The sequence below is a fragment of the Bradysia coprophila genome, unplaced genomic scaffold (genome assembly GCF_014529535.1).
Source record: "Bradysia coprophila strain Holo2 unplaced genomic scaffold, BU_Bcop_v1 contig_324, whole genome shotgun sequence".
Taxonomy (NCBI): Eukaryota; Metazoa; Arthropoda; class Insecta; order Diptera; family Sciaridae; genus Bradysia; species Bradysia coprophila.
This window is the reverse complement of record NW_023503584.1, coordinates 2,831,737-2,975,915: the sequence shown is the minus strand read 5'-3', so window position 1 is coordinate 2,975,915 and position 144,179 is coordinate 2,831,737. Positions and strand designations below refer to the sequence as shown.

General features: G+C 35.2%; 11 protein-coding genes and 3 long non-coding RNA genes across 25 annotated transcripts; 9 read left to right on the top strand and 5 right to left on the bottom strand.

Moving 5' to 3' along the window:
* The first annotated feature begins 13,808 nt into the window (after nt 1-13,808).
* LOC119079517 (glycine-rich protein DOT1-like) lies at nt 13,809-20,678 on the top strand. Of its 4 annotated transcripts, XM_037187481.1 has the most exons (9): nt 13,815-14,060; nt 16,104-16,182; nt 16,306-16,331; nt 16,789-16,855; nt 17,562-17,704; nt 18,136-18,244; nt 18,701-18,847; nt 19,418-19,633; nt 20,285-20,678. In XM_037187481.1, the coding sequence occupies exons 1-9, from the start codon at nt 14,055-14,057 to the stop codon at nt 20,491-20,493; spliced, it is 1,002 nt and encodes a 333-aa protein (XP_037043376.1). In that variant the 5' UTR covers nt 13,815-14,054; the 3' UTR covers nt 20,494-20,678. The 4 variants fall into 4 exon arrangements, with proteins under 4 accessions (XP_037043377.1, XP_037043375.1, XP_037043376.1 ...); XM_037187482.1 differs by having other exon boundaries at nt 13,809-14,060; nt 16,104-16,331; nt 18,701-18,757; nt 19,481-19,633; XM_037187480.1 differs by having other exon boundaries at nt 13,812-14,060; nt 16,104-16,331.
* Nucleotides 20,679-25,972: 5,294 nt separating this feature from the next.
* On the bottom strand, nt 25,973-27,693 carry LOC119079530 (peroxiredoxin-2-like). 3 transcript variants are annotated; one of them, XM_037187515.1, is made up of 8 exons: nt 27,531-27,693; nt 27,066-27,240; nt 26,892-27,009; nt 26,555-26,753; nt 26,459-26,499; nt 26,281-26,396; nt 26,163-26,212; nt 25,973-26,081 (listed from the first exon to the last, which is right to left on the bottom strand). In XM_037187515.1, the coding sequence occupies exons 2-8, from the start codon at nt 27,232-27,234 to the stop codon at nt 26,028-26,030; spliced, it is 747 nt and encodes a 248-aa protein (XP_037043410.1). In that variant the 5' UTR covers nt 27,235-27,240; nt 27,531-27,693; the 3' UTR covers nt 25,973-26,027. The 3 variants fall into 3 exon arrangements, with proteins under 3 accessions (XP_037043410.1, XP_037043409.1, XP_037043411.1); XM_037187514.1 differs by having other exon boundaries at nt 27,408-27,655; XM_037187516.1 differs by lacking the exon at nt 27,531-27,693 and adding an exon at nt 27,324-27,344.
* A 3,800-nt stretch (nt 27,694-31,493) lies between these two features.
* LOC119079466 (cytosolic carboxypeptidase-like protein 5) lies at nt 31,494-38,792 on the top strand. Its single transcript, XM_037187396.1, has 10 exons — nt 31,494-31,665; nt 31,848-31,993; nt 34,449-34,708; nt 34,778-35,281; nt 35,342-35,454; nt 35,531-35,689; nt 35,856-36,635; nt 36,703-36,904; nt 36,967-37,125; nt 37,880-38,792. Exons 2-10 carry the CDS (start codon nt 31,903-31,905, stop codon nt 38,600-38,602), a joined length of 2,991 nt encoding a protein of 996 aa, XP_037043291.1. The 5' UTR covers nt 31,494-31,665; nt 31,848-31,902; the 3' UTR covers nt 38,603-38,792.
* Nucleotides 37,132-37,632, top strand: LOC119079558. Its single transcript, XR_005088184.1, has 2 exons — nt 37,132-37,393; nt 37,520-37,632. It is a non-coding gene; the product is annotated as an uncharacterized LOC119079558 (long non-coding RNA).
* Nucleotides 38,793-42,556: 3,764 nt separating the features above from the next.
* Nucleotides 42,557-43,680, top strand: LOC119079695 (putative protein TPRXL). Its single transcript, XM_037187753.1, has 2 exons — nt 42,557-42,660; nt 43,239-43,680. The coding sequence occupies exons 1-2, from the start codon at nt 42,557-42,559 to the stop codon at nt 43,678-43,680; spliced, it is 546 nt and encodes a 181-aa protein (XP_037043648.1).
* Nucleotides 43,681-44,402: 722 nt separating this feature from the next.
* LOC119079536 lies at nt 44,403-45,375 on the top strand. The gene is made up of 2 exons (XM_037187523.1): nt 44,403-45,016; nt 45,082-45,375. Exons 1-2 carry the CDS (start codon nt 44,585-44,587, stop codon nt 45,337-45,339), a joined length of 690 nt encoding a protein of 229 aa, XP_037043418.1. The 5' UTR covers nt 44,403-44,584; the 3' UTR covers nt 45,340-45,375.
* Nucleotides 45,376-45,562: 187 nt separating this feature from the next.
* LOC119079694 (classical arabinogalactan protein 9-like) lies at nt 45,563-46,310 on the bottom strand. The gene has a single exon (XM_037187751.1). The coding sequence runs from the start codon at nt 46,166-46,168 to the stop codon at nt 45,563-45,565; it is 606 nt and encodes a 201-aa protein (XP_037043646.1). The 5' UTR covers nt 46,169-46,310.
* Nucleotides 46,311-46,403: 93 nt separating this feature from the next.
* Nucleotides 46,404-48,975, top strand: LOC119079693 (vegetative cell wall protein gp1-like). The gene is made up of 2 exons (XM_037187750.1): nt 46,404-46,423; nt 48,462-48,975. Exons 1-2 carry the CDS (start codon nt 46,404-46,406, stop codon nt 48,973-48,975), a joined length of 534 nt encoding a protein of 177 aa, XP_037043645.1.
* Nucleotides 48,976-49,875: 900 nt separating this feature from the next.
* Nucleotides 49,876-50,833, top strand: LOC119079541. Its single transcript, XM_037187528.1, has 4 exons — nt 49,876-50,105; nt 50,164-50,346; nt 50,406-50,485; nt 50,543-50,833. The coding sequence occupies exons 1-4, from the start codon at nt 50,048-50,050 to the stop codon at nt 50,765-50,767; spliced, it is 546 nt and encodes a 181-aa protein (XP_037043423.1). The 5' UTR covers nt 49,876-50,047; the 3' UTR covers nt 50,768-50,833.
* A 785-nt stretch (nt 50,834-51,618) lies between these two features.
* On the bottom strand, nt 51,619-52,940 carry LOC119079535. Its single transcript, XM_037187522.1, has 4 exons — nt 52,835-52,940; nt 52,690-52,768; nt 52,412-52,629; nt 51,619-52,084 (listed from the first exon to the last, which is right to left on the bottom strand). The coding sequence occupies exons 1-4, from the start codon at nt 52,864-52,866 to the stop codon at nt 51,724-51,726; spliced, it is 690 nt and encodes a 229-aa protein (XP_037043417.1). The 5' UTR covers nt 52,867-52,940; the 3' UTR covers nt 51,619-51,723.
* A 6,739-nt stretch (nt 52,941-59,679) lies between these two features.
* On the bottom strand, nt 59,680-100,567 carry LOC119079503 (uncharacterized peptidase C1-like protein F26E4.3). 7 transcript variants are annotated; one of them, XM_037187452.1, is made up of 8 exons: nt 100,432-100,567; nt 97,207-97,290; nt 62,247-62,407; nt 61,997-62,174; nt 61,293-61,766; nt 61,027-61,226; nt 60,452-60,603; nt 59,680-60,380 (listed from the first exon to the last, which is right to left on the bottom strand). In XM_037187452.1, exons 3-8 carry the CDS (start codon nt 62,395-62,397, stop codon nt 60,243-60,245), a joined length of 1,293 nt encoding a protein of 430 aa, XP_037043347.1. In that variant the 5' UTR covers nt 62,398-62,407; nt 97,207-97,290; nt 100,432-100,567; the 3' UTR covers nt 59,680-60,242. The 7 variants fall into 7 exon arrangements, with proteins under 7 accessions (XP_037043347.1, XP_037043350.1, XP_037043349.1 ...); XM_037187455.1 differs by having other exon boundaries at nt 97,207-97,334; nt 100,432-100,542; XM_037187454.1 differs by having other exon boundaries at nt 97,207-97,334; nt 100,399-100,530.
* On the top strand, nt 81,132-92,768 carry LOC119079559. The gene is made up of 3 exons (XR_005088185.1): nt 81,132-81,316; nt 92,285-92,288; nt 92,758-92,768. It is a non-coding gene; the product is annotated as an uncharacterized LOC119079559 (long non-coding RNA).
* Nucleotides 100,568-104,336: 3,769 nt separating the features above from the next.
* On the top strand, nt 104,337-140,791 carry LOC119079460. The gene is made up of 8 exons (XM_037187387.1): nt 104,337-104,869; nt 129,142-130,354; nt 130,424-130,618; nt 132,642-132,807; nt 132,895-133,048; nt 134,417-134,559; nt 134,632-134,851; nt 138,259-140,791. The coding sequence occupies exons 1-8, from the start codon at nt 104,824-104,826 to the stop codon at nt 140,328-140,330; spliced, it is 4,209 nt and encodes a 1,402-aa protein (XP_037043282.1). The 5' UTR covers nt 104,337-104,823; the 3' UTR covers nt 140,331-140,791.
* Nucleotides 111,573-111,808, bottom strand: LOC119079564. Its single transcript, XR_005088190.1, has 2 exons — nt 111,757-111,808; nt 111,573-111,683 (listed from the first exon to the last, which is right to left on the bottom strand). It is a non-coding gene; the product is annotated as an uncharacterized LOC119079564 (long non-coding RNA).
* Nucleotides 140,792-144,179: the final 3,388 nt, after the last annotated feature.

Below are 144,179 nucleotides of genomic sequence, written 5' to 3'. Positions count from 1 at the left end.
ATTTGTTATGTGTGTGGGGTTTCAGGGATTCCATATACGGACATCTATATATACCTATATACAGCTATATTGAGCTATATACAGGCATATAGAGCTATATAATAGCATATATTTATCTGTGAAATGTTTATTTATAGTGAAATATAGGTAAATATAGCGGTATATAGCTGTTTAAATAGGAATTTATGAAATTTGTCTTCGTACGGGGCTGTCTATATTGCCTCCGGCAATTTAGTTGTATATGATAACAAGGCAAAGAGTGGATAATGTAAGTGATTTTAAAGGGAGAATAGTTTTTCAGCAGAGAAGAAAATGAAGTAAGAGAAATGAAGAGTTTCACATTAAAGGCTTTTGATACGAATAGGTGTTTCGTACGGGTCGGCGTTAGCTATGTTTTTTGTAGATGTTACCGTAGAGAATAATTTAATTCTTCATCATACAGTTATCAATGTCAATATGGAGCGAATGAATGGTTTCTAAAATAGATCGAAACTTAACTCATGTTAACACTGTACTTGCAAAATATTTGACATTTAACTCATTAAAGCACTTTAAGCATGAACATAAGCATTAATAGAAAATCCTTTGTCAGCCAAAAGAAAATACCAAGGTAAATGTAGTATCCACTCACATATTTACCTTGGAAAATCCCTAAAAGCCCCACAAATTTTTCCGAGAGATAAAAAGGGCTCCAAATCACATAAAAAGAAGCAAATACCTGAAAATTTAAAAAGAAATCAATAGGAAATCCTTTGTCAACGAAACTTCCCTCGACTTGACAGTGTAGTACATGATTCGTACTTTTTCAAACATCCATCTCTTTCCTCCCTCCGAGAAGTGAACATGAACGTCAAAGTTCTGAATGACCAGGTCACATGCCATCTGAGTTTTGGTCAGGAAGACAGAAGAGTTAGAGGAGAACGTGTACTAAAAATTGTAAATATCGAAAAAATCCACTACACGTCCATACATAAATATCAGCGGCTTTACAACCAATCGTTCATCTTAAAATTGCACCCTAGCCAAAGTCGAAGACCAAGGGCTGCACCGAGGGGTGGATAAACATAAAAAACAAGGTTCGAAGGGATAGAAAACAAACATAAATTTGTTGCAAAACAAATAAAAAACAGAAAAACAAGAAAAAACAGAAAAACAAGAAAAAACAGAAAAAAAAACGGAAAAAACCGAAGAAAACAAGAAAAAACCGAAAAAAAACAAGAAGAAAACCGAAAAAGAACTGTAAGAAACTGATAAACCAAATTAAAAACAGGAAGAATTAAAAAGAAAACAGAAAAACAAAATTAAAAATACAAAACCCGAAAGAAGTACCATGTTTTTTTGTTTTTTTCTTTGTTTGTAAACAAGAAAAAACAAAAAAACAAGAAAACATTTGTAAAAAAAAACAAGGTTCGAACGGGCTGCACTCTAAAAGTAAAAGTTCTAAACAATTGCGTAAGTTATTTTACTCGGTAATAATAACAGACCCTGCTCTACAATACTACTAATTTCGATGTATTCTTTCATACCAAATCGTTTCTACAGTGCTCAGTGGTTCACCACTACGCTATTGAGTTGTTATTTTTACTCGCTAAGACAGAAATTAATTATAACGCTCATTTCAATGAAGTAATGGTTCATTTCCAGTGGGTGCAGAATGCAGTTGTTCTGCATTACAAACGCTGACCTTAAATATTCACAATAATGACAAACCTTTTATTTATCATTTTATTTACGAATTTAAATAAATATGGAACATTGTGCTGCCGCAATTACTTTCTTTTATATTATTTCAGAGTGGATTTCGTCTAATGCCATTTTAATCACTTCTTCGGTTCTGTCCGATAGAAATTAAATTTTAATTTAAGTCTGACATTTCGGATTTTTTTTTTCAAACATAATTCGACTTTAACTGTGGTAATTGCATTATTGTTGATGCGGTGAATCAATTGTATTGTGTTGTTGATTCGAAAAAAATATAATTCTTTCATGCCAAGAAAAACTCATCAATAATACTGCTGTTTCATTGAAAAACGTACTGGTTATTCTGGAGTACTTTATATAATATGCCACCCACGCGACTGATTTTTAATCTTCTGTGTTTTGTTATTGTTTATCAAAGAGGCGAAGTTTTTTTTTATTTCAATACCGTCAGATGTAGAAAAAACAAACACTTACAATTTGATTGAAACGTCTTCACACTTCCCTTTATATTTTCAGATGTTACCTGAGATTTTTAGAAATTAAATTCAATAAAGTGAAGCACCAGGAGGGAAAATGCAGTGAGAGTTATTGAGCATTATACAATCAAAATTAAATGTAAGTCTGCATTAGATGAGATTAATGTAGAAATTAACTTTATTAGTTGTCTGTTCTGTGATGAGCGGTAATTCATTGATTGAGAACATTTACATTTTGACACAGTCCTTCAAATATATTTAACATGCTACACACGAAAACTCTACTTTTCAGCTTTTTATCCCTAGTCATGTAATTGTATTTTACATGACTAGGGATAAAAAAATGAAAACTAGAGTTTTCGTGTGAATTTTGTTGATCCGAGGCGAAGCCGAGGTCAATAAACACACGAAAACGAGACTTTTCATTTTTATCCCGAGTTATGTAAAGGATTTTACATGCTGAGGGCGTCGAAAGAAGTGCTTAAAACATGAAAAGTACGGTTTTCGACGCATGTAGCATGTAAAATACTATAAAGTCAGCCTCGTTAAATGACTGCTGGAAAAAAATTATTGCAAAAGCTATTTACCCACTTCATCTCAGAAAATTAGTCATTTATTCATTAACGTAGGCGTTAAAGCTCATTTCTCGGGGGCTTAATGAGTAACAGCTATTATTACATAGTACATGCGTCGAAAACCATACTTTTCATAATTCACGTACTTCTTTCAACGCCCTCAGCGTCAGGGCCTATTTTTAATTAATTAAAATTCATTAAAAAATTTGAAAAATAGGCCCTGATCAACATGTAAGTCCATTGAATCGGCTTCGCCTCGGATCAACAAAATTCACACTAAAACTCGACTTTTACGCAAAACAATTCCATTTACTACCACATTATGAAAATAGCTATATTATAAAATAGCACGATGTGTATTATGACACACGGCTTCGGCTTCACACTCGATGTCATAATAAGATAATCCCATACTTGTAAGCGAAAACGAGACAACAAAGTAGGGAAATGACATGTTTGACACATCACAGAAAAATAATTTTCGTTTTCGCAACATGTAACGAAAAGTAGGACTTTCCGTTACCTTTATTGCGAAAAACGTTGTATACAACTCGATAATAAATGCTTTTTCGTGTGCCTAGATGTGTATTGTCACACTCGGCCTACGGCCTCAATCCTCACACTATGCAAATGCAAAATAGAAAGTTAGAAATTAGAATGTAATCTACTATTGTTGAATCATCCAAGATAGTTATCATTGAAAATCATATACCTCAGACAAGAAAACACTAGTAAGATTTCATGAGCACGACTATTTTTTTTTGAAGCTCACAAACACGACAGCGCGTTGCTTATTAATTTTTAGCCCCGTACGAAGTACAAAGGGGCTTATAGGATTACGATGCCGTGTGTAATTGATGGAATTCGAAGCAGACGGTAAGGGCAAAGTGTTTGCCTATGTTCATAGATGACGAATCTGCAATAAAAATTTTGTCTGTCCGTCTGTCCGTCTGTCCGTCTGTCACGTCGATATCTTGAGTAAATCAAATCCGATTTCAAAATTTTTTTTTCCCTGAAAGATAGTCGCAATAGTGAGGCTAAGTTCGAAGATGGGCATATTCGGGTCGGCCATTCGTGAGTTAGGGCCACCTAAGTGATTTAAGGTCTTTTGCTGATATTTATGGCAAAATAAACGATGGAAATGTAAATGACACGGCAAATGATAGGTATTGTCAATACCAATCCAGGAAAAAAAAAGTTTTTTAAAATCGGGTGAGTGGACCGTGAGTTAGGGCCTTAGAAGTGAAATGCTACTAGGGCCCTATGTATATTTTACATAGAACTCGAGTAAATTTCATTCGTTTTTCGTAATTTTTGTTTGATTTGGAAGGTAATCGAATGCCGAATAGAATGTTGTTGAAAAAAAATTAAATTTGGGTCCTTGGCCTAAGGCCGCTACTAGGGCCCTATGTGTATTTCACATATAACTCGAGTAAATTTCATCCGTTTTTGGTAATTTTTGTTTCATTTGGAAGGTAATCAAAGGCCGAATAGAATGTTGTTGAAAAAAAATTAAATTTGGGTCCTTGGACTAAGGCCGATACTAGGGCCCTATGTGTATTTTACATATAACTCGAGCAAATTTCATCCGTTTTTCGTAATTTTTGTTTCATTTGGAAGGTAATCAAAGGCCGAATAGAATGTAGTTGAAAAAAATTTTAAATTTGGGTCCTCGGACTGAGGCCGATACTAGGGCCCTATGTGTATTTTACATATAACTCGAGCAAATTTCATCCGTTTTTCGTAATTTTTGTATCATTTGGAAGGTAATCAAAGGCCGAATAGAATGTAGTTGAAAAAATTTTAAATTTGGGTCCTCGGACTGAGGCCGATACTAGGCCCTTCAAAAAATAAAATTTTAGGGCAATTTGAAATTTTTGTTTCATTTGAAAGGAACGTCGTACGGGGCTTCGTAATTGCGCTATGCGCAATTTGTAAGATGTACATATTACATAATAATTTTACTTTAACTACATTAACCGGCGCAATAGGCTTACGGTCAAAGTAGGGTGACAGACGCACTAGGGTCACGTACGCAATAGTTATACGGGTTTGTACGGGGCTCAGTCGCAGCAAACGCTCCGACTGTTCTGATGGCTCGTTTTAATGGAAACATATGGGAACAATGCACATTCAACGTATTATTAATAGCTATAAATTTGTAATAAATTATCGAATCATAATTATACACCGGTAGAGTGTTAATTCCAACAATAATACAAATTAACCGAGACAAACCATCACTTTTGTATGGAGTATATTTATGGTCTCAGTCATTTCTAATTTATTTTTGCCAACTTGATATCGCACGAAAACGGAATAAATGTTAAAAATCAAAATCTGTAAACTGACCAACGCAACATATTCAATTTAAACTCACGCAGGCAACAGCACACAGTTTGAAACTTTATATAACGAACTTAATTCAGATGCGTTGAATTGTAAATATATTCCGTTAAAATCCAAATTGTTTATTATCCAATTACATCTTCATTTCTAATTGTATAAGTACATGTTAATAAGTGTTGTGTATGTTGGGAGTTAGTATGACTACGATTTCAGTTTTCTATTTACTAATCTTATGTCATTCGAAATGTTAGTTTCTATACATTACAATTAGCTTTTAAGAGGCTTTTGTAATTCGCCTATACATAATTTCTTTTACTTCTCTCGCTTTTTTTTTGTTTTTTCGTTTCTTTTATCAAATCTTGATTTTCAAAATAGATAAGAAATCAACGCTTTTTCCATCATGTTGTGGCCCGAAGTAAATAAAAAAAAACACGACAAATGATGATAATTAATGTATTCGAACAATTTTAACACATCCGAAGCGTATAATGAACTCACCGTCATGTAGCGGTTGAATCTTTTGTTCAAAACAATTCAAATAAATACTTTGGTATGGTATACCCACCATGTGAAATTATGGTGTACGTTTCCAGTAGCCAATTGTGGTTCTTATGTAAACAGTTGGCTTATTTGACTACGTTTTTCTAACATTTTATAATATTTATCTAACAGAGAGAAGTTAAGTGTACTTAACTAACCACTTCTTTAACGGATGCGAATAATTTTCGGTAACATAGAAAATAACGTATGCAACTGCTTTCAAATGTACATTCTTAGTTTATCAAATTTTAAGGTCCGATAGGATTTCATCCAAATGGGTAGGATTTGAAGAAATATAATTCTTTAAGGGATTAAAATTGAGACTTAACAATGATATTAGGGTTAACCCGGTTAGCTTAAATTATCCATATATTGTCAAAATTGACAGAATTCTTTTGTTCTAATGTCAATTTTGACACAACGTTGCCCACACGTCGCTCTCAAATGGCCAAGTTACAAGGTTGTTGTCTTTGCTATCTAAATCAACAGTTATTCAAAAATTACTTTGAAAAACTCAGCCGGTAAGTATATAAGAAAAATCTACGGAAAAAAATCATAAAAAAGTACTGAGGTTCCAACTAGCATTTATCAATTTGTATTTCTACATTAATGCATTTTATTCTCATTTTTAATCCAACGAGGAATTAATATTTAGTAAATACGTTTCAAGATAAGCGAAGTTGGGATTAAAACAAATTATAGCAGGGGCAAGATCCGATGTATCGAAAGATAAAAATGTAATCCCTCTAGGACCTGATAACTTGGGCTTAAATGCAAGTAACTCCACAGAGAATTCAATTTTTATTCCAAAAAAGATCCGATCGCATACTGTGAATCCCTAAGAGATTAAGATCTAACAGTTTCCTCGATAAAATTAAAGGGAATCGAAAAAAGTTTAAGAAAATTTAACAAATAAAGTGAAGAATTTTTTTTTGCAGGTCACTGAAAGTCGGAAAAGGGGAGAAGAGCGCAGATATCTGAAAAATGTTATCTCTGTGGAAATTACAATTCTGTCGCTAATCGCGCACTGTCTTCTAATATCTGTGATTATATGCCGACGAATTACGCAAACCAAGCGATTTTTACTCTAACAAAGTGTGTAGAATAATAAGAGCACACATAATGTTTCAATTTCGAATGTTTCACACTAAACTAACTGGTGGAACACGAAAAACGTCGTTCCTGTTTTGTCAATATAAGCATAGACGATTTTCTCAACGTAATAATACTCCATGTGATAATTCGAGACTTACGTGTACAATTCACCTTGCAAGGACAGAAATCGCAATATTTAATTTATTGCGTATAGATGTGCCGTGCCTCTCTCCAAAAATTCGCTAAACAAAAATCGTTTTGATTTTAATTGAGTGGACATTAAGATGCAAAATTTTTATGATTTTAATTTTTGGAATTTTAAGTTTTTCTGCTCAAGTGAAAGCATTTGATTAAACAAATATTTTTTTTTTCGGTAAAATAATTTATGCGATACCTTGTATAAGTTGAATATCATTATCAAAATCGATAATAACAAAATTGTAGAAAAAAAGATGCAGGACGTGCCTTTCACTTCAAACGTTTCGATAAAAATGCAGGCCACATTTAATGAAAATATGAATTTGATTTATATCGCCTTAAATCTAACGATAATGTCTGAACTCGATGCATGACTTAATATGTATCATTACGCATCTCAAAAGCTCCTATTAATATTCAGGTGTAATTTTTCAGACTTTCGTCCATTTATCTCAAATAACTTAATTCAAATTCAATTTTTTTAGTTCACGGCCTGGATTGTTACGTCGATTCGTTTCAACAATGATATTCAATCAATAATAATTTTAGCAATCGATGTAATCTGTTTTCTAGAAGAGCATCTGATAAATTATTGATTTTCGGCTGAGTATTTATAGGAAATGAAAGGAAAAGTATGAAGGTAGATTTTTGTCGATGTTCATTATCATATTGTTTAAAAAACGTATTTTGATAGTAAAATTAGCCCCATTTTCACTATCCTTTTTGTCTTCTTGAATAATTCCTCAAGACCCTTTGAAAATTAGGTTTTAAGTGGATTATGGTCCAAAATCAATATGAGAAAACTTTCAGATTTTTCACAGTGTGTCCTCGGGTGTCCATGGTGAGCGCTACTGACCTTCGCTCCCATGTAGATACGGCCCTGCACCCAGCTGAGCTGTTCACTATAAAGAAATTTTTCTTTAATGCCAATTAGCTTTTGGACAATTCTATGTAAATTGTGAATTGGTGACCTGGTAATTTTGAGGGAATTTTTGAAGTCCTAAGATTTTGACATTCCAATCTTCTACAAAGTTTTCGGTGATCCCCGAATCATAAACAAAAACTTTTGTTCTCTTCAAATTACGCTGCAATTGCCCATTAATGGAATTACCCCTCAGACGACACCGATAAACGGTTTACGAAATACATGACTAAAGGGCGTATCTCCGATATCTCAGGAACTACTGAACCGACGACTTATATTACTTGATCAATGAGAAGAGTAGAAGACATTTAATGGAAATAATATCTTGAAGAATACTCATTTTCATTAATAGAACCATGATAATAACCCAAGGATATCACAAATGTATTAATTTTTTTAAGAACACATTGTGTGATAGATAACAAGAAAAGTGAAAGGTGAAAGGGACAACTAAATTTTTAATAAATCGGAAATTCAATCCAGAGCCAATTTCAAAAAGTTGAATTACAGGCTACACCAAGCTATTCCGATTCAGGCTATAATTCCATAGTAAAAAAATTCTGAAAGTGATCGCAGGCTAAGAAAGTCGAATTTATCAAACCCTATTCGTTATTCGGATATTTTGGTAAACTTCTTTTAAAACAAATTGTCAAAGTTTACCAAAATTCTTCAAAGCATCAAAAATATGCCCTGGTGCCCAACAGTAACTTTAATTAATCCATGCTAAGCTTTTGCACAGATTAGTTTGCAGTTTTGTTTTTATTTAAGTGTATTATCAGATTCCAATTGAAAACTTCATTGCTATCAACATGAATATATTCGTTGGAGTATCCTTTCGATAAACCACTCATTTAGTTGAGCAATTTGAATATTTTGTGTAATAAAATTGTTTGTTAATGCAGTTACTGATTTCATACCTCTTGTCTTGTTTTCGTGCAAAAAAAAGCTTACACAAAGCTTTTGTTAAATTCTGTTAAATTTTAGATTTTCATTTTTCAAATTTTAATTTTTTTAGTTTCTTTTATGCGTTCACAAATTTAGCGTCCATTAAATATGTCAAAATCATCATTTTAAATTAATAAAACATTTCGTAAAGATGCATGCATAGAGACAGGTACATTAATAAATTTGTATTTTCATTTTATTAATGAATCTTGCGATCAGATCAAACAACGCGACTTCACTATGTGAACATAGACGAAGTAATTAATGTAATTTTTATTGATTTTTTAAAAAAATATGACCGAATGGTTTTCACGGAATAGCTCAATAATTCAACTGATTTTCCTGTGCATATTAACAGTTCAGACAAGCAGCTTTACAGGAAAAAAAGTTCCATTAGTAGAGGTACTTCTTCATACAAAACACAATTGCATAGTGCATTTTTTGACAAAGGTCTGAAAATTGGACCCTCGGTAAATATGGTCATCCAGAGTCTAATGCGATATGGTGCCCAAAATTTTAGCCCATCCCCTTCCCCTGGTATCGCTTTAAAATTTTCGGTGCAGAGGTAGGTTTGACGAATTATTGTGAAGTTGCAATGACTCCTACCATAGCTATATATAGCTCAAATGAAAAAGGAAAGTCTAAAGTTTTTTTTGGGACACTTTGCTTTTACAAATTTTCTATTCTCATGTGACTTTTCCAAGCTTTTCCGAAATGTCAGAAAAAAAGTTGAGTTTCAAAGTGAGATAACTCGTGAAATATGATTTTTACAAGGAAATGATGTTCCGAGGATTTGTTCGGTTGATTTAGGAAGATACTGAGCCATTGGGAATGATGGAATTTCAGGAACCAACCAACTACTATCGTAATCATCCTTTTAGGCCAGAAGAGAGTACAAAAAAGACTGAGTTTCCCCTTAAAATCCCAGAGTTCTAGAATTGGGAAAATGCTGGACAATGTGCAGTTATGAAATTTTAGGAACTAGTACACTACCATTTCAATAATCCTAAAAGTATAGAGGGAAATCCAAAAAATGCTAGGAAGTCCTTTAAAACTTCCAGTTCTAGAATTTGGAGCGGAAATAAGAGGCCAGGACTATACTGGTCTGTAATTCTTTTTTATTTAACTTGACAAATGTAGTTCTTTCGAAAAATCCTTGAAAAATCAAAAACCTGAGTCTCTTCCAACCCTGTTCCCGACTATATCCCATCAGGATGATAAGCTAGAATGTCAGAGGTTATTGAGGAATCATGAAATTTTACGTACTTTATGCTGGAGAACTTTTAAAAGTCCCAAATCCAGAATACATTCAAAATTTACATTGAAAAGTCGTAAAATTCCAGAGTTCTGACTAGTGGAACCTCTGGATGAGGAAATATGGACATTTACAACAGAAACAACTTCCTACATCATAACAGCAAGTTTCCTAACAAAATTTAAAAAAAAATTTGGTGAAAATCTTGAAAATTATTATTTTTTCATTCCTAACATTATATGGTGGGAATGCGGAAAATAGGTTCCAGATCCGCCACCGTTAAAGATAGGAAAGACTGCCATAACTTATTTCGGTAGAGAATTTCATGGCGAACAAATCCTCGGAACATCATTTCCTTGTAAAAATCATATTTCACGAGTTATCTCACTTTGAAACTTAACTTTTTTTCTGACATTTCGGAAAAGCTCGGAAAAGTCACATGAAAATGGAAAATTTGTAAAAGCAAAGTGTCAAAAAAAAAACTTTAGACTTTCCTTTTTCATTTGAGCTATATATAGCTATGATAGGAGTCGTGGCGACTGCATAATAATTCATCAAACCTACCTCTGCACCGAAAACTTTAAAGCGATGGCAGGGGAAGGGGAGGGGCTAAAATTTTGGGCACCATATCGCATTAGACTCTAGATGACCATATTTACCGAGGGTCCAATTTTCAGACCTTTGTCAAAAAATGCACTATGCAATCGCTAAGAACCTCCACTACATGAGGAGTTCTAGTGTATGAGGAATGAAAGCAGGAAATTTCCTTAATCCTCTTCTAAAATCATGTGAGGATTTTGTATGCACCTAAGGGTTATTATACCCAGAGAGGAAATTTCGAACAAAATTACGTAAAATATGTGGTCCCAACATGAAATACGAAATGTTTATTGGGATGTGTGTAAGTGTATGGCCTAAGTGGGCAAATTGAACTATCAAAAGCGAGAAAGCGTGTAAAATTATACGAAATGTGTATATTATACAAACTAATGTTGGGACGTCGTACAAATTTCCTTTCTAGGTATAATTACTCTAAAAGGTATGCACCACGTAAACAGTGAAGCAATTTTAAACAACAATTCATGCGAAATAATTATTTCAGTTAATATGTCAACCGAATTTGAGTCTACGTTTGCTTCAACCGTTTTACCTATTCGTTCCAATCTATTCTATCGTATCCATATCCATACGCACACATCCAAACAATGATTCTGGGCGGATTCCGCCAATACCATTCTGTTGCGTTACAATTTTTAAGACTGAAAACTATAGTTTCAAGAAAAAGTGGTATAGTTTCAGGCATTAGACTGATCCTTTGTCTATTGCTTCAGAGTGTTAAAAATTTGATCTGAGGTAACTGGTCATACAAAACTATTGCAATCGGCGGAGGTCGGCATTTTCAAACCCATATTCTACGGCGATCTCCACTATCAAAATTTTTTCTCCGACAATAACGGATTTGTTACATAGTTTTTCACGCTCTATCGTCTCCAGCCAATTTTATTCGTTCATCATTGGAACTCAGGCATCCGCTGAGATTGTGAAAATTTACCATGAGCGAACCGCCGAGTTATGTTGGAGGACAACCAAAACTTTCAGGATGAATAGAGCCGGAATGTTGATAGCGGAGGTCGTTCGGAGGCTTTTAAGTTCCAATTTTTTAAAGCATACCCTTAAGTGTAAGTTGGATTAGTGTTACATTCACCGCTGGAGGTGGTCTTTTTTGCTGAAGTAAGATCGAAGTGGCTAGTTTGACTTAATTGGTCTAGTTTCAAAGGTAAAATGTTAAGTTCTGAACTGTTTTGATCTTTTTGCTCTTCACTGAGGGGCCGATATTTGTAAATTTCGTTGACAAAGAATTTTCAAAAATCCTCTGGGGATTTTCAAGGATTTTCCTTTCATTTTCCAAAGATTTTTTACTAATTCCGGAAGAATTTTCAAAGGTTTTTTTTTATTTTCAAGGATTTTCGTCTTTTTTTTGCTTTTTTAACCCCTCCAAAGGGGTTATATGCAAAATAATTTGAGGATATTCTTTCGAAATTTTTTTAAGGATTTTCTTTTGACTTTTGACTGACAAAGGATTTTCTATGAATATTTCCCCTCGCTCTTCATTAATCATTGTCAACACATTTTCGTCACATTTTTTTCAAATGGTTAGACAGAGATTCGAATAGCGTGGTCTGGACAGATTTACATTTCTTGTTAAGCATAAACTGAATTTTGAAAGCTCCTCAATTGCCGGTAATGTCTACAAGCTGAGATTTTGTTATTCAAAAACCGCTGTTATATTGTCTCCCTCTTCATAGACACAAAGAATTCTCCCGATGTTGAAAAGAAGAAGACAATGCATTGTCTATAATCGAAATGCAAAGTGTTATGTGTCTTAAAAATTATTTCCACAAAGATAAATTGTTTAGATCGGTTTACTCGTTCATCCACCTCTGACCCAACTTTTACTTCATATCAAAAATGTATTGACAAAACAAACGTTATTCAATTGATTAAAGGTCAGATTTTTGATTGAAGGTGGAAGATTGTGCGTGCATTAAATGTATAATGTATGAACCAGTTGCTGCTTTAAAAGCCCAGCCTAAGCACAGGAACGGAAATTTAGAATGGTTTCGTAATGTAATGGCCTTTGACTTCAACAAAGTAATCAACTGATCCCAATATACTGCTGCTATATTTTCGACTTCGTGCGTTATAAATGAGATACCATCTCAAACAGATTTGTACGTCGATTATTTCCGAAGTACCTGGGCCATTAAAACTAAACACAAACTTTAATAGATTTATATCGGCAGTGTGTGTTGAACAATAAAGTTATTTAACTGCAATTTATCTTTCAAAGTTTTTTGAACTCAGCTATAATTCATCTTCTATTGAGAATTTCCCATGCTGAAGTTGTAGCCACCGAATTGTTTTTTATTTTAAATTTTATGAAGAAAAAAAAAATTTAAAATGAAAGTGACATTAAATTCCTCCAAAAATTTCTTCCAACAACAATTATTTTCAAAACGTCTGACCGGAACAAAACACTATGATAAATAGTAAACTAACGATGAAGAGGAGAAGAAGAAGAAGAAAAAAAAATCAATTTGAAGATTCATAATATAACGAATATTCAAACATATATCCCCACACCCATAATAATCATCAATTATTATTGATAAGTATTATACAACCAAAAACTCATCGCGCACCTAAAAGCAATTTTTTTTCCCTATTATCATCGTCTTCCACAAGAGCGTTATTATTATTTTTTGCTATGAGAGCCACGATTTACTTAGCATAAAGAGTTTTTTTTTCGTCTTCTTCTTGGCCCGGGTTTAATATTTTTAAAAGAAACAAAAAACAACAAATTTACCGCCAGCGGCTGACTTCGTCTATTATGCTATCCACATAAATGGTTAAAAAATTAAATAACTTACTCTCATGATCATGACATAACTAAACATACTCCCATATATATATCGAATGGTTAATAGAATACACACGAAACCGTTAAACACCCAAAGAGTGTGCGATGCGAACGCAAACAAAAAATCGTTAATGATTTACTATAGTTCAGAAGACGCATCGCATCTATTGAAGAGTCACAAACGGTGTACCATGGATGATAATACGAATCATATATGCTAGCTAATACTATAGATGTTTAAGCATAAGAAAAAAAAATATTTTTTTGAAGATAAAATTATACATTTGCAGCAGCTTAAGAAGGCAGGAGGAAAAAAAAAAACTAATGCAAAGAAATGAATATTTATATTGCAAAATGGGTGCTTTCACTTTTTTTTCTCATTTTAATTTTCGATAATGTTCCCATGTGCTGGGGGAGACGAGACAACGTGTGTGTATGTATACCGAAAATATGGTGAACCGAGGAAATTTTGGTCGGATTGCTAAGGAACCGGCAGATCGAATGGCGATCGTATAAATATGGAACTTTTCGGGTTATCGGACATCAGTCGTTGATTAACAACATAACAAGAAAGATGAAGGTAAAATAAAAAAGTTTTTCTTTGGATAAAGATTTTATTTTTTGGAAATATTTTCATTGAAATTTCGATGGTTCAGTGGTGATTTTTTTCAAATTGTGTGCATTTATGGAGAGACGAAAGTTTAAATTTTATGTCTAACAATTTTACCGAAACAAATTAAAAAGGATATCGATTCGAGTTGTGTAGTGTTAAATAAAAATCAGTAGATCAATGCCGATGTGTCGGTCATGGATTTATTACAAAGTTCAAGGATTATGTGTCACCAATTTTTTACTTTTAATCAAAAGTGGAATGGTTCGTTAGCGACCATTTGAACTTTGATTTCATTAATTACATTCCTCTGGCATTTCTGGAGCTTTCGAACGAAATATTCAAAAGTTGGTGATTCTTTTCCTAAAGTCAATTTTTTGTGACACTAAAATAATTTCATGAACATGAAATATGTGAGTGTTTCGCATTACACGTCGCTCAGGTATCTTCGCCATGTATTGCTCGTTCTGTCGAACAAACAATTAAGGACTATTTAATCTTACACCTCGAATGGAAATTCAAAATTTTTATTATTTCATTGATGAGAATCGTTTAAAGGAGCAGCACTACAAGTTACTTTTAACTCAAATTTGAATTCTTTCTAATAAATATTGACTTCTAAACAATTCTAAAAATTATAAGAAATTTTCAAAGTTTTCGACTTTTTCCATAATTTTAGAATTATATTCGTTTTTCTTATTGCTATCCTTTGCCATTTGACGTGCATGGTAAATAGAGCAACTAGAGATACGAAGAAGAAGATTCAAAATAGGTAAATTCGTGTAATTTCTGAGCAAAAAATTTTTTGGAAAATAATCTATAGTAATGACCATCAGACTAACAATTTCATGTTCATTTTATGATCCACTGTTGGTCAATAGAGACATATTTTTTATGAGATCAAATTAACTGTAACGTCCCTGACAGTTAATTATCATTGTCACTTCTTACGAAAGCTTGACATAACATATTTTTCCTGATACGCTAATAGTACATTACATATGAATGGAACGGATGATTGAAATGGTGCTTTTTGGGCGAAATTCATGTGGTGGTCAATTATCACTCATGATGCCAACTCCATCATTTGTACCATTCAAACGTGAGGTATTTTAATCAAAAATGTGATGCTACTTTCTGGATTAAAGACATGCATTATTAATACTTTAAACTAATCTTTCATGTGGTGGTATATGTATTATATGTATGCATGCATGAAAGATTAGTTCAAAAGACAAGTAAACTAATTGCGTTTTCATATGAACCTGGCGAAAATTGTACGCAATTAAAATCCGAAGATGTTAACGAATTTTTCGTAAAAGATAATCTAAATTTCACACCAGTGATGCTAACGCATATGAATTTCAATTCATTTATCAGATTAAATTAGGCAATTACCGAAGTTGAAAACAAAAAAAAACTTCTGATTTTCATCAAAGTCGAAAAAAACAATCACTTAAGCACATCAAGCTTTAGTAGACACGCAACAAAAACCTAGTCAAACACAAAAGCCCATTTACAATTTTTTGTTAATTTTTTTTTTCTATCTTTTAAATTAAAATTATGTGTTGAGATATATGTCTCGATGAAAGTGATTTATAAAAACTATTAAATTAATCAAATCGTTTATGATGGCTAAAATATTTGGAATATTTTGATTTTATCATAAGTATTTCGAGAAATTATCATCTAAAAATGTAAACGAAAGTTAATAATTTTCCCAAATAAATGTTGACTAAATATAAGAAAAAAAAATCGGTTGCGATCGACTTTTATGGTCATAAGTGATTTTTTGTAATAATAAATCAAAGTTTATTTATGTAAATTTATGAACATTCGAATGATAATTAGCATTTCTTTTCTTATGCGCGTTAAATTGTTTTGAATTTAATTAAAATGATGACATAATGTGTACGCATATTAAAAGCATATACATAAGTTTCATCTTTGTAGTCATTTCCACTTTTTACTAATTTTTTTAATTAATTTAATTTTCACCTTCATTTAAAATAGGTGTTCGTGTGCCTTCTAGCTGTGGTATCCTATGCATCGGCAGGCCTTTTGTTCGGAGGAGGTGGCGGAGGAGGAGGCGGTGGAGGAGGAGGAGGTTGGTCTAGCGGAGGAGGTGGAGGCGGAAGTGGAGGAGGAGGATGGTCTAGTGGAGGAGGTGGATGTGGAGGCGGCGGATGTGGCGGCGGCGGCGGAGGAGGAGGAGGAGGAAAGCTGCTGAAAGTTATTAAGGTAATTTGACGTTTGATTAATTCATAGACAACATGTCGATTCGAAAGAAAGGTACCACTGCATTCTCTTTGTATTATACTTAATCTGATTTTACTTCATCGAAACTTCAAATCTTTTGAATCGACGTAGATTTCCGACTTGTTAAAAAAAAATCAGTTAACGCTAATCAGCGTTATGGGACAATCAATTTGCTCACACAAATTTTCGGACCTTTAACTAGAATTCTATGGGAAGTTGCAGCATAACGCTGTTCTTTATTCATTAAGTTGCTTTCACCCTGGTAAAAATGAATGTCTCGAAAGTTCAAAAAACGTATACTCACGGTCTCACCATAGTGCCTCAAAAGTTATTGGTTGATTTATATATGTCTGCACAGTTTCTAAGATAAACGACTTAAAATATTTGTTTTTTCTACCTAATGAGAATTGAAATTAATTAAAAAATGTGTTTCTTACAGATTATCGATAATGGAGGTGGTGGAGGTGGTGGCCACGGAGGCGGCGGCGGCGGTGGTGGTCATGGAGGTTAGTATTAACCTAGATTTAATATACTGAAGCTCAGTAGTGTTTCATTAGTGTATCTAAACGAAGCCAAAACTGCATTTTATATTCGCTCCTGTACTCTATTTAATGCAATGATATTAAAAATGGTTTTCCTACACATTTATCACGAAGGCTCGATAGTTAAATTTTTGGAAATTTGTAATTTAATCTCAGCGCCTCTGAGGAACGATAGAATGTAAAAGGTTGCGATAGCGAAAGCCTGACCATGAGTTGCTTATGGAAATTTACATGTTTTTTTTTTACCTTAAATGAGGATAGTTATGAACTAACCGTAACAAAGAGACAATTCTCCTCAATGCAAAACCCCATTTAAAATTAATTAATCACGACACCAAAGGATCAATCTTCACTATAAAAGTGATATTCACTTCTTTCTGTGAACAGGTTTCAAGCAATAGCGCTTAGAAATTGAAAATATTTCGATTACCCCAACTCTCGGTCAAATACCTTAATAATTGAATGTTGTGAAATTTCCTTTATAAAATGTTTATGAAAAATGCTGTTATTAGGGAAAGACAAGAAAGTTTTTTTTAGGACAAAAATTAATCAAAACGAAATTTGCTATACTTGAAGAACTATGAAAGAAATAGGTTAGGAGATGCATGTAATGCATATCCTAAAGTAGAACGTGAGATTTCAATTTTTAACAAAGATTTGTCTATTTTAGGCGGTGGTTGGTCCTCAGGCGGAGGAGGAGGAGGAGGCCATGGTGGAGGTGGAGGAGGATGGTCTTCTGGCGGCGGTGGTGGAGGTGGTCATGGAGGTGGAGGCGGCGGTGGAGGCGGAGGACAACTAATTAAAGTTATTAAGGTAAGATAGCGGTTTTTAAATTACTGAAAAAATTACTCAAAAGATTTTCGGACAATAATCTGGAGAAAAGTTAAGAAAAGTACCAAGTTAAAAAAAAGTGTCACGATACCTTATTGCTATCGACTCTACTGTGCCGAGAACCTATTTTCATTGGTAATTTCATTTGCAAGGTTTCTGAAAGCTTGGAAAATAATTTAACAGCACGATGATGATCTATTTCGATCAATTAGTTGAATTTTCGAGAAAGGTTGAATTTTCTAAATTATTAATTCATTAGCAAGATCCAAGATGCTTCACTTGATTCGATGAAAATCTAGATTCAAACAGATCAAAAATACACCACTTTTTATTTTATTGCTATTACCAATGACACGATCCGTGGCTAAATTTTGTCGAAAACCGCAAGAACTTTATAAATCGCTCTATTACAGATTATCGATAATGGCGGTGGTGGCCATGGAGGTGGTCATGGTGGCGGTGGACACGGACATGGTGGAGGTGGCGGAGGACACGGAGGTGGCGGAGGCGGCGGATATGGAGGTAAGGTTAATTTTTGCCTGAGTTAATTTAATAACAAAATATTTAAATATTTTTCCGCATCAAAAATTGTCTTTCAAAACTAGTCAAAATTAAAGTCTTTCCAAAAATATATTCTCGCGTCAAAAGAAGATTTTTCTTTCAAAAATATTTTCAAGCGAAAAAAATTTATTTCCACAATATTTTCATGTGTCAAAAGAAAATTTGTCTCCAAAAAAATATTTTCAAGCGTCACAAATTTTAACGCTTTACAAAAATGTCGAGATTTACATCGAGATTTAAATTATTACCGATAATCGGATGATTAAACACTAGGCACATGTCAGCGTTCTAAAATGAAATTAATGAAAACTTGCTGTATTTAAAAAAAAAATGATTTTCTTCGGTTTTGAATAAATTATAATTTGAACATCACAATTCCAATAGAAATCAAGTTATAATTAAACATTGATGTTATAGGTGGCGGTGAAGTCAAAGTTATTAAAATCATTCATGCCGGCGGAGATGGAGGACATGGAGGTGGAGGCGGAGGTGGACACGGACACGGTGGAGGTGGAGGAGGACACGGAGGCGGCGGATATGGAGGTGGAGGTGGCCACGGAGGAGGTAAGAAATTTATTGATCTTTTAAAAATATTAAGACGTTACGATTGCCTTAGTTGAATGAATTTGCCCAAAAATTCAAAACGATGAATGTTTGATTTTAGAGGATACCTCAAAGTTCAAAATTTAGTTTACTAAGTCTTTAAATCCATTAAATCCACATTTCAAAATATTGCTAGAGCTTAAAATTTTATAAAGAAAATGTTACGGACCAATCTTGCTTTTCCCAGAAAGGGTAGATAGATGTTCTATTTATAATTCAACTTTTTTTAAACTTTTATTAATCGTCGCCACTTGTAACCAATAGTACTCCTTATCTTCCATTAGGAAGCTTTATATTTTCATTTAATTTTTTTATGTTTTTTATCATATTCTCTCAAGGAATCCGAATCCAAATTGAGAACTTAAAACAATGTTTTTTTCCCATAGTAGTAGAACAATTGTGTTCACACAATACTTAACATCATTAATCTAATCAAAGTAGTGGCAAAGGTCAGCTTAATTGAACTGTACAACAAATATTCTGACTGGCTTTTCGAAGTGCTTAACTCAGTGTATTTTTTGTATCTTTTAGGCGGCGGTGGTGGCGGTAGTGTCAAAATCATAAAAATTATTGATGGAGGAAACGCTGGAGGAGGCGGTGGTCACGGAGGCGGAGGTTATGGCGGCGGTGGTGGCCATGGAGGTGGAGGATATGGCGGCGGCGGTGGCCATGGAGGTGGAGGATATGATGGAGGACATGGAGGTGGCGATTCTTACCAAATTGTTCCAGTACCAATTGACGTAGGAGGTAAGTGTCTTCAAATGTTCTAAATCTTTATAATTAAGTAGTACTTGGACCATTACACGCAAAATGAAATCAGGAGTGACATTGTCTGATTCCTTATTTAAGGCTGAAAAAAGAAGAAACTTGACAAAGAAAATCTAAAACGACCACAAAGCTTGACATTCGCGAAAATTCATCAAAAATCTTATAAATTTCTTTACAAATTTTTCCATGCTTACAAAGTCTGACCAAAAAAAAGTTTCAGAATCTTACAATTATCTGATAGTTATTTCAGAAAGAATCTTTTCGTGTCTCGAATGAATTTTTCAAATTTTGGAAATATTTTAAAGTTTTTTTTCATATTTTTTCAACACAATAATTCACAAAGTTCAACTATGCGCTCAGTTAATTCAACCTGAAAAACAAGAATTGCCAAACATTTTCGATCAAGAAAAAATTACACGGTGAAATTTTGTCATCAAGACAATTTTAATCGAATACGTTGCTAGTACAAATTTCGGAATATGAAATGGTTTGCAAAGTAAAGAAGAAGAAACATTTAAACGTTACCAAATTCGTGGAATGACCAATGAGCCACATATAAAAACACTAAAAAATAACTCTGCGCAAATTAAATGGAAAAAAAGAACATTTTCATGATCTTTAATATCTTAGGTGGCGGCGGAGGATATAGTGGAGGCGGAGGATATGGAGGCGGCGGAGGTGGAGGATGGGATGCAGGAAGTTCAGGCGGCGGCGGAGGTGGAGGATGGGATGCTGGAAGTTCAGGTGGAGGAGGCGGCGGTGGATGGGATGCTGGAAGTTCTGGAGGCGCTGGAGGTGGATGGGACTCAGGCAGCAGTGGCGGCGGATACCACTACTAGTTTTTGTTATACGGAAAATGGTTAATTGGACTTGCGGAAAATGTTTTCTCTCGACTATCGAGAAAATGCAATTCAACCCATCAGTCATTTGATGTACTTGTTGTATATATTTATTTTCCATTGTTATTGTTAAATTTGTTCGACTGAATTCTAATTGAAATAAGAAAATACCGTTAATTCGAAAAGTGATTTTTGTTTTAATACTTAATTAACTTGGAGACAACACCATGCTTCGATGATTATAAAGAATGTTGATTCACTTCTATGAAGATCGAGCTAAAGATGCTAGGCAGCCAGTGAATATATATTAGGAGGGTATGGCCATATCATACAAATGGAACAGCATCAAATTGCTCTAGATACAAATTTTATGCAAATTTCTTAATGGAAAACCACCAAAATCGAAACGATAAAATATTCAATGACAGCTCGTACATATGTCGTCACTTGGATACATTTTGCTGCCACTAAAAAATTAGCAGCTGTCGCGACTAAATGCACTGTATAAAACAATTGATTTTTGAGTCATGCCGTAATACCAGATATTACTTAGCAATTACTGTTCCTAAAGTTCGTATGGCAATTTCGTTCAAAAGTCTACGAAATCGCCATACTCACAAACGTTACGAACCATAATCCAATTTTTTAGTGTGAACGGACTTGCATCACGGCCCTTCACTAACGTAGGGCCATGATGGTTTATCCCCAATGTTTAACATTTGGCTATTATTAATTAACTTCAATAAATCACACCAGGTACATATACGGATTTAGTTCGAGAGATAAATTCATTTTTAACGACCAATGATGGCATCAACAGAAGCGATGCCAATTATTTGCCTGACTGAACTAGGAATGAGGTTTTAATGACGCGATAAAACTGGACACAACGCAGGCTAGAAAATAGTCATTTTCTCCCCTCAGATAAAGTTGAAAAATGTATTTTCTCTGGTTGTCTTTGTTCTTTTCCTTATGTAAATTTCTTGGTTAGAATTGTATAGTTATGAAGTAAGTCATCAGGAAATGAATCATTTCCTTCGAGTATTGCGATTAAATAAATTTCAAATACCAACTACGCCTTGTACCATTTGGATTTCATTGGTGTTCAAAAATCAAACAATGGCGCTAAAATTTGTGATTTTATTTTGGATTTCAATCGTTTCCATTCACAGATGTGACGAATATCTGGCCAGATCCGTAATTTTTTATTTTTTTTATTTTTCAAACCCTTCGAATCGCACTTGAATCTCACCAAATAATTTAGGGAGTTGTTTTACAAATGGAACGCGTTATGTGCTCATGCAATCCGAAGCACTGTACCATCACCATATGCAAGATGAATTTTCTGTCGAGCCATAGAAATACTTTCAGTATTGCATACGTAACCCATCACATCATCAAAACTCTCAATTATCGATCGAAAATGTTCTATCAGCACAGTAACAATGAATTTCGGCCGTTTCTAATAGATATGCGGATCGAAATGTGTTCCGTTAACAACAGAACTTCCAAGTCATTGCTGCAGTCCGTTTTTGCTGCAATTGTGAGGAATCACACTAATATGGATGCACATTGCCCACTACCTCCCGCCGAATATTACTTTAAAAACGTTAGCGTTGGTGCAGTAAACTTGCCAAGTCTATTACCAGAAGGACGATACAAGTTGCGTTTGACTAATTTGGGGGTGATGGATGAAATTTTATCCAGGTTCACCTTTTTGTTTCAAATAAAGAATTATGGAATCTTGGACCTACGAATGGGATAGGTGTTATCACTCACGTGTACGTGTAAAAACTATTAGATTTTCTACAATTTGCTGGTTGTTTCGCTTATATTTAACCTGTTGCAGACGGCTGTCATCTGTTATCGACAACGACAGCAAGAATAAAGGACAAGCTCTGACTGATGAGGTCTTATATAGCAAAAATCATGTTCAAAACAAATGAAGTAAAAGATTTCTGAAATCAATTTTCGAAAATTTTCGATAAAATGAAGTAATAGTTTGAATAGTACAACTGTTAATATGCTTGCCGTCTGTGACAGGTTAATTATTCTTTGTAATTACTAGGTATTTGCATTCAAACGTTTTTTTTTTAATGATTGGCAAGCAGTTGTGTACTATATTTTACGAAAGAAATCCAACAAATTTTATGTTTTCACTAGAAAGTGATTGTGTCACAGCTAGATCTGCTACGATTAAGTACACCTACAGTTCTATTAATCCTGTAAGTTACCATCTGTTCATTATAATGTACTTTTTATGGAATGAAGTCTGTAAAAACGATTAAATGCTTTCAGCAGAACGATGATGCAGATGATTTTTTTGTTGCTCTATCGCAGAAATGAGCAGTGGCCCAGCCTGGGCCGCCCAGACAACAACCGCAATTTTTCTTTTGTGTTTTTCTATTTTTGATCATTGCATCTTCATTCTGAGCAAAAGTTTTTCGACAGTGTGCCTCGAAAATGTACCGTTTTTTATGTTTCTCCTTCGAAACAAAAATCCTCGAAATTATAGGTCAGGTGCTATAATAAGAGTTTTTCCTGTATATTGAGATCGGAAACAGTTTCCAATGATGATTGTGCTATTGTGTCACATAGTGGACATTATTGCCTTTACAATGATACCATACAAGGCCCGACTTTAAATTTTTTTAGTTAGGGAAAATTCAAATCGATCAAAAAACCCTTAAAGGGTAAATGTGACGCAAGCCCTTTATCTTACTTACAAAATAACTGATATCGCTGAGGCTGACGCATTCTGCGCCTGTACGCAAAAGTTTTATCAAGAAAATATTGACTCAAAATATTTTAGAAAGAAAATTTTACAAAAAAAAATCGCGCTACAGTTTCAAATTTGGGGATCGTTGGAGTTAAGTGGGAGAATTCAAAAAGTTGCTGTAATTATACTCCGCCGTCCTCAAATTTTAAAAAGTAAAAATAACATTTTTGGTAGTGGACTTGCGTCACGCCCGCTTACTAACGTGCGGGCATGATTTACTAAAAAAATGAAGTCGGACTTGTACGGTAAACTCTTTCCGATCTCAATATACAGCAACAAAAACTCTTATATAGCACGTGTCTTATATTTCGAAAAGGTCACCGTCTATAACCAACTTTTTTCCCCTAAGAGCGCTCTTCCCTTGGCAATTTTCTAGCCTACATTTGTGCGCAAAAATATTCGTTTTTTGATGATTTCTCTGAACCAAAATCTTTTTTTGAAAAAGTAAAACCATTAAAAATTTGTTACTTTTAAGGGAAAAATTGGTTTGTGGTCGACAACTTAACCCACTTGGAGAAACCTTTGCAAAACACATAAATTTACACAATCTGCAAAAGGTTTCTCCAAGTGGGACACGTTATCAAACCACAAACCAATCTTTTCTTTAAAACTAACACATTTTTGCATGTTTTATGGATTTACTTTTGGTTCAGAGAAATCATCAAAAAACTAATATTTTTGCGCACAAATGTAGGCTAGAAAATTGCCAATGGGTGAGCGCTCTTAAAGATTCTATTTAACATGAGGAACAATTACAAGAAAATTGGTTTAGGTTTCAACAGCATGTAAAATCCATTGCATAACTCGACATAAAAATGAAAAGTAGACTTTTCGTGTGCATTTTGTTTTTCCGAGGCGAAGCTGAGATCAATAAACATACGACTTTTTATCCCTTGTTATGTAAATAACTATTTTATCAGGATAACATCTCTTATATAGTTACTGACTGTAAATGTAAGAGAAACCAATTCTCGGTCAATTAATGCTGTACATATTTGTTACAATTTATCACGAAATGAACATGAACATTGTCAAAAAACATAGCTAACGCCGACCCGTACGAAACACCTATTTGTATCAAAAGCCTTTACTGTGAAACTCTTCATTTCTTTTACTTCATTCTCTACTGAAAAGCTATTCGCCCTTTAAAATCACTTACATTATCTTTCTTTGCCTTGTTATCATATACAAATAAATTGCCGGAAGCAATATAGACAGCCCCGTACGAAGTCAACTTTCATAAATTCCTATTTAAACAGCTATATACCGCTATATTTAACTATATTTCACTGTAAATAAACATTTCACAGAGGAATATGCTATTATATAGCTCTATATACCTGTATATAGCTCAATATAGCTGTATATAGGTATATATAGATGTCTATATATGGAATGCCTGAAACATGCCACACACATAACAAATTATTTCCATGTTCACAGAAACACTCTAAGTACCATTTTCCCAATATATATCACTTTTATTAAAATCCAATATGGCCACCGGCAGCCATTTTGTTAGGAGACTGGAAATAGTACCGACGCTTTACATTCGTTAATACCTTTCAAACAAAAAAAAAATTCATGAAATTCGGTTAAAGTTTACTCGAGATATTGACAAAATACTCCATGTTCACTGTACGGCCGAGTAGCCAGATAAGAGCTCACTCTAAGAGACCTAGCTCACGCTCCGGAGAACATAATTTCATAAACTTTTTTCCCTGATTGGTACGGTCAATACCTAACCTATCTAATAAAGCTAAAACAGACGAAATATGTTCAAATGTGGCCGACCTACAAGCAAAAACTGCTTGCCGCCCTGTGCCTGTTTCACACCAAGGGGTCTAACTCACGAGTCGGTCATCCGATTTCCATAAACTTTTTTTTTGTCGATCGGTATTGTAAAAACCTTTCATTTGACGTATCACTTACAAGTGTAACGTTTAGTTGTCCGGAGATATCTTCGAAAAACCGTAAAGCACTTATTGGGCCACAGCTCGGGAGGGGTCTATCCAAAATCACTCATCTTCGAACTTAGCCTGTCTTTTGACATTACCAAACGGGAAAAAAAAGAATTTTCAAAATCGGATGCGTTTTACTCAAGTTATCGTGCAGACAGACAGACGGAGATTTTTTTTCACTGATTTGGCATCTCTAAGACAACCACAATAGGTTTCCCCTTACTCAGGGAGTCCCATTCGACGTGTTACAAACGTATGCGTAAACCTATAGGGACCCCAGTACTTCGTACGGGTCTAAAAACGTTCTAAAAAAATTATCGGTTCTCGACACAAAGTAATATGACTTATTTTACCCCATACGTTGCATGCGTTGAAACCAGACTAGCTACCAGCAGGATCCAACATCAGCGGACAGTTGTATGTATTGTAACGCCATGCGAAACATGAATCATAGCAATGCACTTCATGCGAAAGTACTTCGAATGACAGCTATCAAATTGAGTACTACTTTGTATGAGAAAATCATTTTTTTTACGGTGTGAATGTTTCACTGACTTTTTGCTCGCAATTCTTTCCCTGTAAAATTTGAAAACAGAATTCAGGATCAGTAAAGCTTCGCGAAGGATTTCGAAAAGAGTTGATGATGCTTCTGTACAGTCATAATGTACGTGTAGCGATTCTGTGGTTAGTCCCGCACAATATTTGGCCCATTCTCGCTTAGTCCAAGTCGAAACGACACTTTCAGTACAAAAAGAAATCTTTTTATTTTAGGTATGTAACGAACACACTGTGATTCACTGATTAGTCTTCTCGAAATATTTCTTCTTTTCGTTGGGATTCGGAACGATCTGCAAATTATTACAAAGAAAATCATTTTACATCCACACATCCAAGCCTATAATCTAGCAAACAAAAAACTAAATATTTACCGTTGCGCCACCTGGCTTCCAACCTGCCGGACATACTTCTCCATGTTGATCTGAAAATAATTTTGGGAATGGTGTACACTACCGGCTTCACTTCGGTACAAAACTATTTCGTTGTTACCAGTATATTGGAATGCTTGCACCAGTCTCAGTGTCTCATCGACGGATCGGCCAACCGGTAAATCGTTCATCGTGATTTGTCGCAAGATACCACGATGATCAATGATGAAAAGACCTCTAAAGAATTGGTTGTGAAACGACGATATCTAATTGCCGGGATAAAACACATGCAAACTTACCGGAGGGTGTGACCCAAATCCTCCAAATAAACGCCATAATCCTAAAGTGGATTTACAAATGAAACAATTTCGGGATAATGAACTCAGATTCTTTACCTTCGATATCCGATGGGACATGTCACTGAGCAGTGGTATTGCTACCTTACCTAGTCCTCCCTCTTTCCGTGGTGTATTTATCCATGCCAGATGCGTAAAATGGGAATCAATGCTGCAGGCGATTACTTCGGTGTTAATGTTCTTGAATTCCTCAATGCGGTCAGAAAAGGCAAGAATTTCGGTCGGACATACAAATGTGCTGTAAGACGCGAACAACAGAAGTTTATGTAACATTTCGTCACTGCAGTCTTATTGAAAACTTAAGGCCTCTACGAAATGATTGCTCTAAGGTCTCTAGAGACGGTAATTTCTGGTAAATGCACTTGGGTATACTCACAAATCCAGTGGATAGAAGAAGAAGACGACATATTTCCCGAGATAGTCCGATAATGAGATCTGAGTAAATTCGTTGTTGATAACTGCTGTACCTTCAAAGCTCGGTGCCGGTCTGGAAACTATAGGAATACTCCGTTAGAGCAAAAGGAAAAGAAAACTTTTTGAATTTACTTACTGACTGCCTTGGTGTACTGTAACTTATGATCTAATGTCGATGTTGTTTGCGGATAAACATGAGCATCTGGACCGAAAGAGTGGCAGGTTTCCTCTTCAAATTTAAATTTAGCTGTTGCAATGCTACAAAACAGCAACAGCGAACCGATCACTTGCACTGTTTTTGTCATTGTGTGCTGAAAAGTGTAGATTTTTCGATGAGACAACGATAGAAAATGATTTTCCGATTAGATTCGCATAGAAACTAGAATAACTTCTCCGGCAGAGAATAATAATTAATCAAAAAAAAGTGTTTTGCGAACTATTGGACCACGTATTGAAAAAAAAGCGAAGCCACGCATACACGTTTCTCTGCGGCAGAAATATGATAATTTTTACACAACTCTACAAAATCATCTATCACATTTATCATCTAACACACATCAACGATTCAAAATAAGTACAATATTGCTTATCAGGAACGTACTTGTTTTGACTACGTGCTTGTCTCAAATGAAGTTTTGCTTCACAAGAGATGCCGACAATTATTTTTGTTGACTGCGATATATCTCTCACCGTTCACAACACCTTACAACAACTTTGTTGACACACTACATCATAGTATGACATTTCACTGTTGTTGATGGACCTTTTCAACAGTTGGTAATGCAATACAGGGCTGCATTTGGAGTGAGTAAATATCATAAAGGGAAGGAGACGTATCCAGGGACAGACGTTTCCCTTATTTTTCAATTCGAACGATAAAATAAATTTGTTTTTAATAGCGGAGTTATATATAACAAATGAAGTAAAAGATTTAGCATCAAACCACAGCCATGCTTCTAGCATGAACATACAAAATATTCGGAGGCTGATGAAATCACAGTACGAAATGCGTTTCTGTTGTACAGATAGATCACTTGCTTTCGTTGTATGAGTTAAAACATACAATACAAACAATCCTTAGCGGTAGCTCGCATCACTAAAGTTCCCAAATTTGACGCTTGTCAATTCAGTGTTCATGCTAGTAGCAGTGCTGTGATCAAAACAACCACATATATTTTGAACACAAGAGGTATTTAGTCTGATCCACATGCTTGGTGTGAATTCCCAACGACACATATACATATAGTTTAGCAATCCCTTAGGATTGTGTCTAATGTTAATCATATCTCCGCCTAAAGTTAGAAGCAGATATTTGTACACAGAAATCGTTGTGAATGGGGTCGCGTCTCTCATGCCATTCTTCTGTGTACGGTTCTCGTTGAGGGGACACCAAGCCCAAAACCTGAACTACCAAGATTATAGAGTTTGGGTACGTTTGCTTAGGAATGTTACTTTTTTGTGCTGCCGTCGACTATGGCAGTTTTGCTTGAAGTGCGTTCGATGGGAAAATTACTGTTTCGCAAAACTATATTTAATCGTGAAATATGGTGATTAATCATGGTTAATCACTGATTAACCTGTGTATTCACATTAATCATGTTGCTGATTAAGTGATTAACCGTGTTAATTCCCTTGACTGTAAGTCAGGTTCTTATGCCGGAAAATACCCTAGAATGTTTGTATACCAAAGGTTGTATGAAATGTTATGAAAAACGGAATTGTTTGTCCCAATATTTTGCTTGTATACACGATAACTTGAGTAATTATCAACCAATTACCAATTTTATTTTTTTAATAGACGCAGAATTGAATTCCTGAGGTTAAGTTCGAAGATGGGATATGTGGGATTAAGGATCTGGAAGTTATTCCAGAAAAACAGTATTTTCCACTGTTGGAAAATTCAATCAATCGAAAAGTCAGCTATCACGGTGATAGTCAGCTATCACGGTGATAGTCAGCTATCACGGTGATAGTCAGCTATCACGGTGATAGTCAGCTATCACGGTGATAGTCAGCTATCACGGTGATAGGCAGCTATCACGGTGATAGGCAGCTATCACGGTGATAGGCAGCTATCACGGTGATAGGCAGCTATCACGGTGATAGGCAGCTATCACGGTGATAGGCAGCTATCACGGTGATAGGCAGCTATCACGGTGATAGGCAGCTATCACGGTGATAGGCAGCTATCACGGTGATAGGCAGCTATCACGGTGATAGGCAGCTATCACGGTGATAGGCAGCTATCACGGTGATAGGCAGCTATCACGGTGATAGGCAGCTATCACGGTGATAGGCAGCTATCACGGTGATAGGCAGCTATCACGGTGATAGGCAGCTATCACGGTGATAGGCAGCTATCACGGTGATAGGCAGCTATCACGGTGATAGGCAGCTATCACGGTGATAGGCAGCTATCACGGTGATAGGCAGCTATCACGGTGATAGGCAGCTATCACGGTGATAGGCAGCTATCACGGTGATAGGCAGCTATCACGGTGATAGGCAGCTATCACGGTGATAGGCAGCTATCACGGTGATAGGCAGCTATCACGGTGATAGGCAGCTATCACGGTGATAGGCAGCTATCACGGTGATAGGCAGCTATCACGGTGATAGGCAGCTATCACGGTGATAGGCAGCTATCACGGTGATAGGCAGCTATCACGGTGATAGGCAGCTATCACGGTGATAGCAGCTATCACGGTGATAGGCAGCTATCACGGTGATAGGCAGCTATCACGGTGATAGGCAGCTATCACGGTGATAGGCAGCTATCACGGTGATAGGCAGCTATCACGGTGATAGGCAGCTATCACGGTGATAGGCAGCTATCACGGTGATAGGCAGCTATCACGGTGATAGGCAGCTATCACGGTGATAGGCAGCTATCACGGTGATAGGCAGCTATCACGGTGATAGGCAGCTATCACGGTGATAGGCAGCTATCACGGTGATAGGCAGCTATCACGGTGATAGGCAGCTATCACGGTGATAGGCAGCTATCACGGTGATAGGCAGCTATCACGGTGATAGGCAGCTATCACGGTGATAGGCAGCTATCACGGTGATAGGCAGCTATCACGGTGATAGGCAGCTATCACGGTGATAGGCAGCTATCACGGTGATAGGCAGCTATCACGGTGATAGGCAGCTATCACGGTGATAGGCAGCTATCACGGTGATAGGCAGCTATCACGGTGATAGGCAGCTATCACGGTGATAGGCAGCTATCACGGTGATAGGCAGCTATCACGGTGATAGGCAGCTATCACGGTGATAGGCAGCTATCACGGTGAGGGTGGGAGGAGCTATCACGGTGATAGGCAGCTATCACGGTGATAGGCAGCTATCACGGTGATAGGCAGCTATCACGGTGATAGGCAGCTATCACGGGATGGATAGGGGCAGCTATCACGGTGATAGGCAGCTATCACGGTGATAGGCAGCTATCACGGTGATAGGCAGCTATCACGGTGATAGGAGCTACGGTGATAGGCAGCTATCACGGTGATAGGCAGCTATCACGGTGATAGGCAGCTATCACGGTGATAGGCAGCTATCACGGTGATAGGCAGCTATCACGGTGATAGGCAGCTATCACGGTGATAGGCAGCTATCACGGTGATAGTCAGCTATCACTCATGATAGTTTTCTACAACGGTGATAGTCAGCTATTACAGGCAAAATTAGCATATTTCACGCCATGACATAAAATATTTATAAAATTTTATGAAAAACCAATTTCTGAATCGTTATTCAAATGTATGGAATGACACTAAAAAAACAATCAAACAGAAAACTTTAAAACTCCCACGAAGTGTGCGGCCAGAGCGAAGCGAGGGCCGTAATTCGCACGAGTCGTGCTATTTTATTCATGTTTAAAGGTTTTGTGAACGTAGAAAGTACCGGGGGGTACATAAGTGTAAGGGAAGAACGACTGCTAGGAATTTCGCGCCGCGCCTTATATTTTGTATAAGGAAAATGTCACTTTGTGGGTTATTGTGAATGACACGGGCGAAATTCCTCAACACCGGAAGAACGTCTACCGTCCTATTTTATATTGTACCAAAGTGAAAGAGTCCTCTAATCGTTCCAAATTCGCATCTTTTACTTTTGTTTAACAATAAGACTAAAACTGAATAATAGACGACTTATACGAGTGGGAAGTTTGCGGGCAGAGCGGAGCGAGGGCCGTAATTCACACGAGTCTCTGTCTATTTATGTATTGTTGATTAAAAATCTGGCCGCAAATTTACAAGAAAATATAGAACAGAAAAAGTGATTTTCCAAAAAACTTGTACTCAAGCGAAGGTTTTATATCAGTTATTTGTGATGTTTCGGAAGATTAACAACGGAAAATAAAATGAAATTGATTAAAAATATATTGAAAAAATTGTCAGTCAAGGGACCTGACCCGCCCAAAAGGTGGGGCCTAGTTCTTAATGTGATTATGCATGAAAATTTGAAAATTCAAAGAAGGCGCCTGAAATTCAAAAATCCGTGAACGATGACATCTGTTGGCGATAAAAATTGCTTCACGAAAATATTGAACCCTTGACGTTTTGCCATTCATTTTGTATTGTGAAATTTATATTATGTCGACGACCTAATTCAGTGATAAATGGAATTTTTCAGACGATAAATTTAATTTCAATCTGCAGAAATTATCAATCTCGATACCATAAGATTGGTGTATTCTGTTATCATTAAATTAACGTTAACACAAACTGAAGGTAAAGTGGAAATTAGTGAAACAGCTGATGTGTGTCACCTTTTTTTCCTGTTCAAGTTTCTGTGAAAATTCTCGTTTCGTTTTTTTTATTATTTTTAATTGTGAAAATGTTGTGATCATATCAAAGCATAGTTGCACCTAAAAGTGACTTAACGAAATTTTTAATTTAATTCCATGAAACAGATCAGTGTGAAGACGAAAAAGAAAGCAAAGTTTTGACCGAAAAAAGACAAGAAAAATGGAAAATTTCCTTTGTGGTGGATATGTTTTCAATTCAAATTTCGATTCAGGAAATCTAGCGAAAGTGGAACTCGTCAATTTGTATGAAGGTAAATACCATTGCACATGATTTTATTTGATCAATAAAAACCAATCCAGATAAGTAGGGCAAACAAATTCGGTTCGTTTATTGTTTTGATTTTAATGTTTGATAACAACCACCGCCGTATGTGTATCTTTTTCGTACATAAATGTAAATATGCATCTTTTATGTCCTCGGAGTGCGATGACCTTTTCGATCGAAAAAACATTTTTTTTTGATGGGACGTCTATTATTAGATGGTTATTGAAACCACAACATAGTCAAGGATTTGATATGGGATTTTCGTAAAGGAAATTGTTGTTGACACTTTTTGCCATTGAACTTTCACACAACTTTTTCTAATTAGACAATCCAACTAGAAAATCTACTAGAGAAACAGGATTGTTGATATGTGTAAGCATAGTCATACGAAATAGTTATGTCTTTGTTTGGAGATTTTTATTTTGCCGAGAGGGAGGTTTGTAGCCCTAGCCGAAGGACAGTGATATAATCCCTCGTGGCAAAATAACAATCTCCAAACAATTACGTAAGGCATTTTACTTGCGAAACCCTGTTAAAATGAAAATTATCGCAGGTGTCAACTGTGTGCCCCTTACGAAAATTTCATTTCATTGCAAGTAAAATTATTAATGAAAAATATATTTGGGACAGGTGAAACGAATGGAATCAGTATCCAATTTGTTATGTCATAAATTTCTCTTATCGCTGGGTGTGACCCTGTAGCGCTCATCATTATTCACCAATTTTAGCTGGTCACTTCTTAAGTTTGCTCAATTGTTATGACAATTTTACTGCTGTTCTCTGAGTTACTACGGTAATTTGGTAGTTCTGTTGTTCTAAGTTATACTTGGTGCAGGTTCTACGCCTGAAAGTAACATCAAATCTACGCCATATTTTGCCCCATTAGGCTACGCAAGATTGATCGTTGCTTTTCGCTTTTGTTGGAATGTTGCGTTAAAACTCATAAGAGATCAGCCGATTCTGATTCTGTTCAGGTCAGTCTCGGATTCCTACGATTTTTTTTTACCTGACTTTTTACACAACTTTCCGGGCAGACCTGAGGCTTGATCTGGTTTAACCAGAATTACCTACTAAATTACTGGCAGGTTTTTAGCCCCGTACGAAGTACGAAGGGGCTTATAGGATTACGATGCCGTGTGTAATTGATGGAATTCGAAGCAGGCGGTAAGGGCAAGGTGTTTGCCTATGTTCATAGATAACGAATCCACAATAAAAATTTTGTCTGTCCGTCTGTCCGTCTGTCACGTCGATATCTTGAGTAAATCAAATCCGATTTCAAAATTTTTTTTTCCCTGAAAGATAGTCAAAATAGTGAGGCTAAGTTCGAAGATGGGAGATTTTGGGTCGAACCTTCCGGAGCTGGGGCCCAATAAGTGCCTAACTGTTTTTCGACGATATCTCCAGACATTAAAGCACTACACTTGTAAGTGATACGTCAAATGAAAGGTATTTACAATACCGATCGACAAAAAAAAAGTTTATGGAAATCGGATGACCGACTCGTGAGTTAGACCCCTTGGTGTGAACTAGGTACAGGGCGGCAAGCCGTTTTTGCTTGTAGGTTGGCCAAATTTGAACGTATTTAGATAGATTTTGCTTTATTAGATAGGTATTGACCGTACCAATCAGGGAAAAAATGAAATTCGATTCACCGGAGCGTGAGCTAGGTCTCTTGGAGTGAGCTTGTATGTGGCTACTCGGCCGTACAGTGAAGGTGGTGTTTTTTGTTAATATCTCGAGTAAACTTTGACCGAATTTCATGAATTTTTTTTTGTTTGAAAGGTACTAACGAATGTAAAGCAGCCGTACTACTTTCCACCTCCTAACAAAATGGCCGTCGGCCGCCATTTTGGATTTTTGTAAAATCAATATAAATCGGTGAAAATGATACTTACAAAGTCACTGATTAGTGATAAGTGAGTGGTTACGTGTGTGGGGTGTTTCAAGGATCCCAAATATGGATATCTATATATAAATATATATAGTATATTGAGCTATATAGATAGTTATTTTGAGCTATATACTAGCATATTTATCAGTAAATTGTTTATTTATAGGTAAATATAGGTTAAAATAGGACTGAGGAAATTTTAGGTCAATTTGAAATTTGTGTTACGTTTGAAAGGAACATCGTACGGGGCTTCGTAATTGCGCTATGCGCAATTTTTAAGACGTACACATTCCATAAGAATTTTACTTTACCGACGTTTACGGGCGCAGTAGACTTATGGTAAGAGTAGGGCGACGGACGAACTAGGGTCACGTGCGCAATAGATGTACGGGTTTGTACGGGGCTCAGTCGCAGCAAACGCTCTGACTGTTCTGACGGCTCGTTTGTAGATATGGTATATGCGATGCCTAGTCTTCTAGTTTCTGTTTTGCCTACCATCTACATTCTCACAAAGCTATTCATCGAAACGTTTCCAAATTTTCGTTCACAGACATTATCCCCACCGAAAACTTCACCTGCGCCGAAATTAATATCTGGACAAAGCCAGATTGTGCTGGCACAGAATATGAAAATCCCAATCGATCATGGTTCATGTTCAGCATTCATGGCGGCAAATCGTTTCAAGTGTGCAAACTGAACGTTGTCAATCTCAACAAACAGGCAAAATTGTTCGGCCAAGGAATGCATCCGGTCATGAAGATCGGAACCAACGGCAAATGGGAACGAATGAAAGATAATCCAACCTATGTGGTCGGTGCAATTTTAATGTTGAAAATGAAGGAACTCTGAGTTGAGATTAATTTCTATTGTTTCGCACAGAGTGACGAGGATAACTTCACGCTGTCGTTTTACCATAAGCCAATGGGTAATACGTCTGTGCCAATTTACTACGCGTTTACGTTTCCATTTACTTACACCGAATGCCAAAATCAATTGGATCATTTTCAATCGATGTACGGCAAAACTGACAAAGAAATCGATTCGTTGTTGGATCGGCTTTTCGAAGCCGAAAACAAGAAAGATGAGCCAACCACTACGAGTCAAATCGTACAAGAAATGGATAATTTGATACAGTCGCTGCATCCGGACCGAATGGACGAATCGAATCAAAAAGAGAACAAATTGGCCAAAATGGCACCGGCGGAAATTTACAATCAAATCTATTTCCATCGTGAATTGCTGATCAGGTCCGTGGAAGGACGAAATGTCGATCTGGTTACGATCACATCATTTCATGGAATACAATCAAAGACAGAGGATCGACTGAGCAATTTATTTCCCGATTTGAATACGCGACGTAGCCACATTTTCAAAGACAAAAAAGTGAGACATCGTCATCGCCAGCACTGAACTAACACGAATTCACCCAAAATTTACTTTCAGATCATATTCATATCGTCACGCGTTCATCCTGGGGAAACGCCATCCAGTTTCGTTTTGAATGGATTTTTGAAATTGATTCTGGATAGACGGAGTGTGGTCGCTGCAACATTGAGGTATGTTCTCGTACAATTGTAGCACCAGAAGTGGTCACCACCGCTATAAAATCAACTCCGAATTTTCCTTCCACAGAAAGTTGTACGTGTTCAAGATTGTCCCGTTTCTCAATCCGGATGGAGTTCACAACGGCTGCTATCGTTCGGATACGTTCGGTCAAAATTTGAACAGGGTTTACCTGTTACCAAAACTTGAAACACAGCCGTCAATATTTGCCGTACGGAAGTTGATTAGGTAATTTCACTGTCAAGCTCGTTTTATGAACTGTTCAACACTTTATTGGATGTGATGCTATGCATAGCCCGCCCGTATAATTTCGTCCGATCCTCAATTGAGGAATTGTTCAATGCCGTCGAAAGTGGAATCCCATTCTCACTCAAACATTTCTGTGCCTCTGCAGGTACTACCACTTCGATAAGGACCTTCACGACGATCAAGAGAACGAGCCGACGGTCCACACTTCCGATTCATCGTCCGACGAAAACGTACCGATAAACAATCTGAGACAACAGTCGCAGTCAACGGAAGAATCACCGTGCTGCAGTACCGATTCGTCGCGGAGTCAATCGCGAGAACTGGATCTGTTCGATGCGAAGCCGTTAATTGAATTACCAAAGTGTGATAGGGATGATGCAAAAGTCAAACCACCGATGCAAGAGCGAAAAGTTGGAAAAGTGTTCCTGGACGAATTGATAACGGAAATTAAGCCGATCATCATCACCAATCCATCTGTGTTCAAAAAGCCGTTCAAGTTGAAAAAGCGCACCGAATCGCTGAAAGCTGATCCGGTGCCAGGTGATCAATCGGCTGTTAAAAGCTCCGCATTGAAACAGTCGGTCAACAAGAATGTGACGATACGGAACGTGCGTTCGCCGCGTTTGCTGTGTGCACCGTTTCAAATGGCCAAAAAGAAACCGATGCTGGAGGAGAAGAATTTAGATTTTAGCGCTGAGTTTACCCAGAAACTGGGCGAAAAATCAATGACTGAGAAAAGCAACATGTTTCTGTACATCGACTTGCATGGACATGCATCCAAGAAGGGCATTTTTATGTACGGAAATCATCTGACCAGCGCCGCCGAAGCAGTTGAATGTATGCTACTACCAAGACTGATGAGTATGAATTGCAGTCATTTTCATTTTGATGCCTGCGTCTTCTCCGAACGGAATATGTATCTCAAGTAAGGCGCTCGATATTTCGACCGCTCAGACCGCATTAAATTTATGTTTTATTGATTCATCGTTTAGGGGGAAACGGGATGGACTGTCGAAGGAAGGATCTGGCCGTGTGGCGGTATTCAAAACAATCGGTCTGATAAAGAGCTATACTCTGGAGAGTAACTACAATACTGGTCGGTATGTGAACGTTTTGCCGCCCATAGGAAAAAATTCTTCGGCTCGCAATAAGAGTTTGATCGTGCCAAAGTACACGCCAGCGATTTTCGAAGACGTGAGTAAATGGAAAGTGAATCAATCCGTCAGTGCATTCATTTTTGTTCCATTCTATTGCAGGTCGGAAGAGCACTCGGTCCATCGATCTTGGATTTAACAAATTCCAATCCGTTGTCACGACTGCCAAATTCAGAATTCAAGAATCTTCAAGGTCTCCGTAATTCGTTGCGGGGCGATATTGACAAGTCGATGACACGGGCCTGTCTTACTACCAGTAAAGTAAGTTGTGTCACAGTACAGAATGAACGTTTCGATATGAAATTTCAAGGAAATAAAATTTCACGCATTTATTGTTGATCATTTTTGGAGGGGGAGTTCCGTTTTTCGTTCGCCAAACAAACATCAATCATCCGGCTGCCTGGGCTCAAATGTATTTTCCGTAGAGCTTCCATGAGTACTTTTCGGGTAACAGATTCGCGGGAGTTGATGTGTGAACAATATGAAGTTTCAGCTCGTCGAGCTGGGGCGACAGATAATACATCGCGAGGTCCATGGAGATCGCGAGGTCCACGGAGATCGCGAGGTCCACGGAGATCGCGAGGTCCACGGAGATCGCGAGGTCCACGGAGATCGCGAGGTCCACGGAGATCGCGAGGTCCTCGGAAATCGCGAGGTCCACTGAGTTCCAAGTCATCATTTTACACCACATTCATGAAATTTCATAAGAAATGATTTGTGTCGTAGTACTTTTGTAATGGAAAATGTTCTAATTACCGGCATTTTTCAGCTAAAAATTGGTAAACGTCGGTACCTAATCACGCGAATAGTAAAGCGAAAGAAAGTTTCATTGTAAATTCAATGCACGAAATTGTTGTCCTCCTGTTCCACGTTTTTCGTTATAAATTTTTCGTTTTAACACAAATTAATTGCCTTCCCCCTGGTGAAATTCCAATCTCTATGTCCGTCCCAGCATTTTTAGCATTAGTTGTGTCATCTGTTGTTATTTTCTCAACCATTTATCATCACTTAACAGGCTTTAACGACAAAAACAAAACGCATGAAAAATCCCTCTATGTGCTCGTCAATGCCATTGGAAATCTCCAAAGAGAACAAAGTCAAAGTCTCTGTGAACAAGCAGCAAGTGACCACAACGTACGGCAAAAAGGAAGGCACCAATCGCAAAAAGGGTAAAGTACTTTGCGATGTATTAACATCAGCATCGGTGCCAACAAAGCGACCGAAAGTCTTATCATCAGTTGCACCCATTGAATCGTCATCATCCACCATCGACGTACCGAAAAAGTGTAAGGAAATTGACGAGAGTATCGAATCCGCTATTGATGCCGTTGATTTGCCACTGTTTTATGCTGTCGAGTCATCGATGCTGGGCGATATCACGAAGCAAACGACCAAAGATCTCGATCCAGATCTGAACAGTCCGTGTTGCTCGTCGCACATACTGACATCGCGTATTCCTACGACTAGCGCTAGTGCTATATTGGTGCCGGTTGGCATCCAGAAACCGAAGAAAACTGGCAATTTTGCTGGCATGTCATCTACGTCGTCGAGCAGTTCGTTGAATGTCAAGAAAACGTCGTCGGGTGTTGTAAGACGATCGAAATTTTCCAACGACAATCTGCTCAAATCGTTGAGACGCGGAAAGAAAACTCTGAGCAAAGACAATTTGCGGCTGAAGAAGAAGAAAATGCTCAAATCCGACACCAATTTGAAGCGGAAGAAATCGAGAGTATTTTAAAATCGGGGAAATTGCAACCGAATTGAACGGAACACGAGAAATAAATGTGATTTAAAAGAGAAAATTCTTATCAAAGATGGATTTATAAATTAGAAAATTAATTTTTTTGTTCGCTTTTGTGTTATTTTGAAATTTTTAGTTTATCTTCTGTTGATTCTCAAATAAAAATTGTTGTGATTGAAATTATAAATTTCTTTTCAATGGACACAATTTGGTGGACTGGTACTCCCAATCACGACGCAGCTCAATAGACTCTCTCACTATATCTGACCAGACTTAATGTACTCTTCGCATAGTTGAATTTACAGAAGAGTATGCAGACAGTCAAAATAATGGTAAGATGCCTCCTGTTTTAAGAATTTTATTTCACGGATAAGAAGTGTGTATGAGTTGATCTTTGCCATTACAGATGAGCCTGTTTAAGATTTTCCGATAACCCAATAACTGATGAAACCGAAACTCGACTAGAATTTTATCAAACTACTGCGTACTTCATTACAACGGAAACAATACTCGCAAACTCACTCATGTGTTTTTGAGCAACTTTCCTTTGGCTCGGATATAACACTTGTCGAAAAGACAGTTACCGGTTGTTGCTCAAAAACAAACTTGTGAGTTAGCTTTTATCACAAAATTGATACCTCATGTAATGAATTACTTTCGCAGCATCCAACTATTAATAGTCGACAATGGTCGTCGGTGATGACACAGACTTGGTAAATATGCGACGCTGGGAATTGTGAAAACACTACCCGAACCAAACCCGAATTAAATGTTAAACATTTTGGGTTATCTGGTTTTAAAATTTAGATCCGATCCATCTCTATTTATCATACAATCGCTAAACCGAACTGGTGTGCATACGTTATTTTGCACCAGCTGGTCACATACAATTCCAAATGGGACCCACATTATCACCCACAAACAAATCTTTCCTTTAAAATTAACACATTTTTGCGTGTTTTAATAGTTTTACTTTTTCAGATAAAGATTTATTTGCGTTAATTGAAAGACTTTCGAAGTATACATATATTGGTAGCAATAACTTCATTTTTCCATGTCGATTTTCGAATAAATTAAATTTGTGCTTCTGGAGCGTGGTATTTTAGGCTTCTGGAGCAGGGGATGCTGAGTCTGGAGCAGGGGATGCTGAGTCTGGAGCAGGGGATGCTGAGTCTGTAGCTGGCGATGCTGAGTCTGGAGCTGGCGATGCTGAGTCTGGAGCTGGCGATGCTGAGTCTGGAGCTGGCGATGCTGAGTCTGGAGCTGGCGATGCTGAGTCTGGAGCTGGTGATGCTGAGTCTGGAGCTGAAGATGCTGTGTCTGGAGCTGGCGATGCTGAGTCTGGAGCTGGCGATGCTGAGTCTGGAGCTGGAGATGCTGTGTCTGGAGTAGCTGATGAATCTTCATCATTGCCTAACAGTGGACTCAAAAGCTCCAAGAGTTTTTTCCACAACACTTTACAGCCATTATGTCCTTTGCCTTCATCCTCCGAAGAGTTCGGAGCAGTTTCCGAATCGGCTGTTTCAGATGCTGGAGCTGGTGAGCTTGGAATTTTGTGAGCACTCGCGCCTATCACTTGGTTTAAAGCACAAATGCACAAAATTAAAGCAACGAAACTTTTCATTTTAGTTGAATGTTTTTGAAATGTGTTTTCGATTGTAAATCACAAAGTGGATTATGATCAATTCGAAAATCTTCGTCGCTTTTATAGCGGAACAGCCAGACACGAAAAGCAGACAGATCAATGAAAATTAGCAATTGAAATATTTTCGACCTTGCTTGGTTTTCTAAATAAATATTTTCGTACTTTGAGGAGATGGAAATTTTCAAATTTTAAAAGATCTAACAACAAAGTACTTCCACTATGTCTGGCATTTCGACTATGTATCTATAATTGCTGGATAACAAAAAAAAATCAAAAACAATTTACAGTTAAACTGATGTTAAGCTATGACAAATATCTGCCTTTGTAAAATCAACTCATGTCAAATCCGCTGTGATTATATTTTCCATCTTTAAGGGCAAAAAGCTTATTTTGTCAACCCTTTTTGTGGTATATCGTGTGTGTATGAGTCCACTGGTGGATCCTTCTTTTCATGATGGAATTCATTGTTTTAGCATTACCGCAGTCGTTTATGTGCATCAAGAAGATTGGTACTTTGTTTAGCTAGTGGAAGAAATAATTCTCTAGCCAATTCTTTACATGCAAAGTTACTTTCAATCAATGAAAAATGCATTTTGTGCAAACTGCTCATACAGAAAAGTGACTTCTCTACTTATTAATGCATTAGTGCATACAGAAGATATGCAGATATAATTGAACTGTTTGTAAAGATCGTAAATTATTTTCTAGCTGAAAAACATCATTAACGTATTTTACTGTTAACTGGAGTTCAATAGTAATAATAATAATAATCGACATTTATTTAGCAAAAGCTATTAAAAATCACAATTTTTACATAAATACACTAACATTGAGACATTACATCAATAATCAAAAATTGTCTTTCACAAATTGTCTCAACTTATCCTTAAACGTCCGTTCACACTTTGTGTTTTTTACATCACCCGGTAACGCATTGTATTGTATCAATCCCCTATTGAATACTGAATTCCAACGTTTTACACTCCTCTTGCATTCCACCCTGAAGTCGTTCCTTGACCTTGTAGGATAATTGTGAATATCGCGGTTGTACGTCACCATTTCGCTGAGATATCGCGGTAGCTGACCATTTTTAAGTTTGCGTATGAATTTCATCGTTGTTTCGTGAACCCTTTGCCTGACGCTTAACAAGTCCAGTGCCTCCAATATACTCGCAATCGGTGTTAGTTTCTTGCAGCGGAGTATCGCCCGCATTGCTCTGTTCTGTAGTTTCTGCATACGATCGAATGATGACTCGTTGCTCAGATAAAGAATCGATGCACAATAGTCGAAGTGAGGTGCAATTACAGATTTGTAAATGCATATTCTTGCACCTATGGTCAAATTCCTAGCCAATCTTGCCATCACTCCAACTTTCTTTGCCACTTTCTTATTTACATAACAAGGGATAAAAAGTATAAAAGTCGAGTCGAGTAAAACTCGGCTTTGCCTCGGATCAACAAACTTCACATGAAAACGTGACTTTTAGGATCAGAATCACCAACTGGTCAAAATAGACAGTCGAATACATGCTGACCATGGTTGTGGTCTAAATTTAAACTTAATAGGAGAGGTGACAGCCATTGAAGCTGGCACTATTAAATTTTTTAAAAGGTAGAGGTTTAACAGTTTAAAGGTGAAATTAGATTCCAAGAAGAGGTTACCGTCGTAGTTTTTTTTAAGCTTCTTGAATTTTCTTTTTTCATTGTCTAAGAGTTTAGTCATTTTACAGACCAACCACAAACAATTGCTGTTACAAGTATTTGATTCCGGATTAATTTGAATGACTAATATGTCTAATGAAGCAGCAACTGAATCAATATTTTGAAATCTAACTCGAGAAATAAGATTCGATCAAATATTTTGAATCCATCTTTTTCGGCAGCCGTCTGTTTTACATTTTTTTAGAAACTAAATTGAGGAAACAGAAATAATATGTTTGGCTAGAAATAGCGATTACGTCATAGTTTTGAGAAGTTATGAAGTCAACACAGACTTTTCATGTGCGTAGTGAATTTTTACGAATTCATGCATTATTATACTATTACGAAAGCAGAAAATGAATGGAACATTTTAGTCATTTATTCTACGAAATCTGGGGTAGCGCAAATACACTTAAATTCTTTTTTTATTTGACCGAGTAAATCATGGGGCTTAATGGATTGAACTCCAGTTAATGACGTTTTTGAACTCTTTAATATTTTACAATTTAATTACATGAATATCAAAACGAATTCTTTTGCATGCAGCAACGCAGTATTAAGTAGAGAAGTCACTTTTTTGTTATATTATAAAGCAGTTTGCACAAAATGCATTTGTCATTGATTGAAAGCACTTTTGTCTGTAAAGAGTTGGCTAAAGAATTATTTCCTCGACAAAGTACCAATCTTCTTGATGCACATACAAGACTGCGGTAATCCTACGACAATTAACTCCACCATGAAAAGAAGGATCCACCAGTGGACTCATACACACACCTGGTATACCACAAAAAGGGTTGACGAAATAAGCTTGTTGCCCTTAAAGATGGAAAATACAATCACAGCGGATTTGATATGAGTTTATTTTACAAAGGTAGATAAATGTCACAGCTTAACATCAGGACTGTGAATTGTTTTTTGAAAATTTTTGTTATCCAGCAACTATAGGTATATGTTCGATATGCCAGACATAGTGGAAGTACGTTGTTATTAGATTTTTTAAATTTGAAAATTTCCATCTCCTCAAAGTACGAAAATATTTATTTAGAAAACCAAACAAGGTCGAAAATATTTCAATTGCTAATTTTCATTGATCTGTCTGCTTTTCGTGTCTGGCTGTTCCGCTATAAAAGCGACGAAGATTTTCGAATTGATCATAATCCACTTTGTGATTTACAATCGAAAACACATTTCAAAAACATTCAACTAAAATGAAAAGTTTCGTTGCTTTAATTTTGTGCATTTGTGCTTTAAACCAAGTGATAGGCGCGAGTGCTCACAAAATTCCAAGCTCACCAGCTCCAGCATCTGAAACAACCGATTCGGAAACTGCTCCGAACTCTTCGGAGGATGAAAGCAAGGGACATAATGAGTGCAAAGGCTTGTGGAAAAAACTCTTGAAGCTTTTGAGTCCATTGTTAGAGAAGGATGAAGATTCATCAGCTGCTTCAGACTCATCCTCACCTGCTCCAGACTCATCCTCACCTGCTCCAGACTCATCCTCACCTGCTCCAGACTCAGCATCACCTGCTCCAGACTCAGCATCACCTGCTCCAGACTCAGCATCACCTGCTCCAGACTCAGCATCGCCTGCTCCAGACTCAGCATCTCCTGCTTCAGACTCAGCATCTCCTGCTCCAGACTCAGCATCTCCTGCTCCAGACTCAGCATCTCCTGCTCCAGACTCAGCATCACCAGCTCCAGACTCAGCATCGCCAGCTCCAGAAGCATAAATGTAATCTTTTCGAAAAATAAAGTCATTGCGACCAATATACTTCGACAATCTTTTGTAAATGTAAGCGCATGTCACCCAAGGACTTTTTCTTAAGCGGACCATTAATTCATCATAAAACAAAATCAAACTTAAAACATTTAATCACTGCATTTATTTCGAAACAAATTATCTCAAATCACTTCTTCGAAGCATTTTTCAGATTCCTTCTGAACTGACCTGATCATGATGGCATCCAATACTATTTTTATTGATGTATTAAAATCACTGCCTCCCAACAACTTGATATATCCAACCTACAAATATATAGAGGAAAATTTAACGAAAATGAAGTACTAGACCCTTGAACGCTTTCTCGTACCCAATGAGAGCTCCTTATCAATATGTACGCAAGCAACCAATCCAATTCCACCAACGACTAGCACGGTAAAGTTTTCATTAATAGATGCAATGACCGTTTAACGCCACCACTGTCTTTCGATGTAATTTCTTCGACTCCTTGAGCAAAATATTTTTTTGTCGCCTCATTTTCCGCTTTCAACTTTTCGACGCATAGTTGTAAATCGTTCCTAGCCTCTGATTCTACATCCCATTTGGAATTGTATGGTGCAAAATAACGTATGCACACCAGTTCGGTTTAGCGAAGAGAACCGAAAGTAAACATGATCCAGGAATTCATTTCAGAGTTGGAGCGTACAGAATGTTCTGTGACCTTTAGAATATGCCGCTATTTTCTAAGCCCATGCATGCATAGCTCTTCATGCAATTGGCGACAAAATCTTTTCAAGTAGACACAGCATTTTCTGACTTTTTAATTTGAAAACGCGCAACTGTTACAGTGATATCATAAGTCGTTTTCATTCGTACCTATAATTTCCTATATATTTCCTTACCAATTTATTTATATGATATTAAAGTCGTTACATCCACACTATTCAACAATGTCGAAACCAAAGTCGAGACACATCGATTGCAAAATGCCGACGAGCTACATACCAAGACGGTTAACTCCAGCTCCTGCACCAAAGAAAGTCATGTTTTCAGCAGATGGAATCATTCACCAAGTACAGAAAGTGTCGGCCGACGTTTCCGAATTGCAAAGGAATATGGCTGTAGAATCAGAGGCTAGGAACGATTTACAACTATGCGTCGAAAAGTTGAAAGCGGAAAATGAGGCGACAAAAAAATATTTTGCTCAAGGAGTCGCAGATGTTACATCGAAAGACAGTGGTGGCGTTAAACGGTCATTGCATCTATTAATGAAAACTTTACCGTGCAAGTCGTTGGTGGAATTGGATTGGTTGCTTGCGTACATATTGATAAGGAGCTCTCATTGGGTACGATAGAGCGTTCAAGGGTCTAGTACTTCATTTTTGTTAAATTTTCCTCTATATATTTGTAGGTTGAATATATCAAGTTGTTGGGAGGCAGTGATTTTAATTCATCAATAAAAATAGTATTGGATGCCATCATGATCAGGTCAGTTCAGAAGGAATTGTCATGGACTGGTAAACAAAGTAAAAAGCCGAGTCTAAAGTTTAAATACAAAGAAATTGTAGACGGTGTTCACATGGCTATGAACGAAATGTTCACTGATTATACGATCGCTAAAGGAGAAGCTAAGATTTACAGCCTTCTGAAAAATGCTTCGAAGAAGTGATTTGAGATAATTTGTTTCGAAATAAATGCAGTGATTAAATGTTTTAAGTTTGATTTTGTTTTATGATGAATTAATGGTCCGCTTAAGAAAAAGTCCTTGGGTGACATGCGCTTACATTTACCAATCACTCAAAGCTAATCTCTAGGGGAAGTTAATTTGCGTTTATTAAAAGATTGTCGAAATATATTGGTCGCAATGACTTTATTTTTCGAAAAGATTACGTTTATGCTTCTGGAGCTGGCGATGCTGAGTCTGGAGCGGGTGATGATGAGTCTGGAGCGGGTGATGATGAGTCTGGAGCGGGTGATGATGAGTCTGGAGCTGGCGATGCTGAGTCTGGAGCAGGAGAGGCTGAGTCTGAAGCAGGAGATGCTGAGTCTGGAGCTGGTGATGCTGAGTCTGGAGCTGGTGATGCTGAGTCTGGAGCAGGCGATGCTGAGTCTGGAGCTGGTGATGCTGAGTCTGGAGCTGGTGATGCTGAGTCTGGAGCAGGCGATGCTGAGTCTGGAGCAGGGGATGCTGAGTCTGGAGCAGGTGATGCTGAGTCTGGAGAAGGCGATGCTGAGTCTGGAGCAGGTGAGGATGAGTCTGAAGCAGCTGATGAATCTTCATCCTTCTCTAACAATGGACTCAAAAGCTTCAAGAGTTTTTTCCACAAGCCTTTGCACTCATTATGTCCCTTGCTTTCATCCTCCGAAGAGTTCGGAGCAGTTTCCGAATCGGTTGTTTCAGATGCTGGAGCTGGTGAGCTTGGAATTTTGTGAGCACTCGCGCCTATCACTTGGTTTAAAGCACAAATGCACAAAATTAAAGCAACGAAACTTTTCATTTTAGTTGAATGTTTTTGAAATGTGTTTTCGATTGTAAATCACAAAGTGGATTATGATCAATTCGAAAATCTTCGTCGCTTTTATAGCGGAACAGCCAGACACGAAAAGCAGACAGATCAATGAAAATTAGCAATTGAAATATTTTCGACCTTGCTTGGTTTTCTAAATAAATATTTTCGTACTTTGATGGAAATTTTCAAATTTTAAAAGATCTAATAACAACGTACTTCCACTATGTCTGGCATATCGAACAGGTACCTATAATTGCTGGATAATAAAAAAAAATCAAAAACAATTTACAGTTAAACTGATGTTAAGCTGTGACAATTATATACCTTTGTAAAATCAACTCATATCAAATCCGCTGTGATTGTATTTTCCATCTTTAAGGGCAAAAAGCTTATTTCGTCAACCCTTTTTGTGTATGAGTCCACTGGTGGATCCTTCTTTTCATGATGGAATTAATTGTCTTAGAAAAAAAGTGACTTGTCTACTTAATACTGCGTTGCTGCATGCAAAAGATATCCGTTTTGATATTTATGTAATTAAATTGTAAAATATGAAAGAGTTCAAAACGCTTCCCCAGAGTTCGTAGAATAAATGACTGAAATGTTCCATTCATTTTCTGCTTTCGTAATAGTATAATAATGCATGAATTCGTAAAAATTCACTACGCACATGAAAATTCTTGTTAAGACGTCTGTGTTGACTTCATAACTTCTCAAAATTATGACGCAATCGCTATTTCTAACCAAACATATTTCTGTTTCCTCAATTTAGTTTCTAAAAAAATGTAAAACAGACGGCTGCCGAAAAAATTGGATTCAAAATATTTGCTCGAATCTTATTTCTCGAGTTAGATTTCAAAATATTGATTCAGTTGCTGCTTCATTAGACATATTAGTCATTCAAATTAATCCGGAATCAAATACTTGTAACAGCAATTGTTTGTCGTTGGTCTGTAAAATGACTGAACTCTTAGACAATGAAAAAAGAAAATTCAAGAAGCTTAAAAAAAACTACGACGGTAACCTCTTCCTGGATTCTAATTTCACCTGTAAACTGTTAAACCCTCTACCTTTTAAAAAATTAAATAGCGCCAGCTTCAATGGCTGTCACCTCTCCTATTAATTTTAAATTTAGTTCATAGAGAAAGAAAACACACTTCGCTATAATGATATTCTTCTTTCACAAGGAGTGTGAATTTCCATCTGACTCCGGTGTACGTACCTTATGTTGAAATCTACTACTGCGAGTAGTGCCTAATACGTGAGCCTTTTATTGATCGTATGGTTTTAGTTGACATTTCAGATAATTACATAAAAACCTTTAAATGCTTGGGATACGTAGCCACAACCATGGTCAGCATGTTTTCGACTGTCTATTTTGACAAGTTAGTGATTCTGATCCTAAAAGTCACGTTTTCGTGTGAAGTTTGTTGATCCGAGGCAAAGCCGAGTTTTACTCGACTAGACTTTTATACTTTTTATCCCTTGTTATGTAAATAACTATTGAACTCCAGTTAACAGTAAAATACGTTGATGATGTTTTTCAGCTGGAAAATAATTTACGATCTTTAAAAACAGTTCAATTTTATCTGCATATCTTCTGTATGCAGTAATGCATTAATAAGTAGAGAAGTCACTTTTCTGTATGAGCAGTTTGCACAAAATGCATTTTTCATTGATTGAAAGTAACTTTGCATCTAAATAGTTGGCTAGAGAATTATTTCTTCCACTAGCTAAACAAAGTACCAATCTTCTTGATGCACATAAACGACTGCGGTAATGCTAAAACAATGAATTCCATCATGAAAAAAGGATCCACCAGTGGACTCATACACACACGATATACCACAAAAAGGGTTGACAAAATAAGCTTTTTGCCCTTAAAGATGGAAAATACAATCACAGCGGATTTGATATGAGTTGATTTTACAAAGGCAGATAGTTGTCATAGCTTAACATCAGTTTAACTGTAAATTGTTTTTGATTTTTTTTTTATTATCCAGCAATTATAGGTACATAGTCGAAATGCCAGACACAGTGGAAGTACTTTGTTGTTAGATCTTTTAAAATTTTAAAATTTCCATCACCTCAAAGTACGAAAATATTTATTTAGAAAACCAAGCAAGGTCGAAAATATTTCAATTGCTAATTTTCATTGATCTGTCTGCTTTTCGTGTCTGGCTGTTCCGCTATAAAAGCGACGAAGATTTTCGAATTGATCATAATCCACTTTGTGATTTACAATCGAAAACACATTTCAAAAACATTCAACTAAAATGAAAAGTTTCGTTGCTTTAATTTTGTGCATTTGCGCTTTAAACCAAGTGATAAGTGCGAGTGCTCACAAAATTCCAAGCTCACCAGCTCCAGCATCTGAAACAGCCGATTCGGAAACTGCTCCGAACTCTTCGGAGGATGAAGGCAAAGGACATAATGGCTGTAAAGTGTTGTGGAAAAAACTCTTGGAGCTTTTGAGTCCACTGTTAGGCAATGATGAAGATTCATCAGCTGCTCCAGACACAGCATCGCCAGCTCCAGACTCAGCATCGCCTGCTCCAGACTCAGCATCGCCTGCTCCAGACTCAGCATCGCCTGCTTCAGACTCAGCATCGCCTGCTTCAGACTCAGCATCGCCTGCTCCAGACTCAGCATCGCCTGCTCCAGACTCAGCATCGCCTGCTCCAGACTCAGCATCGCCTGCTCCAGACTCAGCATCCCCTGCTCCAGACTCAGCATCCCCTGCTCCAGACTCAGCATCCCCTGCTCCAGACTCAGCATCGCCTGCCCCAGAAGCCTAAAATACCACGCTCCAGATGCACAAATTTAATTTATTCGAAAATCGACATGGAAAAATAAAGTTATTGCTACCAATATATGTATACTTCGAAAGTCTTTCAATAAACGCGAATAAACCGCACTCTAGAGTAAGAAAGTTGCTATGAGTGATTAGAGAATGTAAGCGGATGTCAACAAACAAATAATTTCGTAGACCGTCCATAAATTCATCATAAAACTAGGTAACCAGAAAGCAACACTTAAGAGCAACGGACCCTTGGCATATTTGTAGCCAGTATTTGGGCGGAAAAATATTCATTTTTTGAACCAAAATCTTTATTTGAAAAAGTAAAACTATTAAAACACGCAAAACTGTGTTAATTTTTAAGGAAAGATTGGTTTGTGGGTGATAACGTGTCCCACTTGGAGAAACCTTTTGCAGATTGTGGAAATTTATGTAATGTGTACAGGTTCCTCCAAGTGGGTTAAGTTATGACTCACTAACCAATTTTTCCTTTAAAATTAACAAATTTTTACGTGCTTTATTGGTTTTACTTTTTCAAATAAAAATGTTGGTTCAGAGAAATATTTTTTCGCCTAAATGTAGGCTACGCTAAGGATTTATTGCTCTTAAGAAATTAAAACCGTTTTTGTGCTTAGTTTGGAGTGGGGTCGACCATTCTAAGAAATCACAGGGGATTGAATTCAAATTTCCCAGCAAAACAAAATCAAAGCCCTGGCATACCGGTTTTAGAAGTCGTTTACCCCGTTTAACCCTCGACCACGGCAGACAGAGTAAAGGAAAGAGTTTATTTACTATTCCGTGCCTCGGTGGTTGATACGTAACATACTTGTCGTTTTTAAGCTGGACTGTATTACTTACTTGAAACTTGAACATCTCTAAACGTTGGCGCCAAAGATTTTAATAATAACTGAAATTAAGGTGTAAGATGGTGTGGGTGTAGAACAGCCCTACACGTTAGCGCCAAAAGCTTCAATAGATGCGCTGTCATAAAAGTCAACTGGAATTCTGTTTCAAAAATTTCGTTTTCATTTGGCCTCATCTGCAACAGAACTTTTGATACATTTACGGAGATGTTCAAGGAAATTCTAATCGTCAACAAATTTCTGTGCTTTAGCCTTGAAACAGGAGGTTTGTCATAACTGCTGTTTGCGATACTTTCAATCAAAAATTGTGTCTACTGTTAAAGTTTTGGCCATAAGTTGGTTCCTATTGTGTGTATTCATCATCGTTGAGCTTATTATCAACTATAGTCTGGTACAAACACTAATCAGGTGTGAGAATTGGAAGAACACCGCTACGCACAATGACACGGACCTCATCAAAGACCTAACTGATACGTCTGATACGAATTGTTTTGAGACCAGTTCGAGTAAGTTGCAACTGGTTACTAGTTAATTGAATGTTAACTGAATCACCGTTCTTCTACAGCTGTCCTTGTTGCTCTATTAGCACTACTTCTATTAGCTTTGGTAGTTTTCTGCTTGCTTTGCATCAAGGGAACAAAAGAGGTAAGAACGATTCGCAGCTATGGATGACGTTAATAACTTCTCGGATCAAATTTTCAGCGAAATCATCGACTCATCAAACCATTAATGATCTGGGAAGGAATCCTAACTGTAACTTCGGTCATTTCGATTGTGAGCAATCCCCTGAATGGAATTGTTATGTCTATACTGAACGCCTACATGTTCGTTACACTCTATTCGCTCTATTTAAAATTAAAGGCTGAGCATGAAGGTGATGGTGAAGTGGTTGAAATGCCGGAGTTAGATTTAAAGGAAAAAGTTTAGTGAACCGAGTTTACAATGAAATGGAATTGTTTTTACGCTTTTATCGAATAAAAAATGTGTACAAATCAGGACCTATTTTTGGAAAATTTTTCCAAAATTTCCAAAAAAAATTGCCAAAAATTTCCAAAAACTGCAAATGTCCAAAAACCGAATTTTTCCATCATTTCGAACGGTTTTGGCGACTCCGGAGCTCAGCCTTGTGTTTTAGCCGGCTCTCAATTTTGTTTGATTATTGACGCTCTCATCTTTCAAATTAATCATGCTCGACTTTGACAGCTGATAGAGTGTCAAGAAATAATCGAGAGTCAGCTAAAACGCAAGGCTGAGTTCAGGAGTTGCCAAAACCGTTCGAAATGGTGGAAAAATTCGGTTTTTGGGCGTTAGCAGCTTTTGGAAATTTTTGTCAATTTTTTGAAAATTTCCAAAAAAATTTCCAAAAATAGGCCCTGGTACAAATTGTGAACAAATGTACTACGGTCCAAAATTAAAGCCAACTTTGAAGGTCACGAACACGAAAATATTTCGAAACCCCTAGAATAGACTCGGAACAGGTCAGGTATGCCTAGTACTGATTCTGAAATTAAGGTCGACCTGCAAATATCGAGTCTGAACCAACTGACCTGAATCATCTGAAATCTGAAAATCAATCAAAGTTCAGGTAAATCAGGTCAGTTTTCCATTAAATTTGAAAATATGCCAGATATACCTGAAACCTGACCTTACTTACCTGGTAAAAATTATCATTTCAACCTCACTTCCAATCAGATTCATAAGGTGTCAGATCAACAAAACAAGTTACCGCATATTGAAGTTGAAGGAGCCATCTTCCTAGGAAGTTAAAGACAATTTGGTCATTTCAATCATGTATTGATATAAACAAAAACGTGTCGCACACACGTTTCGTCGGTTGAGCCTATTTTGTACACCAAGAATTCGTTCGCAACGATTAACCGAGCTTATTGCTGTTCGATTTCAGCCCTTGATGCCAATGTAGCCAGCCACATCGCTCGTCTCATTTTTATAATTACATCTGCCGGCGTGTACATTATCCTAAGTTTGAGATCATCCCTCAGCCGAACCGCCGCCGTCAATTGCTCGTATGTGTCTTTTCTTTCGAGAATCCTACCGGCTGACATTCGGTAACCATTTTCACTGTATTCCGGCAGCCGACGCATCATTCCTATCGTACGCGTACAATCGGTGCAGATGCACAACTGTTTGGCCTCAATTTTGGGAAAATTTCGAATCGCATTCAATATGGCAGTGTCTTTGCCATGCAACAGTGTTTGTATGCCCTTCACCGGTCCTTGCAAGTTTCTGTGGATGAGAAAAATTGTTGGATTGATGTGGCAATGTTCAGTAAATAAAATTGTGATCCGTACGGAGGTTAGGTCATTGGTATGCGTACCATACCTTAGACCTTTTGCTTTGTTCAATAGGGGGCCATTCATAAATTGTGGCAGCCGTTTTCGATGGATCGTCGACTGCTTTTCCATCATATTTTCACCGGTCGGGCTGGTGGAATTTATGTATAGATGTCCTCTACCGAAGACAAAGTTATCTTAGGGTCGAATCGATTCTTCCCTATAAACTAAACGTTTCGTACGGATCGAACATTCAACGAGATAGAGACACTATACTTACAACGGATGGTCTTCTCCATAAAACACTCCGTAAAAAACGTTTTGTGGCTCTTTCTTTCGTTGTAACGTATTAATGTAGCACAGTATGTAGCCCTCATTGCACTCCGAGAAGTCGTAATCACCATGCTTCACCTTCCGACTAGTCAGATGTGTTTGAACCAAGGTCTCTAAGTCACGGTCTCTCGAGGTAATTGTTTCCATAGCGGTTAGAGGAGGAAGCTGTTATTGGATAAATCAGACATTGAACACGAAAATACTGTTCCCCATTCACGCTCTCACCTTTTCTTTGGCGAACGGATTCTTTTTGTTTTTCATACCGGTCATGCTTCGCTGTGACATGAGTTGCAAGGGTTCCAGGCTAAATCAATACAATAAACAAAATGAAGTAACTCTCGTCTGTATAATAGTCTGACCGATTATTTACCTTCTCAAAATCGAGATTGTTGATCGAAACATTTTTGCTTAAGTAATTAGAAACTCGAATCAATTTCAAAACACTGATGATGCAATTCTGTCAAGCTTCAGAGAAGCATGTGTCTGATGTGTCTACAGCTGATATGTATTTTTTAAAGTAGAGCCATCTACACGTTCAGATCATTTTCATAGAACCAAAAAATATTTGAATTTGTTGTCACATTAAAAACTAGGTCTCGCCTGTTGGGTGGGTCAGATCCCTTGACTGTTTGTCTGAGTATTTTTATTGGCTTTGATTTATTGTGTGTTAAGGAATCTCGCGCCGCGTCATTCACAATAATTCACAAAGTGACAGATGTCCTTATACAAAAACAAAATGTGTCAAAATGTTAATCATTGTGAATGACTCGGCGCGAGATTCCTAGCAACCAAAGGTCTAATATATCTCTCTTTGATGATTTAATTCTGTTTAATTTCGCTGAAAATCTTCGAAACTTCGTATATAAAATGCTCCGTTAAAAAATGACGTATGTTTTCAATAAAATTTAAAACCGTGTGAATCCCTCGCTTCGCTCTGGCCGCAAACTTCACACTCTTTAATTTTGGTTCTGTTTATTCGGTTTTGTTTACAAGGCAAAATCAAATAACAAGACTCCAGATCGTTTTAACAAAGAGTACCTAGAAAAGGCTTCTTTTGAGAACTACTCCCAGATGGTTGAACCGATGCCATCCATTTTCGCAATGTTCTGACAGGTTAAGACACTTCTGAGTTGATCACTAAGGCGGTGACATGCAGATGCTTTTTATTGAACAGATTGTTTGAAATGTCAACAAGATAAAAACTTTTTCATCACACGAACTACGAAAATTGTAATTTTCGGTTCCCAAACGGGAAGCGAAAGTAAAAAAATGCAAGTTATGTATCGAAATCGGTTAATACATAATGCGAAAGTCTATGTGTATAATGCGAAAGTCGATGTACATAATGCGAAAGTCAAATCTTGTCAAGATGTTTACTTTGATCAATATTGAACAAACCGTGCGCCAGTGCTCTGATTAATGTTAGCATACAAAGTAGATGACGAATAATTCTAAGGATATTGTTGTTGTTTTTACGTCTGATTGTTGTGATGGTTGATAATATTAATATTTTCTTATACCAGGGGGCGGCAGCCCCGCAAATGTCACCATATTTTGGTTTAATTCATCATACGATAACGCATTTCTTCGAGTTTATGTGCCTCAATTACAATTTTCGTAGTTCTCGTGATAAAAAGTTATGTGGATCACACGGGACGACGTAAAGAAATTCAACCTGTGCGATTGCGGCCCTTGCCTTCGGCGCGGGCAGCAACTCTCGCACACGGTTGAATTTCTTTACTTTCGTCCCTTGTGATCCAAATAACTATTTCATGTGTCGGGGCCGAAAATGAGGGAGTTTCGAAATTTTTTTCGGGTTTTCGACCCCTTACATGAAAAATTTTTTGAGTATCTGTTTTGGACGATTGATTTTAGGCACTTTCGCATGTGAAATTGCCTAAAATCAATCGTCCAAAACAGATACTCAAATAACTTTTTTTTTTCTTCAAGTTGACATTTCAAACAAACTGTAATGAATGTGTTCAACAAAATGTATCTATTTGTCAAAATGAAACATGTTTTCAATGAAACTTAAACTCGTGTGATTTGCAAACTTCACACTCGTTAATTTTTGTTCTATTTATTCGGTTTTGTTTACAAGTCAAAGTCACATAACAAGAAAAATACTATTGAAATAGATACAAACATTATGTTAGCAACATCAGCTTGTTCCTTAGACCAACATAATCTATCTTAGAACCTAACCTCAGGAATTAATTCCATTCTCCACCAAACATTTTTTTAAAAATCGGTTGTGAATTACTCCAGTTGTTAACAAAAAGCAGAAAAGGCTTCTTTCGAGAACTACTTCCAGATGGTTGAACCGATGCCACCCATTTTCGAACTTGACCTGAGGATTTCAAAACTTCGTCGAATAAAAAAAGTTTTTGAAAATCGGTTGAACTTTGCTCCAGTTATCGTGTTAACAAAGAGCAGAAAAGGCTTCTTTGAGAACTACCACCAGATGGTTGAACCGATACCGTCCATTTTCGAACTTGACCTGAGGATTTCAATACTTCGTCGATTAAAAAAAAGTTTTTGAAAATCGGTTGAGATTTACTCGATTGTTATGAACGGTGTATTTTCTTTTGTAAAACCCATGACTTACAGTCAAGGGAATAATGCAATGTCTAGCTGATAATGCGCATTATGGTAGGCCAAAAACACACGAGCAGTTTTGCGTTGATGGTTGACAATTATGCTGCATTTTCCATTGTAATTCGATATTCACCACAGCATAATTATCGATCCCATCAACATAAAATTGCTTGTGTGTTTTCGGCCTTAGGATTGCGTACCCGCTAATTACACCTAAATTTGTACAGGACTAACGTACAGTGTAACCAATACGTTCACACAACGCGTTGGTTCCATAGTGGAATTGCAACCTTAAAAAAACTAAAATATTTTTTTAAAACCGCTACACCCTACAAATTATGAATAAAATTCTCCCATAAAAGTTTATTTTAGTTGAACTCAATAGGAACACTAGAAACGAAATGCCTTCACTTCCCCCAATACATCAATAATTATTTCGATCAATATTTTTGCCATTACTTGAAAAACTTTTGAATGAAGGCGCAACCATTATAGAAACTAATATGCAAAATTATTCTACTCTTTTTTCGGTGGATATTATTCTATTACTCTATTCTCTATTTTCTGTTGACATGGTTGACATTTGTGTCTCTGATTTTGTTTTGATGATTCGAACTCGAATAGTCAAGTTTAAGTCCGTCAAACAGAATATTTTAAATTGTAGATTTACTAAAAAAAAGTCTAAAGTCAAAAGATAATTCACGTCGTCAGAAAAATATTTCCCATTTGTGTTCAACCACGGGCAGTGCTATCGAATAAAGTCTAACCGAAATGCCGAAAATAAGCGTTGATGCATTCAAGGAACTGATGAAACTTGACGGTTTCGACTATGTTCTCAAGACCAAGGACTTCGAACCAATTCGCAAAGACTTGCCGAATATCCCAGAGCATCACAAAGATTATTTCGACGAACGTTGTGACCGGTTGCCGCGGACAAATATCTTTGGATTCGAATATAAAGGATTAAAATATAAGCTACTTAGGAACATGGGTGATGGCGATTGTAACGATGGAAACTTCGGTGCAGTGTTTGCTGAAGGTGAGGAGAAAATCGTTGATTTGATATCGTCCGGAGATATGGAAACGACAATTGAATCGTTGAAAAGCGACGACACAAGGCTAAGTGAGGAATTTTGCGGAAAGTTAGCACCGTATCTGGTATGCTTTGAAACAGTGTTATCGAAATACACAGCATTTGAATTCTTAATTTTTAAAATATTGTTGGAAAATGATTGCCTGTATGAACTGTCAGTGATTGACGATAGATGTGAAGAATATAATGATGATGATGATGATGATGACGATGAAGAAGAAGAAGAAGAAGAAGATGATGATGGTGGAGACAATTGAAGTAAATTTGAATTTTCAGTCTCAGAAGTTTTTTTACACTCAGCATTGCGATCTATGAAACTCTATGATAATTTACTTTGGGGTTTCATTGGAAACATTTAAGTATTGTAAATTCATAAATAAGTTCTGTGAACATTTTTTTAAATAAAATACATAAAAACAATGAACGAGCACAAACTGTTTTACAACATTCAAATATAACTTTATCAGAGAAGTGAAAATCGATGGCTCGGCGCCGGTGAGACCTTTCTCGAATATATTACGTTCCCAACGTTCCCTTAGCCAGCATGAAAAAATATTCTGTTCTCACCTGAGCGAAAATTCTTTTATTATGATGGCAGCTAAAACGCCGATTCTCTTCCATACAGCCCAGCTGTCTACCCGTGAGCTGCTGTTATCGTTTTTCTATTTTGGTTGGTCATTTCTTTGGGAGTATAAGGCTGAATTTATATAGAAATGCGAAAAAATTTCACGGAATTTCCTTTGTTCTTAGTCTTCAATAGAAATTCTTTGAGAAATTGTGCATTCTAGTCGAACCTCTTGTGTCAGAGAATGTCGGTTCGCTCCGGCAGCAAACATCGCCCTTATTGAAATTTCCTATTTTAGTCCCTCTGTAAGCAAATAACTATTTCTGAACAATGGGAAAAATTAAAAGTCAAAAATCCAGCGAAATTGATTTATTTTCATTGAAAGTCTAAGTTATAATAAGTTATAATAATAAGTTGAAATAAGTTATAATAAGTTTGCGGAACAATTTTTTTTTTCACGTGAAACATAATGGCGTTGATATGCAGATTTTCCCAAAAAGTGACACTGAAGATTGCTAAAATTTTCGTTACCTTCAATGACCTAGAAGTTGAAACCAACAAGGAATTATCAGTAATTAGGAACTGACCTCTTATAACCTCACGAATGAAGAAGGGCCTAAAAACACGATAAAAATACGTGAAGGCTGCACCCATTTTAAATTTTCACTTTCACTTTCACTGCTAACACTAACACTCTACATCAAGCTCGCATCCATTTCCAATTTTTCAAAATCACAACCGAAAAATGTATAGGAGTGAAGTTCCTACCACTCGCTTTATTGGTGCGAGACTCCCAGCAGCACAAGAAGAGAATAGATAAGGAGAGGCAGCTCATTTAAAAATATTTACGTGTTACGGCAATGTAGATGGCGCTTCGCTCATATTTTCATTTTGACGGGGCGAAAGAACAGAATTTAAATTTAATTTCTACGACGATTACAAATTCTCATATAAATTCAGCTTTTTATGTTGGCTTAGCCACAGTGTGGCGGTAAAAAAACAAAATAAGAGGTCGAATGATAGTTCCTAAAACCTGTTCCTCTGCCTGTTCTTGGAGTGCGTGGATTATACTGTCCCCACTAGTCAAAATAAGAGTTTGGAATCATGAACATAATACAATTCTACGCACTGTGTTTAGGGTATTGGACGAGGTACTAGTTTGTCCTGAAAACTACAAAAAGAGACATCCTTGTTTTCATAGCTGAATACGGTCGTTTCTTGAAGTTTTATCCTGAAAACTACAACAACACAACGCAATATAAGGTTACAGACAATTTGCTGACAATTGGTGAAAACGTCAACAAGATCCATCTTTTAAAAAATTGCTTTGGAATTCCTAAATTAACTTATTTATTACGAACGACAGCTTATTTCAAACACGAACACCTCCTTAGAAGTTTGGATGAAGATATGAAACGTGCAATGGAATGCATTTGTAATTCGAAGTTTAACGATCAAAAATGGTCAGTCGTTTCGTTACCGATCAGTGGAGGCCTTGGAATTAGAAAAGTATCAGAAATTTGTTTACCATCATTCATAAGCTCGGTTCATTCGGTTATCAATCTCATCACTTCGATGTACCCACAATTATCAGATGAGACAATGATATCCGACTACAGTCGTGCTTTGGAGAAGTGGTTTACTCATTCTGATGAAATTCCTATCCATATGTCGAACCAAAGATCATGGGATAACTTGCTAATTTCTCAAAAAATTGATTCTTTAAGTTTCGATTCTCAGTTAGATAAAGCAAGCATCAACAGTAAAGGAATCGAATTCTTGGTTGACAGCCCTCCCATCGAAATCAATTGGTACGTTACTTGAAAATAACACGTTTCGATTTTCGATCGCATTGAGAGTTGGTACAGGTATTTGTAGTCGTCACAAGTGTGTGTGTGGTGAGTTTGTGAGTGAAGATGGAACCAATGGGTTAAGTTGTCTTTATAGTGCAGGCAGAATTCCTCGTCATTCTGAATTTAACAATATAATACATCGTTCACTTAAAACAGCCAATTTTCCATCGATGAGAGAACCACCTAGTATGTTCAGAGATGATAAGAAAAGAGTGGACGGAGTCAGATTGATACCATGGTGTAATGGTCAACTGTTGGTCTGGGATGCGACATGTTCTGACACCTTAGCGCCGTCATACCTGCGTCTTAGTTCAAAAAAGGCTGGTTCAGTGGCAAGAAAAGCAGCAGACGTCAAGCTAAACCGTTACAAAGAGCTTTCGGATCAAGGTTATTTCATTTTACCGTTCGCAGTAGAGACGCTCGGTCCTTGGTGTGAGGAAGCTATTCGTTTCGTGGATATCCTAGGCAATTTGATCTGTGAAAGAACTGGTGAAGGAAGGTCTAAAACTTACTTGAAGCAAAGAATAGGTATTGCTTTACAGCGCTCGAATGCAGCTTGTGTTATGGGAACGTTTAGGGAAAATGAATTCGATTGGACGAGATTTTTTATATACTGTGATTGATTTGTTGATTAATTTGTTTGCCAGTTTCTCTTAGTTAAGTTTCTAGTTAAGCCTTTCTCCTGTTTCTCTTGAATCAGGCCAGTTTCCATGGTTCTGGATAAATAGAATAGGGAAATTTTTGTTAAGCATAGAAGCCACTCCATGGGTGGAATTTGTTTCATAATTTGATACAAATTTAGGATGTTGAACAAAACATGCCCTATTTTCTGCATTTTACGTATGGTATACACATACACACAAAACTCCAAATTTTCTTTTAAAAACTAAGTTTTATTTAGTTCGAGTATAATTTTCAATATTTTAACGATTTTTACCTGGTATTTGTGTAAAATGAACAACAACAATTGATTGTAATCGATACTAGAAATTAGAAGTTGGTCATTCAATTCAAAATTCAGAAATAAATTCGGCATTTTATCATAAATGGGACGTAGAACAATGAACAGTTCCCATTCGTAAAATATTATTACTTATTTATTATTATGCATGAAGCGTGTAGTGTAGTGTAAGGGCAATTTATAGAGCTTCCTTTAAATAAAAATTTGAATTCCTCCTTCCATTCTATTTACCATTTTTTTTTTGTTTGTTACATTTTAGTATCCGTGAGAGTTTTAATTTTAATTTTAATTTTTTTTACATTTTTTTCTTATGGCAGTTGGAAGTTAGTATAACTTAAACATTTTAGACATTTAAAACAATAACACAGACTAAACATTTCCGTTCGTTTAACATTAATACTTAATTACTTTTAACTTAGCAAAAATACTACAAAAAAAAATCCATTTTGTGTTCGTTTGTCGCGGTTCCACAATCTTAATTCTCTTTTCACGTGGAATTCTACAAAAAAAAAATTGATGATACAACTAAAGAGACACAGAACTGTGACAGTGCTGTCGAGTAAATCGGCAAACTTATACTGCTAAACTCTTAACTTTGTTTTTTTATTATACAAAACTAAGGTATAGTTACTTACTACACAAAAAAAAAAATTATTTCAATGAAAATGGTACACACTCATCAACCCTATATATCCACTTGGACAAAAACTATTCCGTTTTCAATTTCAGATGAATGTGAGGCCATGTTGCCAGAACATAGTTTTCGATTTCACATTCATTCGTACCTCGGCGTATTCGGAAGAAGCCGTCTTCGCCCCACCATGTACCCCAGCTATTGGTGGCGATCTAGAAAGATAAAAAAAAAATTTTGGTCAAAATTTCATCGCCTTGCTTGCTTTGGTCATCGCTGTATTTACCCAATATTTAGTTGTTTCGTATCCATTCCGTTCCACACCCCAACCAACCAATCGTACTGAATGAAAACCACCTTGATCTGATCGGCTAGCTGCTGAGTGAGTGTAAATACCCTCTTTGTATGCGAAAAAGTCACGATAAACTCGCATTGTTGCTGAACAAAAGAGAAAATACGGTTAGCTCGTGCTGCCTTTTCAGAGACTCTAATTCGTTGGATTTGTAGAAATTTCGACAGATAATTAAGCTATCACCAGTCGTATAATAGTTTGACTAGTTCGGTCAATTATAGCAGCATTGATAAACTATCGGTTCAAGCATAGCACTGCTCCTAGCAATAACATTCGTAAGTCAAACGTCAAAAACCCTCCGATTTTCGATACATGCATGCGTGTACAATTGCTTGTTTTAATCCACACCAAGAATGCCCGACTACTGTCGTAACTAGAGAAATGCAGAGCATGTTCCGATTTTATCAACCTTCGAATATGTTATAGGTTAATGGTAAATGCTAGGAGCAGTGCTATGGTCTAAATTAGAAAAAAATTCGAACTGCCAGGGGTCCGAAAGAAGTGCTTACCTTGTACTGGTCCCGATTCCATAATTTCAATCATAATATCGGTCTCGTTGTTTAACGAATAAGCTGGTCCAACCCTATACAAATGATTACGTCTGACCTTTGTCGGAAGTCTGCATCCAGCAGATGCTAACGTATCCGTACGACGAACTTTGCATTTATTCGATGCGGCGATGTATGGGAAGCAATCATCATCAACAACTCTACAGAATCCAATTCACATAACAAATCATTTTAAATTCGAATCGAAAGAGCATGTTTTAGCCTACCCAATTTTACGGAAGTAGTTCCATGCCCAATCTAAATGGCCACCCTTACAACCCTGTTGTCGTCGTACACAGGATAACAGATGTTGCGGCGATAGCGTAACTGTTTCTTTACCTTTGGAATGAATGGCGAACCGATCAGATGCCACCGATGCGGTTGACACCGCCCACGATGAACCGCACCACCCTTGGTCCTTGATGTCAGACATCATACCGCTCCAGTTGTCAAAGGAATTAAATTCTTCTGGTAATCTTTCAGCTTTGTTTGTCAGCTTTGACATTCCTTTCACTCGAACTGTTGGCTCGTATGTCCCAAGACGAAGGTCAAGTCCCTCTTGATATTTACGACCCCAAAATTCGGTGTAATTACTCGCTGACCATCCCAGTTGGTGTATGCTATTTACGTTAGTAATCAAGTCCTTGTCGATGAGACACACATTTGTCTCGCAAACAGTACGACCATCTGGATGGCATTTGCTATCCAAGAAAATAACAGATTTTATTTTTAGAATCCCCCTTGGAACACAATTTAATAACTCTATGAAAATCAGCATCATAATAATCTAAAACTTTGCATAACAGAGTGTTTAGGCACTCATTGCTTACATAATTACACATCTAGTGCCTAATAAATCACCAGGAAATCTTGCGTAACACATCGAAATTCACGCTACAGAAAATAAAGCAACAACAGTTGAAACACTCACCACAAATTGCAATTGTCTCGTATTGGAGCATCAAATTGGCCAAACCAAACCCCATTGTGTAGGCACTTTGCCGTAATATTTTCTGCCGGTGGTGCTCCCAAACAATACGATTCATAATCAGGACAACAATCTCCATTAATAGCTCTATCACAGAATGCATCACAATAACACAATGTGGCTGTATAAAGAGTACAAGCGAGTCACAATTAACTAACTAATAAAATCACGATTGAAAAAGCCGACAAATTACTTGATATTGGCATTGAACAAATATCTTTCCGATTGTCACAGCATCCACCGGGTCGAATTGCACAATATGGTCCAGGATAATCTGCCATGTATCCAAGAGAAAGACTTATCACTGATAGGAAGCATAATGTACCAAGCTTCGTGGTCGTCATTTTAGCACGTCTGGAATTAGTAATTAAACAACTGTTTGACTAATGATAACAACATGAATGTGGAACAAACTTTTTATTTAATTTTTCGAGAAGTCGAACGGTTATTTGCGATATGTATTCGATCGATCGGTGCGGAAATAATTACTGAATTAAATCGTCTAAAGTCATTAGAGTTTATATAACACACACAAAAGTTTGAGATTATACTACGACCGTGTACGGGTATACAGTATACACTCAGTAATGGATTATTGTAACAGCAAAAGCTTTTCCGAATAAAATGGCAAACCACTTGTTTAAATATAGTAACATGACTAAGTTCATTCTGTGTGTACTCGAATGTGGTGAGCTATTTGTTTGCTCATTGATTACTGGCTGCAAATTCAATTGAATTCCTTTCAATTTTTATTTTATTAAATTAAAATATTCTCCAAACGCCGCTTATCGGTTGCGAATTAAATATAAATTTCTGCGTCATGGATATTACGCGATTCTAAATATGCATTTTTCTCGGCAATTATCTAAGTTTGTGTAAATAAATAAATAAATAAATAAATAAATAAATAAAAAAAGTCTTTTTTTTCGCTTTGAATAAATAAATAGATAAAAAAATATGTAAAAAAAAAAAAAAAATGAATCAACTTTATCAGTTCATGTGAACTTTTAAGCATTTCAGTTTAAGTTTTGAATTCCGTTGATGAGTGAGAATTCAAACCTTCGAGAAACGACTAATTATCTGTTATCGAGGGCAACGACAAAAATAAGACATGATCTACGAATCATGAGCAAAATGAATGCCTAAACAATTAAAGTAACAGATATAACAATTATATCGCGATATGCTGACCGTTTCTAAAAGGCCAATTAGTCTGTTATCAAAAACTCTTTCTATAATTAACACATTCAAAATAATTGCGGCTTGTCAACTTTCGCCACCCTGGACTTTACTTAAATAGTCGTGGAATATCTCCAAATAAATTTCTAAAAATCTAGAATTCAGTTTTGGATTTTTAGAAATTTATTTGGAGGCATTCCTCGACTATTTAAGTAAAGTCCAGGGTAGAGGTGTGCACCGGGTGGTTTTTCTTCTATCGGCGTAACCGTCGGCGTTGGGTCTAAATGACACCCTAGACCATTGCACTCTTCAGTAGACTTTTAAGTAATAAACTAAAGAATCATTTTTTTTAGTTTGTAGAAATCGGCGCGAGGTAAAGTTAAAAGTTATAACGGATACGCCGACAATTTTCGAGAGTTTCTTCAAAAAGTCAAAAAATTATCGGCGTAAACTCTATAACTTTGTAATTTGCCTCGCGCCGATTTCTCAAAACTAAAATAATTGATTCTTTAGTTTATTACTTAAAAGTCTTCTGAAGAGTGCAATGGTCTAGGGTGTCATTTAGACCCAACGCCGACGGTTACGCCGATAGAAGAAAAACCACCCGGCGCACACCTCTAGTCCAGGGTGCCGAAAGTTGGAAAACTGCAATTAATTTCAATGTGTTAAACTTTAAGTTATGCCTGATGAGACCTTAAATACAACACAACATGTTTACATCGGATGAAGTAATAGATCTGATATCCTTATATTATCGTATGTGGATGGTTTTAGACATGTACTACTTCAGATTAATGTGACTGTTTATCTGAACGAAAGAAGTTTATGATGAAGAAGTAAATATGAGATAAATTAACTTAAGCGTTTATTGCAACATTATTAACTGAGACCGACGCGACGCTGAGACCATCAAGGCATATTGTATCAGTATCGAGAAAAGAAAGTTACTGGTAACACAAATATCTCTCATCCCAGACTTTAAGGGATGACTGCGATAGTGATTAAACTATAGATAATCCTCTGACAATGAAAACTAGAAATTCGAAAGAAATATCTGAAAATCCTTTGAAAACTAAAAAAAATCCTTTCAAATCCAAGAGAATCTGAAAAATTTAATACAAAAACCCTCGAAAATTAAGCAAGAACGATAAACAAAACCGTCATAAAATCGTATATCCTACTCAGAAAATCATCGAAAATTCTTAGAGGCTCTTCCTTTTAAAGGTCCTTGAAAGATTTTCTTTCGGAAAATACTTTGTCAATAATATTCACGAAAATCTGTAACTTTGATGTCTGCTTCTAACTCTAAAGGATAACTACATCTGTGACTACGTTTCCTCTATTTCAACAGATTCCACAATACCATATCCACATACACTAATGTTTCTTATATTTGATACTATTAGATTTGGCATTTAGAACCAACGAGATTTCTAACGATGTACAAACCGGCCAAAACGTAAAAACGTCGGCTTAAAGAGAATGCTCAAACCGAGAATGGAGAGTATCAATTATGTGCATTTTTCGGATGATGGATATACACAACATTCCTGGTTGTTAACACACAGCTTACCTACTTAAATTACCAAATTGCTTTCTTCTTATCTTTTAATTTTAAGCCTTTCACTAATCTCAATTTTTGCGAATCGGCGGACATCAAAAATGCATACTTTTGCTATAAATATATCTAAGAAAAATTAAGCTAAAAAAGCCAAAATTAAGTCCTTGTGGTAGTCTAATTGCGATGATGTCATTTCATTCATAAAAATATTGAAATTTTTTGCTGTTTTTCTTCGTTTTTTCTTGTGCAAATAATAATATTGGTTACTCATACCGATAACATTTCGATTCGATTCATACACATATTGTTCTCTCATACTCAAAGTAAAATAAAAATATTTTTCTTTCCGAGCTCTTTGCTATTCACCAAACAAACCAACCGAATATTATATTAACAGTTTCGTTATTTTCTTTTAGCTCAATGAGAGGAGGTAGATATATATTCGCAGTGTTCCTATTTACGACAAGTTTATATACTGGAAACGTTGCTGAGAAATGCTTTTGATAATATTATTATAAAAAACAAATTAATTTACATTGAGCGTTTATTTAACACCCGAGGTATACAACGAATTGGCGCCTGATTCTCCAACACTCAGAGTAAACACAATTCTAAAACATTTTTGAATTATACAATATTATAATATTGTCGAGTCGAGATGCTGGTTTAACTAATTTTTGGCCACTAGACCAACGTTTTTTTTCGGGTCTGAAAATAATTAAATCAAAAATCGATGTGTGTTAATGTATATCCCTTTCAGCAATCATTTAACCATATCCAAATGCGACGTGTGTGACTTGATTTTGCAATTTTTTTGCTGTGCAAATTGATTTTTTTTATTTTTAAAATTATAAGCACAACTTTATAACGGACCGTGTGTGCTAGGAGAGAAACTCGAAATGTTTTTGTACTTTTAAGCATTTTTTTTTGCTTTGTTTGTAAACAGACAACATTCGTGTATAGATAAAGATGACGTGTTTTGACTAGGTAAAAATATTTTTAAACTTTGGGTTAGGTCATTGACTGATTTTATGTTAAAATTGAATTCATTTTTATGAAACACATCATCGAATAATAAGAACAATTTTTAACATTTTTTATTTTATTTTAAATATTGGCGCCGCTGTCATATGCTTGAACAAACCACCTACTTGTTCATTTATTTAAGTACCCATCAGTTTTGAGATGGAAAAAAGGTTCTTGTTCATTTATGCAGAAACCAAAAAACAAAATTCTCTTCATTTTGCCAACCAGGTGTTTTATTGAACAATTTGTTCTACCACCTCCAAATTTATTAATGAAAATATTGAAATGAGAAATGTTATTTTACTTATGAAAAAAAAAAACAACAAAAACTGACGTCACAGTTGGATAAACACTCAAAATATTTTGTTTTTTATTATTTTATTTTCAATTTGTTGAGCTATTTTAAATTATAACATAAATAATCGAAAATGAAATGGTTATTAAGTTTAACATGTTAAGTATATTTCAGTTAGATATTTTCGGCAAGGTTTTCTTCGTCTATGATACCTCTTTAATTATAATGGTGATGAAGAAAATAAATGGCTTGTAAATTGATGTGCCTAAATATGACCATAAAATGTTATTTATATCGAATTATGAATTAATTATCACTTTTCCGCATACTTAAAACTTAATTCAAAGTGGCATAATAATGAACCTACAAAGTGAACGCTTGACTTTGATGAATCTAATAAAGAGTAGAAATTGAAATGAATCGCTTGAAGTAGAACCTGAACAGCAGATGCTGAAAATACTCGGACATTGTCAAGATAATATAACTAATAGAGAACTTACCCTTCGCATCATAATACGGAGACAAAATTTACCCGTCCGTTTAGATATTGGCGAGGGATGTTTATTGGCGTGATTTTTAAGCAGAGTGCATAACGCGATGAAGAACTTAAACGTCAGTGTCAGCTAGTCAGCTTCTTACAGAGTGAGTCGATTTTTTAATTTGAATTTTGATTCAAAAATCACACATTGTTCCATAGTCGCCTGAGTCCCCTGATCATTTTTCCGAAAATCAATTTAGTTTTTACGTTTTACGCGGCAACCCTCACCAATTTTTGAGAAATGTATCTTTTACGCGTAAGGGATTTTACTACTTGCCCCATGCAAAAGTTGGCTATTACATTGCAATTAGCCCCCTGCGAAAATTATCCACTGCACGTGGACTATGTGGAAATCAACTTGGATTCTGCTGCGTACTTTATTACTTCGGAAATAACTTTGTGATACACGGAAACTCCCTCGTGTATTTTTAGGCAACTTAGTTCGCTAACTGTTTCTCGACAAGTATAGTTGTATACCTCGCCTTGATGCTCAAAAGCTCATGTAATGAATTACTTTCACAGCATCCAATGTAAAGAAAATTTGAAAAGCAAATATCATCAACTGTCAAAATACATGAACGAATTCAGTTGTTATTGACTATAATCTTACCTGTTACAGACAGAAATCATATTACTAGTATTATTATCGGGTCTATAGATTAAAATTTTAATAGCTGTGCGATCGAATTCCAATATTTTGTGTGCGAACTGAACACACCCAACTTCGCAAAGAGGGGTAGTTTTTGTAATTAATTTTTGAGAACATGAAAATTCTAACGGAAAAGCGAATTAAACAGTTTTAGTAACCGCGAGTTTGCAGTCACGGAAAATAAAAGCATTGATTTATTAGAGAAAAAATTCTAAAATTTGTTGCTGCATGCGTTTGTCAGGAATCTATAAATAATGTTCCGCTTTTGTGAGGTTGACTATGACAAGGTTCTGAAAGAACAGGTTAAGACACTTACGAAGGCGGGTGAAACACAAATCTTGACAATTTAGACATGCATTTAGACTATCATCAGTTTCAGAAATAGAAGAGATCTATTACTTCCATCGATCAAAGTATTTTTAATCGGTTGATTTCAAATCTTGTACTTCAATTTTTTTAACATGCATTTAGCTTGTCATTGGTTTTGTCGTCGTTATTGATAACAGATGAATTATTTTGTGTGTTGTTATTTGTAGTGAAGATAGTTAAGAGTACATTATGCACCCGCTTCCAAATTTCTATTTTGGACAGTCGAAAGAAAGTTTATAACCCGAGCCGACAACAAGGGCTATAATCCCACGTGCCAAAATAACTATTTTGTAGCAGTTACATACTATATTTTATATTTCGCTCTAGTAGGAAAAACCACTTTATCTCCCTGGAAAACAGACACATCAAGTCTGCTTTATGTATCTGATTTTCGCGCTAGTAGATGAAAATTAATTTCTGCCATGTAAACATCAAAAGAATTGAATAAGATCTCTAAAACCGAAATCCTCCATTCATTTTAGGCACAGCAAAGTGACCTCTGTCGAACACCAAAACCGCAAATAGGGATGATTTTACATGATGACTTACTATACGATCAGGAAGTTGTTTTATCGCCGCAAAACACATTTCACTCATTCGATAATCTTCTCAATTATAACGAGAAAAACCGTCTTACAAGTTTTCGTTCGTGAAGCTCATAAAACGTACAAACATGTAAAGAATTTGTTTATAAAATTACGATTGTAAACAAATCAAAATGAAAATCTCTTATCTATTCTGGTTATCTACTATTATTGTGTTAAAGGTGAGAACATTCCATTCAAAAGTATGTACACAGCGTAACAATAAAACCATCGAAATTGCAACAATTTAGGATGCTTCATATTATAAGAGATTGTGATTTATCCCCGTTAATTGTATTCAAGTTGATGTTAAAATTTCATAGGATACGTGGGTCGTAGGGAATCAGTTGTGCATTTAGGTTCAGTTTCAGTAAACCAAATATTCATATATTGTCTTCGGAATTCACCTCTTCTAAGTTTTCTTCGTTAAAAATGTAAATAACTAAACCGATTCTGAAGTCAGTTCAATAGATACAGTTAGAGGCAGTGAAATTTCAGCAAGAATTTGCTGTCGCGGTTTTTAAGCTTATCTACAGAAACAATCAAAACTGTTTATACGTCTTTATAAGGTTTTACCACTGTCACACAAGTTCGTGTAGCAATTTCAACCGTATAAAGTTTTGATTGTATATATGGATCAGGTGAAAAACAGTTGATGCTGAAATTTCACTTGCCTCTGACTGTAATCCTTCAACCAAATGTTCTGTTCTTCATTCTGTTGAGATTCTTGTTGCCTGGGAGTCATCAAAACATCAAGCATTTACCTATAAAGATACCAGGCGCTGGATAGACTAGCCACATTTCTACGTGATGCACAATATTGGTTTATGACCATATTTTTGTTGTGGTTAACATAATATTTTAGATCGAAACTCTCTATACTTCGAAAGCAGAAATTTTAACTGAAATTTTATACATAAATTCTGAAACAGATCCACTTTGAAACGGTAATTAGATACTTTTGTAATGTAAAGAGGTATACGATTTTCTACAGTAATTTATCAAATGCTAACCCGTTTCTTGATTTCGTTCGTCTTGTCTTCATAATAAAATTATATTTTTCATACCAATTCAATACCGATGATTGTCCAGGAGGCATTTGTTTATCTTCCATCTGATCCAAAGTATTATAGACAAAGTTTTCTATGGCTCATTATAGCCGTTACATTAGCAGTTGTGATTTTATCATCCACTAAGTCGTGTACATTTAAAATCAGTAAAACTGAATGGTGCATTGTGTGTATTTGGAGCATCTCTACCTACTTCAATTGCGAAACAATTACATTGAGATAATGAGGCTAAACATGTTCTTTGTGATAAAAATGAGACCGAACAGGAATTCTACAACAACAACAACAACAAATGTTCCACTCGTGAGATTTTCTTTTTAGCATATGGAACCAGAGAATGACTTTTTGAATTTTTACTTAAAGATTTTAAAGTTCACAAACAATAGAATTTCTTAGACATATGTCCTGTCCTGACTGTGTTGGTTCACTTCTCCACCTCGATGAATGAAACTATTCAACCTTATAGAGACGATAAAGCCACGATAAATGTAATGATAAAACGAATGAAGTAATAGATGTTAATTGCAAAGCGGTAAGTTGATCTTAATGAACAAGACAATGAGATGGTATAAGCACCATCAATGAAATACTAATACATGCAAACAACTATACCTTCCACTTTGCATTAAAGGTGAATAAAGTAGACTAAATAAACGTTTCTCTCATATACTAGAAGATATATTTTGATCTACCCTTGTATGAAACACAATAGGAGATAGTTTTACTCAAATGAAGTAATAGATTTTTAATGCTTCGGGGACGAAAAAGAGGTTAATTTTGGATTTTTTTCTCTAGCTTTCGTCCTTTTTCATTAAAAATTACATACGTACCTGTCTTGTGCGATTGATTTCATGCATTTTCGCTGGTAGCTCCCACTTCGTTCTGGCTTCAACTCGCGAAATTGCATAAAATCAATCGTCCAAGTCTTTTTGTGAAGTATTTTTATATGAAAAAATTAAAAGCTCAAGTTACAACACAGAAAAATAAAATGTTTCCCATTCGAAACTGTAACAGTTTCGCTATTCAATTATAATCGTCTTGCCATCGACAAACATTAATTTTCTGACTATTTCAATTCCATTGTTTGGTACACAAACTTTATAATTTGATATCGTCATTACAATAACATTCGACAAAATCGAAAATATCAGCAAATCTACACAGCATACACTATAATATTACACGACACACTGTGGTATGGGGTCCAACATAATATTATGTATTTTATCGTGCTGTCTAAATATTTATATTCATCGACAAATTAATTTTAATTTAAAAGGTTTTTAACGAAACGGTTAATTAGAACTTAAATATAAACAAATTAGTCGTTTCGGGATATAAATTTGAGAATTTTACTGAAAACAGAAGGAAGAGGATTAGAGTAAGAATAACATTGACAAATGCTTTGCTTGTTTCTTTTTGTTTTCACAATAATATTATGATTGGCTAAACCTATATGATTTGTTATCCAAAAATCATACATATAACTATACAACCGTACAAACCGGTACAACATACATATCATTTATGATGTGTGTAGAGATGAAGATATATATATTTAACACAATTAAATATTTAAATTATTTAGTTGTGACAATGAACTAGAGAAACTGTCATTTCATTAAGATTTATCTCGTTATTTAATTTAAATTAATTTTGTGTTAGCCTTGCAAATGAGATGAAGAAAAAAAAAATCCATCAACAAATTTAAAGTTGCTGTGGACGGATGAGATAATACATTTGTGTAAATAGTACACAGTGATTTTGGCCAAATATGCTGAGATGCTTGAGACAGTGTGATTTCATCTGAAAATTTCCGTATGCTCAGTTGAATGGTAAAAATATCGAAATTAAATTAATTCGTTGAAAATATGGAGTTAAAATTGAAATGCAATCATTCATTTCAGAAGTTTTGTTTAACCTTTAGTAATGGCAAGCGTATTCATGTTTAATTATTGAATTTGTAGCTTCTCCAAAAAATCGCATAGAAAAATACCGAATTTTAGACCCCAAGCAAAATGAACGCTTTCTTCTGACCTTTCCTTTAACGAGCGTGCGTACTTTGTGAATTAACCCTTACCAATTACCAGATAACTCTCCAGGAAGGTCTTTGTTTAAACTTGTCCGAGGGATCATTCATAAATTACGTAACGCTTTTTCAGTGTTGTCATCAAAATTGAATCTTAAACAACTAGAGAAATACGACGCCTGCAGAGTTAAAGCTATATGCGACCCTCCAATTTATCCATGTAAATGGGAGGATAGAGCATTGCTTTAACTTGACAGAGAAGATATTCCTCGAGTTATTTAGGATTTAATTTTCACGACAGCGCTGAAAAAGCGTTACATAATTTATGAATGATCCCTCAGACAAGCTTAAACAAAGACTTCCCTGGAGGTATTTTCAGACATGGAGGTTGATTTATGAATGATCCGTGAGTGAAAACTAATAATCTTTAATGCTATGATTTTTGAACGACATAACCAAAGCACCTAACCTAGTAATAAATATGTTAAATGAAGTACTAGATTATGATAGTGTATATTACCTTTCATTCTTACACTGTTTCAAGATGTTAGTGCAACCAATTTGTTCGCAATGGACTATAATATACAACAAACTAATCGATAGTGTATCAATGTATCTGTCTCAACAGTTAGATGATCGCACAAGTATTCATACATTATAAGTAGTAATTTGTAGTAATAATGTTGGTAGGACTACCATTTGTTTGTTAAGTTGATTCAACTAATTAAACTTTCACTTTTATCGAAATAAAATAGAAAATTCAAAACATTCGTCTACATCGTAGAAATATTTCAACCGAACATCTGTGTCGTTGCATAAACCGTCTATCCTACCACATCTGCAGAAGCGAGCCAAAAAATCTCGTTACCCTTTTAACTTCAGGTATGTGTAACGACAACAACATAATGTACAACAACCAAACAAAGTTATAAATACAAATTTATCTTTTATGTGCTCTCATCAGATAAAAAAGTACGTTTGTCTAAACATTGATGATCTCATGTATTCCCAAAAAAAAGCGAACATCGTCATTTTACAAAAGACTCTCGAAGAAAAAAAAGAACATCTCTAAGATATTTAGCTGTCATGTCCAATTGGCTTAACACAGACGTTTGCTTTGCTAATTTAAACAAATTTGGTGTTAAGTTGATTCTTGCCAAAAAAAAAAATGAAAAATGAGAAAAAAATAATGTCAGTCAGCTAAGTATAATATCGTTATAACATAAGTAAATACATGGTACACATGATGCACATTAGGTCATAAGCGCAGAAAATTATTTTTAAAATTGAATTTTAGTGAATGTCAATGCTATGAATGTATAACCGCACTAACTTAACAGTGGTATAACACTCACTTAGCGCTAATTAGATTCATAGACATGTGAATAATATCGACGAGTAACAAGTTGTTTTGCTTTCGTACACTCGTATATACAAGTGAAATTTTAATGTTTGTTTTGGTTTTAGTATCCTCCGTTCTCTCCTTTAAAGTAATATTTTTTCCGTTGATGATTTTTAAAATTCATGTTAATTGACTACGTACATTTAAATGGCAAATAAACACATGTTCGTGTACCGAAAATAAGAAACAAAAATCCATTCAATGTGAGATTTAACTTCGGAATTTTATTTTAATCGCATTGTAATTTATATCGAGTGAGAGCAAAAAAAAAACGTTTTTTTATTAGAACAATAAATTCCAAAAATATGTACAAGCTAAGTCGCAGTCATAATACATGTGTCTTTTTTGCGCTGATAAAACATCAGCTTAGTATATAGATTCCATTTGTTTGTTTAAAAATATTTACATGGGTACGCCACAAGTCGTCATAGATTTTCTTCTTCTGGGGAAAGAATTTTTCAGGAATGCTGGAATTATCGCTTCTGTGTGATTACGTTCTTGTTTTTTTTTATGGCTGTGACATTGACTATCGATTTTATTTTCAGGATCGTAAATTTTTATTAAATTAAAATTAAACAAGGCATCAGAACAGTCGGAGCGTTTGCTGCGACTTAGCCCCGTACAACCCGTAATCCTATTTCGTCCGCAACCATTATACGTCCGTAGCCCTAATAAGCCCGGAACCCTAATACGTCTACAACCCTCTAATGCGTCTGTTACCAAAATGTAAGTCAAGTTGGGCATTGTCAAATTTACTGAAACTGTTCATTTTTAAAATTGCGCATAGCGCAATTACGAAAGCCCGTACGAAGTACCTTTCAAATAAAACCAACAATTTACGACATTATTTTAGAAACCCAAAATTTGTTCCAACTTTCCATTGGGTATTCAATTACCTCTCAAATGAAACAAAAAATAGTAAAATCGGTTGAGATTTACTCGATTTATGTGCAAAGAGCACTCAGGGCCGAGTAGCGGCCTTAGTGCAAGGGCCCAAATTTGACACTTTTTTTGCCATCATTCTATTCGGCATTCAATTATCTCTCAAATGAAACAAAAACTAGCAAAATCGGATGAGATTTACTCGATTTATGTGCAAAAAACACTTAGGGCCGAGTAGCGGCCTTAGTCCAAGGGCCCAAATTTGAAACTTTTTTCGCCATCATTCTATTCGGCATTCAATTATCTCTCAAATGAAACAAAAACTAGCAAAATCGGATGAGATTTACTCGATTTATGTGCAAAAAACACTTAGGGCCGAGTAGCGGCCTTAGTCCAAGGGCCCTAATTGAAAACTTTTTTCTCCACGTTCTTTTCAGTGTTCAATTACCTTCCATAAAAAACTAAATCTAGCAAAATCGGATGAGATTTACTCGATTTATGTGCAAAAAACACTTAGGGCCGAGTAGCGGCCTTAGTCCAAGGGCCCAAATTTGAAACGTTTTTCGCCACGTTCTTTTCAGTATTCAATTACCTTCCATAAAAAACTAAATCTAGCAAAATCGGATGAGATTTACTCGATTTATGTGCAAAAAATACTTAGGGCCGAGTAACGACCTTTGAGCCCTCCCAACAAGCCCACGTTGCATCATTCTATTCGGCATTCAATTATCTCTCAAATGAAACAAAAACTAGCAAAATCGGATGAGATTTACTCGATTTATGTGCAAAAAACACTTAGGGCCGAGTAGCGGCCTTAGTCCAAGGGCCCTAATTGAAAACTTTTTTCTCCACGTTCTTTTCAGTGTTCAATTACCTTCCATAAAAAACTAAATCTACCAAAATCGGATGAGATTTACTCGATTTATGTGCAAAAAACACTTAGGGCCGAGTAGCGGCCTTAGTCCAAGGGCCCTAATTTGAAACTTTTTTCGTCACGTTCTTTTCGGTATTCAATTACCTTCCATAAAAAACTAAAACTAGCAAAATCGGATGAGATTTACTCGATTTATGTGCAAAAAACACTTAGGGCCGAGTAACGACCTTTGAGCCCTCCCAACAAGCCCACGTTGCATCTTACCCAAAAACAATGTTCAGCAACTTTGTTCTACTCGTCAATACCTTTCATTTGATATATCACAAGCAGCTATTGCGTGCGCATTTCGATAGATATCGTCGAAAGACTGAAAAACACCTATAGGGCCCTAGCTCTGGAGGGGCCGACCCTACCATGCCCATTTTCGAACTTGACCTTACTTTTGTCGATACCAATCGGGGAAAAAAAGAATTTTGAAAAAAGGTTGTGATTTACTCAAGCTAGAGGGGTCACGGACGGACGGACGGACGGACGGACGGACGGATGGACGGACGGACGGACGGACGGACGGACATTTTTTTTATTGCGGATTCGTCATCTATGAACATAACCAAATGCTTTGCCCTTACTGTCTGCTTCCAATTCGACGTGTTACAAACGGCATATTAATCTTATAAGCCCCCAGTACTTCGTACGGGGCTAAAAATGAAATAATTGTGTAAGAAAGCAGTTGGATACCATATGGATTTTTGTTAGATCAATTAATTTCAGTATTTACCTACAGATTTACATTGAGTTAAAGGTCAGACCGGGGTTTGTTTTCGTCGATCTTTCCTATTGGTTCTCATCTCTATTGCTTATCTTAGTTGGTATCTCGAATGAAAAATTAGCGCAAAGTGTAACTAACAAACAAAAACAGTTACAAGATCGCTGTGTATGTTCTATTAATTTTCACAACAATGCCAACAGTGCGTGCGGTGTTATTGTTGCAGAATCAACACGTGAAAATAGAATGGAGTTGCGGGAAAATGTTTTTTTTTCTCTTCGACATTATTATTAAAGAGCACAGTTCCTTTTCCTGAAACGCTCCCAGCTCACATAACGTACTAGGAAAATTGACTTTTTTTAAATGTGCGCTGGATTGTAAGTTTACGTAAAATGCAATCAATTTCTAGTGGAAAGTTCGAATGAATTGTTGTTGGTGTCACAGAGGGGATCAAGCATAAATTTAACTTCCCAAAATGCATACTTTTCGAATTATATCTGGTCCGTCAACACTGAATTATGATCGTCATTTGAGGAGAGATATGCATGAACCGAAAAAAATTTATTTGTGAAAAGTCTTTTTGTGACTGTTAGTGCTATCCTCATTTATGGATGAACAAAGTGAATCACTGGAAAGATTTTGCAAAATTTGGTTAAAATTCGTACACAAAATGATATTTCTAACAAAGAGCCAGCGTTTGAAATATGACTTATTCCTTCAAGATAACTTTCTGAAACCACAACCATTTTCCCGCGTCTTCCGCACCAAATTTTCTTTTGTCGGCATAAGTTCCGACACAAATGAAAATATTTTTCTCACTAGTCACGTGAAATGAATGAAAATGCGTAATAAAAACACACTTTGCGGCACTAGGCAACATCTGTGCTAAACATATGACTACAAATTGTAATAAACTCATTTTTATATTTTTCGGGCAAGGGCGTCATTTACATAAATCGTTTTATTCGAACAGTTTTATAATAAAATTCCTACCTAGTTATCACAATAATGCGAATTAAGCAGCAAACTGATATTTTTAGTTAAATTTCGAATGCGAATTTTTTAAATAAATAACTTCAATGAGTATTTTTGTAATTTAAACGTCTGTGTCGGATGGGAATTCGAAGAATTCGTTTAGTCATGCAAATTTCATGGCTAGAATTTCACGCAATGGGACTATACCACATTCGTTTATAAATATCAGTGCAATTGGTAATGACATTTTGGATGGTGATTTATTTACTTGGCTTTAAGAAAATTGGGTCGTCGTAACAATGCTCTCTCGGAGCATCGGTCGTAATTCGAAATTGTGGGTTTGATGTTGGAGAGTTTTTTAACATCTCACGGCAGTGCCTATTTTTCGAAAATATATTTCTAAAATTTCTAAAAAAAAATTCTCAAATTTCTAAAATATTTCCAAAATTTCTAAAATATTTCTTTGCGAAATTTTAGAAATATTTTTAGAAATTTTAGTAATACACTCACGGAATTTTGAAAACCGTTTTCTGTTTCGAGATTTACTTGTTTTTTGTGAATTTTACATGTATTTTTATTTGGAGAAATCAGAAACTCAAGTACAACACAGAAACAGGATATGTGTCGGTATTTTAGAAATTTTAGAAATATATTTTCGAAAAATAGGCCCTGTCTCACGGATGGCAAGTATTTCATTAGTATAACTATCAAATCAGTTACTTCTTTTGATCGAAGTTTTTGCGACATAAACTGTTTTGCATCGCAAATTTTTAGAAACGGGCGAGACTATTGTTGATAATTAACCTGTTACAAACGGCTGTCATCTGTTATCGACAACGACAGCAATAATAAACGACAAGTTCTGACTAATGAGGTCTTATATAGCAAAAAGCGGGATCAAAACAAATGAAGTAAAAGATTTCTGAAATCAATCTCTGAAAATCTTCGATCAAATGAAGTAATAGATCAGATAGTAAAACTGTGTTAATATGCTTGTCGTCTGTGACAGTTTAATGGTGTACAGTCGGCAGTTTTATGCCGAATGAAAAAACTGAAGCCTAAGCAAGGTGATGAGTGCAAATGAGTGATATGAATGTATTAGATTTTAGTATCAGTCGCTAAGTTTAGGAGTTGAAGGCGGAATAAATTCAATTAGATTCGTAACACCTTGCGACAACAACGATAAAAATAAGCAATGAGCTCTGAACAATGTTCTGAAAAACTGCAAAACGTACAGTTAAACTTAAGAAGTACAAGATTTAGTGACTAAAAACAATAAGCGGTCATATCGCAAGATGCTTGCCTGCCGTTTGTAACACTCTTAACACAGCTCATAACTCTGTTCCTCTTTCTTTAGTTATTCCTTGTTTGTTCTTCGTCATGAAATCACCACACCGACAGTAGCAGTAGCAAAAAAAAACGGCTTAATATGTATGTACATTTGTTCAGACACATTACATTCATTAACCAATTAATTACAATGCTTATCCACTTAAAGTCACTGTGATTATGCCTTTTCGTTGTTGGTCATCTATTCACTACGCATAATGAATGAAGTAAAATTAAGTTAGCAAATTCACACCTTCTGTTTGTCCATTCATATCGAAGTGTAATTTGTATTAGAATAATTACAATGCGATAAGTATCTACGGGTCGTGACTTCAATTATACACATCGATCAATTATACATTCATATACAATACAACCGATTATTTACTTTGGAATGCAATAAATTTTACCAGAAGTATGACAAATCGATTTGTTTAATTTATGTGGATTATGTTACACGGGTCGAGCGTACACCGTAATAAAAAGATTTATTACCAAAATCATCGCCGTTTGACATTATTATAATGGTCGGATAAGTAGATTAGCGTTATTCAAATTCAAAGTTATGTGGAGGCAATTAATTTGGTTATTTATTTCGCATATTGATTGTAAAACTGTCTGAAGAAGATTTCGATGATTTCAGGGTCAGGGGTTTTTCTAACTTTATTCTCCACAGCAGGAATTTTGGAGGGAGGTAAATATTATCCAGGATGCCACAGGATGAACATTTGCACAGCGGCTTATTGTTGAGGAATTAGAGAAGCCAAAATGGAAAGACCTTCATTTTAATATCAATCTGGTTTCTCTACAACAGGCGCGCCGAGTTCTGTACGGCGTATGGGGCAGATGCCCTATACGACTTCCTGTCGCCCCATACGTTGCCCCATACGGTTTTACGTGTTTCTTTTGTTTACCAAAATTTTGCCCCATACGAGCTGATAAAAAGTCGGCTCGTCTGCTCTACAATGTATGCTGTCTGAGATAAGACTAGGTCCACTAACTGTCTACATACTTTCGTTACCTTCACAGCGTCCAAATGCGAAAGTGCTAGTAAATGTGACATAGGTATGAAGTATATGTTCCAAATCCAGGGTTGCCATGGTTTAAAATACCTCATATTATAGGAATTTAGGAGGATTTTAGGAGATTCTAGCTTGGTTGAGAGAGAGAAAATGGAAAAAAATTTAGGAAGACTTCTGCACCTCACACAAAATTTTTATGAGTTGTGTTACCGGCAATTATCTTTAAGCCAAGAGCTTCATTTTAGAAGCTCTAGGTATTAGGATTATTTTTTAAATTTTAGGAATAAAAGGACTCTTATGTACCTCGGCCCAAGGTTTATAAAATGAACTAGATCTGTTATATATCAGCTAATCAATGATATGCAATTTATGTAGAGTTTCTGGGAGACATAACGTGACGAGGAAATGAAACATGAAAATATTTTGCAAGGAGGTCTGGAATTTCATCGAATATTACCAGTATATCAACACAACCTTCAAATAAATTTGGCAAAAAATTTTTCGCAATTCCGGTCCATAATCATCACCTTTCCATGCATCCATTTAATGTCGTTTTGAAGGTATTTATTTCACAGTGCGTTTTTGATTATTTTTTTCGCACTTGGGCTTTTTCACATTTTTTTCGCACGCTACATAGCTTAGTACCTTTAAGAAAGACTAAATTTTATAAATAAAAACTTTGCATAGACCAGGATTTGAACATCCAACACCAAAATTCTTCCAAACACCAAGCAACGACCATAGCCATTCGGCTATAGAGTCACACAATTACGTATTGTTGAAGCGTACATACTAAGCATTGACTACTTGATTTTATTTAGCGCGTCTCTATACATCACATTGCAATGTGTATATAGTGCAGGTTGCTTGATCGTTCAAATGAATTCATGTTTGCATGTGAATGTTTGGGAGAAATTTTGGTAATATTTTGCATTCGAAAGGTGATTATGGCCCGAAATTGCGAAAAACGTTGTATCTACCACGGTAGGTATTCCGGTATTTTTTCGCACACGACGTCTTGTCGACCTCGGCTTCGCCTCGGTTCGACAATCGACATCTAGTGCGAAAAATACCTTCATACCTACCTTGGTAGATAAATAACTATATCGGTTCCCGCGAAAGAAAACAAAAATTGACGAAATACATTATTTATGAAGGCACAGATGAAAAGTGTTCAGAAGACAATTACGAGAACAATATTCGTTTTTTTTGCATTTCAAGTCATTTTATGACTTGTATAGTTCTTCAATGTTATTTTTACATTCACGTATACGCCTGAGCATTTTCGTATGAAATTCGTCAACCAGGTAATTAGGTCAACACTTTGCAATTTCGCTAAAACAACTACGCATTATTACGATGAGCGACACTACAGCAAAGTTCCAGATAATACTCAAAAAATAATAATATTAATTTCAATAACACTATTGAATAATGAACTTGGAACACAATCTGAATAAATTTATTGTAATAATGTTAACAAACAGACATCATAAGCGAATATAATATATTCAAGATCAATACTATTATCTAACCCAGCCAATTTAATGATAAAATACATTTTGTAATACTTAAACGATAAGCCAATTAAATAGTGCAGCTGAGTATGTATAGAGATAGACGACGATTGTATGAAGTGAAAATTGTTCAATTGTTAATTCTATTTGGATGTTATTTAATCTATATATGGAAATTATGTCATCTGATGAACATTTTCCATATCGACATTATTATGCATTATGTATACCAGTAATGCCCTTGTTAAACTGTATAAAGAATGCAAATTTTTCCGGAAAAAATTAGTTTGTAGTTTGCTAAAATTGTAACATCTGTATACAGAGAACACACGGTGTTTTTCCATCACTCATCGATTCGCGGGTCATTGGAGGTGGATGAAATAAAGTATGTGTTTTTATCATAGCCAGTCCCAGGCCAGTGGTGATAAATTTCTTTAATCGTCCGTTGAGAAAGTTGAGTTCACAGTACAATGAACTAGCTGATGGAGTACATTTTCGAAAAAATCAAAAAAATTGAAAATTTACTCTAATGGTTACAACCAGAGGCAGTGAAATTTCAGCATAAATTTGCTTCAGCTGTTTTCAGCTGATCAACACAAACAATCAAAACTGTTTATACGTCTTATACGATACCACTACATGCGCGTGCGTGTAGCAGCTTCAGACCGTATAAATAAGTATAAAACAGTTTTGATTTTCTATGTGTGGCTCTGACTGTGAACAAGTAACTGTTGAACAGCACTGTAACAAATATGATAAACTTGGTCTAGCTAGAAGAAGAATCATCGCACTTGAGCGTTATTTGGTAGGGTGAAAACTAAAAGCATGCAAATTTCTTTGAGTCTAGCACATTGTATAACTGCAACATGCAACATATCAATTCTTAGTACACAAAAAATTGTCTTCATGGAGGCGCCAACAGAAACTTTAAGCGCCACTGCCTTCGTGATTATAGATTGAAATGACTCTCGTACTGAAAACTTAAACCTTTAATCGATGTTTATACAATTCAGTGATGATATTTGTAACTTACGCCCCCTGTGTGCAATGTCGTATGAACGTATTTTATCGCACTAGTGTGATAAAGGATTTGCAAGTGGTTTTATCGCACTAGTGGGATAAAAGCCACGTGGTACTGAAGTCACACTAAGATTATCTTCGGTATTTATTCGATTTTCTTCATTGCATAAAACGTTGTATGCCAATCCGAGGCGAAGCCGATTCTTATTACATAAATAACTGTTATGCTACTAGAACTGTAAAATGGAGACGAAGAACCTAACTTACGACATCAACAACGAGAATACCATTTTACAGTTAGTGTAGCATAAATAGTTTTATATATCGAGCGTCTGAAAGTTGGCTTGCTCTACCGTAAAGTGCGCTTTACAGTAGAGAAATATATAAACTTTTAAATTGTCAGGTATACATAAAGGGTCTCGCACTCCAGTGTAAATGGTACTCTATTGATAGTACTAAACGGGACAGTGTTTTTTGCCACTGTAAAAAAATAGTACTGTATTTGACAGCTGTCACTTGAAGCACTTTTGCTTGAAGAGCGTTGATTGATTGATTTATAAAATCAACGCACTTCAAGCATGAGTGGTACTCTAAATACTCTGAGTCTTAACAGTGTGTCACATAACTGTAAAACACTATAAAAATATTTTCATGTAAAATAGAGTACTTTCTGCAGCTGACCACTATGATCACTTTTGCTTGAAGGGCGTTGATGAAATGCAAATAAAATTTCTTCGAACTTAAATTGTTCGATTTTAAATGGAAATTCTGACAAAAATAATTTTTTCGTGTTTTTATTTACAAAGTGAAACGTTACCTCGATAAGACGATTTGTTTTATGTAATCACACAAGTAGTTAATTCTCTTCACAGCGGTAATGTGTAAACAAAACCACAAGCTTGTGTCGTAAAAAAATTAAATGTTTCGAAACAATGGAAACATTTTCGTCCTTTGCAAATTTAAACACACTTGAAGCAAAGCACGCCGTTTGTCTTCGCATTGACATTTTTTTTTTTCGAAATTAATTTTATTTAACAATTGAAATTATATCACCGCACTTCCATTATCCAATTTATCATAAAATAATTGAATTTTTAATTCAGAAATATATCTCGCAACAAACGAAATGTATAACACAACCATACGTGATGAATGGAGTAAAGCACACCAAACAAAGTTGTTAGCCTACAAAAACATGTACACAAAAATTTATTAATCAAAAGAATCATTACCTTGATGGTAAGTATGAAATTAAAATATAAATCACCTCCAATGTAAATAAATTTTTCAATTTTCAATTTTATAAGACGAAATTTGCATATATGCGAGCATACACCATCGATAAACGTAATTCTAATTGATATCCAGCTCATCAATGAATTATCAGAAATTGCTAATAAAATCTTAGTTAATTGACACTTGAATTAAAATGCTATCTGGTTAAAGATGTCACATAACCATATTCAGTACATTGTAGGAATATCTATTTTTTTGTCATATCGTCATGTGCCAAATTTAATTGAAAGAAAAAAAAAATCGTTAAAATCGATCGTAAAACAATGACTTCATAAACTATAAAATTTTGATTAGAAATTCTTTAAATTTTAAATTATTCGGCTAACCTTGTAAACTAACTTCTATTAGCCCATTCAAAAAAAAAAAAACGCAGAGCTTCTGATAAGATTTGGTGAAGTGATTTTCGATTTCGTCCACTTGAATTTCTTAACCTTATCAATCAATTGACTGATATTTAAATAGTTTTTAGATGTCTCGTCGCGATACCGCGATAATAAAAGTGATCGAAAGTGATGCATCTCACATAAATAACAAAGCGAATCATTAATTTCAAATAGTTTTGCAATAAAATTTACGATCGGAAAAAAATTCGGTAATTTTTTGCTTAATTGAATTTGGTTTTTGTCGATGAATGATCTAAGTGTTAAAAATTGAACGGAGAATTTGAATTGAATGATGGCGCCTAAAATTTTGTTACATAAAAAGTTGAGGTTCTTGTCGGTGTTGTTTGTTTTAAATTTTTTTAATTAAATAAAATTCGAAATCGCAAAAACTTAGATGTTATAAGTAGCGTTAATTAATTGAAATGAATTAAAATTAATTGAATAGAAATTGAATTAAATATGGGACCGACGAAGGTTAATGCCAAAAAACTTTGTGAAATCTAACGACTCTTTTGTCTCCGTCGATCTTTATTTAAACAAACGATTAATTTCTGGAAATAAATTATTAATTCAACATTCATACCCGCCAGATTTGGTCTTATAAATTACAGTCAGAGCATCTGACTCAGAGGGAGTGAAATTTCACCATGAAGTTGCTTCCAAAGTTCAGAACCTTGGTTGCTTCAGCTTCAGCCATGCGCGTCTAACAGTTTCAACCATTAAACACGTTTGGATTGTATGCGTGGATCAGGTGAAAACAGCTGAAGGAAACTCATGCTGAAAATTCTGACTGTACACAAACAAACGTTTTATTTGAACCTACAAATTGTTATCATCGCAAATGTTGAATAAAAGTGAAGGATTGTATAATTTAGTGTAGGAAACAGTAACAGAATGCGAAGAACGTGGTACTTTTACACACAGTGGCACCAGACTCAATTCTATACAAAGACCAAATGACTTTTAACAAAAAAGTGATGCAAATTAATGCAAATGTGCGACAAAGATTAAAGAAAAAGTTTCATTAAAGTGGAAAGAACCACCGTTTCTCTGTTGGTGTTTCTCCATATTTTCTGATCAAATATTTAAAATTTGATTTCAGTCAAAATTGCCAAACGCCTGCGCATTAGAAGCACATATCGATAGGTATCATAGAAGTCTATGTATCAAGTTGCACAAGATTGCTTTATTCAGCACTGGTGTGATGAAAGAACGTTAATTATACAGGGAGACACAGTATACACCACACAGTCGCTGCAATTAGCAATCACCCTAGACAAAAAGAAAATGATTCCACAACTTTCCCGCAGTGTACAAATCAGTTAAGCACACTCCTTCCACAATCCTTAAATTCTTTTTCAGAACAACTATCACTCCTTACTATTAAAGATCCGCTCTTCTTTCATTCTCCTTTTATTTTAAAACAGTGCTTCTACTCCTTCCCCTAATACATTTAAATGCGATCGTGTAATTTTATTACAGATATATTCACATCAGAGTGGAGAGTCAAGCCATATTTTTAATCGGCTTGGGGTGTAGATGACGTTGTAGACATTAATCGGTTAAGCCACGGCTTGGGGTGTAGATGACGTTGTAGACATTACCACGGTGGGGCTGAACGAATTTTAAATAAACATGTCCACTTCCATTACGAGTGTCTGCAAGCTTACTCTCTACTGTACGGCAAAACATGCAAGAGGTATATTTGTAATTTCAAACATTTGAATAAATTAATTGAAAAACACAAAAAAAATGGTTCACTACAAAAGGAAGGAGTAAAAAGGGTGTGCATTTTTTAAATGAATTTTGTGACAACATTTTTTTTCCGTTTTTTTCTTCTAATTAATCAATAAATTTGAATGCTTTCAATTAGCTACAGTCTCGCCTCGTACCTGATAATTTTCCAACTACAATCCTTCATTATGTTAGTCACATTGAAATTACCAATTTCAGTAAGGTAATTTTTTAAACTTTGCAAATCGATGTTTCTTGTTTAACAATTTTTTTTTAAACAAATTTAATTTTCCTTTTTGAATGTGTAATTAAACCTTGTGATTTAATTTAGAAAACAATTAGCTCACACACCCATTACATTGTTTATCGATGATATACGGTTGATAGATAAAAAATGGACATAACAAACATTTCACATTAATAATTTACATGCGCTTGCCGTTAAGAATGGTAATTGATTTTAGACAATGCGAATTCTACAAAATTTATTCATCTCAGAGTAACAAGCTCAAACACATTTGAGATTGAGTGAATCCATTATTTCCCTTCTCTTGATTTTGAATTCCCCATGTTCCGCCACTTACAATGAAACAAACAACAATTGCCATCCAATACATTCGGAGACTACAAGTCCTTAGTCTGGAAATTTTTTATTTTGCAAAGTGTGAGAGTTCCGAAGGCAATGAAACAAGACAGGACGTCAGTTGTAAAATAACTTATATCACTATAGCACGGGAAATGGAGTTTTCACTATCATCTGATCGAAGCGATAACAAGCGATGATCTGTGTTGCATGTGTCCGTATATAGTACAATTCATATTTAGACTTATGATGAAGTAAAAGATTTGATCTGTCGACAATACTTCGATCAATAGAAGTACTAGATTCGATAAGTATTCCAATTTCAGATGGTGTGTCAGTTAAGAGATGTACACCAATTGTACGATTTTTCAACAACAAAAAATGGTTCGTACGAAATCCTTCTCGCCCCCTGTCCAAAATGTTGTGCGTAATTTATGTATACACAACACAGCCCCTTATCTGACAAATGTTAATCACCAATTTTCCGCTTATAATGACTTTTGACTCAGACGCTGCGATAAGACAACAAATTAGTGAAATAACATTTTGCAGAGTTAGATGATGCATGATTAGCGCTCTCATTCTCAAATTATTTTAGCTGACTAATCGAACAGCAAGATGCCAATCTGTACTAAAAAAAATGTAGTTTTTGATCATTGTAAACGCTACAGTCCATACGATCAGAGCTTTGTTTACTGAAGTAAACGCTAATCGAATTACTAGACGTTTATTTGGGGGGGAGGTTGTAATATGATCAACAGATGGTATTACTTAGAAGGAATAAACAATTTTGATAACAAAAGAGATAAATGACAAGCTTAGGATAACGCAGTTATGGAAAAGACCGATGTTTGTTTCTAACAGATTGTATATAGTATGCAGTCAGTACTTCGTTACAATTTTAGATTGTAAAATCGGTTGAATTTGATTACGAATTTCAGCATTTCCACGGATAAATCTGTTATATCAAGTTGGCGTATACGAACTGCTAATTCCCCTGTCCATCTACTTCAACAATTCCATCCTCACAAATGCCACACATTCAATACGCAGACATCAATCATTACACTCTTGACATACTACCAGCAATTATTATTAATTTCTCAAATGTTTTTCGTCTTCTTTTACAATGGCTTGTCATATCATATCATATCAACATATATAATTACACAATAAAAATGGGTATATTCATGAAACCTATCAATTACCTATACAACAGTTACCTCATACATTTGTATATATCTCATCCACAAAATCTTTATGCCTAATGGCAATTCTGTCTTGAAAAAATCTCAACTCGAAATCTTCCTCCGTTTCCTCTACTTTTATCTTTTGAAATGAGTATATCATTTTGATACGCTCGCATTTTGTAGCATATCATCCATGAAATATGTTTTTATGTTGTATATTAATAACGATAGAAATTGTGTCTTATCGATAGCGCAGTTTAGTCGTCGCAAATGAATTGAAAAAAAAAATGGAATTGTCGTAGTTTGTACAGTTACTAATCCATGACTGAGAAAAATAAAACGCGCAGATAGGAAATTGATAAAAAACAATGTATCTATTGAACAGACACTCATCATATTTAAAAGCGATTACAATGTTGAATGGATCCAGTAAAATAGCATTGAACCAAAATTTATCGCTCAACATAATTACGATAGCACATACCACTAATTGGAATCAAAATATTTTCACGCAGTTTTAATGTAAACATTTGAATTAACTCATAACAGTGGCCTTCATATTTGATTTGTGGATATGAGACAGTTTATAACCTGGCAGCCGAATAATAAAAAAAAGTTTCAACCTAATACTAACCTAACGGTCTGATGAACACATTAATTATTATAATGTTTCCCCATTGCTCTTGCACATCTTTCAAATTTGCCTAAAAAACATGACTTTTTTATGATACTTACAAATATGCAGGAATTTAAATTGATTTAAATTGATCTCTGTTTGCTCTTAAATTTATCTCCATAACTTTTTGGAACATTAAATTTACATTCTTGATTATATCAGCAAATAAAAAAAAGTGTTGAGACTTAAAATTCTGCCATATTACATTCTGATTAAGTTTCATCAAGTAATATGAGATATAAATTTGTTGGATGGTGTGTTTGTTTTGAGTAGCTGATCTCCAGTTTCTATTGTGTTGTGCGATATGGTTTTTTTTTAGTTTCCATCTTATCATATAAAACACTGCGTTGTGATTTGATGATACATTTTAAATGGTTCAATTCTGGATTTGAGACATTTCTTATATCACGAAAGTCTAAATAGGAAGAATTCCATTTTAGCGCATCTCCGGATCCGCAGAAATTCTTACAGAAATCATAATTAAGTTAATTAAAGGCGTCTAATTCAAGAAAATTCTTATCCTTTCACAGACAGCAAGCCTATTATCAAAATATTGAATCTTTTACTTCTTTTGATCTAAATACTTGAACAAAATTGAAACGAAATCTAGTACTTCAATAATGTTATCATGTATTTTGTCGGCGGCGTGGCTAACACATGAACTAAAAAGTAATTTATCACATACGCGCGGTGTTCGGATGTCAAAATTACTTACCTAGAAGTTTAATTCAAAAATTACACTTCAGGTCTATGTTGTTGTCTCGTTTTCGCTTATGTGATAAAATAGAGTACACACTTGTCACTATCAGTCTCGGCAAGCCTCGACTTCTTCGTGACAAGTGTGTAATATATATTAATGTTGTCAGTATGCAAGTTACCACACCAGACGACATTTAAAAGGGTATATTTCAGTCAAAACGATGCCTTATTGAAAAATCAAATATCTAGTTCATCTGTTCGTCGTTTAGGACAAAAAAAGGCGATGAGCTATGTGAATGTTCTCTTATTGTAGGACTTCAACTAAAGAATTAGAAGATAATGTACGAGACACTAATGAAAAACGTTTTCTCCGAGGGAAGTAGTAGATTCGATTATATTGGCAATTTACTAATGCAACTGCACCGCCCCAAACTTGTTAATCACAGAATTGTCTAAGAGATTTGTATTTTGTCTTGTGTGATCGCCTTTGACTCGAATTGCAAAAGACACACTCATTGAAATAAAAAATCTCCAAAGCAATACGTAGTCTACCAATGTTATTAAGAGGAACGGATGAAATTATTTAGTTTAATCGATTCGGTATTTTATGCAGACTATTTTTGGGTAAATTTGCTTACATTTTACTAGATTTTCCCAAGTCAGAGCTTGAATGAGAATCAATTTTTCATTTTTCTGTCAGGTCAAGCCTTGCAATTTAACAATTAATTGCAATAAATTTCCGTATTTACATCGTGCTTACTTCTATGCCCCAATAAAATCATTAGCTCTGATTACGGTAGATAACATTTCGGTTTCAGAATACCTTTCCATTTATAGCGCTGATAACACGATACTAATTAATGCAAAGAATGAATCCTACTAAATTGTGAGCACGTCGTTTGTATAATTGGACGAAATAAAAGGTGCGAACAGATTGTTGATCAAACAAATCGATAGTGAACCCAATGATCGTAAAATGAAAACGATTTGTTCGTCGATTATTGTCAAAATTAATGAAAAGATACGACGGCACCACAGAGAGAGATGAGACACTGTGTCTTGAAAGATTATGAACATAAATACGACCAAAGACATTTTGCTATCCATTAGTGAATACAGAACGAGAACAGGTTTTTGTTTACGATAGTTTTTTTTTGGACAGTGCAAGTTGAATATTTATTTGCATTTCAGCGCTAAGACGTTTCAATGTCTATTAGAACCGATTTAATTTGATGTGTGGTGGTTGCTCAAAATTCCGATGGAATGTATTTACTATGCGCCGACCGACTGAAAAATAAATTGATTGACTGACGTAATTTAGTGTGAACTTTTTATAAATACATTTTCCAATTTCTAAATGGCCCCAAAATTGCGATTATTCTATAACCTACTTCAGATAATCATTTTAAAACAGCTTTTTGCTTTCATCAAAAATTCTTTTCAATTTATTTTTACTCAAAATAAACACAACCCGTCGTCGCTCTATTGATCTTCAAACAGTGTACATATGATTAACATCATACATTATACAATAAATAGCAGTGACCTTCATCAATAGAATGGAAAAAATTCTATTATTAATAGAATATTGATAATTGAATTGTTCGGCACATATATATATACTATTATAACCTCAATTATCACATTTTCGATATATAAATTTCTGCCACCTGATTTTTCTCTCTCTTCAAATCTTGTGTCTGGGTCTAATTCGATAATGTTGGATAAAAGCATGTCTGCAATGGTGTGACTTAAACTTATCAATTATTAGCGTGTTCTCGCTTATTTATATCCTTGTTTTTCTGTCTGCTATATTTACGTCAGACCTGTAAAATTGTAGGGGGCGGCTGAAAATGTTAGAGCCGAGATAGATAAACTTAGTTTTCGATGAAAATTGCAAAAAAGAAATCATAACATTATTGAAAAACTTTGGCGAAGGCGGCTGGAGCGAAATGTGTTCTTTTTAAAATAAATTTTAAAAAGAAGTCATTGGACAGAGACAATGCCATATACTGCCTAAAGGAATTATGACCCGAAATTCATTGAAAAATTATATTGCACAGTGTACAATGCACACACCACTAACACGAAAACGTCAACTTTGCTTATTTTGACAGTTTTGACATTAAGAGTCCCAGTCTGTACACGAAGCTGTCACACACACACTCTATGATTTTTCATTTTAATTTGTCAGTTTGTTCTATTGAGAGGGCCCTTGGACAATGCTTTTGATTTCCTTAGGGTCGAAAATTGCTTATTACATTATTGGGAAAACAAGTGATTTGGTTTCGGAAATCAGAGCATGTAAAATCCATTAAAGAACTCGGTTTACAAATGAAAAGTCTCGCTTTCTTGTGCATATTGACCTCGGCTTCGCCTCGTATCAACAAACTTCACACGAAAATTGAACTTTTCAACTTTTCATGCCTTAAATAACCAGAGTTATACTCGAGAGGTGACATACCTTCTAATGCTAATCAGCACCCAAAAATGACAGCAGCACACATTTTTTAAGAGTGTAAATCTATATTATTAACATACTAGGGCTTTGAAGATAATAGTTAGAGGGAGAAATGCATTTTTAGACGATAGAAGTGTAAATTGTTACTCGTGAGTCTAAAAATTCATTTGTCATCGAGTTGCATAAAATTTTGTTATACATTTCCGTCGCATAACGTCCACTTTCTCATGCATTTATTTCGTGGTATATTGATGTACTTCTTAGCAATATCGACAAAAAGGATTTACATTGAAATGCTCCACGAAAAAGTGAGTGTTCGACGAAATTGTCACACTCTCTTCGCTCGTTTGACATCTAAATTGTTATTTCTCAATAAAGGCAAGAGCGGCTCACATGTCTGTTCCACATTACGTTGTTTGCGCAAAGTTCCGCAAACTTCCTAATTCTGTATTAATCCAAACTATTTTAAGCGATTATAGGTTCGAAAAGCATCTAAAACCACTTAAATAATTAGATGGAGTGTTCTAACAATGGGTGTTGTGTTATTTTTTTTCCACATATAATCTGAATAGACAACCGCATATCTTGTTGACTTTCAAAATGTTAAATAAATATTCAATTTTGTCGATATATTATCCGTATTATGTATGCACTAAAAAAATTGCCTATTTATAACGAAATGAGTCATTGAATGCAACTTAATATATTTCGTTTTTAATTTTAAATTTTTTTCTTGCGAATGTTAAATACTATGATGAAGATTAATAATGGTAATCGGAATTTAATTTGCTGATTTAATTGACGGTCTGTACGTGTTAACGTGTTGTTGTTTTTTCTGTGCTTCTGTCTGTTCAGAAACTGAAGAGGTTGTTATTAAATATACAACATTGGTTATCGTAACACTGTCAACTTAATCAATCGATTGTCCAAACAAATTAAGCAGAAATAATAAACATTTATGCACTTGCGCCACACTCTAGAACATTTGTTTTGTTTAAAAACGTTTAGAATAAAACAAGTCAATTGATTAACAAAGTTTTTTTTACGCGAAGGAATTCTACGCTTTTGTTCGTTATAGTCTAGTCACTGTCATGATTGTTCATTTCTATTAATAGTTCACTGTAAAAAGTGAGGTGGTAAAGAGTTACTCTAACCATTCATTCATCAAATTAGATCTGAATGACATCACTATGCTCCCGAATTACCGTACCCCTAACCTTTGCATTTTTTTGTAATGTAGAACACAGGGCCATGAAAGCTAAAACTTTTTTGTGACACCATCTATGCTGAGCTGTTTCTTTAAAATTCAACGACTCAGGGATTCTAAAGAGGTTATGTTGAATTACGTCCCTGTTTGGAAGCCAAGTGTGAGGACTGCAGCACCGAAGACGAGGGCTACAATCACCAAGGCAAAATACAAAGTTGCAAACAACGACGTAAGTTATTTTACTTACTAAGTCCCGGGAAGTGAGTTTTAACGCTCATGTCAATGAAGGAATTACTCATTCCCCAGGGTGAGTAAAATTTTTTGAGGACTTTTTCAGCAGTAGCTGATTACTTATGGATGCCGTTTTATAAGACCTAAAGTAACGAACTATTTTGAATTTTAAAGAATTTTTGTGAAATTTTTGAATTTTAATTCCTTAAAAAAGGCCTTGTCAGGGTAGAGTGTCTTTCATACAACTTTTGATCTAGATTGGCAATGATCGATTATATGCTAAGATATCAAAGTCTCATCTGTTGATTATGATCATTCATCTATTCTTTGAATCTATAAGGACATAAGGACTGATTAAACTGGCATTGTTAGACGAACATGTTCTAATGTTAGAATATTGGTTTGGCAAAACGCACGACCAAATTTCTATCTCAATTATTAACACACCAGATTGTTAATGCGACAAACTATTTAAAACAATAAAAAAAATTATCTCAAAAATCAGACAACAGTCAACAATTAAATATACAATAAAAGAGCAATTATAATGAATTCATTGTTACATTTTAATGAAGCAACCACCTCTGCGGTTTTTGAATACATATAAATTTCATTCATTATAAATAAACTGTACAAAACGGGTCCTTCATAAAATGATGATGAAATGAATGACACGAAGTGGAGTGCTGTGCAAAATTTCAATTAAAAAATGACGAAGCTATTAGGACCAAATTTTGTTCTTTTGATTATCATTTTACATAATTATCCAAAACTGTCTATGAATGCAGCATGTAATTTAGACTCGAATTGAGACAATAATCTTTTATGAACTCTAAAAAAAGCCATAACTTTAATTAGCAAAGACATTAAATTGATCCATAAAATCTTCGAAATTTTCGCACGCATTCTTTTTCATTCTATTTTATTCCTCGACTGTATATAAGTTACATAGGTATGTGAATGTAGCTTTGCATCGGTTCAGCAAAATTTTTAATCTCTTTTTCAACGGTACTACGTATAGGTCATATTGCACTATACTGAAGAAAAAGCTCATAAAATTTTTGGAGTTTTTTTTTAACTAAGTTTAAAATTCTTTCAAAATAAATGTTCGTAGTTTAACTTAACGGTTGTTTGGAGATTTTTTTAATAAATATCAGGGCATATTATCATTGCCGTTTTAAATCCAAAATATTACTCAAAATTCTTACAAATTCCTCAATTTGAGGAATCCTTGTTCTTTCGGGTACCAGTCTTCCTTCTAAGAGGGGGTTCGATTCCTGTGTCACCCATTTTTAGACCCGTACGAAGTACTGGGGTCTTATAGGTTTACGCATACGTTTGTAACACGTCGAATTGGACTCCCTGAGTAAGGGGAAACCTATTGTGGTTGTCTAGAGATGCCAAATCCGCGAAAAAACGAGCCATCAGAACAGTCGGAGCGTTTGCTGCGACTGAGCCCCGTACAAACCCGTATATCTATTGCGTACGTGACCCTAGTGCGTCTGTCACCCTACTTTGACCGTAAGCCTATGCGCCGGTTAAAGTAGTTAAAGTAAAATTATTATGTAATGTGTACATCTTAGAAATTGCGCATAGCGCAATTACGAAGCCCCGTACGACGTTCCTTTCAAATAAATAAAAAATTTCAAGTAGCCCTAAAATTTTAATTTATTGAGTATAAATACACATAGGGCCTAGTATCGGCCTCAGTCCTAGGATCCAAATCTATTTTTTTTTCAACTACATTCTATTCGGCCTTTGATTACCTTCCAAATGAAACAAAAAATACGAAAAACGGATGAAATTTGCTCGAGTTATATGTAAAATACACATAGGGCCCTAGTAGCGGCCTTAGTCCGAGGACCCAAATTTAATTTTTTTTCAACAACATTCTATTCGGCCTTTGATTACCTTCCAAATGAAACAAAAAATACGAAAAACGGATGAAATTTGCTCGAGTTATATGTAAAATACACATAGGGCCCTAGTAGCGGCCTTAGTCCGAGGACCCAAATTTAATTTTTTTTCAACAACATTCTATTCGGCCTTTGATTACCTTCCAAATGAAACAAAAATTACGAAAAACGGATGAAATTTGCTCGAGTTATATGTAAAATACACATAGGGCCCCAGTAACGGCCTTAGTCCAAGGACCCAAATTTAATTTTTTTTTCACCAACATTCTATTCGGTGTTCGATTATCTTTCAAATGAAACAAAAATTACGAAAAACGGATGAAATTTACTCGAGTTGTATGTAAAATACGCATAGGGCCCTAGTAGCGGCCTTAGTCCGAGGACCCAAATTTTTTTTTTATATACAACATTCTATTCGGCCTTCGATTACCTTCCAAATGACACAAAAATTACGAAAAACGAATGAAATTTGCTCGAGTTATATGTAAAATACACATAGGGCCCTAGTAACGGCCTTAGTCCAAGGACCCAAATTTAATTTTTTTTTCACCAACATTCTATTCGGTGTTCGATTATCTTTCAAATGAAACAAAAATTACGAAAAACGGATGAAATTTACTCGAGTTGTATGTAAAATACGCATAGGGCCCTAGTAGCGGCCTTAGTCCGAGGACCCAAATTTAATTTTTTTTATACAACATTCTATTCGGCCTTTGATTACCTTTAAAATGACACAAAAATTACGAAAAACGGATGAAATTTGCTCGAGTTCTATGTAAAATACACATAGGGCCCTAGTAGCTTTTCACTTCTAAGGCCCTAATTCACGGTCCACTCACCCGATTTTAAAAAACTTTTTTTTCCTGGATTGGTATTGACAATACCTATCATTTGCCGTGTCATTTACATTTCCATTGTTTATTTTGCCATAAATATCACCAAAAGACCTTAAATCACTTAGGTGGCCCTAACTCACGAAGGGCCGACCCGAATATGCCCATCTTCGAACTTAGCCTCACTATTTTGACTATCTTTCAGGGAAAAAAAAAAATTTTGAAATCGGATTTGATTTACTCAAGATATTGACGTGACGGACAGACGGACAGACGGACAGACGGACAGACGGACAGATGGACAGACGGACAGACGGACAGACGGACAGACGGACAGACGGCCCAAATTTTTATTGCTGATTCGTCATCTATGAACATAGGCAAACACTTTGCCCTTACCGTCTGCTTCGAATTCCATCAATTACACACGGCATCGTAATCCTATAAGCCCCTTCGTACTTCGTACGGGGCTAAAAATGTCCGTCTGTCCGTCTGTCCGTCTGTCCGTCTGTCTGTCCGTCTGTCCGTCTGTCCGTCTGTCTGTCTGCACGATAACTTGAGTAAAACGCATCCGATTTTGAAAATTCTTTTTTTTCCCGTTTGGTAATGTCAAAAGACAGGCTAAGTTCGAAGACGAGTGATTTTGGATCGACCCCTCCCGAGCTGTGGCCCAATAAGTGCTTTACGGTTTTTCGAAGATATCTCCGGACATTTAAACGTTAAACTTGTAAGTGATACGTCAAATAAAAGGTATTTACAATACCGATCGACAAAAAAAAAGTTTATGTAAATCGGATGACCGACTCGTGAGTTAGACCCCTTGGTGTGGAACAGGCACAGGGCGGCAAGCAGTTTTTGCTTGTAGGTCGGCCACATTTGAACATATTTCGTCTGTTTTAGCTTTATTAGATAGGTATTGACCGTACTAATCAGGGAAAAAAAATTTATGAAATTATGTTCTCCGGAGCGTGAGCTAGGTCTCTTGGAGTGAGCTCTTATCTGGCTACTCGGAAGTACAGTGAACGTGGAGTATTTTGTCAATATCTCGAGTAAATTTTGACCGAATTTTATGATTTTTTTTTGTTTGAAAGGTATTAACGAATGTAAAGCGTCGGTACTATTTTCGGTTTCCTAACAAAATGGCTGCCGGCGGCCATATTGGATTTTATTAAAAGTGATATAAAGTGGGAAAAATGATGCTTAGAGAGTTTCTGTTAACATGGAAATAATTTGTTATGTGTGTTATATTGAGCTATATACAGGCATATAGAGCTATATAATAGCATATTCCTCTGTGAAATGTTTATTTATAGTGAAATATAGTTAAATATAGCGTTATATAGCTGTTTAAATAGGAATTTATGAAATTTGACTTCGTACGGGGCTGTCTATATTGCCTCCGGCAAATTAATTGTATATGAAAACAAGGCAAAGAGTGGATAATGTAAGTGATTTAAAAGGAAGAATAGTTTTTCAGCAGAGAAGAAAATGAAGTAAGAGAAATGAAGAGTTTCACATTAAAGGCTTTTGATACGAATAGGTGTTTCGTACGGGTCGGCGTTAGCTATGTTTTTTAGAATTTTTCTAGCAATTATATCGGATTGATAGCGTCCCAAAGTTCACTCAAAATTCATAATTTGAGTAGTTGCAGTGTGTTTGGTGGCTGCAACGATGAACATACTGAATGACTCGTATGACGTAGCCCAAGTAAGATGAATTCCTCAGAAAGTATCGAGTACACTTGCATACTTCGAGGCGTGGTCCAGACTGTACTTGACTGTTATTGGCCGTAAAAGGCTCTTAAACAAACAAATAAAATCAAATTCTTGTTCGAGAGAATTGAGATGCCGTTTATATGAACAGCTATTACAGATTTGGGTCAGAAAATACATTCGAAAGAATCTTTTTACTTTCAACACATGAGGTTCTAGAACTAGTATCGGTTCGGGTTGAAAGTCTTTATTGTTTAAAAAAATGTGTTTTAGCGAGTATCAATAAAAGTACTGAATGCCCTTTAGTATTTAAGAATTAAAAATATAATTTGTGCGCTACAGACACACTACTTCGCCTCATTTACAGCAAATCTTAGAAATATTTACTCTGCAACAACGCAACCTACTTTCCATTTGTAATTTCCATATAAATTAACAGAAACAATTATGCAGCATTCATAACACAGTGAACCCTGTAGTCATCTGTTAGAATATGTAGAAAAAAAACATCCATGACAGCTTTTCTATTTCTTAATGAATCGCGTCACAAATCTATTAATTTCAAGATTATATTGAGTGCTTAATTATTCCGCGTACAAAAAACAACTTCCATCCATAATAGCGACAATAAATAACGATGAAATCATGCAATTCGAGCGAGATTTGTGAGTTTATCATTTATCAGAGGTGTGAAAAATATTTTCGTGTAGCGTCATCATCCACTCGACGCGAAGACAATAGAGTAAAATGTAGGAAATTTTTCTTCTTCTTTAAAATTGAACTGAATCAGCGGATGATTCGGTCATAAGCTAAAATGGATCGGCCAAGGATATTTATCTTGCACCGAATGAATGTTATTTTTTGGTTGTATTTTTAGCAGAAATATTTATTTAAACTCTCTGCATGCATGCAAAAACTATTTTCGGTTTGTATAGAAGCGAATCCAAAAAAAAATTCCTAGCTGAGATAATTTTTCAACGCATACAGAACCGAAGAAATTGGTGCAAACCAACTGTTTGTGGTAATGAACCAATTGTTTTGTTTTTCTTGATATTTACATCGTTCAAGGAACATTATATCGCATTTATAAATTTACAATGAAGAGTCGAATAAATTTAATTAATAGATATTGTTTTGGTACTCACCGTCAATACTGTCCTTCGAATATTTGTATTTTTATCAAATATTTTAAACCGGAGATGAATAATTCGATTCAGCGATTTTGGCGTCTTTAAACAATTCGATTTATTATTAATTCACGTTGTTTTATCACCTTAAGATTTAATCAAATTCACATGAATTTCGAGTGATATGACCGGGCATAGAGTGTGCTGTTAGAATTTATTGCGATGTGCTTTTTCGGCTAATCAGTATAGGTATACGAATATAAATTTTACCAATATGACAACTTTATACGTTTAATGGGACATTAAAAAAGATTAACTTGACCGTAACATTGTTATATGAGTGTATGCGAGGTTAATATATTTGTTTTCTTGTTTTGTGTTATATGCAGAAGCTGTTTTTATTGTCGGAGATGTTTTCTGTATACAAAAAAAGGTTCTAAAAATCAAACTGTGTTTAAGTTGTCTCAAGTGTGACGCGAGGAAAAGGAAGGTAAAATTGAGGTCGCTCTGTTTTAGAGTCGATCATTGTTCTACATTTCAAAGGTATAAACCATCAGGTATATTTTTGAGGTCTCCATCACCCATTCTAAAATGATTTCGAAAAATCGTTTTTTTTTTGTCGCTGATGTTCTAATTTGATTGGCTAATTTTAATGATGTGCAAAATCGGTTAAATCGTTCCGAAGATATTCGAGAAAATAGGTTTTTAATCAGAAAATGTAACATAACTCCAAAGAAAAAGGTTGAAAAAAAGTCAATCGCTGCACTAGCGAAGATGTTGTCTTTCTTTAATAGAGAGATCCAGACGTAGAACGATGATAAATTGAGTGTGTCGGTGCGAAATGATGTCTAACCAGTCAGATACAGTAACCGTCAGTTAAATTTAAACAGGAATTTACTTCAGCTGTTTTTTAGCTGGTCCCATACAAACGCAACTAATCGAACGTTTTTATACAAATTTACCAATGCCACGCGTGTAACTATTTCACCCGTACAGACTTTTGTTGGTTGAGTGAATCAACTGAAAAACAGCTGAAGCAAACTCCTGTCTATATTTCACTGACGTCGACTGTTCAAATTAAACATTTTTAAATTCGTTCAACTTCCTCATTTTGAAAAAAATCTGGATGTGAATGTGACGGCTGAAATATACACTAGATATAATGCTGTGGGTGTGGAGCTAATATGTACTAATATGGACACAAAACAGGACTTTCTACGATTTCTTTTCTTGATGAAATTTTCTAAAAATATTAATTACTAATGGCTGCAAGGCATGTTTCCGTTCCAGACACCTGCAAAGCATAAACAAATATTTTTTTTTGCTTTGATAGTGCCTTTGTACTGAATTCTTAAAAAACCAACACGGACCTAACTTACCAAAAACTTACTGGTCTGCATAAAAATTAATGGTGGAAATTCTAAACTCAAATTTAAAAAGCGTAAAATAAACATTTTCTCCGTTGCCCAACATAATATTCGATTTACAAAATCCTAGATTACGCATAACAAAATTCTTCTCTGATTTCATCAGGTTCAAACGGTTACACGTTCTTGTATTTATAATATACCTCGTATAATGTTGCACAATTTTGATTTTTCATTTATAAAACGAACAAACAATAAATTCATTGTCGATCGTCAGTCGTTAACGCGATTAAAGCAGATTAAGTGTTTGTTTATCGAAAACTTGGGAAGTTGGAAATTTCTACACAGAAAGTGCACGGGTATTTACGATAATTTCTAATATTATAAGAAAATTGATTCCAATAACTTCTCGAATGTATAAATGTTATGGTTGGGGATATTCGTATCATTTCGATATCGCTTACTGTGTGATGATGGTTGGATATGTAAGAAATTTAATTGAAATTGATTTTATCAATGGAATGGAAAACGTAAGCGAAATTGTTTTACAAATGGAATGAAGTAATTAGAGTATCAAATGGGGAATGTCTGAATAAATTTTGTAGCGAAAATAAAATGTGCACAAATTTCGTTTGAAATTCCAGATTGTTTTCCTGCTTTGAAGCTCATGGAGAATATTTAATATAAAAACGCCTACATAATCTGGTAACGACAACAAAAATAAACAATGAGCAAAGTCATCTTATATACAACAAAACAAATGTTTAAGTAAATGAAGTAATAGATTTAAAGTTTAGTCTGAGTTGGAAAAGCGTTGATCAGATCAAGTAATAGATTCGGTAGCTATTTAAATGGCGTATGTGCTTGTCGACCAGCGCCTATTTTTAGGAATTCCATAAATTTCTTAAAAAATTCAGTAATTTAGACATTTAAAAAATTATAATTTTTTAAAAAGAATTTTTAGTGATGCAATTCCTAAAAATAGACTTTTATGTAGACTCTGAAAGGTTATGATATAAGTTCCTTTAGGAAGCCCTGGAAGACGTTTTACAGAAACTCCCTAAAGATACTATAGTTTCGAGAGTTTTATTTAGATATGGGAGAAATGGGCATTGCCTGTGTTGGATTTGCACATTTAAGGATCTTGAAAACATTTCTGAGACCAGAAAATCTGAATTTCTAAGTCACTCCGTGTTTTTCTATTCGTTTTTTCATTCCAAACCTGGTAAATTTTGCATGTTCTCTTTTTTCATGAGTGAAGCATTTCTAAAATAGGTACAATTGCACTTAAATTTCAAGAAAAATATAAAATTGTAACTCGATACAGAGAAAACAAATACGAAGAACTTATCACCAGTCACAGTTTGCATCAACAATTTTCAATTTAGCGTAGTCGTTGCTTTTATCAGATGTGAATATCGTTAGCAAAACCGAAAATAGATGTAGTCATAACGCCCGTGTGAATTTCAAACGTGTATGCCTGTGTATGCCTTCGAATAATCTCAACAAATAGAACGAAAGTTATATTCTTTCAATCAATTAAAAAAAATGAAATGATAAAAAAAAACTTCAATTTCAACAATAAACAACTGATAAGGAAAGCGCCGATATTACAATTTCACAATAATTGTATTCGTCGCTATAATAAATTCCGTTCCATCGCAGATTTAAACCAAATAAATTCTTTAAGCCACCGAAACAGTCACATATCACAAGCCGAAACTAATGTCGTATTTGATCAAAATTATGACACTCAAAAATATAATTATTTAGCAAAATTTCGAATATTAAAATTTAACAAAACTACCGGAAAGAAATTTTTTTATGTGCGAAAATTTGCTACCTCAACAAGTTATCACTTCTTGAATACACACACCTCATATATTGAGAGACAAAATTTTAATGCAGAGAGGACTTCACAGGAGCACAGTGTTATAGCTTTGATGTTCTTGGTTCAACTGATTGAGTATATTCAAACAGTCAGCAACGAAACACTTATTGTACAAAAAAAAAATCGCGCTTTTGACTTCAAAACCCATCAACACAATGCTAGATATATATGTTTACAATATATATACTTGTGTACATATATACACAATGTTACGTACAACCAAACCAAATAATCAACATTCAGCTATCTGTTAACTGAATTCTATGAGTACGCGAGAGAGTATATATTGAGGTGTCAATTCGGTTGCAACACATTGTTGTATGATATATATAAATAGCTTTATAGACAGACAATTTTCATTGTTTGACATGATACAATTAAACATTTAAACGAATGAAATGGAAATTTGTTTAGAAAATGTTTGAAATGGAAAATCAAATTGATCTTCAAGAGTGTGCGACTATAATCACTTGCACTAAACGAAGTTTTAGAAGAAGGTGAAAGCGTTACAGCCATAAAATAAAATATTACCCAGACTACCTGTATAAAACACAGTGTACTATTATACTGACTCATATTACTCTGGTTAACCTAGTTGGTGACTTTATCGGTTTTCTTCATTTTCTACAATTTTCTCCAATTTTCTCCAATTTTCTCCAGTTTGTTTTTTACAATAAGTGACCCGAACAAATTCATTGCAAAAACTTTCTTAGAATTTCATCCAGCCAAAGTGATCTCGAAAATATAATTGTTCCCTTTGATCTGTATACTTACAGCCAGCTTTTATTTCGATAAATTCAAAAAACAATTTTCTCAACGTCTTTTTCTATTTGGAAAATTATGATGTCATGCGACATCTATGGATTGACCGCAAAACAAAGATCAGAAGTTCATGACAAAGTTTGAAGTTGCATTATGCGTAGTGCGGCTCAGAACCAATCTACGTAAAAAGTTTTTCAAGGTTTAAGACTTCACTTTTCTATTCAAGTTTCGTTTGGTTTGTTACCCATTTTTTATCTTACGTAAATGTTTATCTTACCTGCTGACACTAAATGAGTGGTATGTGGAATGAGAACCTGGTGATATGCAGAAAGTTCAGAGAAAATTCTGAAATCACATAAAAAGATCGATTAATTTTCCAACAAATGACGATAGTAAATTTTGTTCTTGCCTACCCATATTTATTTAAACAAGTGAGAACTCAAAATTACAATGTCTCTAAACAATTTACGTAATAGTAGATTACAGCAGAGCCTATGTAAATGAGTAATATGTGTGCGATGTTTGGAGAGACGAAGGCACACAAGGGAAAATACAAAGTTTCAAACTATTACCTAGGTTATTTTACTCCCTACTCCCCGGCAGGGCCGTAGCTAGACAAGATTTTCAGGGCGGGCTCAAGCCCTTAGATTGAAACTTTATAAAAAGCTTTACGTTTATTGTGCAGAAGTAGATGTTAAAACGATTGCCGTAATTTATTATACTATTTTTGTTTGTGTTTACTAAAACTAGATTGTGTAAAGTATTAGTTAGTTGTGACAACGCGAGCGGAGCGAGCGAATTTTTTTCAGTAATAATGATAGAGACAATTTCAAATTTCATTTGATTTCTTTTGGATGACCATTTGATGCCGACTTCGCTATTGCAACAACGCCCTTTCATATTTTAAAAATTTAAGAAATGGCCATCCCCTTAAGAAAGACTCAAAGAATTGACTACAAAAAAAATTAGATTTCGAAAACGTACTGCCTTTTTAAAATCCATGCTTGTATGTTAAATGTAGTTCAAAATTATAAATAATAAGAGTGATGTCTTTTAGTATAACTTTTGAAGTCACTGCTTCATAAAAAAAAAATTACTTCCAGCCAAAAGTTGTACTCTTCTCGACTCTTCTTTGAACTTTGTTAAGGGTTGAAGAAACTAAGGAAACACAAATTTCTCTGAATAGCTTCGATTTGTTCCAAACAAGAAACTACAGGCTGATCTAAAATTTTTACTTTTTGTCAGTGATCTTGAAGTCAGAAAGCTGAGGAAATATTTTAAATCAAGAACATGAAATTTTTGAGAAAAAACTTCCAAAAATTTTCTAGCGGTGCAGCCGTCTCAACTTGTCTATGAAAACCGCTGCCATGATCCGATATCTTTAGAAGCTTATCAGGTTTTAGTAGTTCAAGAACGAATGCTTTTTTTATGAGAAAGCAAATCGTACAGAAAAGCTGTTCAATGTCATTAACAAATTCATGTAGCTACACTGAGGTTACTTGATGACGACCATTTAAAATTCAAAATGCGAAAAATGTAGCTACTGAGCCAAGTGAATGCTGAACATCTTTTATGACCTTCAGCTTTCAGCGCAGATCAGACCTAAAGCATTCATTTTTGACCTGAATTTACCCGATTCCGAGCCCTCAAACCTTGATCAGGATTTAGATGAACAAAAGTACTTGATGACTCAAAAATGAAAAATTTCAAAAATTTCGTGTTTAAACAACTAAACAAGTTTTTGTCTCAACACGTCCATCAAAGGTAATTCGGAATTAGGATAGATTGAAGGAGAAAACGCTTTGAGCATCTTGAATGTTTTTCATACAGCGTCCTGCATTAAAACTCAAAATTGTTTTAAGTCTCTACTATGTAAATAGCCGCGCAGCGAGACTTTTTTTATGAACTTAGAAGATATACACAGCAAATGAACAAACAGAATTAGGTTGATAAATACATAAGGCATATGAGAGACATCAACTTCAATCGATATGTCTTTAAGTTAACAGAATTTCCAGATGAACTCTAGAAGCTCCAGAAGCTCGCAAGATTTCAGGGCGGGCTCAGCCCGCCTAAGCCCATTAGTAGCTACGGCCCTGCTCCCCGGGGAATGAGTTTTAACGCTTATGTCAATTAAGTGATGAATCATTTACAGGGAGGCAAGTGAGGAAACTTTGTAACTTCATTATTTGTTGTTTTTGCTACGTTAGCCAGAAACCATTGGCTGTTGCCAAAGATGACACAGCCAATGTTCTGAGACAGAACCTTCGCTGTGTACTCAATTTTAAAATATTTTTGATAATCATGTGAGTCATTGATTGCGAACATTTATTTTTCTAAAATTTACAGGAAAAATTAAGAACAGATATGCTGACATTCCAGATAAACAGATCACCATTCATAATACGTATTATCAGCAATAATGGATAAGACGTTGGCAATTTTCTTACATATTCAAAACATAGTCACTCATTTCTACATTCTACATCTTAAGTCAATAACAAGACGAATTCATAAATATACTTTCATCATCAATTGGAATCAGTTGTGAAAAGCATAATTCTGTGAGTTTAATTAAGCGACAAGATCAAGACCTTTCATACAACTATATTTTACAACTGAAATGAAGACATAAATTGATGAATGAGATGACTACACGAACCGTAGAAAATTTCGAATTTAAATGTTATTGTTCTGTTAACAATAATATACCCGAATAAATGAGGAAGTAAAACTACACGTGGTGCAAGAGAATCACTTAATTGGATAAAATAACAAATGAATGCACATGTTTACCAACACCGACCGTGTGTGTGATCTGAATCGGCTCTCTTTCTCTTTGCCATTCTCTCCGGAGATTCGAATCCCTATAAGAAATCCAGTGGCGTTGTTGGTGCTGATTTATTTATGTTCATTGAGATGTTAATATTGAGTTCCCTCTTTTTCGATCAAGCCAACAGTTTACTATGAAATGTTTACAAATTCTCTTTTATACAGACCTAGCATTCATAGCGTTGTTGTTGTGTATAAAAGAGACGTGAGTGTATTCAGTTTGTAATGATTTCGTTCATCTCTGGTTATTATTTTTTGAATTTTTATTCTACATAAACATATCGTCATCGCAAGCATAAGGTATTAACTCTGCGCTGTAGTAGTATCTTTTGAGCCGTCGTCTAGTGAATATCGTTTTTCATTTAGGTGTTGCACATGGCCAAAGTCAATATATAATATGCAAAGACCACAGCAAAGTTGAAGTTTTATTTTTTTCTTCTGTATTCTCAATTATAAAGATGGCGTCAAGTGATATTTTAAGTCATTTGCTCAATAGAAAACGCCTTTGAACGAGTGCAATGAATTTTTTTTTTTGGGGGGAATCATGTGTTGTATACAGTGCTGTGGGGTTGTTTTTGATATCGTAATTAAGCGTATTGATTTTATGACATGATGGTGAAATGGTTTATGACAATTTGTACGGCTAACAGTGAGTGTATAAGTGAAAAAGTGAAATTTGGTAAACAGATTTAGCCGTGCGTGAACTTTTTGTTGTTGTTGTGGCTGCTGTTGCATATGTTGCATTTTGTGCGCATCCGGAATCAATTTTACAAATAAGACAGCATGGATATCGAATCTGACGAGTCGGAACGATGGGAGGATTTTTTTGGTAAGTCAATTTTGACGACAATTTTAAATAATAATTTTTGTTGATATTTTGAGGATTGAATCTTATATTGAATCGTCGCCTTCTATTTCTGTAATACCTCACACCACGACTCTGAGATGTTATGGAGGTTTAAAGTGAATCTAAATGTAAATAAAACACAGATTTCCAATGGTTTTGATATCGATTCTATTAATTTTTTCTCTTTTACCTGCCCACTACACAACTGGGTAATATCAATAAAAATCCTATAAATAATTCTTTGATTGAGTTTACTATTTATACAACATTCCCATTTGAATTTTACAACTGTTCGTATCGTATCACATGAAAAGAGAATCGGAAAAAAAAGTTTTCCAACTTAAACCGACTCATATGAATATATTATACAGTTTTGTCACCACATGCGATGTAATTGATATTTTTATCGTCGCTGTAACCCGATAAATGTATTCATGTGATATTATAAATTTCAATATTAAGTCTTTCGATTAGTCGAGGAAGAAAAAAAAAACTTTTTTTTCTTCGTTTTATCTGTCTTCGTTAAAGTGCAAGACTTTTCCCTCGTTAAGATCGGTCATTTTTATGTCCATAGTAAAATATGGCAAGAACTTGAATCATCTGTTCAATTCCTTATTTCATTCACATTGAAACTCAGCGACAATTCCTATTAAATTATTCATTCAACCAGTCCAACTGTAAAAAAAACCTTTTCCAGTAGCTATCGGTTACATTGACTTCTCTCTCGCAGATTGTTTAACACTTCTTGGCTATGCTAATGTCGTCAGTTTAGAATTTGCAAATTTATTTTTATTCCTAATGATAAAAGTGATTTGTCATCGCTGAACATTTTCTATTTTAGAATCCATTTGTTGTTGTAAGAGTTTGATAAAACGTTTGAACCTCCGTTTGGACACATGCGACTCGTTTGATAAAAATAATATAAATTTAACGATGTGAAGGATCTGACGGTCAAGAATGTTTCACGATAAAAGGTTGAATGTAACATAGGGTACACTATCTACAAATTGAAATTGCGATAGTTTTTGATTAATGTCTGTCTGGTGGGACTTAGTATTACTGGCTTAAACATTATCCATTGAAAAATCGTTGTAACCAGGGAATTTCGAAATTTGAGTACTTTTTTATGAGAGTTTGTGGCATGAATTTTCATTCTTTGTAATGGTTTAGAAAGAAAATGAATGGTTTGCTAGTAAACCTTTGAACTTTGAAACGAATAAGAAAAAGAAGAGTTAAGACAGCTCCGAAGTCCACTCAAGTTTAAGCCTTTCCGTTTTAAACACGAACCAGTGTTGTCAATAGTTTTACTACTTTTTTTGCGTTGTGAACGTCAACTGTTGGAGATGACACACAACTTTTTTTCAATCCAACAGATTTGACTGACAATTTGTTTTTTACAAAGCACGACCCTTTAAAGACCTAATTTTGTCAGCCTCCAAAAACTTGCCTGAGGCCCTTTGGAGCTGCGAATAATATAAGTATATGTTAGGTGGTCTTAAGCAGTATCGACTTTTCGATCAAAAAGCTTTCCTAAAACTGTAGAAAATCAAATCTGTAGGTCTGCCATTTCGCAATTTTCTCATGAGCGACTGTACGTTTCGAAGTTCAGACAAACCTACAAATAAATCGATGCATTTTGTGGGCATACCTTAGGATAAGTTTTTGCTTAGAGACTCGTTTTACGTCGGTTAAAAATAACTTGTCAAAACTTCTACTCTTCATAGACTGTTACAATTGGTAAAATAATAAAATCCGCTAACCCGGAAATTCGATGGATCTCGATCTAGTACAATGATTTTAGTGTTCCATTTTTTCCACAAATACTTTGTATGTTACAATTTGTCGTATCGTGAAATATTCACATTTCGAACGAAACTCGTCCATCGTTTTAGTATCGTAGTGGAGGTCTGTTTACGACTATTGCTCCAATAAAATTGTCGTTTCAACAGTATACTCATGAAAGATATGATTTCGCTACAAAACTTTCAGCGAATCCATTCTCGCATCGAAAATACTTATTTTATAACCAACGCGAGGGTAAGAGGGTTGTGTAGCATGTATCATCTCGCATGGGTACAATTTTAATACTGTTTCAAAGGGGCGAAAATTAGAGAAAATCAGAACTGAGCATAGTTGTGAGAAATAATCCATTTAACAGCAACATCCTCTTAATGTACCAACAATCGCATCCTTTGTTCAACTTTTCTGGTGTATTCGATTTCAATTGCTGGCTCCCTTTCACTGTACTAAATGGAAATTGAATCGGTAAACTTCCTAAAAATTCACAAAACCGAAATCTGTTTCCGTTCGTTTCCGGAGATCTTAAAATTTGATTCGAAAATGGATTTTATTGTTTGTCTATTTATACTTGACTAAATTTTGTATTTTTTCTTTTAAATCATTTTTATTGTCGTTTAGATGCACGGGATCGAACGCAACCGTCTTGTTTGTTTAAAATACACCTCTATATAATATTTTAATTTTCAATCGTAGGCACGTAACACATTGTCGAAGTCGAATCGTTTTTTTTTTTAATTTTATTTATTTTATCAATTTTTCTTTTTCTCGAACATGTGAATCGAAAAGTATGTTGTGTGTGTGTTGTTTCATTAATAATTATGGTAACATGTTTAACATTTTATTATACACAAAGAATACAGGAAATGCACATGCAAAGAAGATTGATTGTTGTCTAAATATTTACGTTGTTGCTTGTGATTCAATGAAACCGGGGAATTCGGTGTAAAATTTCCGAAAAAAAGAAATTTTTTCTTTCGACCGTTGGTTGTGAACTTATTTCAATTCCAACTCCCCATTTCGTCATTACATTCAATAAACTTTCCATATTTCGTTTCGATATTGGGAAATCGAGATTTTAATTTCGTTCGAATAAATTCAAGCATTGGAACATTTCACTAAAACTTCGCTAGATTCAATTGAAGAGACCGCAATCTCCGGTATGTACATTTGAATGGGTCTGGTAAAAGCACATTCAATGAAACACCAAGATTTGTTTAATGAAAATCTGAAGTTGTTACGCGTACTCTCTCGTTCATTTTATTAATTGATATGCTTTTAGCTGGTCGCGTCGTGGTTCATTGATTTTTTTTTTACAGAAAAATTGTTGGTTGAAGAGTTTGTGTTCGAAACACATTTTTTTCTATTGAAGGTCGATCGCTCGAATCATTGGATGTATTTGTTCATGATGACCGCTGATTAAAATTCATACGACTATTTTTTTTTGCGAAATTTTGCACTTGGTTAGATCATCAGCCGGCAACGTGAAGATTCTGACTTCGTGTCTCAGATGTGCACAAATTTTTCTTACCAATTACATGTCCACTAGCACACATTTGAAGACCTTATTTCGACAGTACTGGTACAACATGTCCAAATTAATAAAATAATAATCTACTGACACACTGTGAATGTGGTGCAGTCTTGGTTGACCGAGAAGTTGTCGGTGACAATGAAGTTTATGAATATGTTGATCAGATCAGTAATTCCGGATGTATAAATTATGTAACCCAACATACATGGCCGCAGTGTTAAAATAGCTTTAATTTCGATAAATTTGATATCGTAAGCCGCTTATTACGAAAACTGATGCTTCAGGGACTATAGAAACGTCGTTACAGATCCCAATTTCAAAGTAAAGAAAAAAAATAATCCGAATTACGATAACAGACACACGTGCTGATCACTACGTGCTCTGAAGAGATGTAATTGAACGCAAAGTTTTTAGTTACTTGTCCTCAATTGGTATTGCAATATTTCAGTTGTTTTGATGATTTCCAGTTGTAAATAAAGTTTCATTCATTTAATCTACATCAAAAATTGACTCAATAAATGGCATTATGGCCACAAAAGACTGCATTGTATTTTAGCTTAGCAGTGACGGCAGTGACGTAGATTCACAGATATCGTTTTGTATTCATTGGTCACTCATATTTCACTGAAGTAAAATTAAGAATGATTATCTCCGGCTTACAGGGCCTATTTTCGTGAAATTTATTCTTGGAAACTTTCGAAGTCCTTGAAAATGCTCCAAATTTTAAAATTTCGGGAATTTCCAAGAATTTTGGTAGTTTTTGAAAATTTCGGGAGTTTCCAAGAATTTTGTTGAGAGCTTTCGATAATTTTGGTGAATTACAAGAATTCTTGAAATTCCAACAGTTCTCGAAATTCTCTACATTATCGAGAGAAAAAAATCCCGAAAATTGGCCCTGCCTGCTTAAGTCTACGGATTTTCATACAAAATTATACAGAAAATTAGTCTCAAGTACAGCTGATTTAACTTGTGTGATTTCATATTCATTGGAGAAAAACTGATGCGTCATTATGACGACGATGCCATTGAGGTTGATCGTTGAATGTAACTACAATAGCATGCAATAAATCATTTGTTTGAATTAAAAGAATTAAATGAAAAATGGGTGAGAAAGTTCCGTATTGCTCTTATGGAACTGCAATAGACGGTTATGAATTTAGTGTTAGTATTCCATAGGGAACCAACCTTAGTTAAAAGAGCCATCATGTTCGCAACAATATCGAAATTCATCCTACTTTTAACCGCATAAGCAGAAATTATATTCTTGACTTCGACGTTTTTTATGCGAAGAAATAGGTACTGGTATACATCGAGCCATACATAAAACATATAACAAAAAAATAGTTCACAATAAATTAACATGATTTATAGTTGTTTATCGTTATGCTTGTGGTTTTAACGATTTGTATACACATTGACACTGAAAACGATTTTATATAAATTCAAAACTGAAAATGTTTTTGCCGCAGCAAAGGTCATTGTTACGCAGTTGTCTTTCCATTAAATTTCTGCTACAGATCGTGCGTTTGTCTGCCAAATTGTTATATTTCTTAGAAATTACAGAAAAAAAGACAAAAAGATCAACAAGCGTACGATTGTTTGTTTTTTGTTGTTTTTTACCGATTAGACAGACCTGTAGCTGTTGATCGCTATCTGAAAAGAGAGAGAAACAAAAAAAAATGCAAATTACCATAATAAACACACGTGCCGAACACTGCACGTCTAACATATGCGCTAAAAAGAGGGAAAATAACCAGATGAGTGCCGACTTGTTTCAGAGACTAGGCACAATTGACCCCGGTGCACATACGATTCTAATTTATGTCTCGTGCGTATAGTTCGAGTTGCATTCAAAACGGTTTCGAAATGATTAGTGCGTTTGGTGGCAATGTACAATACAATGTTCGGATGCGTATTGAAGTGATGAAAATAAGAAAATTTTTCGGTTGTAACGTACACATAAAATCTTAAACAAATATAGAACCAGAAATGCCTGAAACAACTATAATAAACAAATAAATGTGTCTTTCGACTCTCGGATAATATACAATGTGTAAATGGTGAACAAAGAGAGCCTCTGACTTTTAGTCAAATTATACTTATTAAATGGCCAAGCATTTAAGATTATAATATGTTTGTGTATAAAGTCTTGTTATGAATGAAACGGACGCAGTATACGGCCAGTGTGTGTACGCAATATGTGTGTTCTCGAACTGTGGAAGCAGCAATGTCTTCTTTATGTCTGTACAAGTACTTATACGTATATTAATAAAATGCATAAATTATTCGTTTTTCACCATCGTTTATGTGAAACATTCCAAACGAAAACATTTACTTTGATGATGTTTGATCTTAAATTTAAACATCTTTGTTGTGTACAGCCCGCATCACGAATTACACACAGTGTAACGTGGAAATGATTTAAAAAAACATTTTGTCTGTCTCTACGCGGTCTCTATTGACCGTAATGAAATCGTAATCCATTTAATTACTCAATCAAATTTAATTAAATATTCGGTGCTCCGGTAGACATTCATTCATACCATTTCTTTTTGTATGATATGTTATGCATATACACAATCGCATGTCACATGCAACACACTGGTGTGACTAATTTATTTTTTGCCATTTCGTACTGCTATTGATGAAATTCGTAATTGTTTTTCCGATTCTAATGGAACTACATACACGATGGGCGAGGCTGCATTTGTGTATCGCATTGAGTTGTGAATGATTTTTTTCTCGCCAATTTTAATATACCAACTCTTCAACAACAACAGAACCGTCTGCCGAGAGATCGAGAGATGCAGTTAGCTGTTGTAGATATCAGCAACAAGATACGAATAAAAAAAATGATTTAAATTACTTGAAAGCATTAAAAAAGGCGCCGGGGGATCGACCTACAAAACATATTGTTCATAAGAGCACGTATAAAATGTATACTGTTTACCAGATCCACCACGATAAAAACTCTTTTATGTTTCAGTGATTTAGTTATCTTTAATAGCATCTCGACAAAACAAAAAATTGGTTTTCGAGCCAATTTGCTTATTAGTACAGCCGAGATCCATAAATGTTTTTAACTGATTATAATGTCAATGCCATTCGTACACACCAATTACTAATCAATTAAACGAATAACCCAGATTTCATTTAATACGACTGGCATTTCTACAGCCAGTAGTCAATTCTTTTCATTTGTTATTGGTAGCAGCACATTTGTGATTAATTCTTGCGTGTTGCAAAAAAAAAATCTGTTTTACCAGGAAAATGAGCAGAATTATTATTTATGCAAAAGAAATTACTTTGTACATGCATTGTCTGCGCTACACCATTCTTTGCATTCTTTAAGTAGACTTGTTTTTCTGTTTTGTTGGCATGCATTGGAATTCAGAATAGTTAAGCCACCATGATTGTTTGACTCTACGATAATATATTCTGTAACCCCCGGTGACTATTAAAGAACTGTGCATCGATTCAATTTCGTTTTTATTATGAAAAGATTTATAATGGAAAATGAAGTAATAAAAAACGGTACCGCGTTAGATGTGAGAGCCGAAATTGAATGGTGGCGGAGGCTGAAATATTGGGCTGAATGATTCCTAGTTACGCAGAGGACAGGTAGCTCACTGAATCACTTAGAATTATACATTTTAGGTGTTATGGCCAGGGCTTATTCGGCTTATTATTCAGAATTTCAATTTTTAAATTTTTAAAAATTCTTAATTTTCTAAAAATTCTTAAATTTAAAAATTGACAGAAATTTTAAGAATTCTTGAAATTCAATTCTTAAATTTCTCGAAAATTCCTAAAAATTCTTAAAAATTTCTTGAAAATTCCTAAAAATTTACTGAAAATTCCTAACGACAATGTAAAAGGCACTTCGCTTATATGAAATATGCATTTACATTGGCCAATCACGTAAAGCACAGTACGTACGTGTTTCCAACTTGTTATAGCATCGTCAAAATTAAAATTTGGAACCACGGACTTAATGCACTGTTATAGTTGAAATATTACCAAAATAAAGTCGAATATGGTCTTCAAATCAGGTATTTGGTATTTCTTATAAGGCTTATCGACAATACATACCATTACGTCACAATAATATCTAGCAACTCCATCTATGATCTATGGGCGGAGACAGGTGTTAGATTTCAGTTCAAAAATATGCGTGATCTCGTTTCGTGAGACACCAGTCCCAACTGAGGCTTAGCTGCAGAATTGAAGTAATTTTAATCGATTGACCGTGAAACTTTAGGTAGCTGATTCCCCTCGGTGCAAACGATGCATCGGTCACAGCTTGAACACTACCGACGACCTTCGTCGCCTCTCACGCTTGTGTTGTATTCATTTGAATTGAATTGATAAAGTGGAGACCTGCTTAGTAACCGAGAAGAAAGAAAGAAAAAAAGTTCGTTCTCCACGACTACACTTCCCAATTTTCGTTCATTTCATTAAACTACATTAGGTCCCCTTTTATTTGTCCCGCTGTTTACACTTTGATAAAATTAAATCATTCTCAACATTGGTGAACATTATGCTGAGTGCAATGCGCCATAAAAAAAACCTTCGGTGTGCTGTACGATTGCATATCATTAAGCCACTTCATTCGGTATGCATGAACGACTCTCAATGTTGATAAGTTCAGTTAGTTTAGCATTTGTTGCTGGATTGGAATATTATCCTCTCCATATAGTATACCTTTACCAGCATTAGTACTGGATTGTTTTATTATCTTATTTTTCTTCCTTGTATGTTCAATATATTGTATCGAACGCGATTTGTTTTTTTTTTAACATAAAAAGTAAAAATACGCAATTTTATCAGTCAATTAATCCACAACACTCATACAATCGCATAACATTGACTGGTATATTATACTTTTATAAAATGTTAATTTCGAAACTGATAATTATACGTATTTTGATAAAAATCTTTTTTTTTTTACTCGAACTCATTGGAATTGTGCTTCGTTCGTGTGCTTAATGTTGTCGAGTTTGTGTAAGTGATGTTTAGTTGAATTTCGACTTTTACAGCAGTACCTATTTGTCTAGACGGATTTGAAAGCGTTTCTTTACTTACGGCGCTCTTGCTTCTTATAAAATTGACTCGAATTACACCGACGCAAAGAGGTAGCTTTTTATTAATTTTCCTTTCGTGTAACCAGTGGAGTTTTTTCTTGTTCTCTTCACTCGTTCGTTTATTATTGTTGCATTGTATATGGACATGTAAAAATTCCAGTTAAATCGTTCTAACAATAAGACAATTTTATTCTCGATATAAATAAGTGAAAAAAACGTAAGCAAAAGAATCGTATTCTGCTTCTAAGTTTTCCATTTAGTTTTGTTGAAGAAAAAAAAAATTGTTTTATATAATACACAGTGTGTGTTTGACTCGATTCCGACTGGTTTTAACCTAAATAAGAAAAACAACTTTGTGTTAATTGGTATCATTACCATACAAAAGACAGAAGCATCATAATAGCCGTCTTATAGCCGTTTGATCGTCGCATATGTGTATTGAAGTTTATAACAATAAATTAATAAAATGTCTAAATGTCAGCCTTGACGTGATACCGAGATACTTGACGAGGAGAATAAAATTATTAATAAAAATAATTTCATTATAAAAATCTCCACACAATGGAGACCTATACAATATATTCACACTGAATGTGCGGATCATGTGTTAGTGCTTAATTTATCGGTGCTGTGGTATTAGTAATTTTCGTATGAATTTGATGATTCACAGACAATAATATCTTATCAATCAACTTGTTGATTATTTCATACGCGTTGTTGTTGTCGACGTGTTGGTGGAATAAATTAAAATCCAGTAGGGAAGTTAATCGAATGAAACGATTAATTGTGTGTGAGTTTGCCTGCCATTAATTGAATCCAATTGTTTGCTGCGATAGTGCAATCGTTTGTATATAAATTCATACGAACAAGTTTATTGCATTAGATGGATGAGCTTTCAAGGCACGTTTCCAAACAGATGAATTAAAAAAAAACGAGACAAATGTTGACTTAAGACGAGTGAAGGCACTTTCATGGACTTTACAGTCAAACAACCTCAATTTTTTCTTAAAATTCTATCACCATTTATAACTAGTCTGACAAGGTCGTAAACTGTAACATGCCAACTTGCATTATCGATAGATATAAATCAGATAAGATAATGGACTTTGATAACATGGCTTAAGTGAACAATTTTCCACAGAAAGTATTATTTTAAAGCGATTAGGACAGAGGATCTCAAACTTTAATTCAGTTTCATTTAATTTTACATTTAGACCCGTACGAAATACTGGTCTTAGAGAATACACTCCTGTTATTTTAGCATCGGGAATTTTTTGTTTAACCTAAAATAGATACCCGGAAATGTCAGTAGGTAGTCCATCGACTCGATAACCTGAATCAATATTATACGAAATTACGATTGATAGAAATTCTTAGCAAGCCGCACGAGGTACCATTAGTGTTGCAACACCAGGTTAAGACAAGAAAAAATTTATTAAAAATAAATTTATTTCATTATGTAGTAGCAATGAAAGTGTATATTTAACAAGGTAGAGCTTGTGAACGTTTTAACGTGAGTTTTTCACACTGTTGTGTTGGCTGATACTTTTTTTTAGAGGTCAGTGCACTTTTTTGGGGAATATTTAAACGAGTAGTCCCATTCAGTGGATATTGTGTGTTCCAGTGTCCCTTTATGGGTATAAAGTGCTACATCTAAAACGATTGACTGTCATATCAGCATGTAAGTATCAGAGAGTGAAATGACGGTGCGATAACACAATTTTTATTATCTTCAAGACAATAAGATCGATCTTTGCATTATAGATTATGGTTACACATTCGTTTACTCATTTCTCTTTCTGTTTCTTTCGATTTAAACGTCCAAATGTGTGGACCTTCATAACTTTCATATAGTTCACCCACATTACAATTTAAGTTTATGTTGGTCAACTAGTACTTAAGTTGTCGTCGTTAAAATGATGAGGTGTGTCCGATCAGACGGTAACGTGCATACCTCTTGTGAGATTTTTTCTGCATTTGAATGTTAGTAGATCGTGTCGCTGTTATATGGACATAATAATCAACGAACTCAATAAAATTCTCAAAATTATATCAATTTGATGGACCAATCTTCTGCTCCATCTCATCATTATTTTAACGTAAAAATCAAATTGTTTTTATGGCGTCGATATTCTCATAAAATTCAAATTTTGTCTTTTATTGATTTCGGATAGAAAGAGAAATTTTTGTGTAGTCTTCTGAAAGCATTATGTGCATCTCGGACATGCATTATTTACACACATCTCTGACTATACCATCGGTTTCTACGTGATCTTCATTCATAATTTAAAAAGCTTACCGAGAATTCAAAACAAATTTCCTTTGTAATTTTGTTCGATTTCTTCGAAAGTATAATGATTTTGAACTCGTATTCTGAATTGCCTTGACATGCAACTAAGTGTTAAAGCAGAAACCGCAAATTAAATGGTTTTTGTTGCCTGTGTTTTCCAACACAAATTTTTGAGTGAGTCATTGCGTTACAATCATTTACATTTCAGTCCTATTTCACATGTCTGACGGTCTGACGATGTGTGTTTAAGCCATATAGTAATTCCAATCACATTCATATTAATATGTGACGTGACAATTGATACTATCACAATTTTATAAATAATATGAACAGTTAATAAATGCAATTTTTAAACTGAATGTTTTCGGATCTCGGCTCGCTGGGAGAGAATGTTATGCAAAGCACGATTCTTTAGAGATTGATGGTGCGACAAATTGTTTTGTAATTTTTTTTTTCTTCTTCTTTTATTAGATTGAAATACCAAAGCACGTAAAAATTACCATGTCATGAATAATGTTACTGGCATAATAATTATGCAACCTACATTTCTAATGGTTTCATGTTGATCCAAAGTCGAACCGAAATTCAAAACCGTTGAGTGAGTATTTTCTATTACCATTTATGGCGAAAATGCATCAAAACAGTGTACACATTGGCTGTTTTGTTTCGGTTTCAACTTTCTGTCTTCGGGTAATGTATCCTAATTATTTTCATGTTTAAAACATATAAAATGTCTTAATTGAAAGTAAACCGAACGGCAAATCTAATCGAAGATTCTATGCACAATGCGCAACACAGTCTGTCCATCTAATTTCCATTTTATTCTATCAAATCGTAAAATTTGAATTCCGCCAAATGGATCAGGACAGGTTTTCTCCCAGCAAATAAACCAGAAATGTAATTCCGATGTAGGTGGAATCATTTTATATCGAAACGTATATATTGACCGATCATTGCGAAATTAAATTCTTCTCTCATCCGTTTTCAATTTAAAGCAATGTGTTGATATAAAGAACTTCAATTACCCTCATTACCATGTCGATTTGTAAGAAATTTATTGACAACATAAAATTGGAAACAAATACGAAACTTCGTTTAGCTGAACAATATTATGAGTGTTGTAATATGTTATGTGCTCGAGTCGTTTCAGATAAACTTATCTGTAAAGGTTAGTTCACTAATCTCGGCTTATCCAGTTTAGCAATTTGTTGCTTCGCCACTTGGTCAACCGTAAAATGTACTCGCAGGAAAGTGATTTCACTTAGATTTCATTTAAAGAGGTAAAAGTTAATTCGATTATCTTGCAGGAGGTAGAAAGTCGTACGCACCGAATGAAAAGGCGTAGCGTACCTTAAGGCCAAGTTCATTACAATTTCCCTGGCTTATGTTAGTGTTTAATCTGCTGGTTGCCATTGCCACATCTTATCATTCTCCTTTCCCAAATCCCTGAAGAACTTAACGTTTTTAGGCGTAACTTCACTGTAAAGTAATGCTTGGAACAGCCTGAACCTAATACGAGCAAATCGAATTTAAATCAGGTCAGTGAACTGAAAGCTTTTCAATGAATATAAACTACGGCTAGGAATCGCAATTCAACGAGGAAACGTTGCATCAATCTTGGGTACGCTTCCACTGTATGTACATTCATTGCAATTGAATTCATGATACTCATTCTGCATAAACAGCCTCGATGAAGCGGGTAACAGTGGCAGGAGGGTGTTTAATTCTGCATGCAATATCAAGTTTGCCTTCTACTAACCTTCTACTATGAATGAAATGGAATGAAATTCGTGGTTCCAATAATTCTTTAAGAGGATGATTACCCATCTAGGTAATGTTAACTTTAAAGTCCATAAAATACGAATAGTAAATGCATTAGTCCCAGTATGCAGTACGGGTCTAAACGGTTCAATAGAAATATCCCGTTGATGATACTTGAAAGTGTTAAACATTTTCACTAAACTTATGTTGTTTCGGCGGTGCGACGACGTACGCACATTTTTAACTCTTGACAGAGATATTTTCCGATGGAAAAACAACGAAATAAAAATAAAAACTCCGATAATAGGTGTCTGACAAAAACAGCTGCCGTTCACCGAACCTAATTGATTTTCTTTTCTTTTTCCACTTCTACTTCTTCTCCAAAACCTTAAAATATCGCTACAAATCAGTGCTTTGAATCTGAAACAGCTAAACAAAATGCAGTCCAGGTTTTACATGTAGGAGGAAAACGAACCGGCTTTTCAAAATAGATTTGTATCAGCTGCACACACATCAGAAACGATGTCGTTGATCACGTAAAATGGATCTTTTGATGTTAACTGTGTGCCTTTGAAAATTTATTGTATTTGACGGTTGATCGTCGAATGATAATTTCATGTTTGTAAAGTGGAAACACTTATCGTTGATGATGATGTGTCGGAAAAAAAGCAGAAAATCGAACACATAATTCTTTCGTTGAATGTTTCTTTTCGGGATGGTTTTTAGACTTTGTATTGTTAATTTGCTAGAGAGATACGAACACCACTATATCATTTATCGACGAAATGAGGTTGACGACACTTTTTTTTCGTTGTTGAAATATACGAAAACGCATTTAAGTTTTCAGAGATTGTCCAATATAATTTCCATATACATTAAGCGTACACGTACCATGGTGTACATGGTACAAACACAGCCTTTAATTTGTTTTTAATTACGAAACAACAATATGATAATATCGCGACATATTAATTTTCGTCTGATTAAACGGGTCTGCACGTCTGTAGCTTTTTCTAAAATGAAAACAGAATAAAAAAAGATCAGAAAATAGGCGCCACCGCATAACTGAGAAAGTTTAAAATCGCTTACGCACAATTAACTTATCATCATTAAAATATATGTTTTATGCATTATGCATGATTACAAGTTAAAAGTGTTATGGTAAATGATTTATATATATTTATACACATCGAGTGTGCATACCATCTATACAAGTACATATACCATATGCGTCTGCCTGCATGGTGACTGTGTATATGCACAAGTTTTTTTTTTTTATTTCTGTATCAGTGAATAATTATAATTTTATTGAAAAGGATGCAATTACAGTCTTTTAATTGCAATTTATTCAAAGCTAATAAACGGAGTTATGTCGTAAATAAAACTGTCGTCTGATTTATTTCAATTGGATACCAATTTATACGTTTTATACTATCACAAGTATCGGTACGGGTACACGGGTAATCGCAATTATATTGCGAAATTAGGCTGTAAACGAGGCTGTAAATAATTCGTCTATGAAAAAATTCAGCGCAGAATATCGTGATGTTTATCGACCAAATCCCAACCGTGTCTATGGGAATGTTTCGCTGTAAATATTCGCTAATTTGCTTTTATTCGCAAATAAATTAGTTTCAAACGACTAGCTGCCAACGATTTCTCCTCAAAATTCATGACAAAAGATAAAGAAAGTTTCGCTCGTAATCGACATGTTGAACATAAATTTGTGATTGTTTTGACGCTTAGTCTATCGAATTAATATACATTTTTGATTATATCATTAATACCGAAGGCATGCATTTTTAAGCGAAGTACACATGCGACATTTCGGTTGTAATTCCTCTTCAGATCTTAATTTATTTGTGAAACCGGGTGTACGTTGGACCCAATTAAATTTCGATTTAATTTTTCGAATTAATAGGATTTAATTACCTACTATCACAATTGGTGCTCAAAAATAAGATTATTTCGACGAATATATTCGAATGCACAAAGGGAGGGTGGTTAAGTAGTTAATTGTTCACCGATGGGAGAAAATAGGGAATTATAACAAGAGCGAAGCGGGAGCCTAGAGGTGAACGAGGTGAACACAACATTTTTCATTGGTGCGTGGTGTGATTTACAGTTTTGCTACATTAAACAAAAAAAAACATCAATTCAGTGAAAACATAAACAAAGTGACAGTTCAAGTGAGAAAAGTTCTATTTTCTCCACACGGGAAAGAAATTGCTGCATTTTTCTCACTAGAAATGTCATTCGACCAATCGTCAACAAAACGTAGTTTTCTCATTGAGTGGAGAAATTAACCATCAAAATCCACCTGAACAGGAGTTCTTCAACTGTTACTAAATCTGTTCCTCAAAGTTTAAGGGTGATCTTCAGGTGATTTTTTTAACTTTGGGAACAAGCAGTCTCCGATTTAAATGAGTGATAGCTCTTTGGATTCGTCTTTCAATTCTAAGAAACACGTATCTTTCACTTTTTCTAAAAAAAAAGTTTTTTTTCTGTGAAAAGAGTTCAAAAGTGAAGAAATGTCAGAGGGTTTTTCGACAACAACTCAAGAAAAAAATTATTTTAAATTGTTGTAATGTTGTTAGAATGTCGGCCTTGGAAAGACCTACACCTACAGGTAGAGTATACGCACCGCTTGGTGCTAGTAGATACACGAGAGTTATGACTAAAAATATAGTGATTGTTCGGAGAGTCCGCCTTCTTTGCAGGTTCGATGTTCCACGGAACTGAGTATGGAGTGTTGTAGCTGGCCTCTCCCGCTATCGTTCCACATATAAATGAACCCAGTACTTTTGTGCTGCAAGCCTACAAAAGTCTTGGAAAAAAAGTTGCTGCGAAAATGTAGATTTTTTCCTTCTTTCTGAGGGCCCAACTGCTGGAACAGCATCTGGAACGGTACTACGGCAATCATTTTTTTACCTTATCAATAGAAAAACGCTTCGCTTTGTCGCGAATATATGTCGTTAAAACTGGCATATAATTCTAAACTTTTGGATGTGCCCATTTTTGGGCATACCTCATGAAGTAAGTCACTCGTGACGACTATTTTTGCATCTCTTGCGTCACTCATATCTTGCATCTCTTCGCACACGTGACATACTTTATGAACGATCCCTTGGAAAATCTCCATATGATAGCATTAGAAGTCGATAGATGTTATAGTTATGCAATGGACTAGTATATTGTATGGGTCTTAAAACCTACCGTCGTAATTGATTGACATTTGTATTTATATTCGAAAAGCCTTCAAAGATGACGTACAATAATAAAGGTCTCATATACATTATCGCATACGTAATACCTGACCACAGGTATTCAATATATCCGTTGAAAAAAACGAGTCTACATAAAGTATAATTCATAATGTTAAAGTTAATAAGGTTGACTGGAAGTCTGTAATATAGATTACAGACAAATTATGAATTATGATGAAAAATCGATGTTTCCATTCTGTACGTAAAAACATATTTTTTGCTAAAAGAAAAGAAGTCAAAAGCCGAATTGTTCACATCGCAATCCGTATGCAACGAAAAATGTGGAAAAATTGCAATCATTTCTGAAATAGATTAACATCGAAATGAAAGACCCCCAAGGTGTACCATGATTTATAAAGCAATAAAATTAACATCAGGCGTGTTTGTTTTGATTTTTATTTTTTTTCTCCGGATCGAAAACCAATATCCCTACTACACATATGTATTTACGTAGATCATATACCATTAACATATCGAAAGAATTTAAAATATTTATCTGGAAACGGTAAATATAAGTTCAGAATATTTATGAGCTGATCTAGATCTAAACGATGTATACGATTATTGTTATTATTAGTTTTTAGTGACGTAAAGCATAAATATATACTGAAAAGGGCCTTTCGATTATAAATATAGTTATACTTAGCGTAAACAAAATGTTCTTGCATCATGCGAATTTCTAATTTTTTTTAAAGGAATTGGTTCACGTTAGTAATGTGTGTGTGTGCTAGTAATTGGCATTTTGAAAGATAACATTCATATATGATCGTACACGGATCGATCTCATGTACCTCTATAGTATAAACAATTATGGAGTTAGGTCTTAGAACTGTAAATTTTTTATTTATTTATTTATTGGTTACAACCATCGCTGGATATCTGGATAAGGTATTCTTTTCGATCTCGAATTAAACAAAAATGGTCTTATCTTATATCTGAATATGGCATCTTCTTGTGCTAAACCACGTAACACGTTACCTATCGATAGAGTGTGCACTTTTTATATCTCTTCTTCCTCATCGTCTTCTTTATCATAACTTTTTTTTGTTGTTGTAAAAAACAGTATCTCCGTTTGGGATACCTTTCGATGCAGATAATATTTATAATAAACATGGGAACAACATATGTATAATGCATGCGATTGCATGCAGATTTCGGTTGAAAATTCGTTGCAAACTGATTTATTATTTGGGTTCGTTGAATGTGTAGAACACAGTTATTATGCCGAAGCATATTTTTTGACACACCTTTTACTTATTTGAAGAATTCCGTCTGAGAATGAGCTCTTTTTTGCAAGATGAGTCATATTCTGCAGTTTATAATGTTCTGGATGACGAGCATTATAATTCTTGTTTCAGTCAAACATTCAAATTTTCTAACCATTCAGACCCATTTCAAGTCAGGGCTTGACAGGTAACCGAAGCCATCCATTTGTTAAGCAATTACAAAGGCAGCGAGAGGAACATTTTATTTGGAATTCATAACGACAAAATTTGACGTTAATTATTATTGAAAAGAGTGTGTTGTGAGTTCTCAGGATATCATGTCGTCCGTAATTTCATTGTGCTTTGGAGTCTATGACTGCTTGTTGAATTCCAAGACCGACGATATGATCAAATTATAGCGGTAGTTCGTATATTTGGCGTAACAGTCTCAATTGTTAAAAGCTAGATTCACTTAAGACTCAGTCATTAGACCTAGGCCATGCCAGTTTCCGATCAAAAGAACTTCTTTTTACTTGATCCATCAGTTGAACAAAATGATCAGGGTTCGATGCCCGTGCCAGACAATACCACATGGATATGAATTAAGCACCTAACATTATCTAAGAGAGTATTGCTTGGTTCAGGCTACGTTAAGCCGACGGTCCAGACTGAACTTGATATTGGCCGTCAAAGGCTGGTGGTGAGGTCTCTAAAACAAACAAATAAAACAAAAGCGGAAGTTGACCTGGGTGGACATTTAAGCTTTTCTACTGTAGCACTTGTTATATACATATAAAGTAACGTAACTGATCCCAATAAAAATCATTCCACCCCACCAGGGATCTATTGAAGCGCTATCAACTTGCAAAACAGGTCAAATTTAGTACTAGCAAAATGGATTCAATTTAACAGATTAAAGTTTCCAATATGAGAATCTGTTGTGAGAATGACTAGTCTGCTAGAATTCCTTTTATTGTTCTAACCTTCGAGCTTTTTTAGACAATGTTTGGTAATTAATCTCCAAACGTTATGCCTTGCATGAATGCAGTTATTTTAGACAATGAACTGTTAATTCAAATTCACTTCTAAGAAACTAAGAACACTGAATCCTACAATAGCAACCGATTGCTTGAAAAGATTATCAGATAGGAAGACCTTTAAATAGTCTTACATAATAAGATCCGTAGCAACAATAAAGAAAATAAAAGTAACTGCAATAAAGACGTGCTCAATGATTACACGAAGTCTTCTTTCTATAAAACACAAGACCGACAATTTATTATCAAAAAATTTCAAGATTCGATCTAATTCAATGGAAATAGTACCAGAAAATACCATCGGAATGGAAAAAAGAAGAAAATATTTTCGAAAACAAAACAACAAAAAAATCGTTTCCCGTCTATGCACAGAGAGTTCAAATTGCATAATCAATTTACAGCAAAATAACAACAATAAGAAGATCAAATTAAAAAACGTGACATTTCGAATTCTTTCAATTCATTTATGGCCTTAAGCATGAACCGGCGTGCGCTCACAAAGTTCACAGATCGAAAATAGCTCACCAAGACCTGCAGTTGTTGTTTCGGTATACCGTGTGTATTTAATAAAAATCGAATACCTAGAGCATTTCAGATATGTATGCTGTATGCTGTACCCATAGCTTACATTTAATGTATATATCGACTTATCTTCATAATATTTAAAAATAATCTTTTAATAATACACTGTGTACACATCAGACATGGGAGCCGTGGGCAAAAATGTTGCCGACAACGACTAATTTTACTTGGCGTTGTCTGACACCGGCGGTACGTATTTAGTCTTTCAATAAGGTACTCCAAGCCTCCATAATGACAGGAAAAATCAATCAAAATTTGATATAAATTCATCGTCACTTTCAAAACCTTTAAACTTTTAAAAAAGGTTAAGAAAAATTGTTAAATCTAGTACTTCAATTGTATGAAGTATCTCTAAGTGTTTGATAGAAAATCTGTCACTTCGATATTTTCATCGCACATTTCATTATATGAGTGAATACGAGCCAGAGCCTATCACTTATTCTTGTCATGGTACTCGTCGCACACACACACTAATATCAAGGGAATCGGTCGATGGTTAGGGACTGTATAAACTAACTCAGAAACAGAGGAGCAGTAAAGCTTCCAAGATAATTTTGGATGTGACTGTGACTTTATTTCAGCATTAGAAACTCAAGCCCTGACACCAGACTGTAGATGTCGTTTGTACAGATATAGACAGACTAAGTGTGAGGAAGTAAAATTTAGAATTGTGTTAGGGTAGGTTGCAAGTTTATTCGTGATATTCCACCTTGCCTATCTTCTAGAGCATACTCTAGAAAAAACATGTTGAGAGTGCACCGCCATCGGCTGCATTCGCAACGGCATTCATATCTGCTGCACATGTCGTCATGCTGGCAATATTATTGTTGGGAATGTAGTCGATTTGTACGTGTTCCGTGACTAAGAGGTAGTGCGATAGGAATAAATGTTTTTTTTAAATAAATAAATAAATTAAACTATTGTAAAAGATGTGCATATAGTGTGCATTATGCGGATGGGTGAGATTTAGAATAAAGTGTATGTTATTTCCATACGGACTGGTATTATTTTATAGAATTGGAACTCTATGAAATTTAGTACGGCGCCTCTTTGACGGTTTTCTAAACTTTTAACATTGGTTATCGTCTTAGGTCTTTTTTTTCTTTTACAATGGAACGACACACTTGATATAATAATAGAAAAACAATTTTATATTTATTTACATACAACATGTCCGTAATGGTTAAATGCTCCATTGAGTATGGTAATTCACACAGAATGTGAACATTCATTATCGGCAAAATAGATGCGAAGAATGAGGAAAAAAAAATCAAATAATTTGAAATAATAATCACACCAAATCACAATAAATGTTCGGTTTAATTTTGTGTGTGGAATTTTGTATATGAAATATACGAAAACGTTTCATGATTTTGTGATGGAGGCAAAATGCAATAATTGTTTGGAATGAAGGTGTTGCATAACAATGAAATTGATCGATTATGATTTACATATTATAAATTCATTCTTGTCTTGTAATAGTAATAAATGTACTCTGAGAAAGAGGAGAGATAATGGTGTCAAATTTATCGATAGCATGAGTGCGCATTTTCAATTCATTTTATAATCAATTTAAGCAAATTGAATATTTAAATAATATTTACCGGTCTCCAACAATGGAGCATACACCATCGCATATGAAACCAATTTTTTTTTCTTCATTCCGAAAAAGATTTTTTTTTTCATATTTCATTGTGCATAATACTTGAAGATAAGAATGGAATTACGTTTCTCCCATTACATTTCGTTACAATATTGACATATTGAAGTTTTATTGTAAAAGCGTTTCGGCCGGTGCTGTGTTACATCATTTCAAACCGTTTCACATTAATCTCTCCGCTTCTCTGTGAAAGGTGCTGTTATGCCACCTTATTACCGAATTTATCTCATTTCTATTTAATTTAGCGAATGAGATATAAGTGGACAATTGTTCAATTTTTCTTACATTATTAACAGTGCTAATGATCGAGTGTTTTCTTATGATTTTCGTTATAAAAATGACGCCAATACTGATAAAATAGTCTTATGTATGTAAACCGTGCCGTAACTCGAAATCTTATTTGATTTATTGAAGTTATGGTTTCAGTTCGAATGCTTGCTGTAGAATTGGTTAAATTTTTATTGATTTATAGAAATTGAATCATAATAAATCAGGCAATTGTTAGCTGCAGCTTTACTTTTTCGTATATTTTCTTAAGGTCGAAAACAGAGAAGCAATTTTGCATGCTGCATTTTCCATTGTTTAACGCAGCATAATTGTATGTCCCAGAAAAGCAAAATTGGTTGTTATCGAACTAAGAATTTTTTTTTCTCAACTCAGTTACAAAAAGTAAAGCTTTCGTTGTCTTTATTGATACAAACGTTATATATGCAACTAAGCAACTTGATGATAAATTAATGGTTCTTAGGCACTGGATGATTATTTACACACTCGACCTGCGACCTCGAGTGACATGCCTAAAAAAGCATTTATCGCTCGGTTTCGTAATAGCTAATTTCATAAGTTGTACTTAAATGGACATTTTGTACAATAGATGTGAAAGTTTTCAACTGGAGGCGAACCCGAGGCTGGCAAAACATCTCATGCGGAAAATTCCAGTTTATGCACAAGCTAGGAACACGATTTTATATGCAGGAGTCAGAGCTTATTGTGAATTTTGGCTGGTAATTTACATGCTACATGCGTTGAAAACCGTACTTTTCATGTTTCAAGGACTTTACTTGAAGTCATTTCGTGTGTTTATTGACATCAGCTTCGCCTCGGGCCAACAAAATTCACACTAACCCTCTACTTTTCATCTTTTTATCGCTCGATATGTAAAATGCTATTTACCACCACTGTGGTACATAATAATTATTACGTGTGTAGCTTCTCTTTCTACGGGTTATATTTTTATTATGTCCCAGGCATTCAGGTTTGACTTCTAAACGTACAGAATGGGTCGTTCTTCGTCTATGAGGAACTTCTTCTGATGACAATATCATGCTGTAAAATTACAAGATTAGTCTAAAAATAGGCAACGATAAACATTAAAAGAAAAATTGGCAATTAAAAAGCATCTTACAAAATTATTTACGCCGTTTACGAGATATACCATAAGCATTTACGCTAATAGCAAACTTATGTTCATTTTCGACCACTTGAGAAACCTCTGAGCATTTTTTTTTTGAAATGATACATCGTTTATTAAAGAAAAAAAAATATTCTCAAGTTTCAGTGGGAAAATCATCCAAATCATTTTTTTTTAAATTTCAATGATGCGAGCCTAAACATTGTTTTATAGCCGGAGACTAGATTTATGTTTCTTTTGTCTAATGTTTGTGTTTATGTTTCGATCTTTTGTTTTTTTAATTAAATGAAATTAAATTGCTGCACGCATCAACTTGAAAAGCGAAAACACTTTTTCTTTTCCCATATATTAGAGGAGGTGTAACATCGATCTCGTAGGCGTAAAAATTATGAATTTGAACTGTATATTTGAGCAGAAAAAAAACTGTATAAATCAATCACTCAAACTCGTATGTTAATTAAAATATTTTTTAATTAGTTACTTCCATAAATTTCCCAGCTGATTGTTTGTTTTCATTAGCGCCGATATAGGACTTAACCACATGTACAGTTTGTCTGATTAATCAATTTTATGTTCGTGTCTCATTAGAAAGACGACTTAATTTACGCAGTGTTAAAATCTGTAATAATGAAGTTAGCTAAAAATAATTTAAAGGAAAGTTTCACTTTTCAAATGTTTATTTATCTAAATTTATTTTTAGGCCCGTACGTATATGAAGTACCGGTTTTTTTTAAATAAATTTATCGCGATGTTATATAATGGTAAAAGGATTTGGAGATTACCGGCTTTATCGAATTTAGTCTTTAAGCAGGGAAAAACATTTCTCGTGATACTATGCTTAAATCTATTACTTCTTTGGTTTCCAGTATCGTATAACGTTTCATATAAAATCTTTTACTTCATTTGTTTACCCATTCATTACACCATATTGAAGACCGCATCGATCGTTGGAAATTGTTTATATTTGTCGTTCATGTCGATAACAGATGTCCAGCCCAACCCAAGGCCTTATAACCGCTTCTCTTCTTTCTTATCGGATTCTTACAGTAATGGGCAGAAATTTGCTTCAGCTGATTTTGAGCTAATTCACTCATACAAACAAAACTGGCTGTTCATGTTTATACAGTTTTACTACTAAAACATGCAGCCTTAAATCCCTAGACACTCATAATCAGTTTTATTTGAATGAGCTAGAAATCATCGACAGGCCGAAAATAAAAATCTAGAATTTCATTTGTTAAACGAAATTTTTGTCAAAAGTTTCGTCGAAAGGAGATTCGCAGAGTTTAACATGAAACTGAAAGCTTTCATGTCGAAGATTTCTTTAAATAAAAATCCAGACCGTTATGGTCGTCGGGCTCGGGCTGATATATATTCGATGGAACACAGGCAATGTACAAGAAACAGAAATGAGGCAGTTGACTTTCCTTTGATAGTCGACTACGAGAAGTGGATTTGTTAAGACTACATAGACTTAATGAGAGATTTACAAAAATGTTGAGACGTTGGCGCACTGTCTGGCAACTCCTGTACCACCGGATAAGATATAGAATCAATACGCTTGTTTTCACAAAAAGTCTGTATCGAAAGTTAAAGAATAATTTTTCAAGTCTTTGAATTTTTTGTGTAATGAAATCAAAAGACACGTTTTTCATGCGATCCCCGAATCAAACGATTTTCATTTTTTTTTAATGAATGTTGTTTAGAGCAAAATTTGATCAAAGCTGAATGCGATATTTTTATCGGACCGTTTTTTTGCTATTACTTTTCATAAAATGTTCTCCAACATTGTACATCTGAGTTTATGTTTTCAAGTGGATCCAAAAATAATTCAAAAATCTGTGCCATAAACATTTATGGCCGCATGAAATTTTATGTGCGTGTTTTACCGAAAAAAAGGCACTTCACTAAAATCGTTTCTCGCCACATTTTACATAAATTGGTGCATTTAGAAGTCATCCAAATCGAATAAAAAACAAATTAAAATTGTCATTATACGCTTTGGTGTAATTAAAACGGATACCTTAATTTCTGTCTCACACACACTCACAGGGAGTGAGAGACTGTCTTATCGAATAGTTCCATGCTTTCTTTTTTTGAATCGGCAACATGTGTGGGCTTTTATTGCGTTAAATGCAAGTTATGCTACTATTTTATGCGACATAATTTCGGTATAATAAGTGATCTTCTGAAACTCTGTTCCGACCAACCATTTATTTTGTTGGGAAAGGAATCAATGAAATATTAACGGATGTTTATGGAAGTCGTTTATTTAAAAATAAGTTAAATTACCACAGCCGTACGTGTAGTAACCATTGGCAGAATAGTTATTTACATAACAAGGGGGAAGTGATTTTTTCGGCTAGTATGCAGTGTTATTACAACTCGAGCTGAAGGCAAACCTTGCATGCATACTCGTTAAAAAATCACTTTTCCCGAATTATTCAGAAAAAGTTTCATGCCGATGTTGGCGAAAGTTGATTTCTAATTTTTTTCGCTGGGTGAGAGAGCTGAGTAGCTATTTTCGCCCTAAGACTAGGATTGACTTTTTAATCCTTTTATTTATGCTCCAGGAGCATTGCTCCTTCATCTCTCCTTATATTAACGTATTTCTTCCATCTTTTCAGGAAGTTCAACCGAACTAGCCCCATCTGTCATTGGCTATTACGATCGACTCAGTACTGGAATTGAACAAATTATCTCGCTGCCAATAAATGAGTCGACATTTAACGAAAAACCAGAACCTACAACAGTCAAAACAAACCATACGACACCAGTGCCTCCGAGCCACGTCGCATACGTACCACCACCAGCAACACAGAATTCCGCCGCTCAACTGAAACATAAAAATTTCCGAGTCCTATCACAAAAGGTTCAGCGCATAATTTCCCATTCCGGTTCCGATGGTGATATTTTGGAAACTCGAAGGAAAATCGAACATGAAACGTCCAGTCAAATCATAAACACAACGAAATATTTCAAACGAATCGGTTCGTTGAAGAACAAGCACACGAATATACCGCTGTCGAAGAATACGTGCAAGTTGACGCAAGCCGGAAATGAACTGGTCGACACGTTAGATTCGAAACTATTTTCCAGTTGTGAATCGTTGAACGATCCAGTCGAGAAGAAGAGATTGTCAAAGACAATTTCGTCCGGTCACGATCCACCGAAAGTAGTCAAGTCAAGTAATATTCTGAAAATCATTCAACGTCTGCAATCAGTGAACGGTAGTCAAACAGATGATGAGATTGATGAAAGTGGCAGCATGTCGACTAGTGAAGTGAACTCAATAAACGGTCACCAAAGTGAACCACTTACAGAAGCCGTAAATTATTTTGTTAAAATTCCGACCGATCTCGCAGAAGTTGAAAACTTCAAAAATTTGCAAATAAGTGACGTGAATGGTGACCTAGTTGAAAGTGAAGAGACTGTTCCAAGCCAGCCCACGATAGAGAGTATTCTCGAAAATGGCTGTAAAAGCCATTCAAATCAAGATGAACCCGAAGACTTAACAACACAACGCGTATCCCTACCGAAAGATGTAACAGAAAGCCCATTCAATAATAAATCTTCGTTGACGATACCGGACATTGCGCGATTAAAACATCGACCACTGTCCGCATCGTCAATATGTTCCACATCATCCAGTTCCAGTTCCGGATCGGAGAATTCGGCAAGTAAAATTGGTGTGTCGTATCTGGCCAGTGTCGAAAGTCTCGCCGATCACAGTGAAAATGAACTGATCAGTGGCAATATGACGTTGTGCGAGAGAGCCTGCCGCGAAATTATCGATTCGGAGAAAACGTATGTGGACGATTTGGGTCAAGTTATCAAAGGGTGAGGAAACATTTCTATTTACGAAAATTTAGAAAAGTGAAGACCAATGCGCAACATTTCAATTTTTAGTTACTTACAAGACTGGAAAGAAAGAGCATGCCTGAAATTGGACGAGCTTAAAACGCTTTTTAGCAATATCGAGGATGTGTTCGACTTCAACTCAATACTTCTTAAGCAATTACTAAATTCTGGAACGGATCCTGTGAAGATCGCAAAGTGTTTCCTAAGTATGAAGGATCGTTTCGATGCATACACGGTTTATTGGTGAGTGATCTTTACTAGCGTATTAATGTTAAAAGCATATGTTGGGTGAAGTGCGAAGTGCCGCGCCTTTAACTTTAAGCCTTATTTAAAACGTGAATGCCGGGAGCTTGACAGAAATGATTCAGCTTAAAGAGTTTCAGAATCGCAGAAATCTGACATCGCTCTTGGTAACTTTATAAAGGCGTCCAGACTTCCACTACTGTCCATTACTTCACTTTGATTAATGATTCCATTCGCTGAAATACACAAAAGAATGTCAAGATAATGCCTCAAAGTCCATCATTAGTATTAAAACTGGGACAGAAGTGACGTTGTCATTTACGAGTCAGCTACAAAAAGTCGAAAACTAAAACATTGTTCGGTGGAGTCGTTCCTTTCTACGTTTAAAGTGTCGAGAAACCACTAGTCGATCATTGATCTCGGCATTGATGCACTTCTCAGTCTAAGGCAAGATAAGTGGTGTAAATTGAATAGCGACGAATATACTGTATAACTCCAACTTTATTCAAGGTCTTGTGTTAATCGGTTTTTCGTTGACGTAGCGACCACCTGGTAAACATATTAAAATTTCAGTTCTTGAGTTTCTGAGTTCACTGTAGCAGATACCGACCAACAACAATGTTATTTGCATCTTTGAGAAGATGATTGAATTAATATTCCTGAGACTGACCTGTCCGGTTCTGAGGTTTAAAACAAACCTCGGAAACCAATTTTGTTTACATTCGAACTGAGTATTTGTAATTTTAACATCAGTGAAGAATTTTGAAATAAACTGGAGAATTACACTTGTTGTGACTGGCACATAATTAGATTCGTCGATACTTCATTAGAACGTCGGAAAATATTTTCTTGTTTTGTTGTCAAATTTTCACAAATTTTTCTAAAGCTCGAAAAAGCTCATTCAGCATAAACATCTTCAGATCCTTCTGTAAGATGATCCTTGATTTATCCTTGATTGACCCTATTAGTCACTCTACAATAAGTTTTCCCGAGTTTAATGTGATACACAGATTGGACTCTAGATTTAATTACCATATGGAATTCAGCGATTGACAGACCGTGTAGGACATATTAGGTGTATCTACCGACAGTAGGACAATTCTTTTTATTTTTAAAGAAATTAAATGGGTGACTTCAGTGACTACTTTTAAGAAAGACGCGGATGTAGTAACAGTTGGAGAACACACACAACATTTATTCCATTAGGGTCATTTTTTTCTAGAAGATTCACTCCTCCGATCTTTGACACTGCATATCAAGTTCTCCTTATTTTTAATCTGGTGATACTTAGGTAGACTTCCGCAATCAATTGGAGTATTCAAAGTTCACATTGTGACGGGGTCAGTCAATCTCTGACTGATGTTATATGTTATCTAATCTGTATAATGAACTTACCACACCAATGATATTGATTTTCTGTGTCTAACACAACCTCTTCAGCTCGAATTACCCATATAGAAAAGAAGAAAATATTTTCACTATAAACAGATACAGAAAATCGCTGTACTTGCTCCGTTTTCAGTTGACCATAATTTTCCATAGGCATCACCTTTCATGATGTGTCCCCGTCCCGCATAGAAAATCCCATATCGAATTCCTTGCCTTTGCTGAAAGCATTTTATTTTCATTTCGAACAACGGAGCGCAATTCTGTTTCCATATCAGGCACTAAATCTTTAACTAAACCGTCAATCTGTCATGAAATGGAAGTGAGAATATGTGAAGAACTTCTTGTCTAAGTTTTATGATTTCATGCGAATTTATGGACCATTCAACATTGTAGTTAATGAAGAAACGGCATATCATAATTTATTCGATCCATCAACTGGTTCTCGTGTAGTACACGCAGATAAATTGCATTTCACAGAAATGGTTAGATGTTATATCGTCTGTCAGTGATGTTGTATACATTTAGCGAGGCACAAACAAAAGTTTTATAAATAGCATTTGATTATGCAAAATATGAATTGAGAAAGGTAATTTTGCTAAATTTTTTTTTGTTCGTTTTGTTTCTATTACAACAGCACCAGATATCCTGAAGCTATATCACTCTTGACTTCACTTTTACAAGCATCACACACAAACGCCCTATTGACTTCAACGCAAAAAATGTTGCAGCACACACTGCCGCTGGGATCGTATTTATTAAAGCCGGTTCAACGTATATTAAGATACCACCTATTGTTAGACGTAAGTGTGATATGTGATGCAGTAAAAGTACTCTGCTGTTTTGTGGCGCGCAGGCATTTTTCTGATTTTTTTTTTGTTGCTTTTTAGAATCTACGAAAGCATTGTGATGTGACCGAAGTGGCAGAAGCTCATCTGCTAATGAAAGATGTAGCCAAGAACATTGATCAGGTGAAAAAGAACTTGGAACAACAGAGTCGAGTCAAGGAATTGTCTGGAATACTAGATGGATGGCTTGGACCAGGTATGAGAATTGAATTTTTAGAGAACCGTGCAAAGCAATTTGTCGATGTGTATGTTTGAAGGGAAATCGAATCCTCTTCTCAATTGATCCGTATTCCATACAATTGCACATAGAAATGAAAGATTGGGAGACTTTCTAATTTGACCCTGGCGTGAACTGGTCAGACGATAGCGAGCGGCCGGAATAACCTAGTTGGGCCTTTTATTTTTTTTTTACATTCGGCTCGAACCGGAAATAGTTTTTTGTTAACCAAGAGAAAAAAGTTGGAAATTTCAATTTTAGGTAGTTGTTTGTGGCCAGAGCGTAGCAAGTCACCCAAGAAAATGAAATCTCTTTCTTTTCCGAGGTCATCGTTTTTCACACAAAAATCTCCCGAAGTTTCAGCTGAGGTGAGAGAATGACTATTTTCTCGCCGGCGTTGTGGAAAAATATTTTGACTGCCGTTTCAAAGATCGCCTGATCGGCCACTACATGGCCACCAGATAACCAGCCGACCCTGTACTCAGACTCTGTACTCAGTAACAGTAGAAAACAGAACAGAAATGCTAATGATAGAACCAATCAAGGTTGAGTCTTCCATCAAGACAAATTTGTATTACTCAGCCGTAGAATGTAAAAATATGTTTACCCGTTAGCCTACTGGGAGGATTAAAGGGAAAGCCTCAGTCCTAGGACCAAATGGCGAAATAACATATTGGGACTGTATTCCAAAGAAAAATCTTGAAGTTCCGCTTATATTGAGAGAACAGTTTCGATTTCAGAGTCTACCGCGTAGAAGGTCTAATTTGGCTGTTACACAAATTCTTTGATATGGTTGAGCAGATCCAAATAAAACTTGAAACTCGTTTCATCAGGTCACGTTCACCTGGTGCACAAATATGTACACGTCCATATAAGACTGTTCTAAACATGCCAGTGCGAGTGTAGGTAGTTAATCCATGAACGAAAACAGCTGAAACAAGTTTCAAGTTTTATTTTGATGTTGTCATCGCCATGTGCAGATTCATTTTTCTATAAATAAATTGTGCCATGGTAGAATGGTATTGTGAACATGCAATGTCGGGTCATAATTTCTAGGTAGCCCAAAAATTTTCCGATGATTTTTCTCAATGAAAGTTTGATATTCCGTAACCTTACATCAGATTAGAGATTTTGGGAGGCGTCTTCCATTGAGAACCAGGAACCCAGATCAAATGTCTTTCTTCCCTACTCCCTGATCTTACTACTTCTTTTACGGAAATTTCCCTGTTTTCGATATTCCGTAACCTTAGCATCACATTGTAAAATGAGTCGAACGGGTCTCGTCTGCCGAAACCACCCTCCCGGATCATCTGATTTCAAACTAAATAATTTTTCGTTTCGTTTTAGAGCTAACAGTCCTTGGTGATCTTAAACTTGAAGGTCCCTTAATGGAAAACAACAAACCCCGAGTGGTACTGCTCTTTCAAAACATGTTGATCATAACAAAAAAGAAGGAGGACAACCGATTGCAGTACAAAAATTTTATTCACGTACGTTCCAGCATTCGTTTCGAAAAAAACGCCGATTCATTTTTTCATTCGAACCAATTTGTCCGATTTTAGTGTAAACATTTAATGTTGATCGAACATCTGCGTGGCGAACCGTGCAGTTTCAACGTAATACCGTATAACGATGAACATCCTAGTCAAATAAAGCTTACAGCGAAAAGCCGCGAACAGAAACGGCAATGGGCACATCACATCAAACAGGTGATGCTCGCACATTTTGATATACCGAGCCGTGCAGTGGAACTAGTCTATAAACTGGGTGACGACGAAGAAGGTAAGCGAAACATTGTGCATTGATCAAATCACATCAGGTCGGATCTGGTCGATTTGAAAAAAGAACAAAATGTTTTTAACTCTGATCTAATTCTGTTTTTCATTTTTTTTTTATTCGTTTCAAGATTCAGTCAGATATAATAATCACACCTTCTGACGCCTATCTGAATTTTAATGTGATTAACATAAAAGTAAAAGAAAAAAAAATGCAATTTAGGTAATTACAATTTACTTTAACCGGATTGCTTTATCTACAATAGTCTTGGAGTGTGCACTGCCATACAACGTTTGCTTGTTTGCTCGCTAGTTTTTTTTTTTTGCACTGCATCAGGGGTCGATTGCGAAAATGTGGAATCCAAATTGCATTTTTGGATAATTGAGAATGTTTGTGTGATACATTTGAGTGGCTGCGGCTACGGTACAGAATTGATTTATGGATTGCTATTTAGGCTAGTAGGCTTAGGGTGGACTTAGTTTTATGCCAAATACTATCATAGCTTTCGGTACATGTAGTATAGGAACATTGTCTGAGTTACAGTTTAATGCACTGGCATATAAGTAGGTTGGTAAGCCTAAACAACGGAAGTGATTTTGCTGTTATAGTATTATTGAGCTTTTGTCAGTCTTTTTTAGGTAACAATTGAAATTCCATTTCTTTAAAATCACTTACTTTGTTTCGGGCATGGCAGTCAGATGTAAGCTGAGAGCAAGATTAGGCAAAGTGGTTAGAAATTTGAAAGCATTTGGTTAGGCCATGAGTTTCGAAATGGTATCGGGGAATCCAGCACACGGTACCAAGAGAACACACTTTTCAACTATTTGAAAAGTGAAGTCCCACACTCAATTTCAATGCTTCAAATGCTTATTAGTATATCGAGTTAATGACTTAATTTTGGTATCGGAAAATCGTGTAAGAGTTCACCTTTTACTTCGCTATAAAATGCGTTCTTTTGCACCATCTGTCAGATTGCTCTTGCATATTTAAACATTTGCTGTAACTTTACAGGGATTATTGACGGCCCTGTCAAGGCCATCACAAAATCCAGAGCAACTTTAATTTCTGATCGATTCAAAATTTCACGTAACTGAGTCTAAAAACATCGAAATATTAGAGAGATTCTTCTAAAAAATAGAAGACCTAAATCGGAAAAAAAATTCTTCGAAGTTTGTGTGGCAGGTGAAAGTTGATCAAAAACCGAAAACTTACACTTTTCTTACAAAAATTTCTCCAGTTACACGAGCCGTACATGGTCGCATGGGATGTCATTAGAAAGGTAATTGCATGTACTTCTGGGGCAAATAGGGTCTTATTGGGCTTAGAATTCATTCACACTGAGATATGTACAGTTGAAGTTTTCAACCGAAAAAAGACTGAAAACTTATACTTTTCTTACAGAAATTTCTCGAGGTTCACAAAATGTACATGGTCGTCTGGGGTGTCATTAGAAAGGTAATTGCATATACTTTCAGGAAAAGTAGAGCTTACGGAAGTTTGGTAGCATCTACGATTCAATATAAGCACTTAAACCTTTCAACGTCTCATAATTCGTCGTAGATGCTTCCAAACCCCAATAGGACCCTATTTGCCCTGAAAATACATGCAATTTCCTTTCTAATGACACCCCACACGACCATGTACATTTCGTGAACCTCGAGAAATTTCTGTAAGAAAAGTGTAAGTTTTCAGTCTTTTTTCGGTTCATTTCAACCTTCAACTGTACATATCTCAGTGTGAATGAATTTTAAACCCAATAAGACCCTATTCGCCCCAGAAGTACATGCACCTTTCTAATGACATCCCATGCGACCGTACATGGTCTACGGCTCGTGTAACTGGAGAAATTTTTGTAAGAAAAGTTCAAGTTTTCGGTTTTTGATCGCCACACAAGCTTCGAAGAATTTTTTTGAAAGTAGTTTTGGGTTCTGGGGTCGATAACCTTACTGTGCACGTATAAAAAATTCCAATAGAAAATGTGTCCGATTTCGGTCTTCTGTTTTTCAGAAGAATCTCTTTTAGTTTGCCACAACAATGACCTTCTTCTTCTGCTATGCGCTATACAAACAAACACAGATCCGAGTGTGGGAACTACATTTGAGAAATATAATTGACCTAAATCCCATTCAATTATGAAAACAAGTCATCCCATATCGGGATAAGGAGACAGTGGTAAAACTCGATTTTATGATCATTCGTTAGACACTTAGTCCTGATGTCCTGAAACTAATCGAGCTCGATGAGTACAATACGACAGCCTGTTTTACATAACGCAATGGCTTTGCTCAAGAGCTAACCTTAGGGATGAAGGATTCTTTTGAAAAACAACCTGCAAAAACCGGATGTGATTTTCAGTTTTTTAAGTAATGTCTTGTAGGCCTCGATCGTTGACAAGAGACTTTCAAGAATCCTTTGAGGATTTTCAATGATTTTCTGTTATTTTCAAGGATTTTTCTACGAATATATATCCCTCGGCCACGATACTCAGATTTCATAACAAGCGTCCAAATTTGGTTTAATGAGTAACCAGATAGAGGCCTACCAAAGTATAAAAGTTTAAATTGCTCTCTTTTTACAAAAATTTCTACCGCGGTAGTTGAGGGGCAACATATGGGTTATGGTGGTCTACGATGCAGTTTCAGAAAAATCACGTCTGCTTTCACCACGTTAAGAAATGTCTTAGCCCGTCGAATGGATCCTTTCTAGAATACCCCTGCGTTAGACTGGTTAGATTCTTAGATTTTATTATATAACTGAACCTCAGTGCTAAAACTAACATTTATAAATGCTAGAATTGCCGATCGTATTGGATAGTTAGGGTTAAGGCACTCACAGAAATGCCATTGAATGTCGCATGACTAAAATGAAGTGTGATTGACAAGACAAAGACTTCAATAAGAAAGGTTCTGCAGAAGCTCAGGCATGTAAAATTTTAGGTTAAAGAGTAGTTCAAAAACATAGAAATTGTAACATGGTTGAAACAGTAACGTTAACTACAGCTAAACATCCAAACGTTGTACCGTGACCGTGCGTTGAACGATCTTTCGAGTAAATTGACCTTTTATGCAACGAATGCAATAAGTTTGAAACCCGTAATTACCAAATGAAAAAAACTCACTTCTTTTAACAATTACTAACCTGACTGTCTCCATTCTTTGATTTATTACAATTGAACTGCATGTGTATCTTTCTGTTGAAAGCAATTCCATTAGCATTTCTTGCACCATTGCACTCACTTATTCCTTAAAGTACTCACAGATTTCTTCGAAATGCAACAGAATATCCATTCCGAATAGAAAACGCCTTAAGGTGAATGTATAGTACACCCATTACCACAAAAAATCACATTCCTTCATTTCTAAACGCACAACCATCGCTTCCATCCAGCATTTTAAGTCAAATTTTTATTTCAGAACCAACATCCGACAAAAATACATGGAAATGGGGCACAAACTCATCCACCGCAACACCTGAATATTTGGAGCGTCGCAATCAATATCGTCGAAGTGAAATGCGCTATCGATCGGCGAAGAAGCAACGAAAGACCATGGCCACCAGCATTTCAATGGAGGCATTCGACAGCAAGTCACAGGAAAAATATCTTAATCACAGCCTGGACGACAGTGTACTACTATCGTCGAAAATCAATTTTAAACCTAAAGTCAACTGTAACCATCGGGATGACAACTGTAACTGCAGCCTTGTGAAAAGTGAGCTGAATTCGACGTTGTCGCGTAAGAATGGAATGAAGGACAAAGACGGAAGAGGGCGAAGTAAATCGGAGCCGCGTATTAGTGATATTTTCGTGAACAAGCACAACACTATGCGAGAACAGGGTTCAATGAAATTGTCCACGGAAAGTTTGTTTCCCAAAACGTCGGCGATGAATCGAAACAAAATCCGAAATGTGGATGTGAAGATGTACAACACGAAAACGTTACCGAAGCGAATAGCTAATTTGAAGAAACAACGAGCTCGGTCCATGAAGGAAACATCGAAATTTTACATGGATCTGCCAATGGACGACACTGTGCTTCGAATCACTGAGAGTACGGAAAATCTAAACAAAATTGACGGAACAGATGTGACTGAAGACACGAAGAAAAATACACCCGACGCCGATGAAACTGTTCCGAAAGATGATGCTAGTCCTGGTACGAAGAAGGACATCGAAATTATTTGCGATCTACTGAAGGACAAGCAAAAGGAATTCGATCGAATTCTGAATAAACCACCGAAGAAGAAATCCTTTGACAATGGAAAGTTCAGTGGAAATCACGAACCGCCAGTGCCAATACCCGACGATAACGACGAGACAACAGAACAGAATGCAAAAGAACCGTCACAATTGCGTGAACGGCTTTTCTCCCGTACCAATAGTACTTCGAGCGACTACAACACCACCGAACCGTTATACGAGTCGTTGCTTCGTAACGTACATGTTCCTTACAAATACTCGCCAGTTTTGAGTAGATCGATCTCGCAGCCCCAGCAAAAGTCTTGTCGCATTACGAAACGTGATGTAAAGCGACCGGAATCCGATTATGTAACACTCGTATACAGCGAAACGGGTCAATTACAGAGCGTTGATGGCCATGTTATTGTCGCAGCACTGAAAGACGATCCATTGACTATGCGCAGCAGTGATTCGAACATAAACTACAACAAAGTCAATGCGTCACTGGGACGAGACGATGAAGGAATATCATCGAGCTCATCCGGTAATTTGGACAGTCAGAATAGCCTGAACAACGAAACTGGTCACATTGATGGTAGTAATGATTGTGGCATGCAAGATTCATGCAGCACCATATCGAACAAAAGCATCGACAATATCAGCACCACAACTACAAGATCTGAACGAAGAATATCCGATGCATCGACCGACCGCTGTCATCAACATATCATTCACAAGCAAGGAAGTGAATCGATCGGTTCGCGCATTGCTCACATTGACTATGCGGATCCTAAAACCCTATTCTCATCACACAGCAGCAGCAACATTTTGATCAACAAACACTTCTTGAAAACGCAGCAGCGTGATTCGGCCTTTTCCCTTACATCGTCCACTGACAGTGTCAACGATACCAAGCATCACATATTGGAGGCAATGTGTAACGATTCGTATTACGAACAAAGCGTAGAAGATTCGCTGGAGAAAGAGGATGTCTTTCGGGATTCAGCCATTTACAGCGACGATTGTAACAACGAACGCAAAACTGAGAATCTATACGAGGTTCCGAATTATGCACCGCCTATTCTTCCCAGAAAGTCTCCGCCTAGGATTCCGAAAAAGCCACTTCGTAGTCCACCGCCTCTACCACCTAAGCCAGTGTTGAGTTTGTTCAAGGTTGATAAAAATGAGATCGACGGTCAAGTGAATGATGAACAGGTTACAGTGGACAGTGATATGTTGTCGCCCACCGAGAGTAATTGCAGTTCGAGCAGTTGGGTGTCGATGCAAATAAAAAATTTTCAGAAATAAGATGGGGCTTCCTTGATGAGCGTAAAACATTTTTTGTGCAGACGCAGTATTGAAGTGAATTTTATCGTTTTAAGTAAACCGATCACCCCAATTACATTGACAAATTCTTTTGTTGTAGGCAAACGTAAGCAATTTAAACATAAAGTATAAATTTTACGACAAAATAATTTATTAATTTTGAAACAGAGGTGATGAGTGTTCAAGCCATGTCTGTAGTAATTGTAGCAAAGCTAAAAAATTTTAATTTAATTTCTTTTTTTAACATTTAAGCATTTTAATGTCGAAAGTATTTTTGATTTTGTATTTTTGTGATTTCGTTTTTGTGGATAGAAAACCATATTCTACTTTTTGCCATACAAAACATTTTTTATTTTGTAGAATCAAAACAATTTTATCGTAATTTTAATCACTACATAGCATTACGTTCAACATATTTTAAATAAAAAGATTTTCAATTCGGAGAGCGGAGATTTTTTTTACTTCATGTCGATCGAACAATTATCAAAGTACTGCACCGACCAACAATAGTCACTTACATAATGTGTCTTGGATTTTGAGTGATTTTAGGAAATTTCGGGAGTTGTAGCCCGAACGAAGTGAGTGTGTAATTGTTCATGCAATGGGACGGAAACGCGAGAATCCAAAATTGATCTCATTTTCGTCCCCGAAGCATGAAATAGTTATTGTTGTACCGAGCGAAGAAAAGTTGGAATCTTCATCTTACGACGCTCCGGCCACAAGTCAACTGCAAGAAGAGAAACTATTCTATTTCTTCATCCCGTTTTAAACAGTATTAACACTAAAATTACTGGGAAATACATTCGCTCTCTTACAACGGCACGGTATTCTGAATATCTCACTGTATCCATCTACGTCAAAGATAAATGTTGTAAAACTTTAAACTAAAACGCTTTACCAAACCTCGTTTCCGACTTTTATAAAAATATGTGTGAGCTCGATGATATTCAATGTGAAATGGAAAAACAAGGTAAGCAATTGAGCGTAAAGGCAAAAAAGACAACTGAAAAAAAATGGAACTTTTCGTGTGTTCAAAGCAACTAGAGTCACTGGGTTAACGTTGACCAATACACAATAGTATATTGCGTCACAAGTGACGAAAAGTAGAATTTTTCGGGACTAGTCTTAAGCTTGTCCCAACGAGGCGAAGCCGAGTAGGACAAGCTTAAGACGTGTACCGAAAAAAATTGTAGTACTCCGCATCCGTTGGATGTGAGAGATCCAACTATGCTATATGTGGCAGATATAGCCGTAAACCGAAAAACAAGTTTTGAACAAATGACGAAAAGTGTATGTTGGCGATATGCCACCGACGTGATTTTATGTTACTCCAGTTTGTGTCGTGCTGATATACAAATTGTCCTGGCAAGACATAGGAGTACTGATGATGGCGTGATACGCCGAAATCAACATCGTTTGTCCTTGTATTCGTCTATTGTTAATGTAAGCGGTAAAACGTTTCATTTAAAATGTAAACGGTAGCACGTTTCACTATTACGATGAAATTTTTGTTTGGGCATTGTCACTCTAGAGGCTGATATCGACAAGTGTTTTTTTTTTAAATTTTGATTACATATTTTGGACTCCAGTAAATGATTTTAGACCATTCAAAAACTAAAAAAGTCAATTAAATGTCAATTTACCTCCGATTTTGAAAAGTTCACTTTTGATTTTGCTCTAGCCCAAATCGCGGTTGTCAATCCTAATTTCTGGTCATGATCTTTCAGAATTACTGTGGTTACCCAAAAAAGTCGGTACAAAATTAGTTCAGACAAATCTGAACCACCCTATTTTGATGTTCACCGAGAAAAGGGTTAAGAAAAAGCTGCGAATCCAATTCGTTAAAATATTTAATTTGACTTTAAAAACTAAAGAAAAATAATTAATTTAAACGTCGAAATTCGTCATTTGGAAAATAATTAATTTAAACGTCGAAATTCGTCATTTGGAAAATAATTAATTTAAACGTCGAAATTCGTCATTTGGAAAATAACTAATTTAAACGTCGAAATTCGTCATTTGGAAAATAATTAATTTAAACGTCGAAATTCGTCATTTGGAAAATAATTAATTTAAACGTCGAAATTCGTCATTTGGAAAATAGTTAATTTAAACGTCGAAATTCGTCATTTGGAAAATAATTAATTTAAACGTCGAAACTCGTCATTTGAAAAATAATTAATTTAAACGTCGAAATTCGTCATTTGGAAAATAACTAATTTAAACGTCGAAATTCGTCATTTGGAAAATAAATTATTTAAACGTCGAAATTCGTCATTTGGAAAATAATTAATTTAAACGTCGAAATTCGTCATTTGAAAAATAATTAATTTAAACGTCGAAATTCGTCATTTGGAAAATAATTAATTTAAACGTCGAAATTCGTCATTTGGAAAATAATTAATTTAAACGTCGAAATTCGTCATTTGGAAAATAATTAATTTAAACGTCGAAATTCGTCATTTGGAAAATAATTAATTTAAACGTCGAAATTCGTCATTTGAAAAATAATTAATTTAAACGTCGAAATTCGTCATTTGGAAAATAATTAATTTAAACGTCGAAATTCGTCATTTGGAAAATAATTAATTTAAACGTCGAAATTCGTCATTTGGAAAATAACTAATTTAAACGTCGAAATTCGTCATTTGGAAAATAATTAATTTAAACGTCGAAATTCGTCATTTGGAAAATAATTAATTTAAACATCGAAATTCGTCATTTGTAAAATAATTAATTTAAACGTCGAAATTCGTCATTTGTAAAATAATTACAGTGAACGACATCTCAAATGTCTCAGTGTCATTTTTTTCAGAGAATGTCATTGTGAATTTGCAATGACACAATAAAATTCTCAGAAAAATTTGACAGTGAGACATTTGAGATGTCGTTCACTGTAATTTAAACGTCGAAATTCGTCATTTGTAAATTAATTAATTTAAACGTCGAAATTCGTCATTTGGAAAATAATTAATTTAAACGTCGAAATTCGTCATTTGTAAAATAATTAATTTAAACGTCGAAATTCGTCATTTGGAAAATAATTAATTTAAACGTCGAAATTCGTCATTTGTAAAATAATTAATTTAAACGTCGAAATTCGTCATTTGTAAAATAATTAATTTAAACGTCGAAATTCGTCATTTGGAAAATAATTAATTTAAACGTCGAAATTCGTCATTTGGAAAATAATTAATTTAAACGTCGAAATTCGTCATTTGGAAAATAATTAATTTAAACGTCGAAATTCGTCATTTGGAAAATAATTAATTTAAACGTCGAAATTCGTCATTTGGAAAATAATTAATTTAAACGTCGAAATTCGTCATTTGGAAAATAATTAATTTAAACGTCGAAATTCGTCATTTGGAAAATAATTAATTTAAACGTCGAAATTCGTCATATGTAAAATAATTAATTTAAACGTCGAAATTCGTCATTTGGAAAATAATTAATTTAAACGTCGAAATTCGTCATTTGGAAAATAATTAATTTAAACGTCGAAATTCGTCATTTGTAAAATAATTAATTTAAACGTCGAAATTCGTCATTTGGAAAATAATTAATTTAAACGTCGAAATTCGTCATTTTAAAATAATTAATTTAAACGTCGAAATTCGTCATTTGTAAAATAATTAATTTAGACGTCGAAATTCGTCATTTGGAAAATAATTCATTTAAACGTCGAAATTCGTCATTTGGAAAATAATTAATTTAAACGTCGAAATTCGTCATTTGTAAAATAATTAATTTAAACGTCGAAATTCGTCATTTGGAAAATAATTAATTTAAACGTCGAAATTCGTCATTTGGAAAATAATTAATTTAAAC

Coding starts and splice junctions, on each gene's coding strand:
- LOC119079535 (XM_037187522.1), bottom strand. CDS start 52,866: ATGTTTCGATCAACAATCTCGATTTTGAGAAG. Junction 52,769..52,834: donor ACAATCTCGATTTTGAGAAG/GTAAATAATCGG, acceptor GTATTGATTTAG/CCTGGAACCCTTGCAACTCA. Junction 52,085..52,411: donor TATGGAGAAGACCATCCGTT/GTAAGTATAGTG, acceptor TCTCATCCACAG/AAACTTGCAAGGACCGGTGA.
- LOC119079693 (XM_037187750.1), top strand. CDS start 46,404: ATGTCTGGCATATCGAACAG. Junction 46,424..48,461: donor ATGTCTGGCATATCGAACAG/GTACCTATAATT, acceptor TAAAATGAAAAG/TTTCGTTGCTTTAATTTTGT.
- LOC119079466 (XM_037187396.1), top strand. CDS start 31,903: ATGGAAAATTTCCTTTGTGGTGGATATGTTTTCAATTCAAATTTCGAT. Junction 36,636..36,702: donor GAACGGAATATGTATCTCAA/GTAAGGCGCTCG, acceptor TTCATCGTTTAG/GGGGAAACGGGATGGACTGT. Junction 37,126..37,879: donor CCTGTCTTACTACCAGTAAA/GTAAGTTGTGTC, acceptor ATCACTTAACAG/GCTTTAACGACAAAAACAAA.
- LOC119079694 (XM_037187751.1), bottom strand. CDS start 46,168: ATGAAAAGTTTCGTTGCTTTAATTTTGTGCATTTGTGCTTTAAACCAA.
- LOC119079460 (XM_037187387.1), top strand. CDS start 104,824: ATGGATATCGAATCTGACGAGTCGGAACGATGGGAGGATTTTTTTG. Junction 104,870..129,141: donor ACGATGGGAGGATTTTTTTG/GTAAGTCAATTT, acceptor CCATCTTTTCAG/GAAGTTCAACCGAACTAGCC. Junction 133,049..134,416: donor AGATGGATGGCTTGGACCAG/GTATGAGAATTG, acceptor GTTTCGTTTTAG/AGCTAACAGTCCTTGGTGAT.
- LOC119079530 (XM_037187514.1), bottom strand. CDS start 27,476: ATGATAAATGTGATAGATGATTTTGTAGAGTTGTGTAAAAATTATCAT. Junction 27,010..27,065: donor ACAGTACACCAAGGCAGTCA/GTAAGTAAATTC, acceptor GTATTCCTATAG/TTTCCAGACCGGCACCGAGC. Junction 26,754..26,891: donor TTCTTCTATCCACTGGATTT/GTGAGTATACCC, acceptor CGCGTCTTACAG/CACATTTGTATGTCCGACCG.
- LOC119079517 (XM_037187480.1), top strand. Junction 16,856..17,561: donor CGGCGGTGGTGGTCATGGAG/GTTAGTATTAAC, acceptor TGTCTATTTTAG/GCGGTGGTTGGTCCTCAGGC. Junction 17,705..18,135: donor AACTAATTAAAGTTATTAAG/GTAAGATAGCGG, acceptor GCTCTATTACAG/ATTATCGATAATGGCGGTGG.
- LOC119079541 (XM_037187528.1), top strand. CDS start 50,048: ATGTTCAAGGAAATTCTAATCGTCAACAAATTTCTGTGCTTTAGCCTT. Junction 50,106..50,163: donor CTTTAGCCTTGAAACAGGAG/GTTTGTCATAAC, acceptor CTACTGTTAAAG/TTTTGGCCATAAGTTGGTTC. Junction 50,347..50,405: donor TTGTTTTGAGACCAGTTCGA/GTAAGTTGCAAC, acceptor GTTCTTCTACAG/CTGTCCTTGTTGCTCTATTA.
- LOC119079536 (XM_037187523.1), top strand. CDS start 44,585: ATGATATTAAAGTCGTTACATCCACACTATTCAACAATGTCGAAACCA. Junction 45,017..45,081: donor TGATAAGGAGCTCTCATTGG/GTACGATAGAGC, acceptor ATATATTTGTAG/GTTGAATATATCAAGTTGTT.
- LOC119079503 (XM_037187451.1), bottom strand. CDS start 62,565: ATGACTTTAGACGATTTAATTCA. Junction 61,767..61,996: donor CGAGACAATTGCAATTTGTG/GTGAGTGTTTCA, acceptor TTTCTTGGATAG/CAAATGCCATCCAGATGGTC. Junction 60,604..61,026: donor GGAATCGGGACCAGTACAAG/GTAAGCACTTCT, acceptor TCTTTTGTTCAG/CAACAATGCGAGTTTATCGT.
- LOC119079695 (XM_037187753.1), top strand. CDS start 42,557: ATGCATTTGTCATTGATTGAAAGCACTTTTGTCTGTAAAGAGTTGGCT. Junction 42,661..43,238: donor GATGCACATACAAGACTGCG/GTAATCCTACGA, acceptor CAAAATTCCAAG/CTCACCAGCTCCAGCATCTG.